The sequence below is a fragment of the Melanotaenia boesemani genome, chromosome 9, assembly GCF_017639745.1.
Source record: "Melanotaenia boesemani isolate fMelBoe1 chromosome 9, fMelBoe1.pri, whole genome shotgun sequence".
Lineage (NCBI taxonomy): Eukaryota > Metazoa > Chordata > Actinopteri > Atheriniformes > Melanotaeniidae > Melanotaenia > Melanotaenia boesemani.
Window position 1 is genome coordinate 16,870,207 of NC_055690.1, and position 104,772 is coordinate 16,974,978.

Sequence of the window (104,772 nt, forward strand, 5' to 3'; positions counted from 1 at the left end):
CTTTGAAGGGTTTCCAGATAAAAAAAAAAAAAAAAAAGCTGGGAATAGCTTCTCTGCAACAAAGCCAGCCACATGCAATAATGAGCAGATATGGAATAGGTACCATCTGCTTCTCCCTAACAGCAAGTCTCCACATGCTGTATAGATGTTTGAGGAGCAGGTACAGGTGTGAGATCCAGTGTTAAATGCTTGAGAAAACCAATAACATTGCACCTGCTATGAGCCGGATTATTACAGCCAGAGGGAAAGACTCAATAGCACAAACAATACAAGCTATAAGTCATAAAATTTTAATCCTAATTATCAATAGCTGTGTGGCAGGAAATCCCTGTTCAGTCATACCTCTGTATTTTAAATTCTTCTTTGGAGAGAGGACTGCATGGAGGAGATGTCACCAACCAACTGCTGCACAGCAAAACAAGGTCATATTACCAACACACCCCCTACAACCCTCACCTTAAGTTACAGGAGTGCTGACACAACAACATGACGCAGTGTGGGCTTTTAGTAGCTGCTGTTTCCACTTGATATTTTGCTTCAGGACCACAACAGAGATTTTTATTTTCAGAAATTTCTACAAGCCAGGGCAGGGGAAAGATAAGAACAGTTAAGTTAATCTCTTATATAACCACGAGTATTAGATATATAGCTCCGTTGGCGAAAGCTGATGATGGCTGCTGCTACCAAAAGGCAGGACAGGAACTCGAAATGTCTTTAAATTTCAAATGCACAATGACCCAGCTGAGATGCAATGATTATTTTCTGTAGAAAGCACTTATATCCCTTCAGTTAAATGTGGGATTACTCAAAGTTCTGTTTTAGGGAAGGATATTTCACTAATACACAGTCTTGGGGAAAAGTACGTTTCTGAGCTCTAGTAAGGTGATATATCCTTTCATCTCCTTTGTAGACTCTAACAGTCCAAACTTGGTGAAACAGTCCGATTCTCACTAAATTGAGCTAATATATGAGAAAAGGTACAATCAGTGGAAGCAGTATTTAGTTTTTTTCCCCTCTGTTCAGCCTCATCTCATGACCACTCAGATTTGCCTTGTGATTTTTATGAGGGGGCTGATCCCCTAGTTTGGCGACCACTAGACAAAACTGATTCCACCCTGCAGCTGCTGCAGCTAAATACTGATGAATATAAAACAATTGATAGATTTAAAGTGTAGTTTTACTTGAAATAGTCTAATTTAGAAATAAAATAGTACTTCCATTAACAAGGAGCTCAGGGTCATTTTTAGCAGAACTTAATGAAATGATTAATTTCTGATAATTACTACGGTAAGGTGAAATCTGAATCCCTGCATTTTTCAATGCCCTGGAAAAATATAATATAAATAAAAATATTAAATAGTCTTTGAGTGCATCATATTGTTTCATTTTTGGGCTTTTAATCCAAAGTATCGGTATCTGTCACCAGTATGAGTAGGCAACTGTTTGATGTCTACAGTGAAAATGCTTTTAAATTCTCTTCTCCAGAGCACAAAAATAAGAAAACAACATATTAATAGCAGTTGGAGCATCTGTGATCCATAATGTAATTCTGGCATTGTCTCTTTATTGTACTTTACTGTTTGTGTGACCATGTAAAAGGCTGAAATGCGTCCACAGACCAAGATGCTTTAGTGACAGAGACATATGGATGTGTACGCTGAGGGCCCCATCCAACATCAGGCAGTCATCCTGCAGCTTGCTAATCTGCCTACAGCATACAGCAGGTTGCGCACGCCAGCAGGTAAACATATGTTCAACTGGATGTCTGTTTATGGTGTTTTATAATCTCTGTATGTTCCCAAAGCCTCACACTCCTTCTAAGCATAATTCATGCTTGTGGCCAGTAGTGGTCAGGAGTGTTTTATACATGACAGTCCGCTTTGTTTTTCACTTTTTTTTTTATATATTGGCTTATAGCTCTACTTTCTTTCAATAAAAAAAACATTATTAAGTACTAACTAAAACCATGTAAGATACACAAAATGTGGGTAATCTGGATCCAGTGCGATGATTTTCTTTCAGTAATTTAACTTTTATGTCTTTTTATGTATATTTGCTTTTCTGTACGCCATATAGCAAAGACAAAAATATCAACCTTGGTGATGGCATTGTGATAGAAATCACAAAAGTTATACATGTAGAGAAGAATTTGATTAGAACAAAGGTAACTAGCAGTTACCAGAAAAAGGGTGAAAAAGTTTTTTGTTTTTTTTAACTAAAAATGTTGAAAGAAGCTGCTTTCATCATCTCAGATGTTATAAATAAATAAAAAAAATTAGGATTAAACAGAAAATTAAAAGATCTAATCTGCTTTGGGAAATTATTATGCACATGTTGCTGTATTTTAAATGGTATTGACAAAGTGATTAATTTAGATTACTAATCTGCAAATAAAATGATTGATAGACAGTTTGTTGCCTGAATATTACATCTGTAAATTTTTTGAAAATCAAAAATCTACACATCAAAATTAGTGGGTTTGAAGGAAATTTTTGGAAGTGTCCTGCTGCCCTGCAGTTTGTGTGAGGTATATTGATGTCTATTATAAAATGAACAAATCTCTTGTATTGTTTTTAGTCTGCAAAAGTCTACCAAGTGCAAAAAACCTGGCAGAATAACTGCATTTTTTGGTAGCAGTAGATTGCCAACATGTATTCTGCAGTGTACTGAATCACAACACCCTCCTATAAATGTATATGTGTGATGCATCATTGAGCATTTATCCAGTGTCCATTTGTTAAGTCTCCTCATTAAGTAAATGTTTGTATCTGCAAATCAATTAAGAAAGAGTTTGTTTTTTAATATCAGTTTTAAATGAGAACCCATGCAACTAAATCCATCTCTAGGTAATATAGTTGCCATGGCTTCTCTTATCTCTTATGTTGCAGCCAGAAATGGCACCTTTTAATTGTTTGACTAATTAAAACATACCCAGCTATTAATATCAAAAGCAAAAAAAAAACAGTTGTTTTTTTTTCACGGGGAAAATTGAAAATCTAAAGTTAAAGCTTTTCTGCTCAGAGGAAATCAAGGAGTCATCTTTCTCCTGTGCATATCGCCATCTTTCAGCTCATTTGTAAAATCTATAAATATCACAGAGCTAAAAGAACTGTAGAGACTCTTGATCTGTGTAATATCCCAGAGACACGTATCCTCTGTGAATGTGACAAGGTTGACTGTGAGCAGAACTTTTTGAAAATATCTTTTATCTTCGCAATAGGATGGTGTTCAAGCTGCTGTTGCCATATGGAGAATCTCTGTGTGGGTGTGAGCAGAGACAGAAGACAAAAGAAAACATTTATTCAGTTACTGTTTCAGAAAGTTAATCGACTTTGCAGAATGTAGAGAAACTTTCTGTTGTGCTTCTGATTCCGACATCTGATCAGAAGAAAAGTGTGTTCCTCAATGACAGTTGCTCTTAATATTACAGGAAATTTTTCACTTTCATGATTACGCATTGTCATTTATTCACATTTATACAAGCTGCTACATTTAAACATTTGCTTAAACTTAGAAAAAGCGTCTGATTATTGTGCTAGAACAATAATTGGCTTCAGTTTCCCTCAAATCAACGCTTCAGATACAGTTCCTACACTGTAAAATGTATCATTGGTTTTAATAGAATATATCTGAATATAACTTAATTTTAATCTAGCTGTTAGTAATAGTAATCTTAAATAGGTTATGTGAACTTTGGAGAGCAAAATATTGAAAAATATTAAGGTACTTAAGTTGAATCAGTGTAATTAATATAAGTACATGAGGAACTGTGACAGTGGGGGAGCAGCATTCCCCACAACGCTGTTTTCTTCTATCATCAACAAATTAGACATAATTCAATGAAACTTAGCACTTTTACTTCTACTTCGACAAATTAGTAATAGTTGAAATTACACAATACGTTTTAAAAGTACTTTTTTTTGTTTTTATGGTTTACTTCTTTGGTTTATCAGTAATTTAACTGACACAAAAAGGTTTAGATTGATTTCAGAAAGATGAAAAAAGAAAAATCTTTAAAATGTGAGTTAAAATGTTACAAATTTTCTCGTTTAGTTCTCATTTATATTTTTGCTTTATATTAATTAGGAATGTTTCAGGCAACAACCATAACTGTAGATTCAGTAAATACTTATTTAGTCACAAATGGAACTTATATATTTGTTAGCAAGGATCCAGTAAAAGTAGCTCAGTAAAACAATTGGTTCATAAAAAGATTTTTATACATAAGAAAAAACTGAAGGATTTTAAGGGATTAAATGATTTTTAAAAAAATTGCAAGGCTACATTTTTTGAATCAATTCTTCAGAACACAGCATACATAAGCTTTATTATCAGGACTCACAAATGAGCTTTTGTCCATGTTGTTAAAATTATTTCTGAACTGTGTTAATATACAGCTCCTTTTTTGCCCCTTTAACCTGCATTTGGGGACAATGTGTCTGCAAACTGTGTTCATACACAATGATTTGTAGAGTCCATGCAATGATTTCCATGCTAGTTTTTAATGTATCCCTTGAGGGCCTGCATCTAGCATTGATTTTAAGTCATGTCTCCAGGTTCTTGTGTTCTTATGACAAAATTATGTACTAAGAATTCTGAATTTTACAGTTTTTAAAACTGTAAAATGGGCAGTTCTTGCCCATTGATAAGTCTTTGCCAGTCTTTAATTCTGAGAGACTGAGGTGCTCTACTCATACCCAGTCATGTTACTAACCTATTGCTAATTAGGCAGGTGGGCGGTCCATCTCCTATAAGGCCCCTAATGACTGGAACGATTTACCTGCATCTTTGAGGTCAATAACATCCTATTGTCATTTCAGAATTCTACTCAATACTCACCTCAAAACAGTTAGTCAGTGTTTGTAATGCTTTTTCCACACTGCTCCTTTTGTGTTTATCCATTAATCTGAAATTGTGTAAACTGCAACTGACCCAAACTCTGTGTTAATGTTGTTTCTATATAGTTTTGGTGGAAGTGGGTTGTGAATTGTCCTTCAATTTTATATATTGTTACACAGTATGCTTGATATATTGTAATATTGTTTTGTTTATTGTTATGTCTATGTCTTTATGTTTCTTTTGGGCCCCCCTTGCAAACAAGATGTTACATTTCAAGGGATTTTCCATAATAAATAAATTGAAATAATCAAATCTGTTCCTCCAGCTTTACTTTTCCAGCTTGTTGTTCTCCCTTTCAAATTATTTTCAGACAACAAATTCAAAATAAGATCTTTATTTTCCATGAAGTGGTTAAATGTCACGTTAAACATTTGAACATTTTCTGTGATCACTTGGAAATAAAATATTGATGTGTGAGATTTGCAGATCATTTTATTTGCATGTTATAGTGCATCTCACAATTTTTTTAATTTTTGTTGAAGCTTTTTGCACTGTATTCTGATAAGAATGTATAAGTGCACATATTTTAGACAGTTTCTAGGGAAATAATGTGAAAATAACTGTTTAATTAATGTATCTGCCATGGTATAACAGATGAATTAAATGACATAATGGGATGTTCTGATGAAAAACCTTTAGTCCCAGAATTTATGTGGATGTCTTGATACATACAATCCACTGATGTTGTAGACCAAATACGCCAAAACATACCAAGTGATAATTTAAAAAACAGAATATTATGCCCCATCCCACTCATATAGTTTTCTACATTTTTTATATGAATAAAACAATAGAAGAAGTCATGTGAGCTAACCAGGATGTGAAACTTTTACCTCCCCTCCTGTGGTGGTTTTTTAGCCTTTTCCACCTGATCATCAGGTCTGGGAATTTGAGCTGCCTCCTTATCTGTACCTCAAGCTGCTACTTTAAGTCCTACTCCTATTCTGAGGAGCCCTGCAGTTTTTTAAAGCTGAAGCCAAATGTGTGTCAGCTGCAGTCGGAAATAAGCAGTATGAAAACCAAACACCACACAGCCCAGAGAATCTCCTCAGTTTTAAATGCAAGCTGCAGCCTAGACAACTTTAATAAGGAGCAAGGAGAAGAACAAGAGACAGAAATATTTGGTGGAAAAGAAGTTGTGTCCTTTCATGAATGCATCAATAATAGCTGAAAGGAAGAGGTCTTGTGGGAGGGGTCATGAGAATCATGGGCGAGCAGCCTTTTTGACTGTCTGACAAGATTATGTAGAGATGATAAAATTACTACAACAAAAAAAAAAAACAAACAAACAAAAGAAAACTGTTAAGACCAGTCCACTTCCCGATTGTACGTAAGCATTTCTTTTTATCTCTTTAGACATGAGATGCCATTATCTATCCTGCTTTATAATAGCTGAGTTAATTTAGGAGAATTCATAAAAGATTATTGCCTCGCTAAGGAAACCAACAGATTACATCAAATTTTCTATTTGATTGAACACCTGATCCTGAGCATGCAAGGGACAACAGGTGAGAGTGGAAAGGAAATATCCTGTTTTATGGGAGGAAAAAACCTTCAGCTGAACCAGATTCAAGAAATGCAGCCATCTGTCTCAACCAATTGGGGGTGGAGAGGAAAGGACATAGTGGTCAACAAGCAGCATAACTCTAAGCCAGATAGACCTGCTGAGAAAGAAACAGAGAAATACAAATTAATGGCCATATTCATGTCATACAGTATTTCTACATGGAGAAAAAGAGTCAGGAGAGATAAATGGAGGAAAGTGCTCAGTGCATCATGGGACGCCTCACAGCAGTTTTAGCTTTAGTTGCATTACCAAAGGGATGGCTAAGGGTCAGTGAAGCAAAGCGAGGCCTAACTATGAGCTTTATTTAAAAAAAAAAAAAAAAAAAGAACGTTTTAAGCCTAATCTTGGAGTAAGAATGAGTGTCTGCTTCCCAAAACCAAACTTAGGTCTGGTTCCACAGGGGCCTGATAACTGAAAGTTCTGCCTTCTGTTCTACTTTAGAAATTCTAGGAACCACAAGTAAGACAATCTTGAAGTAACAAATGCATGGACTAGTTTTTGCTTTTCTGAGACAGGATGTTCCTAATTTTTGGCATATAATATAGATGAAACCTCTGAAGTTCTTTTAAATGTCCCCTGATTCAAGAAATCTATATGTATTTTGGTACATACTGTATGTCAGAGTAACTACAGCAAAGCATGCTCACTCAAGACGAAGCTTTGAATCTTAGCAAATTGTCTTTCTTCACAAATTAATTTCCATCCGTTTACATTTTACTTATATATCCATGATATGAAATAGTATTTTGAATTGTTATGAGCCATTGATTTGATGAGTAATTTCAGCACAAATTTAATGCATTTGGTCCTAAAATGCCCAATATCTCCATGGCTTCATAGATATTCTAACCAGTGATTGAATACAAGAAATTAAAGAAGGGTCAATTGGTGTGCATTTGTCAAATTGTGTTTGCAACTTGACCAATATTTTTAGGGATTGTGTCATTTGCTAAACATGCAGGAATGTTGTTACTTCCAACTTAGTTCTTAAACCCAGATCTGGTAGAAAGGTTCTTCTAGCTGTGGATATGGTAAGTATATGACTATTGGCCACAAGATCAGATGTCTCTGCAAGATACCATGAATGCTGCTGTGAGGATTTCACAGCAGATTATTCCATTGGAATGGTTACAGAGAGATTATTTTCCTGGTATATTAGAGAAGTGGATAAAAAGCATATATGATCTTGACAAAAATGACTGCACTGACTTTTTATGGTAAATTATATGCCTCCTTGTTGGGTGTAGTTAAATTGTACTATTATAGTAATAGGTAAATAGTACTATTTACTGCATTATGTTTCTTTTATACAGCATTATTACATAGGGTAACATAGTGTATTGCAATTAACTAGGAAAAACAATACAAAGCATCAACATTCATTTAGACAAATGACATAGCCTTGTATATTAATATAAGCAGTCTGTAAAAGAAAAGAAGAAAGGAAGAGAACAGGGAATGTGAAGAGAAAACAAAGATTTTTCATGTCAGCAGCATTTCTTGATTGCCATGATGTTTTATATATCTAAATATATTTTATATCGCAGGTCACACAATGATGAAACCTTCTATTTAGCTGGCTTTGATAGAGTTACTTTGGTATTGGAGAAGTTGCTTTTGAACATGGAGGTTTAGTCTTTGAGTGCTTTTAGGGCATTTATATTAAAAGGAATCATAAATCTGGTCTGAAAATATAATTCAGAAAAGTCATTACAATGCAAAATCCAGCATGAAGAAAAGCAGGTGCATAAAGACATAAACAAAAATACAGAGCAGAAATTCAGTACAAAACACTTTCAGTAAGTGTCTTGTTTTTTTTTTTTGTTTTTTTTTTGTTTGTTTGTTTTGTTTTTTTTAATGGAGCTACATTTTTTACTGAAATAGTTAAATTGTGCTATTGACTGTACTATGTTTCTATTATATTGCATTATAACATAGAGTAATATAGTGTACTGCAATTAAATAGGAAAAGATGTACAAAGCATAAACTATTTCCAGGTATTAAATCTGCAGCATTTGGTTATTTTTATATTCTTTTACACCATGTAAAAAGAGATTGTATAATGTTAGTGTCTGATCTGCTTTAATATCCTGTGCTTATTCAACACCTTAAGTTGTCCTCAGTTGGCATTAGACCTGTCTGTCAAGCTTGCAGAAAGAGGGCCCATGGGTGTGTAACTGGATGGGGATATTAAATCCAAAAGTGATGGTACTGAATTATTTATATTTTCAAATATCTAAGGTTTTTAAATGATGCAAGCAGGCAGGCTCAAACAACTCTTACAACTCTTTGCTAAGCTGGATTAACTGCTACACTGAAATAGTGTCAGTAATTTGGCCCAGAGTGTCACTTCAATGAACAGAAGAACAAGCTAAATGTTTTGGCTTTCTTTACACATATGATCAATTTGCGCTTCCTGTCACTGAATGCAATATTAAAAGAAAACTCCCTGAGTCATTCCTCCAGGTTTTATATTATATTGTTATTTTACCTTATTGCATGCTGTATTCTTTGGGCTGCAACAAAGAGCTGTAGTGCAGGAATGATTGCCTAGCAACTTTTACTACAGCTGGGCAGGACTCTGTGATGTTGCAGGAATGTTCACTGTGACCAGTTTAATTTCTGCCTGAGAGAATAGAAATAAAGAACTTTATTGTCATTGTAGCAGAGCAACAACAAGACTGGAGGTGCAGCTCCCAATAATAATAATAATAATATGAACATAGAGGTTTAGTCTTTTCTATTCAATCTTGAATATACAAAATTGTTTCATTTAGAGTTCAGTTTGGATTTTCGCTTCACTGTAACAATGTTTTAAATTCAGATGAGGGCTTTCCAGCATTTGATCATAAGGTGCACTCTGCAAGCAGTTTTGAGTATCTTTGAAAAATACAACATAGACCATGGATATCACCACATAGTCTATGCATTTGTACTGGATGCTCTTATTTAATTGAATGGATAGATGTAATCATTTCTGGTTTTACACTGCCTCCTACTGTTTATTTTCCAGGTGTTCAAGTCTGCTATTATTTTATTTTATTTTATAATAAATGCAGCTTTGAAATAAATAATTTCATGCTTCATTATCGTCAGTATGAATCTGCTAATAGAGGATTTTACTATGTATAAACAAAAAAAAAAAAAAAATTGCAAACATATCCTGGTTATATTTTCATGTACTTTTGCATCATGGGTGCTTTGAATCTGGTGCAGTTTTATTTGATATTGATATGTGATACATACATTAATGCATCTCCGGTCTGTGAAGGGTGCAACTACCACTCTGATGCCCTTGTAGTGATTTTTAAAGCATACAATCACTTAACTAGTGGCCCTCAGTGTGATCTTACAGGCAGCAGCATTCACTTCATTGAATAAAATACCAAGTACTTTTGCTATGGTGCATTAATAAGTTGCAGAATAGCCTTTCAGTCTTTCCCTGGGGCAAAAAATTTGACTTATAAATGACAAAATTGACTTTTGTTATTTTAAACACATTTAATTTACAAATAATGAACACGGGCTTAAACATGGGCTGTAATGTTCATTATTTGTATCCAAATTAAACTAAGTGTTTCAGATTTACAATTCTTTATTATGCTGAGCCTCAGGTGTAATTAGACAATTGACTTGAAAGCTGTTTTGTGAATGGGTTTGGTTAAAGGACTGGAAGGAAAGACACAGGCTTCCTTAAAAACTCTTTCATCATTTAAGCAGGTTAAAAAAAAAACTTTTTTTCAGGACAACTGAAAAAAAAAAGAAGTCAGAGCAATTCTGGAAAAGTATTTTTGGACAAATGACAGTCATTAATCTTCCAGAATGGCATGATGATAAATGTATAGAAACGGCTTAGAGAAGCTCATGATCAGAGGCTAAACATCATCTGTAAGACATGCACAGACAGCGTGATGGCATGGCTGTATGGCTTCCTGTGTCACAGGACCAGTGGTGTTTACTGATTATATGACAGATGGCAGAAGCAACTGGATGGATTCTGAGACAAAAAAGAAAATACCATTTACTTATCTACTCAGCTACCATAAATACAAGAAGGTTTATTGGTGTTTAACAGCACAGATGGCCAAAGACCCAAAACACACTGTGTAGGTAAGAAATAAAACTGTGCAATGGCAGAGTCACGTGATGTCAACCTGAACAAAGTGTGATCAAGGTACCGAGAGTTAAACTAGCATTCCCAATTACCTTCGAACCCCTTTACTGGAGGGTTTAGCAGATTAAAGAACTGCAACTCCTCTCTTTACATGTGACTACTTCCAAACTACAGTTGAGTGACTGCAGTTTAACCCTTTAATTATTTTATGTACCCCAAATTAAACCTGTTTAGGTAAACAGATAAAACATGTCCAAACATATGTCCAAAGACAACAGGTACAACAGGTACCCCCAAAAAGGAAAATCATATACATATATATATATATATATATATATATATATATTACTAAAAAGAAAAGAAAAAACAAAATTATTGATATGGTCCTTTCGTTTTTTATATACAATCATGACCACTAGAGGGTGTAGGTCATCAGTTTCCCACGATAGCATACGGTCAGAGTGCGCTGTGCGTGTGATTGTGTGAGTGTGTGTGTTTGTGTACGGTGGATTTAGAAGAGGACGAGGAGGAGGAGGACCTCTTTGGCACCGCCTCTCGCCTCTCAGACAGCGTTCAGGGCACCTTCACACAATCACGCTTGTAGCTATGGAAACTCGTCGATGGCAACATCCACCAGTCTTTTCTGCCCCCATCCTCATACCTCTCAGAGGTGCTGAGTGTGTGCAGCTGTAGCTGATAAATTATACGCTGCAAGATGGCGATTGCGAGACTCGTTGCTTGTTTGGTTCTGTACATCAGTCTAGGTAAGTTATTCTCCTTTTTCTGAAAGCTATCATCAAGACGTGCTTAACGAGGTGAGGCTTCCGTCGGAAAAAGAAATCAGAGTCGTTACGGGACTTAAGTGCTAACGGTACACCAGAGGTTAGCTTGACATGAACAGGCTGAGGAATATCAAGCTTAATTGCTGTGAAGTGTAGTTTTCTAATGAGTAGTTTTCGCTGTCATTGTGACATTTTTATACTAAAACATACGTATATTTAAGCTAAAGTGATGCAATAGCATTTTAAATGTAACCATTTGCTAGCATTACAGCAGAAAAAAACATCGCTTTGCTTTTTTCTTATAGAAACATTTAGGCAAGATCTATATGCTCGTGTCTGGCGATTGTCTCAGGAAATTTCCAGAATGAAAAAGGTTTGGTCTTAAGCAAAAGAGGCAGCCACATGGTGGTGACCTCTGGATATGAGAAATCCCAGGCCCATGAGAGCATTTATAAATCTGCTGCATGTTTACATTGAGCCTATTTAACTGATCTTATCTTACAGAGCAAAAGAACATTATTCAAATCCAAATTACTAGCTCGAAACTTTTTTTTTTCTTCTTCTTCTTCTTTAAATGACCTCTCATGGTGCCGTGTTCTATATGATGCTGAGTTGGCTCTTATTACTGAGGCAGGTCCAGGGTCAGCATGATGATGACATGCAACAGCAGCTGAAGGTTTAGGCTGATCAGCTGAAACAATTTGATTTGTTTCATCTGCCTTCCTGTTAACAAACTTCAGTCAGTGGATGCCTCAGAGTTAAAATTTTGACCAAATGACTGCATGACTGACGTCCAGAGCTTCATTTTTTAATCTCTTGAGAAGAGCTCCACAATGATATTCAGTATCCTATTGGTATTAAAACAATGCATCACATTTATCTAAAATGAGTAATGATATTCAGATTGTCAGATTTGCTCATGTTACAATAAGAATGATATGACAATTTCGTTTGAACACATTACACAACATAGACATGGTGTAATTTAACTGTAAGTTGAAGTTTTATTGTTTTACCCAACGAGTGTGTAGTTTTTTACTTTATGTCCGCATTTGCTAGCTGTAAGTAGACATAATAAGTGGGTAATTTTTGTTAGAGACTTGTTGTTTTCTGCAAGTAGAAAGAAAAAGAAAATAGTCCATTTAATGGTATCAGCACTGACCAAAATGATCTGGAAAGTATCTCTGCAAAAATACCATATTGTGTATCGGTACTAATGAACTACTCTGGTTCTGATAGCCAGGAATGACCTTTTTGGCAGTGCAGTGGGTTAATGCTGCTCACAGCTTCAGTAACAGGAGAAATGATTAACATTTATGCTTTTAGACATGTTTTGACAATCTTAGACTGACCAAGTTTTAGACTGCTGTTATGTTTGAATAATGAATAAGGAGGAGCATGAGCACTCTTTAATTCATGCCTGAGAAACATTAGTGGTGCAGTAGGTAGAATAATTTAGCTTAAATTAGGTTCAACGTAATACTGTAATCTTTTGATTTTGGTTCAGATTTTGGAGTTTATGGTGTCAGTCTTTACATTTGTGGTTTTATGCAGCTTTATTGATGACTATCACAAACTTAGAGCGTTACATCAAATAGTGTATAGACTTCTTTGTTAGCCAACTCTGTCCCTTATTTGAAATAATGTGATGTTTGTATTAGATTTGCATCTAATATTGTTTTGCTTGTTGATTTATCAATTATTTTTGCAATTCATAGATTATATTCATTATTGGTAATTTTAAAAAAAGATATCCAGAGATCATAGAGAGGGGAGATGCATACAAGTTCCTTTGAAAGACACTGTACATTACTTTTTTTTAAGAACTTAATGAAATACTCAGAGCCAATTTTCCTTCAAAAGACAACATTCTTTTCTGTTTTCTCACATTCTCCAAATTAGAATACATAAACCCTGACATAATTAGTATCTAGAAAATCTTTGGTATCTCCACTTGAGATCATCTTGAGTTCTTTCTGGTGCCTCACAGTGATGCTGCAGAGGCAAGACATACTGGAGATACATTTTATATTTTATGTCTGTTAGCTCTTGCTGTGATTCACCTGTTGTGGCCTTCATTGACTAGGGAAGTAAACAAGAAAAAAAAAATAGAAAACCACAGTTGATGTATTTCTTTTTTACCCTTAAAAACTAGTGACAGCATGACTGTCTCAGTCTAATCTACTGGAAGGATTTTTACACAGTCACTCCAGTACGCTGTGAATCCCAGCGCTCCATCGTCAGCCTTTAGCATATTTGCAGCGACTGCACTGGAATGTCTGGGAATAGGCTTTTTTTAGACACACTGGTTCAACAACTTTTGTTGCAGGGATGGGGATGGCTGGTTGTTTTCCTACTCGGCACATAAGAGGATTGCAGAATTTAGCTATTTAAAAGCAGGTTTCTGTTAGAACAGGCTATAGACCCATTTTGTGTGTGCTTTACAATAAGAGAGGGATTAAAATGAGGCTTTGTTTGCTTTCCAGCTAGTGCTGAGATTATTTTCATAAATCAGAACTGCAGTTTTTTCTTCGGCCTACATTGTGCCATGTGGGGACAAAGCATTGTTGTCTTCATGTTTTTATTCTAAGCTTGCATTAATAATTAGTTACACATTGTCTTGGTAATTGGCTGTTGTAAGTCTTTCCCACGGCCTATATTTTGGAGTGTTTTTTGTTGGTAATCGATGTGAAGAAAGTTTAACTTATTAACATTTTGCAACAGGTACACTTAATGTAAATACTGTTTAGTTTGTGGGCCTATGTACCCTGCAACCACAAATCCAGCTCTTTGTAATACAAATAAGAAGACTAAAAACTTTGTTTTTTGGCTAAATGGACGTGAGGGTAGTGACCTTTTGTCAGTGCACTTATCAAAACAGATGTTCTCTTGCTAATCTTGTTTTCTCTGAATTTAGAATAACACATGACACCCATTTGTGTTGCAACCAGTACATTTATGAAAGCCGCTGTTGTTACTGTGGATTTGCTTAAGTGTCATGTTTTGGGAGAGAGCTACAAATTTTTTTGTTTGTACCTAAAAAAGAGTCCTGATTTAGCCCCAGTGTCTGAGCTGTAGAAGAAAAGGTTTAGAGAGCAGTTTCAAGGCCCAGTACATATGCTGAGGGAGCTTTTGTTGGATGAGGTTTCCTCTTGTCTCACAGGATGTCCAGTCACAGCTGTGGTAAAAATAGATCTTGATGTACAGGGTGGGAATGTCAGCAAGAGAGATGGAAGCTGAGACCTGGGAGTCAAATCTCATCAGTGTCCTCAGCTGTGCTTATATGACCGGATGCTTTGGCAGAATCCATGTTTTCTTCATTTTCCGCCTGAGCATCAGCTATAGGCTAGCTCCCTTTGTCATTGTGTGCAACCCATCTCAGGGTCACTCGTCTGCTAACAAGGCTGCTTTGAATAAATACCTCTGAGTGCACAGTGCCTAGGGCAAACAGGCATGTCTCGTTGTATTCAGGAGATGCTTGGCTGATTATTATTGTCTTGTTTCTGCCCTCATTTCAAACCCTTTGTACTGCCCCCACTGGGTGCAGGAATGCCTTCATTACTCAGCGTGGGTGCTGTTATTTGCATGTTTGCCCAGCAATTACAGCATTTGGATGTGACTCAGACAAAAAAGGTTGAGTGTAGGGTAGGTGCAGTGGAAGGCAGAATAATACATATTAATCCTCAGCAGGTTTAAACCAACACACTGACTTGTAATTGATTTATTTAAGTTAATTAATTTTAATTTGTTGCACTGTATACTCCACCCCCCTAACTGTACTAATTTTCCATTTAAATTAGCATTCTGCTTGCTAAGTTTTGACAAAACCTGTAAATTATACCACTTGTCATTAAAGTCTGCCATTTATAAAATAACACTGATTGCTTGAAGCAGTTTACTCAAGAACTGAACTTAAAATAAATTACATAAAGTATCGTGTGTGTGTGTTTGGGCCAGAGGGAAACCTAGATGGTAGATTAAGCATGGCTCAAATGCAAGCACATTCCCACCGTTAAGTTATTTTCATGCTTGTGCTTTGATTTGTTTTGGGACCTTGGTAAATTATTTAGGGTTAGGGCTAGGGTTAGTTTGCTAAACCTCTGTAGAAATTAGTGTAATAATTAAGCAATGAAGCTTTTCTACTAACCTTAGACTTAAAAAAAAAAAACAACAAAAAAAACAAACAAACAGCATTATGCTTTGCTGCACTTTTATTCAAACATTAAAGCGATATGTCATGGAAACTAAATGTGAGCTTTCTGCTCTAATGGTTGACACATCATTGATCAATTCCAGCTGTTCCTCAGAGGCGTATCATCATCTTGATGCAAGTGAGGCAAAGCGAACCAGTGATGTAGATGATCATTCTAACAACTGATTTGGCAGAAATTAACCATCTTCACCCATCTTGTTTGTTTTTTTTCTTCTTCTTCTTTTTTTTTTTTTTTTAATCAGTTGATGAAACAAATTATTTTTCTCATGTATTTGTGTCATATGATGTTATGTAAAAGCATCAGAAATTAAAATCATCATCAATAATAAATAAATACCGTAAGGTCAGTGTGTGGCATTTAGTTTTGTATTACTAAGGCTGCAAAAAGACTAAATCCTGTCTTGAAATGCGACCTGTTTGTGGACCTTATTCTCATCGAACTGCTGCATTCACTTAAATCGGTATGTAAATATCCTCTAAATAAAAGGCTGAAAATCAACACTTTCAGTTGGTGTTTGATTTCAGAAATAGTGGGTTTGGATTAAAGCCAAAACATTAAAGAAAATGGGCCACTATTCCAATATTTACAGACACTTCTGGCTCAATCTTTCCATTGCCCTGTTTTAGTATTTAGTTCTGTCTTTCAGCAAATTATTATGATCCAGATAATTATCTTATTAACCACCAGAGAAAAATGTAATTAAATATGAATACAGAATCTTCCTGCTATGAGTTTGATCTTCTTTAATATTCTGTGTGGTCCACATGTTCATTAAACTGTAGATCATTGGCGTTTTAGCCCCAGGCGCTGGTCTCCTTAAATAGAAATGGGAAGTAATTAATGAGATATTTTCACACTAAACCAGATCCCAAGGCTCTCATACTCTTCTTATTTATCAGTCTAATCCACTGGTTATTAGGCAACATGCCCAGTTGATAATGTCTGCTAAAGAAAATGCTTGTGTTTGCAATCAGGGTTACTCAACCTTTAGTGTGTTGCTTTTCTTTTCTCCCCACAGGCCACATTCCATCATCGCTTGGGGTAATCCTCAGAACCACAGACAAGATTGTTTGGGCAAATGAATTTGAGCGTAAGTTGCAGGATCACTCTAAACTATTTAGCCAAAGTACCTTTTTTATTTTGCTGATTCTGACTGCCTCTCTGTCTCTCACGCATTCTGTTTACTCCGCAGCCATCGAACTGACCTGCTTAATAGAGTCTATTTCAACAAACAACCCAAGGATTGAATGGAAAAAGATTAAAAATGGTGTCCCCAGTTATGTCTACTTTCAAAACAAGATAGCAGGTAATCCTCTTGGCAAATATGGTTTTGTAAAACCCCTTAGCCAGCAGACCACAGCTTTCCAAAGCAATGTCTCAGAATTCAAAGCTGAGCTGAGTGAATGGTACCTTTTAAAGAACTTGGCACCAACTCTGCCTGTGCTGTGAAGTTAAACTGTGTTTTTGAATGACCTATTGTAAAGTGTTTTTTTTTTTCCCTTCTTATTCCTCTTTGAAAAAAGGGGACTTGGAGAACAGAGCTCAACTCAGAGAACCAGCCAACATTCTGATCTTCAACACCACTCGATCTGACACAGCAGAGTACCGCTGCGAAGTGGCCGCCATCGATGATCAAAGAGACTTTGATGAAATACTTATAAGTCTTGCAGTTAGAGGTATGGAGAGTGTGTGCATCACTCCACTGACCTGCTCATGACTTACCAAGCTTTGGTCAGTCACAAACTTCTGAAAGATTTACTTATAATTATACTCCACTTTAGAAAATCTAAGCTGTATTTTTATACACTGTTATTTCAGTTCACTTTCACATCCAGGGTTGGGTGAGAAGATCAATACCACTCTGTTCCTAAAACATGAAGCTGCATTCAGCCATTGTGACTGGGGTTGCTTGGTAACCAGTTGTTGCTTTGGGAGTTGCTTGTAGGTTAAGCTAATGGGCTTCAGGGACAGAAATCTGCAATACTATGCAGTGGGCCTGCAGACTTCTCTGTTCATTATCCAGTAAGGGGTAAAATATGGTATAACAGAGTTTAAATATACAAATCAAAGGGGAATATGTGGGGCTTCTGAATATAGTGTATATATTTAACTAATTTAAAAGGAGAGCAGTCAGTGTTTCAGCTTGGATGAAGGAGAGGCGTTGGTTCGTGGTGATAAGGTCCAGTGCACTGCTCATTTACTTCATCACAGTCAGCGGAAAAACTGTTTGATCATCTGGTGGCATCCACCACCACAGGCCAGCTGGCTACTCACTTCAGCCTCGTCCTTAGACACAGCTCCTGGAACCCCAGCCTGCACGCAGAAAAACCCAAAAGAATGAGTGCCAACAGTGTTTGCTGCATGTGGCATAAACACACCACAGCACTCTCAGACACACTTGCCCAGTATCAACTCACTGACTCAGAGCCTTTTACTGTGGCAGGAAACATGAAATCCTTCCAATCCACACACAACCACCCACAGTGTCAGTGGGGATGATATTCTGTCACATCTGTATTAATCTTCTCATTTAATGCTTGGCTAGAAAGTGAAAACACATTATTCTGTGATGTCAAGCCTTACTTTTCAGTCATTAAAATCACATTTTATCCACTCCATGTTCGAATGAATGCTTAAAAAATTTAGGACTTTGTTTATGTGCCGCTTATTCCTTACAAAGAAGTTTTAAGTAATAGGCATTGTGAATATTATACAAGCTGTTGAAGGTTTATGTGAGCTCCTGTGTGCACACAGTGAAACCTGTTGTACCACGGTGCAGTGTGCCAGAGGCTGTCACAGTTGGAACCTCAACAGAGCTGCGATGTCTGGAGAACGAGGGCTTCCCCGCTCCTCAGTATCGCTGGTTCCACAACAATGAGGAACTTCCACAGGATCCCAAAAATAGCCCAAGATTTGTCAACTTCTCCTACAGCATCAACCCCGACACTGGAGGCCTGGTGAGAGAGGCTGAACTGCAAGCTTGCCTACTACAGCAACATTTAATACTTGTTTTATTGTTGTTTGTTTGTTTAATCTGTTTAAACTGTCACAAAACATTATTTATTACTACATTTTTAGAAACTGACTACTTTTTGAGGATGTTTCTACTTTTGGATGGTGCTCTTTAGGCTTTCAGGATCGTCAATTACAGCTTATGTAACATAAACAGCTTAATCAGAATAAAACCTTAACGATGGACTAAGTGCAGGATTAATCCATGTGTGTAAAGATAGCCAGTGAGGAGGCTTACCAAAACTCTAGCATATGCAAGCAGGATAATGTTGCATTCAGAGTCAAGCTGGCATGTTTATGGTTTACTTTAAAGATTTCATAACCACATAAAAGTTTGCCATATGGTAGATTCGTACATCTACCAACCATAATACCAAACATTGTCTTGTCCATATGGTGATTTATTGCAGCACAGTCAGTTTTCAGAACGTCATGAAGTCATCCCATAGCTTCGTGTTTATATTCCAACTGTGTGTCAGTGCACTCATCTTTTTTTTTTTTTGTCTCCTCAGAAATTTCGACGGGTGAGGAAAGAAGATGCAGGCGAGTACTACTGTCAGGCAAAGAACGATGCAGGACATGCACAGTGCTCTCCGCAAATAATGGAAGTCTGTGAGTGACATGCACACATATGCACAGTTGAACTTCATACACACAACTCTTTTTGTTGTCAATGGTCCTGGAGAGATGGAGCTTTGCTAAAATGCAAACAGTATACAAACCCTAGATAAGCTGTCTGACTATAAAAGAGAAACCAGTAAGGATTTGTAGTAATATAAATGCTGTGTAGAGGACCTAAATGCTGAACACCTAATCTAACTGGCAGGTTTACTAATTAAGTAGGGGTCATGACAAGGTAGACTGCCAGTAAGATCAGCTGCACAGAAAGGGGCTTGGTAAATGCAAAATATGGTCACAAATCAAGAGTCAAAAATCCAGGAGCAAAAGGAAAAAAAAAAAAAAACTAAAATCTAGTTGAGGTCATACACTTACTCGTGGAAAACTGGAAACTCACCATAAAACCTCTTTCTTTTTTCTAGCTTGCTGATGTGCAGGTGACACAGTGTAAAGGCATATTTGATTTCATGGGAACTTCATGCTACCCTTATGTGTCCTGTTGCAGATGATGTTGACATCCTTGGAATTTTCCTCAAGTCAGCTGCTGGATTGGCTTTATTCATTCTTTTGGCTTTTTGCATTTATTCCTTTAGACGCATGTGCCTTCACAGTAAAGATCACAGTGAAAATAAGTGAGTACAGTGTGCAGCTCTGAAGAAAGACCGATGAAATGTTGTAAAATATCTGCTCCAAAGATTTAGTATTTCATGGTTTTTAGCGAGTTATTTTTTTCTTTTTCTATCCTTTACAGCTACAACTGGCCAGCACAAAACGATGGTGTTGATTATGGTGATGCTGATGAGGTAAACAAAACACGCACAGCATTTGCTGCATAAAAATACACTTTACGGTAGGGTTACTAGCTTAATAAGTGTATGATCCTTAAGTAAGATTCATTCTTTTACATACAACCTGAATTTCCTATTAATTCAATATCATTGGTGTATTTTGTACGTAAGCTGCATCAAATTACGTTCCTTTATGCATTAGTGTTCCCAGAACCTATAGAGAAATTCAAGAATAGCAAAGTAAGAGCAAAATTACTGTGACGGTGTGTGTCATCTGGTATAATTAAGCAGCTACTGGAAGCCTGGCTGTCAGCACCATGCTACATGATAGACCCCATGAACATATCAAACTCTTGGGTGTATTATACTAATTCTGTGCTCTTTCTTTCTTTTTTTTACAGGGACATTTTCGCCACAAGTCTTCATTCATCATTTGACATCGCTGCCGCTGAATAAAATGAGACAAAAATTAAAGCTTGTGTGATGATTCTCCAGGTGATGATGTTAAGGTGTAACATGGCACATTACTCTCTGATGCACATCAAAATCAAATCAACTGACTTGCCAAAGCATTACTGATTAAATTTGTGGCACCCTTTTCTTTTATACATATATTTATACTGCCACAGATTTTTCTTTCATTTTCCTCCTTTTGTATAATTTCATTAAAAGTATTTGAGTTTACACCTTATTAAATTTTTTTACTCATTTTCCAACATAATTGTAACTTACAATCTAAGCATTTCAAGACTGTGAAATTTGATATTTGGCTGTCAGTGTTACCACCACTTACTATAAACTACATTCCCTCACCATTTTTCTGAAAGGACCTTTTTGATAACTTAAATTTTTTACTGTGAAATTATTTTAGACAACTCTTCACCATATAAACATGTCTTTCATTATTTCACATGCAGATGAGTCAAAACACGTCTTTGTATATACTGTAGATATACAGGCAATTAGTAGCAGACTAAAAGGTTGATGAGTTCAAATTCATAAGGCACAATTTATCAGACTTTTGTTGTATTTGCAAATGGTAACATATATGTATAACTATAGATTAAACTATAAATTTGAATACCCTGTATCCCACTATGCTGCAAAGTTAATGTCATATGGAAGGTGGTGAAGTATGAGTTTTTGGAGTGCTGTTTCTTTGTTTAAGTGACCTTTTGTGCTTTACCAGTTATTTTGTGAATACTGGACATATTGTCCAGTTTTAATTCAGTATTATATGTACATAAATACATATGTTCTTCTTTTAATTTTAATGTATTGCACTCCATACCTTGTAAATACTGCAATAACCTGTTAGTTAATTCACAGTATTTACAGTTGAGTGTGTTTTTGCAGTGTTGAGCCTGTCGATAACAGTATGTCATTTCAGACATTTGTGTTGATGTTTTGTGTAACAACTCAGGAACTGCTGTAAAATGTCTGCTGTTCATTTGATATTAATGCTGTATGTTACTGTTATTTTGTTACTATTAAATACATTTGAACTGAAAGTAAGTATTTTATTGTTGTGCGGACAGATTTTATCTACTGAAAATGTCAGTAAGGATTAAGTGTACAGAGAGAAACCATTATGAAAATAATTCATGAAAACATGCTTAGGTTTATGTGCAGTGAATGAAAATGATACCAAGGTTTTCATATTAAGAATGATGGAAAGATTTTAGTTCTAAGAATTTTATTGCTGGCCTCATTTAAGCACAATTGACCAATAGTGGTGCATAAGGTATTTTGTTGTGTCTCACTCACAACGATGATATGAAACTTTTTGCTTATTATAAAGTAGATATGTTAAAATGACTGTTTTTAAAACATAAATATATACATATAAAAGTTGTCAAGTCACAAAATTATGTTAACAGTAAAATGTACGTCTGTTTTAATGTTGCTTGAATGGTAGAACTGTAGAATAGCAGTATAAGATTTATTGCCAGAATTATTACAAGAAATAACCAACCAAACTTACCTATCCTACCTTTTTTAGCTAAGTTTATTAATTCTTCTCAATTTCCTTGTGAATTTAGACTCTTTATCTTCATAATCTGCTGCAACAGACTTTAGTTTTCTACTTATAATTGGATTGGATGATTGAAGTCTGAAGTACGGAAGCGTGGAGGTGTCATCTAAATAAAAAAAAAATTGGGACCTTATCACGTTATAATGCAATGCTTTTAAAAACGTGAAACGTATCATGTTATAGTGCCATAGTTTATTGTAAAAACATAAAACATTCTTCCGCCACTCTGTCTCATGGTACACTGCCAAGCTCAGACCAAAAACTTAAAGCTAGAAGATTGAACGCAGGTTTAGAAAGACTGGTCTGATATTTGGGCCCCAGTTGGGGGTCCAACTAATTTTGTACTCAGTTTCCATGGTGGCCCCAAGTGTGTTTGCCCACATGGGATGACAACTCTACACTTCTGTACTGAAGAAACAAGACATATTGTCAAATTTAACAACTCATTAAACAGGGGCCTTAGTTGTATGTGGAAGAACCACAGCCCCAACAACCTGGCACCTTCTTCTCATCCTGGGCAGTGGTCACCAGCTTGGTCTCTATGGCATCCAATTCTTCAACAAGCATTTGTTCAAATCAGCCAGTGTGGATCTGTTGGTCACTCTGACACAAACATCAGGTCGCTGCCTCCACCAAAAACTTACTTTATCCGTGCAGCAGTCGGCACAGAATTCTCTATTTCTTCTTAATTCGTTGACTGATGTCAACTGACTGTTGAAGGGACCATTCTCAGGCACCTGGTTGTTAGCATCTGGTGTATCAGAAGCTCAAAACAAAAGTCCATAAGAGAATAAGCTGTTTGGCATTGGCAGGTGATAGTTTAAGAACAAATCACACATATTCAACACAAATACATGTTCTTTACAAATATAGCAACATATTCTAATTGCAAAATATTTATTGCCAATAAGCATTGCTACAACAGAAATAATCGAAGACTTCCTTAATTTTTCTGCTCATTCACTTCCGGTTTTACTTTGGAAAACGCTACCCGGAAGCACTTAACCAGTGCAGACAGCGTAAGCTAACATTACATCTTGTTCGTTTGACAACATTCACTGTCTTCTGTCAGAGCTCAAACATGTAATGTACATTTAAACTGCATGAAAAGTGCCGACCGCAGACTGATGTTATTATTATTTTTATTATTATCACAGACAGTGAAAAGGGGAAGCGGCTAATTTTTAATGGAGAAACTAATGAGCGTTTTCGTTTTGCCATTGCATTGCTAGTTTTTGTCGTGAATGTGGACATGTAGCTGAAGTTAAATACATTTTTTGTGCAATATCTTTGGAGTTTTCAATGCCAAATTGTGAAATTTGTGCTCGGAAAGGGAAGTGAGGCTCTAACACCCTGCAGGCCTTAATGTGTGATTGTTTTTACATTTGAAACATCGACAGGGTATTTGCATTAGTTTGCTAACGAGCCAGAGTACGGTTACGATAAAGATAACTTACATGAGAAGAGTTAGCGCAGACGGAGCGTTATAATGAGTTTCTTTAGTTTTGGACAAAGTGCAGAAATCGATGTAGTCCTCAGTGACGCTGAAACGAGGAAGAAGGCTGAACACAAGACTGAAGATGGAAAGAAAGACAAGTACTTTCTTTTCTATGATGGTGAGACTGTCAGTGGAAAGGTAAATGTGACGTTGAAGAACCCTGGGAAGCGGCTGGAGCACTATGGCATCAAAATTGAATTTGTCGGTCAAATAGGTGAGTAACTAATATATATACTGACATGTAGACTAGTAGATTTTTGATTCAGCAAGGATTTATAAGTTTGTGGAAAACATTCACTTAAATATGAGCAATTTCTAATGTTGGGAGGGTAATTTATTTTCATAAAACATTTAAAAGACAAATGCATCATGCTTTGAAGACGGCATACAAGGTAGTAAAACAAAAGGCAACGGTAGGAGGAAACAATTTAACACAAGATACATATACATTTCTCCAAATTTAATTAAAGGCAACAGCTTAAAGCAAAAATAATAAAGGAAATACATTTAGCCATCCATCCATCCATCCATCCACGTCCTACATATGAGGACGAACAGTTGAAAAGGTATCTATTATTTGTCCAGGGTATGGGATCAAGAATATTTTAACTTTAAGCTATTTAAAGCTTTAAAAGTCTGAATGGTTTAGTAAATAACCTGGACTAATCTTTCAGTATCCACTGTCCTGAAATAGCTGGTGTCTGGATCTTTAATTGTGAGTATCTAAATGTTTCATAGCAGTTTATTATTGAATGTGTTTTATACAGGAATGTGTTTTATTCTCCAAAACAGTTTGGGGACTGTCCTTTTTTGAGTTACTGGCACTGTCAGGATGACACTTGCTGTCCTGAACATTTATGATGTCTGATGACTTTAAGCTGAACTGTGTAAACAGTTTGTACATAAAACATTCCCGTTCAGACCTTAATGCCAGTTTTAAAAAGTTAAGGATATATGAACTGAAACCTTTGGTGGTTAAGGTGCTTTAAGAATGAATTAGTCACACTTCTGGGATATCAATCTGTCCAGTTAGGAAGTAACACTTATTGTGAATCAATTTCACATGCTGTTTAAAAAATAGACAACAGGTGGAAATTAGAGGCAATTAACAAGGCTTGGCCTATGAAGAAATAGCCCCGCAGGTGGTGGCCACTGATTTGCCTTCATCCTTTATGGCTGATTTTTGGTCACATGGTGCCCTCACCACTAGAGGAAGTGAGTCCACATAACTTGTTCAGATAGTGACAGACGTGAGAGAGTCTGGAGATGCTGTGGAGAACGTTCTGCTGGCTGCAACATCCTCCAGCATAACTGGTTTGGCAGTGGTGCAGTGATGGTCTGAGGAGGCATGTTCTTGGAAAGCTGCACAGACCTCCATGTGGTAGCCAGAAGTACTATGGTTGCAATTAGGTTCTGGGATGAGATCCCCAGACCCTTTGTCAGATCATATGCTACTGCAATGGGACCTGGGTTCCTTCTGATGCATGACAATGCTCGGCCTCATGTGGCTGGAGTGTGTCAGCAGTTCCTGCATGATGAAGGCATTGATGCTATGGACTGGCCCGCCTGTTCACCAGACCTGAATCCTTTTTTTTTTTTTTTTTTTTTTTTTTTTTAAAAACCTGAATCCAGTTGAGCATTTCTGGGGCATCATGTTTGGTTCCATCCACCACTGCCCCCATTGCACTACAGACTGTCCAGGGTTTGACTGATGCTCTGATCCAGGTTTAGGAGAAGATCCTTCATGAGAACAGCCGTCATCTCATCAGGAGCATACCCAGTAGGGAGTGCATACAGAGACGTGGAGGCTGCACACACTACTAAACCTTATTTTGAATTGTCTTGAGGAATTTCTGCATAAGTTGGGTCAGCCTTCGATCTGATCTTTCCGCTATTATTTTGACTATGATTCTGAATTTAAATCTCCATGGGTTAACAATTTTAATTTTTCATTGGTCATTTTTATGTTTTATTCTGAACACATTCCACAATGGAATAAATACAATTTTTTACTAGAATATTTCATTGATCGAGATCTAAGATGTGGTGTTAAGTGTCCCCTTTATTTTTTTCGAGCAGTGTATACTCTGCCTAGCATCAGTGGTACGCAGAATAGGCCAAAAGATTATTCCATAGTAGCCAGAGCTAATAGGACTGTCCAAACTAGATGTGTTTTCATTTTTTTGTTTACTTTATAACTAAGACAGATTTTCTCTAAAGAGAATATTGTCTGATCACTTGGGTAAGAGATCTGCACTATTTTTAATTTTTTATTTTGGTGTGTATATTTTTGTTTACAGTTTCATGTTGTATAACTTTTTGTCTCTGGTACAGGATTTAGATTTTTGCACTCTACTTTGGTACATTATTGCAATTCTTTTAACTTTCTTTTATCTCTCTTTGTTAGAGCTGTATTACGACAGGGGAAACCATCATGAATTTGTTTCCCTGGTGAAAGATCTTGCAAGACCTGGTGAAATAACTCAGTCACAGACCTTCGACTTTGAGTTCACTCATGTTGAGAAACCCTACGAGTCCTACACAGGCCAGAATGTCAAGCTAAGGCAAGTTAGATCATTCATTCTACTTTACAAGGAGATGAGAGCTTGTAAGTCACACTTTAACCAGCCTGTCATGTGGTTAAATTTAAACTGAATATTTGCACACCTGATGTTGGCTACAGTTCATTTGCAGTGCACACATACATTGGACTAAATGTCAGTATGTGTTTGTTTACATTTCCAGATATTTTCTTCGTGCCACAGTGATAAGAAGACTAAACGACATCAGTAAAGAGATGGACATTGTGGTCCACACGCTGAGCACATACCCTGAGCTCAACTCCTCCATAAAGATGGAAGTTGGGATTGAGGACTGTCTCCACATTGAGTTTGAGTATAACAAATCCAAGTAAGACTTAAGTGTAACATATGCTTACCAGAATTAATTTAGATGACAGTAAAAATGTCCATTTTAACAGGCATAAATCCCAATGAGCTGGTATTTCTACATGTTTAAATACAAAACCCAAAAATAGATAGCCAAAAGATATTTATTGTGTAACATACCATTTTAATGGCCAGTCTTAAAGCAAAATGGTAATTTTTCTCTTGACTGATTTAATTATCAAAAAAGCCACTTTATCTTATAAATCATGACAGCTTATCTTACTTATACATTTTAAAGTGTGACACTCATTTAATAAATCTTAATCCAATGCAATGCAATCCAATCCTTTGACTTAAATGAAGAGATTTGACTAAATTAATTTGTAGTTCTGTACACATTCACCTTTAAAATTCTCCAAGACCTGGATTCTGCCAGTTGTTGCTGCTCTTGACACAGTGTATTCATGATGCTTAGTGCTAAATCCCTACATAAGAAATAATAAAAAAATGGATGCTGTTTTTGAAAAGATAAGGAAGTTCCTAAATCCTCAGATATGTTCACATTAAATGATGTAGCCTATGCATGTAGCTCAGGCAGGAGAAAGAGACATCCTTGGTGAATTTATGGGGTTAAAGTACTTTGTGGTAGTAGTAGTGAAATGGTTTGCTATAACAGAGTGGGGATAGCTGATATTTTTATAAAGACATATAACGATATTGTTACGGCCACTGCCTTGCTGCCTATTTATATTTCTTATGATCAGTTTTTGTAATTTATGAGTAGATTAATAAAATGTTAGAAAAATAGGAAGTTTATCTAAAGTCTTATTTTTTTCTGACCACTGGTCAAAAACCAAAAGATTTAAATATGGCTGCAATCAAAGAAGGAGAAAAGAACAATAACGTTTTTCATCAAAGACATTGAAATCTATTTTATTGCAAGAATCAATACTTGTGAGGTTTTTATCATGAAAATAAATGTAAATTTTTTTTGCCAAATGGTTTATTCATTTATTGACTAATGAAATTGTTCGGTGCTGTTTTGTATTAGGATGCTTCATATCCAGATACTGGAGAACACTGGGCTTGGGTACCCAATAACAGGCCTCATACTCACAAGTGTTTTCTGACAGGTACCATCTGAAAGATGTAATTGTTGGAAAAATCTATTTCCTGCTGGTGAGGATTAAGATAAAGCACATGGAGATTGACATCATCAAACGTGAGACGACAGGCACTGGCCCGAGTGTTTACCATGAAAACGACACTATTGCAAAGTACGAGATCATGGACGGAGCACCGGTCAGGGGTAAGCAACACTTAATCATAATCACATTAATGGATTAAAAATATAAAACAAATCCATTTAAAGTCAACAACATCATTGTCCAGCCCTGATTGTTTTTTTTTATTGCAGGGGAGTCCATTCCTATCCGATTATTTCTGGCGGGATACGATCTGACACCCACCATGCGAGATATCAACAAGAAGTTCTCTGTGCGCTACTACCTGAACCTGGTGCTGATTGATGAGGAGGAGAGGCGCTACTTCAAACAGCAGGTAAAAGATGGCAACCCAAGCTCAAATCTCAACTCAAATCGGTCTGCATTCATGTGTCCCAGTGTGGGACCAGTCAGATAGAGAAATGGTGAATGATTAAAAGCAAGTGGTTTTTACTGGTGTTGTTGAATGGCCTTATTTAATTGCTGCAGGTGCACACACTGCATCTATTTCCTGTTGGCCTAACATGTTAAAACATTAGCTGCAAAAATGCATTTGTTCCAAAACATGGAGCTGAATTGATTTTATAAAATTGATCTACAAGAGTCCATTAATATTTGAACTCATGTCAACTAAAAGAGTATGTCATTCCCTCTGATCAATATGACCGGTTGGTGTGTCGGTCCAATTTTAAGCATGCCATCAGTGAAAGGATCTACTCTGCAGATATTTTATGCTATAAAATGAGGAGATTATGTTAAACTTTATAAGTGTTCCATTAAGTGCTCATTAATTCATTTTAAAAGGCTTATCTGTGACAGCATCCAGCTGCTGGCAGTGAGCACAGCTGCAGCTGCTATGATTGCTCCATTATATGTTCTTTTCTTGCAGTGCCTATGAGCTGTTACCAAACTACTACAGTAGCTCAGGTACTGCAGCTTTAATGCAACACCATTGCTGCATGTTGTCAGTTTTAGGACAGTCATGGTGACATCTGTGTCATTGCATCTACAGTCTGTCATCAGCATTTAGTGCCGCTGAACCAGCTCCTCTGGTTTTCTCTTTATATGCAATGATGCACACTTGTGTCCCTGCAGCCACAGCTGAGCATGCTGTAGTCACAGCCAGCAGCAGTCTGCTGCATAATGCATGAAACTGCATCATAATAGAAGTTAACCTCCCTCTGTGGGTCAGAGCAATGTTGTTATGAAGCAATGCCAAAATAGCCCAGGAAAAAAAAAACAACAAAAAAACAAACAAAAACCTTCAAACATGACCCTTTAGGGTATCTAAACTGCTTCAGAAAATGCGACAGTTTTCTAGCTTAACTCTTTCCACCATAGACTAGAGGAGGCAAAAACAGAGCAGTGGAAGATACAGACTTCAAAGTCATTTTAAACGGATGTCAAGCGTGACTAGTGACAATTTAATCATCATTTAACCGTTGGAATATTTCTGTCAGATGAGAATTAAACCTGTTTGTGACATGTACGCAACTATTTTTAATTCAGTTTACACCCCCTCTTCAGATGTTAACAAGTGCAGGAAAAAGCTGATGCAGCCTCTGTTATAGCTCCTCTGACAAACTGCTCTCCTCCCTTCTCTCGTCTTGCAACATCCTTCAAAATATTTTGCTGCCAACAGTTTCAGGGTTAGAAGTAAAGAAACAGGATAGATGGAGAAAATACAAGTAGCCTGCATTTAGGCAACTGAGATGAGCCCTTTAGGTAGAGGAAACGGCAGTTTGGCACCAGGTCAAAACCCAAACATAAGTTCCACCATTGCTGGAGCTTTTACAGATATGCAGTGTAAAACAAATGTCATTGCATCTTGTTTATATATAATTTTTTTTTCCTTTTAATGGTCATCTGTGCTCTGTTCTTTCTATGGATGCAGTGACAAATGAATTAAAGATATTTTTTAGAAGTATTGATCCACAAAAGACCCATGTCTATTTTAATTTAGTGCCACATGAGAGCTTAAAGATCACAGGGATTCACTGTATGTTTTTTTTTTTTACTTTTTTTGGGTTGTATATAGAGATTTTTCTAGTTCCTACGAGTTTTACAATTATAAGATGATGAGAGATATTTTTTATGTAAAAAAAAAATAAAGAGAAAAAAACTCATCTGTATTTTTACTCCTGAAAGACCCAGTTTCTGAGATGTTTTTTTCATAATCGATCACGTCTCTGACCTTTACAATGATCAATGCATTTCTTTCTTTTTTTTTTTTTTTTTTTTTTATCACTACACAACATGTCCAGTCTTTCGTTGCTGCTGTACCAATCTAAATAAATGTTGGATGCATCTAATTCAAAATTAGCATAAAATTCTTAGTCTTTGATATGTTTTCACATTTAGGATTGGAATGATTCTTTTCCTTTTTCTTTGCATTTGTAAGTAAGCTCTATGCAGCTGGTAAGGGACATATGTAGGACAAAACCATTGTTTGCTCTTGAGCCAATTAATTCTCTTTTTTTCTAAGCTTTCATGGATTAACAGAGGCATTAACATCAATATATACAGACATAAATATCCAATCCTGTTACATTCTCCACCCTTGCAGGAAATCACACTGTGGAGGAAAGGAGATGTGGTGAGGAAGAGCATGTCTCACCAGGCAGCCATCGCCTCTCAGAGGTTCGAGGGTTCGGCTGCTTCAGAGAGCGCGCTGGAACAAGCTGCAAAGGAGGAGAGCGGATAGAGCCGCCGTCCTCCTCTCACAAGACTCGTCAGCATCCATGTCGGAGTGATGGAGATACCCAACAACTGTGCAACATCTGGCGAGGCAGCTGTTTTATCTGTAGCCGCTGCTGGTGAAAGGAGGAAGAAGGGAGACCAACACACACACACACACACACACACAAACACACTAAATCTGTGTGTCAACTATGAAACAAATTGCATGAAGCATTCAGAGTGGCTTCAGGCTGCTGGTCCTGTCCTCCTCCATTCATGCAATTTTGTTTTTCTAATTCACCTGTCGCCATGTCTGCTGAGTAACATCATAAAGAATTCTTGTATTTTTAAGCCTTGTTTTGTTACATTCTAACACTTTTTAGATTTGATTTCTAGTCTCTTTATTATTATAAGTGATCCGTCATGAGTTTTCAACCACGCAAATCTGACATTCCACGTTTAATCACAGCATTCCTTACTTTGTTGTAGGCGCAAGAAATGACAGTTAACTTTACACTGGTTTATCTCGCTGAACACGCTTTCTCGTGTGTCTGGACAATAATGTTGGACGTAGAAACTGGAATCTCCTGGTCCTATTTAAGTAGGACAGCTAAAGTATTATCACACTTTTTTTTTTAATTAATATGTAAATAAGACCAGTTAAACCTGTTATCCTGTTTCACCTTGTATACATTGATTATCCAGTATGCAGTGCTGCAAAAATTACCTTTCATGTCCATATGCTTTACCTCAGCATTCCAGTGATGTTAAGAAAGGTTGTCAAAGTGTTTTTATTAAGGTCTGGTTGTACGGAGTCTTCTGTATCCTCTGTATTAGAGACTTGAAAGTTGTGCCTATGTTGTGTATTAAGCAAATGAAATCTTCCTGCCTCTAACATGATTTTAGTCTTTTAACCAGAGAAAGAATTACAGTGGAATTATCTTTTGCTAAATGCTAATCAATAACTCCTTGTTCCCTAAAGTCCAATAAATTGATGCCAAATGGAAAAACCTGAAATGTTGTGTTGCTGAAATGAATTAATGTGTCATATCGAACTGCAGATTTTTTTCTTCAGTATTCTTAAATTACTCATTTTTGATTATTATTTTTTTTATTAAACAACATGCTCAGTATTCAAGTTGAAGACATGTTGATTAATTTTGTTTTACATCAACATTGGAGAAGAATACTTTTTCTAAAGTTGTGCTCTACTTAGAGTTGACAAACCCTTGACCTTCGCTTAAACCTTTTGAGGTCTGCAGCTGAAAAAAAAATGAAGTAGCAATCTGAATTCTTCCTTACATGTTTGCACATCAGATCCATTGATCTGCTTGAGGCTGGTCTTTAGGGGAAGAAATTATTCCTTGAACATGCATCTGTAGCAGTGGTGTGACGTCACTGTTGCAGACCGACCCTGCTGTGGTCTGAATAAAAAAAAAAGGCCTTGTGTGTGAATTACATTTTTAGTACCATCATAAGCTGAGAGACAACATACCCCTGACTGGAAGAATATTGAAGAATTGTTCTTATTGTTCTGGGATCTGAGAGTACATATCCTGTGTACTCTGTTGCAGACGGAAAGACATGTAAGTGCAACACAGAGGTTGCTTGACTCCACAGCTGTTGTATCATAGTTTTGATGCTTCCCTGAAAGCTGAGTTTATTTAATGTAACCCCACAAAAATGTTAGTTCTTGACAAGGATGAGACTCTCCAACTCAGCAATGCTCAAAAAGAACTACTCCCAGATCCAGAGGGAGCATTTGTCAGTGAACAGTTTGACAGCATCTAAATGTCTGAAATTGCTGCGTCAGCTCCTGGCAGAAGAGTGGGCAGCCATTACTGCAGGTCAGAGGAGGGGTTGTGTTGTGGCTCACACTCCCAGTGGATTGCTCACTTCTGGCCTTTATTATACACACTCTCAGCTTTGTCTTGAAAGTAAAATGATGTTTAACAGTGAATGTCTTCTCTTAAAAACCTAAAATACTGTATTTTTAAATTTCACAAACATAGGGGTCCCCAAACTATTGGCCATCATCACATAAATCTCCCTGTAACTCAGAATGAATTTTTATTAAGCAACATTTTTATATACAAAATGCGTCATTAACCACAGTATCAAGCCAGATATTTATTTCCATTATAGTACAATGTGCATGTATGAGTGTGTGATAGAGTATGAACAGGTGTTTTTAAATTGACAGGTCATATACGTGTGTGTGTGTGTGAATACGTGTTTTTAATGAGCAAAAACTGTTTTTAAAGTTTAAAGCACTTAGTGCTGCTGCTTTGTATAAAATGCTTTATAAATAAAATATGGTTGATCAAATTTGAACAGAACAGCCACATTAAAAATAAAAAGCATTAGTTCAGCATTTGAGTTTAAAAGAATGTAAAAACACATTTATCTTCTCGTCGGTATCATCATCACTGCACATAAACTCATTATTGAACTTGATGGCAGAAAACGGTAAGATACTTTTTGATGGTTTAATAAATCTATGATGCTAAAGTTCTTTCACATTGTTGTGTATAAATGATGAGTTGACTGACATCAGTGGAAAAAGGTCACCCCAAACAACACAACACTCCAGACTAAATTTAACATCACACCTCTGAGATGCATCCATTTCCCACCAAAAAGATCACAACTAAAATCTGGGTCATAATAAACACATTTAATATTACTAGAATGAAATATTACAGCAGCAAAATTTGACACTTTAATCGTTTCACTGCGTCATGAAGTAAATCTTCACAGCGACTCTTTGTCCTCCAGACTCAGAATAAAGTCAAACTCCTCTGCAGAGAGAAACAACGATTAATACCAGCCCGTGACTATGTGCTAAATACAGCTAATGGTTCTTACATACCAAAGGTGAGGGGTTGGACAGAGAGCCTGGCCCTTGTGAAAAGTGCCATATCCTTTAGTGGACCCCCACTGGTGCGATGCTGCATGTGGTACTTCTTCAGCTCCGAGAGAGGAAGAAAGCGCTTCGTCATTCTTTGATACTGAACATCTACCTGAGAGAAGGAAGCAAGTTCAGCCTTCAAACTGTATCATGATGATCAGAAACTCTGCTGAAAGAACATGTTTTTTATTTACCATGCTCCACTTGGGACTGTCTGGTTTGCTGCTTGCATCATAATGGACATCTTTCTTGTCAAACTGAGTGTGATCCACATAAGCTTCCTTCACAATCTAGACGAGGAAACGCATTTAAATGTCAAATCTTTTAAGTTTAATTTTCACTAGAGGAGTGACTCACCTTCATGATTCCAGCAATCCCTGGTTCCTTGCAGTTGCTGTGGTAAAAGAAAGCCAGCTGCCCTTCTTTCATCCTCCTCATGAAATTGCGAGCCTGCAGACGGCGGACCAAGTAAATTCATTATTTTCTTGACAGAATTGCATAACGGTGGTGAGAATAAGATGGCAAAAAAGATTATGGAAGGTGGTAATAAACATTTTTTTAATAACAGAAGTTGGCTTCAGACGCTACCTGATAATTGCGTACACCGTCCCAGCAGCTAGTCTGATCAGGCAGAGCCTTTAGATCCTCGATGCCAAACTGCACAACAAATCATGATTGTCAGACAAGAGCTGATAGTTTCCCAATGTCTGAAATGGCTGCACTGCTTTGTACCTTAACATCGATACCATTTTCAAAGCGGCTCTCAGGTTCAGACTTCATCAGCCAGTGGTTGTACTCTGCAGAGCCAGCAGACTTGGAGCGCTCCTCATTTGCAGCTTTTCCCTCCTTACCAGCTGCAGAAGCTGTTTTCCCACGGTCATTTTTGCCTGCATTATTACAAACACTTGTAAGACAATCCAATCAGACAAGTTTGAATCTATTTCGGTTACTTACCTGAACTCACAGTTGTATTACTCACTCGGGCCTTTTTCTTTGGAGGCATCTCTTAATCTGTAAAGATCCAAAGGAACTGTGGGTGATGAGTTAATGTATATACTGAGATTTTGTCAAATAATTTCTAATAACCCTCCTTCTAGTTTATAGACTTTTGTGGTCACTATATGTTATTAGTATTAATGTGTGAGTTTGTCCCAGTGCACAGTCTAGTGCAACAACTTTAGGAACTAAATGTGAAGTGAAACAGCTTCCTTAAAGTAAATCATACAAAGTTCAGTTCCAAGTCGCTTGTTTTTTGCAATTTCTGGATTTAGTCTGTTTCAGTATCTCCTATTTCTTTGTGTTATCCCAGACTGACTTCATAATGCTGAACTCAGTGCTATGTGGAGGCCATGCCATCTGTTTGTTGCATGACTTCTTGTTCTCTTTATGGTTTTATATTCTCTTTTAATTATTTGTCTTAGATGCCAGTAAAAAAGTTTGAGAGTCAAAGTTCATGTTCATGACCCTGTTTGCTTTTCCAGTTAAGGAAATGAGAAACTAACCATTCAAAGGTCGCCTCAGTTACATCTACAACCCCACGGCCAGAAAAAATTATGCAATTAAAAGACACCTGCAGAGCTGATAATAATGTGGTAGTTGGTTGACTTGCAGGAAACAGGGTCCCAACAAGAAAGCTGTCAGTGAAAACAAGGTTACAAAAAGGAAACATATAAGTTTTATACCAAGGAAGACGTTGAAGTGTCAGGACTCACAGTAATATGCTTTTAAAATTTTAAATGCACAACAAAAGAAATGGAAGAGTTAAAGTAGGCTGAAGAGAAGCAGACACGGACTGTGGATGATTAGATGGGATATTCGGTGATGCATCATGAATCTGAACCAGAATGATGGCAGAACTTTCGTGTGATAATGCCCAGTGTAAAATAAAAAGGCTGAATGAACATCCTACAAGTAGGCTGACGCCATATGTTGAAGTTGAAACCAAAGCAGCCCAGTTAAGCAGTCCTGCTTTAGATCTTTTTCATATGAAGGATAATATAATAAGCTATCTGGAAATTAGTCTATTAGTCAATTACTCCGAAAATTAGTTTACTTCATTATGATTTTCATGCATACTTTAATTTCCTGTCTAGTGTTTTTGTCAAAAGAAATTTATTCAGTAATGACCTTTTAATGATGGAAAATCGCATGTAGTCCTAAACGTTAAACCATCTTTACTTTACCAAATGAACTCATATAATGTAGTAGTACGAAGAAGACATGGTTTCCACGTCTTGTGGCGTGTCTTAATAATTGCAGACTGCTCATTGAGCATAGCCGTACATCTGTGAAGCAACATGTATCAAAATAATGTGGGACATCACCACTAGGTATACCTTATCAACAACTGTCCATGAAAACTAAACACACTTAACAGTTCACATCTGAACCCAAATCTAGTCTGTACATAAACACCACAAAGCTCCGAGTTTTACCTTAAACGAGGTAAAAATTCACTTTATTACATCCCGCGAAAAGCCGACAACACGTGATGGCAACAAACTTCCAGGTGCACTCGAATCATGCACCGGCTTCTTCCGTTGGCCCATTGAGTAACCCCATTGCGTCATTACGTTGGCCACAAGAGGACGCGGTTTCTGGCGTATTATTATTATTATTATTATTATTATTATTATTATTATTATTATTATTATTAATTTATTTATTTCAAAGCTGTGTTTGTACAATTTGCAATAAATGTAATTTATTTATTCGTCATCTGTACCGCTAGCCTAACCCAACATTTTAGCAGGTGGGAGGCAGAGTACATCCTGGACAAATCACCAGTCCATCGCAGATGTGTCAGCACGTTTAAATCCGCAAGGAAGAGATAACTATATTTAGAATTACGCCTCATTAGAAGTAAAATATTATTGCTTAAAGGCTCACTTGGACGCAGCGACCCCACCCGGCTCTGACAGAGTGTTTGGTAAAATCAAGCAATCCCAACCAATTGCTTCCGTATTTCATAAAACTACGTTACCCAAATGTCCCAGCGGCGAGTGTCATAACACACCACTGTGGAAGTAAAGATGGCTGTGGTCGGACGTCTATCAAGAATAGCCAGACTGGGCTCAAACATCCATCGTTGGATATTTAACAAAAATTTGAAGAGCCGAGGGATAGCGTCATGTATAGACCGTAAGTTCTAGGAAATTAAGACTGTGAGGGTTTATCTTAATGACAGCACTATTGGGTAAGAAAATTCGAATAAAACTTGCAACTTTGTTAGCTAACAGGCTAATGTCATGCACACCAACTGCAACCAAAACCTGCATAGCGAGTTTTAGATTTATTTTAAATAAATAAAAACATTGCACACACGACCGGCCCTCTTGCTGTCATTGGTTAGTCGTGGCTCTTTTTGTCCTCCAGTCGTAAAGCAGACAAGGCTACACGCCCCTCCTCAGACAGGATGATGTACCAAAATATTCAATCTCAGTTTAAACATTTAATTTTTTTCTGCACCAGACTCGGGGAATCTTCTCTAATTTTAAGGCATTGTTTGTAGTCATGCAATTAAACACACAAAATGTGTGTGCAGTTGTGATTGGTTTTCTTGCTCCAGAGCACTATGGCAGCATTGATTCAAGGAAAGTGTGTGATTTCACGAATCTAGGAAAAAAATAATTAATTAATAAATAATTACAAAACGACACACAACGTGACAGCTGACTCCTGCTATATTTACTGAATATCCTCTGCTCTCTGTTGGCAGCTTCTTATGGACTCACAGATGAACAGAAAGAGTTTCAGAAAGTGGCTTTTGACTTTGCAGCGAATGAAATGGCTCCTCACATGGCCGAGTGGGACCAAAAGGTAGGTTGCAAAGATTCTTAGACTCTTATTTATGACGAACACTGTGTGACATCTTTATTAAGAATAAAATTTTGTTCACACAATTATTTTACCAAAAAATATGTTGCTTGTCTTTTTAAGAACAACCTGTTCTCCTGTTTTGGAGAAATTAAGCCCTTCTTGTAACACTCCTGAGAAACCCTTGTTAGCAGTCAACTCCTGTTCTTTAGCAACATTATATGTGAGTAAAGCAAGCTTATTCCCCCCCCTCAGAGTTTCTCTACTGTTGATTTGGAGCTAAACCCTAACTTAGAATTAGTTTTGTTCTGTTTTGGCTACAAAACTACTGATTTTAACACCATAATAACTGGTGTTACTCTAGTACCAACTCTCTGCTGTGGCAGAGTAGCATCTAGGAGATCATCCCTGACTTTGCTACATCCTTAATTTCTGCCTGTAGTGATAGCAGGGTTAGGTTGGCCATCAGTTATTGATAAATCAGTTGACATCATCCTTATATGTTAGTTTTCCAATAGACTGATGAATCACCCTGGTTCCCTGCAATTTTGTTATTGTAGGTGTGGTAGTATCAGTATGTAAGCCTATAAATGAGAAGAATATACATTGTGAAATAGTAAATGGTCTCTTTTTATATAGCGCTTTGCTGTACCTGGAATGATACTCAAAGCGCTTTACATTATACATCACATTTACCCATTCACACATTCATGATGGTGGAAGCTGCCATGCAAGGAGTTAACCACGACCCATCAGGAGCAATTTGGGGTTCAATGTCTTGCTCTCGGACACCTTGACATGAGCTTGACAGGCCAAGGATCGAACCGGCAACCCTCAGGCTAGAAGACAACCACTCTACCCACTGAGCCACTAAGCCAAATGCCACTTTTTCTTATGAAAATCTTCATGTCGTGTCAAACTATGAATCCAAAAACACTGAGTAGTTGTTTTAAAGGTTGAATGTGTAATAAAATCAAGACAATGACAGAAAAAAAATCTGCATTGTTAAAAATAGGGTTTATATTGATATCTAATTATTTTACTAAAATTATTATTATGTCTTTATTCTCTTATAATGAGCCATCTATATTTACTTACCATTGGTCCATATACTTAGCACCTGCCATATTTGTACCACCATTTTCACTACGGTGTCTCTGAATGGACAAACAACAACACACACAAATACACTATTTGGAAGTAGTTACCTGTCATTCATTTATCACTGCACTTGAGGCCACTGGATCTACTTGCAGATTAAAATGTATGTCTGTCATTACTATGCTCATCCTTAATACTAGATTTCAGTCATTCTTACACACTGTACCTTTAGTCTTTTATAATTTTATTGCAAGTGGTTATTTGTATTGTCATGTTAAAAGAAATGCAGCATTGTTTGCCAACTTTAACACTGGGTGAGCTGTGGTAACAGGAACTTTCTCAATTTTTCCTGCAGGAAATTTTCCCAGTAGAGGCAATGCGAAAAGCAGCTCACTTGGGGTTTGGTGGGATCTACGTCCAGCCAGATGTTGGAGGATCAGGCCTGTCTCGGCTGGACACATCGATCATCTTTGAGGCTTTGTCCACAGGATGTGTGAGCACCACAGCTTACATGAGTATCCACAAGTATGGACCTCTCGTATAGCAAAGATGACATGTCTTTGCTATTTAAATCAAATTATGCTTATAAGAAGTCAAGAAATCAAATTCTTGGATGTGTAATACAGATCAAATTCACGAAATGTCCCAAATAACTTAAGATTCCAGATTATTTGTCACATAAAGTAGTCAATATGGTTTCATCACAGGTGAAAGAAACAAGGTGTAAAAGTAATTCTCCTCAAACCTTGCACTTTTTCCACCTGCAAAAGTTTGCCAACAAATTTAAATATGCTCAGTAATCAATGTGAGTATAACCTGCAGTATACTTGTTTCTTTGCAGCATGTGTGCCTGGATGATTGACACATTTGGCAACAATGAGCAGAGAGAGAAGTTTTGTCCTGATCTCTGTACGATGGAAAAGTTTGCTTCCTATTGTCTCACTGAACCAGGTCAGTCTACAAGTGCAAAGAAACGTTTTGCTTTTTATGAGAATGAACAGAATAGTAAGGATATTTGGTTGAAAAATGACTTTTTTCCCCTCTTATCTTTTGCAAATTTGTTAAAGTTTGTTTACTCATTAAACCTGGGATGTTTGTTTCAGGCAGTGGAAGTGATGCTGCTTCACTTCTGACCTCTGCACAGCGGAAAGGTGACCATTACATCTTAAATGGCTCCAAGGTAATTTCAACTAGTCTATGCTCCGTTCTTCTAAATGTCTTCAACTCCAGTAAGCTTAATTATGTGCCTTCTTGACCTTTTAGGCCTTTATCAGTGGAGGAGGAGACACAGATGTCTATGTAGTAATGTGCCGAACAGGAGGTAAAGGACCTAAAGGTATCTCGTGTTTGGTGGTAGAGAAGGGAACATCAGGCCTGAGTTTTGGAAAAAAGGAAAGAAAGGTAGAGTTCACTGTTGCTCCTCTGAACCTTTGTGTTGGTGTGTTTGCAGCTAACCACTAGATGGCAGAGTTGAGCCACAATCATTCAGCTCTTTTCCAACATTCTTTCTCCAGGTGGGCTGGAACTCTCAGCCTACCAGGGCGGTGATATTTGAGGATTGTACAGTGCCAGTAACCAACCGGCTGGGCGAGGAAGGACAGGGCTTCAACATTGCCATGAGAGGCTTGAATGGAGGCAGGATTAATATTGGTGAGGACTCACAACAGATTATGATATCCAAGCAAAAGAATTTCTGAGGATGCTTGATTTACGGATTTAGTAGTAAGCAATTAAATGAATGAATAAATGAATAAATAAATAAAACAATAAAACTGCGATTTAATATAAAATTAAGTATATAATTAAATGAAAATGCAAAATTATAAGTTAAAAAGATCTAAATTAGCGTCAGTGCTTCTGAGATTGTAATTTCAAACATATATTCTACATCCTTTGTTTTTAATATGACATTTTATCAGTATTTTTCCAAAGCCGGCTCTACCTTGACTGGTCAACATATATCGAACAACAAGCAGACTAATAAGGGAAAGTGTGCTGAAAATCTTGTCCCTTGCTTACAGATTGTGTAGATTCATGTGCAGATATCTGTTTAGACAGATTAAGCCATGCTAAGCCACATCCTGCATGTATTACAGCAGCATGGTTCTATAAAGAGTCAAACTGGCCATTTCTGCACTGTAAGTTTAAGCCGAAAAAACAAAGGTTGTACCAAACTGCTGAGCAGCTGAAACCCTGTTTCAAGTAAGGAAAATAAAACATTTCACTTTTAAAAGTACAACAGTTTTTCATCTCAGTTCCCAAAAACATACAGAAGGCGCGATGCAATATCGTCGTAAACATGCCTCTGTCCAGTTATTTCTGAAATATGTTGCACTTAAAAAATACTAAAAGCTTTTCTCAGTATTAGTTTTCTCATTTCACATGTTGACCTTCTGATATTTTCCTCTTGAAATATGTTTCATATCATTGCTTACTGTTTTCGTTGGTCTTTTACACAGCTTTTTGTAAATTGGGTTTCATGTCAGTTTATCACAGTCCAATATAAATCCAGATTTTATAGATAATCAGTCTTTAAATCAGCTTTGAATGAGCTTCATGGCAGCTTATTTTTGCATAAATTACATGCATATTGCAGTCGAGTCTTGCAGTGCTTATGGCATGTCAAAAGGTTTTACCACAGTTGTATGAACTCATGCTTGTTATTATGAATAAAACTGTAAACTCAGAAGCCGAAACATACACTCTTGATCTGTTACTGTGCTCTTATTTCTCAGGCATGAGCAGGATTGTCGGTTTTTCTAGACGCAAAAACTCTTCTTCTGTTTTCTGATTGTGCTTCTGGCCAAATAGTCAGTTAGTTGGCGTTAGGAAAAAGTTGCCTACATAAAAACTTATCCTGCTAAAACATGGCTTTTACTTTTATTAGCTTGTAATGAGGTCACTCATCAGTTTTGTCTTCAACACTGTCATCAGCCTCTTGCTCTCTGGGGGCAGCACATGCCTCCGTGCTGTTGGCAAGGGATCATATGCTGGTGAGGAAGCAGTTTGGAGAAACACTCGCCAACAACCAGGTGATGTGATCCTCTCACAGCAATTCAGAAGTATTTAACAGCTTTTCTTCCCACTTTCCTTCTTCTTTTGAACATGTTTGCTGTCTCTGTCTGTGTTTATTTGTGCAGTTTCTTCAATTCAAACTGGCAGAAATGGCCACCAAGTTAGTTGCATCTCGCCTTCTGGTGCGTGAAGCTGCAACGGCATTGCAGGAGAACCGGCCTGATGCGGTTTCCCTCTGCTCCATGGCCAAGCTCTTTGTCACAGATGAATGCTTTAATGTGAGTGATGCCACAAAGCATTATGTTTTTTTTTTTTTGTTTGTTTGTTTGTTTTTTTTAACAAAAAATATCAATTAATTCTGCTTTATACTCTTGGTATCTGCAATTTCTTTTTTTTTTTTTCTTCTGCCCAATTCATATAAAATATCTACATCTGAGTTAATATAACACACAAGAGTCACAGACAAAAGGAAATTCCTTGTTTTTGTTTGTGGGATGACTGAGAGTACAAAACACAAATCTGACATGTGCATTTAGAATCTAGAGCAAAGATTTCTCTCCTGGTTTGTTTGTCTTTTAAACCTCTTAGTCATCGCTTGTGCTACAGGGATGTAATATAACTGATTGGTCATCTCTTATATGCAAGATTATCTGATTGGTCCATTTCTGAAATAATGCTGGAACATCAAAATAGAGGAAAAATTGTTTTCCAACATCCTGAACTGTTCTCATTCAGTAGTGACACTGCCTTTACAAACATTTAAAACTATGAAGTAAAAGCTAAAAAGTTTATGTTATCACCTGATCTTACTCAACAGATCTGCAACCAGGCTCTGCAGATGCATGGTGGGTATGGTTATCTAAAAGACTATGCAGTACAGCAGTTTGTGCGGGACATTAGAGTCCATCAAATCCTAGAAGGTGAGCGTATTTGCTGTAGTTCTTTCTATTTGTATTGCAGAACATTTACAGACTGTGTGACTCTTCCTGTTTCTTTTAAAGGAACCAACGAGGTGATGAGGATGATTATATCCAGAAATCTGCTGTCAGAGTCCTGATAAATCTTTTCTCCTGGACCATATTGCTGTGGTCTTTATTTCTGGTTTGTTACTGTGTGACTGGACCTGAATTGCCCTCTGCAACTTTACAAAAGTGACTGGAAAGTTTAGCGTAAAGCATTCAGAAAATTCTAGGATTTTGTAGCATAATATCAGATCACCTGTTACATGTTTAGCTCCGGTGTAGACAAGGGGCTTTTGGGATGTCAATAGTGAGTAATGAAGCAGCTGTTTAACCAATGATACAAAGATAAATATCTGAGTAACAGCTGGCTAGATCATCATGAATAATATACAAATTTATTTGTCACATAGGAGTGATCTGGAAGCTCATCTGCTATGTCATGACTGAGCTTCTGGTAGAAAAGGTCAGTGTTTTGCAGGTTTCTGGAACAGCCTGCAGATATCACGATGCTGCTCAAACACGACAGATGAGTAGAATACAAACAGGTTTCTTAATCCCAAACTCTTGTCCCCTGGTTACCGACACAGATGCAACACTGGGCATTCCCTAACCTTTCAGGCAGCACCACCTTTGAGCTAAAATTTCCATTTGTACAACACTCGTGGCACTTAAAAGCTCTAATGAAGCTCCGACATTACACACAACCTGATCATTTTTACTGTTCAACTTGAAAGGAAACTTTATAATACGGAGCTGCGATGTTGAGCCTCGTCTCTTGTTTTTCGTTGCTACGTAACATTTTTTCTGGCTACACCATCATTGGTTATATGAATTTATGTTAACATTATATTTCTTTTTTTTTTTTCACAGTTTAAATCAGTTTGTATGAGCAGATTGAAAGTATGTAAAGTAAAAGGTCCTCAACCATTCAACACCAACTTTATTTCAAATGAAAGCATCACATGCAGTGTCATCATTTCTGTTCCTAAGTGGCCTTCCTGATCGTATTTATACCATAGTTACTGCGTTGTATCTGTATTCTGTCCTGTTTTATCTGCAGTCAGCAGTGAATTGTGTGGATTTTATGTTTTGTGGATTTGCAATCACACTCCAAAATACACTTTCCTCAAAAGGAACCTGTCTGCTGCTTGGTACCTTGAGTTACTTTCATCTCTGTTGCTGTTTACATCCAGATTAAGTGTTTGTAAGTGAACTGGCTGTAATCCAGTCAAACACTCCAGAACATTTTATTAGGAAAAAAACATATATATGTCAACAATCAACTGCATTAAAAGTGACACATACAGCCTTTCAATAGCATTAAAACACAGCCACATTATTTCCAGAGTTCAGCATTACAAGAAAATCATAAGCAGATTTACTGGTAAGTCATCAGGAAATAATCTGCTGCTGTGTTTTGTTGTTCATTTTCATCAAATGGCATCTTATATTTCCAGCGATGAATTTTGAACCAAGCACTTCAGAAAATACATAAACCATCAACTTTAACAATGTTATACTCACTATTTTGGTTACATTCCAACTACCGTAACAGGCGAAAATACTCATTAAGTATGTACCCTTAGTACAAATGAAATCGTATTGACATTGTTACAAGTTAAACCACCCCTATGGTGTTAATGTGGGGCAAAGAAAGCAAAACATTTGAAGAGTACCTGAATTGTGGGCTTTTGCTCAGAACTAGTGCAGTTAGCCTGAGGAAAGTGGAGATGATCCTTACACAGGGAGGTGTAGTTAAATAAAAATGAAATTGTATATAAAAAAAAGAAATTGTTAATATTCAGATTAACACAAAAACCATAGAAATGTAGCCGAAAATATTTTTGCAAGAACTGCAACACTGAGAAAACAGGATCATTCATTGTGGTTGATTGTATCAAGACAACTTGCTGCCTGAAATCTCAACTCACCTTGGATTTTATTTTGAACTGGAATTTCCTTTTTTTTTAGCATAACAACAAAAATATATTTCTCTTTAGTTAGCCTGAACGAAATACAAAAAGAAAGCTGAAAAGAAACTGAAACACTGCACTAAGTCAGTTTTATTAAACTAAAGGTACAATCTGTGCAAAAGTAGAAGTACAAACCAACCCGAAATGTTTTCTTCTCAGACAGCCTCTCAGGTTTTCCTGGAGAAAGTGCTTTCCACCTAAAGGCATCCTCTCTGTCTGTCCTTTAACGTCCCATCAGAGCTGCTTCTGCTGGCTACACCAGTGAGCCGGCTTGGCTCTGAGCAGGCACCATTACAGCAACAGTTCCTGTGCGTGTCAGAGTGGAGGAGCTGATTTGTGGGGACACGGTGAGTGGAGGCGGCACCTGAGGCTGAGCTCCCTCAGTCCTTTTGGGGATGCTGACTAAAGGGCTTCTGAGAACCTGAGGAGGACCCCCATTTGCACTTAAAGGTCGCTTGTATTTACGTATTGGTGTGCCTCCCAAGTTGTATCCAGGAAGCCCCTGTAGCGAGGTGGCCTCTCCAGGTCGCAGCTGGTAGGCGTTGATGACGGAGCCTGTGTCTGATGCAGACATGGGGGAGTATGGGTATGGAAAGTTGGGTTGATGTGGGTCTCGTGATCGAGGACTGGTGGCTATGGAAGACAGTGTGCCATTTTTGGACACAATGTCGGAGCCAGTGTTGCTCTTTGCCCAAGACACTCGTTTTGGTGCTTGAGCGTCCTCCCTATAGTAGAAATAGAAAGAAATGCACTCTAAGCACTTGTGCAACAAACCAAATATCTTAAAAAAAGACAATACATCAAATGTTGGAACTGAAAACAGTTTTAAAAAAAAAAACAACTAATTTCATCATCTGTAGAACGTAATATCTACAGAAGATTCAGAGTATTCAGGCAAATCTCTGCACACAAGGGACAAAACTAAAAAAAACAATATTGACTGGTCGTGGCCCATAAAGAGCACTATATTAAAAATAAATATGTTCTGTTGTGGAAATAACTGGAACAGTTAAGACACCTTTCAGCCAACAGCAACTAGATCTTCGATGACCTGGAGCTTTTATTCAAGAAATTAAACAATCTCAATTTGTATTTTAACTGAGGTCCACTGCTTTTTCCTTTGCAAGGAGCAGACTAAAGCAGTTACATGGCTTCATCACAGACAGCACCCTCTAGCTGTGGGTGGGAAGATGGATGTGTGAAGCAGCAGCGACAAAACAAGATCTGATCAGCATGTCGCAGTGGTTCCACATCACCGTATAGACTCAGTTGTTTGGAGCCTCTGCTGAAGCATTACCAAAAACATATCAGATGGTATAACTTATGTGGTACAACTACAATGGAAAGCCAACTATATCAAGCTGTACTATGTAATGGGAAAGCAACATGAGGTACAGAGGCAGACATTGAAGTGTTTTTCTCCTCCTTAAACTCTACGGAGGAGTGTATTATTGTCTGAGTCTGAATGTTGTGTTTTCAAACGGTATTGCTGCAGCTTAAACAGATTTCACAAGCCTTTGTGTCTGTTTAAACTGAGAAGACTTGACCAATCAGAAATGTTCAGCTCTGCAAGCTCCACTCTGAAGGTTCAGAGTTTAAGGACTTTATCGGGGAGAAATGTTGTCCCCAGAGTTGTGATTTACTCCAGATTCCTGCATTCAATAGGGGGCAGAAGGAAGGACCCTAGTTCTTGGAAAAAAATGTTACTATACATAGCCAGATTACATCTTTCTCAAGAGGACCTTAATTATTTAAACAAGAAAAAATTAATTCTGAATTTCATCATGGTTCCATTGTAGATTACCATGGATGCTTAAGTGGTCCAACTGCAGTCCAGACCTGATACTGAAGGTATTTGTCACATTAGGAATTAAAAAGAAATAGCTGCTGTAAGGAAAGCCCTAAACAACAATAGCGACTGGTCTCCTCTATTTTTAAACACTTTAATGGTGTTGTTACAAGAAGACGTGAAGCAACAAAGAGGTAAAAGTTTTCTTTCTTACTTACTAACTTTCTCTACATGCCTCTGCTTTACAGTACAAAAGGAGCAAATATTTTGATGTCTTCATATTGTTTCCTTTAAATATTGGATTTGAATGATTTACAAAACTTTGCATTGTTTTTTGGCATTTTTCTAATTTATTTAATTTATTTTCTTAATGCAACGTTTATTGGATGAGGTAAATAAAGAAAATTGATAAATAAAATAAAAACATTTGAACAAATAAATAAAATTAACTAGTTCAACAGAGGTGATCCACTCTGGGTCCCTGAGTAAGGCCTTTAACGCCTCAACTGCTCCCGGGGAGGCAAAAATATTGGAAGCATATTGCTCTCGAGTAAATCTAGTGATGGGTACAATGCAGAGACTAATCTCGCAACTAGAATTAATAAAGTAAAAATCATTATTATTAAATACAAACTCCTCAGATTGTAAGATCTCTTTTTCAGGAATGTTCCCTTGCAAAGACTGCAATTCAGGTCAGCAGAAGTAACAAAATGCCAGCACTCATCGCATGCAAATTAATAATATAAACATCAAAAACTAAAATACCTTGTAATACTTAGTCACCATGACAGGATAAACTGGGGCAGAATGGTCAGTCAACAGATACACAACCAGAAATATGTGCCTTTTTGCTTGAATTCATTTAGTGTTCTAGTTCTGTCCTTCAAAAATATACAGATAATCAACTTAGAAGACTAAAAACAACTTAAGTAATTTTCTTCCTTGTGACTAGTGACCACATTAAAGTGTGCTTATAATAAAATTCTCACTTTATATCGTTAGACATCTCCTCCTCTGAGTCCCGTCTCCTCTTCAGTAAGAACAAGAGGAAGAGAACCATGGCCACCAGTCCCACAACTGACCCCAGAGTAGCTGCTGCAATCATGCCTGCATTGGAAGCTGCAAAACAACACAAACAGCAGTTACAGTGAATTAACATCACAGCTGTAGTGTGTGTTAATTGAGCACCAACAGAGTTTAGAAGAGGTACGTACAGGTGATGACCTCCAGATTAATGGAGCAGCTGTCTGAGCCGGCTGTGTTGCTGGCTCTGCAGATGTACTTCCCTGACATACTTTTGGTAAGGTTGCTCAGCCTGAGGGTGCCATGTTTCTCATCTGCAAAAAAGACTATACAGTTAGACTTCACACCTTTTTATTTAAGTGTTAAAAATCAGGGGATCTACACAGGAAGAAGAATTAATAGCAAAGAATTAGATGTTGGGGAACTACTGAGCCAAAGTAACAATTTGGGTTCATTATAAAAAAAATATAGACACTGATTGGTTTTTGGTTCATCATTGCATTTTAAGCTGCAGATACAATGCTTTTGTTTAAATATTTTCTCACCCGAGGTCATGACCCGGCAGTGATTTTATTTGCACCTTGCATAAAATCTTTTCTTCTTATCACATCTGTCTTTAAACTGCTGTGTTACAAACACAGGCGGTAGAAAAATAAACAAGCTTCATGAGAGACTTATCGCAACAAATCCTCTGAAATCCAATCGTCAACATCATATTGCAGCATGTCTTTATCTGATGTGTTTTTGGTTTTGTGACAACATAAGTAAATGATGGTTGTGTGTTTGTTTTGCGAAATCACTGTCTATATGTGTGGGTCAGATGAGTGAGTGTTGTGCATGTGCTTGCGTATGTCTCTTGCCCTCTGCACTGAGTCAATCCCTTCAGGGAGAAAAATAATGCAACCCAGGACTAATCTAAATCATCCAAGATGAAAAGTCATGGTTAACAATATGCCAGCATGCAACATATTAATGCAAGAGGCCAGAAAATTCCTAAAAATCACTGTGTCCAAACAGCTGCTGTCATTCCAAAGTTATGGGGAATGAAGTTATGGTTATGGTGAAGTTATGGGGAATGAAGGGCAGGGATAAGCTTTGATTTTTTCTACAGCATCTGCTACTGCAAAACTAGGACTGAAGCTAATGTGGGAAAGTGCAGGTAATTAGTGCATTGACCCTTTCCTCTAAGCGATTAAGTGCACCCATACTCTCCCAGTAAACTAGCTCTGCAGTAAACAGATGTCAGATCTCTTACTGTGGGGGTCAAGGGTGCAGGATTTTCCCTGAACGTATTCTGTCTGTATATTCATACATATAAACATATGTTAAACTTCCAATATATGTCATATATGCACACATATCTTCTCCTCATACAACTACAATGGTAGTAGTAGTTGAAAGCATTCTTTAAATTTAAATTAAATTGTAAATGAATTATATTTAAACAAAATTGATTAAATTATTATATTTTCTGTTTGATTATATGTGATATCTAAAATTCCTAGTGAACCCAGAGGTAATGTTAACCTGCTAAAATTATGTAAAATAAATAAATACAAATAAAAAAAGAACTAGTAATATATGAAACACAATTTGTATGAAGAGGTCAAATTGATACAAGCATATCAACAAATATAGCAACTTAATTTCAACCATGTAAATAAAAGAAAAAATATGTTGAATCTATAGTTAAACTCTCACTTGAATTCAAAATACAATTAGATCATATCTGTAATTATGTTTAAGGTTAAATCATGTGAAAGAGATCAACAATGCAAAGGAATGCCAAATAGAACAGCTGTGCATGAGCATGCTGTGCATCTGTCCTACTCTGATTTTTTAATCCCTCCGCATGAAAACCAGCTGTGAAGAACCAACTGTTACCATCATGTTTGCTGTGGCGCTCGCTCTTTGGTTTTTTGCGCCTTAGGTGAGGCAGAGCAGGCTCCAGGAAGCCCAGGGCGAAGTCTGGTCAGTTCCCGCTTACATACATATTCTCCATCGGCCCTAATCAAGCTTTCCTGTTTAAGGATCCGGAGACCAGACCAGACCTTGCCAGATTGTCCCACTTCATGTTCCTGTGTTTTGTTTATAAAAAAAACATTCCTTTAAAGTGGCTGAACCTGCCTCCATGTGTTTCCAGCTATCTCCTCCGTTGTTCTCCCTGTCCTGCCTTCTAATTTATTCACCAGCCACATCTTGCACTCTGCTCAGACTCCCACCTGGACTCAATAAGATAGCCCAGTCACTATTTAGATTTGTCTCTCACTGGAACTCCCATCTCCCTCTCCTCCCAGAGTTTCTTGTATTCCTGCACCATTTATTCAATGAACCTTGTCTTTATTCGCCCTCTGTTTTTGCAGCATCTGCTCTTGGATCCTTTTTGTGAGACAGCTAGGCCCCTAGCTGTTTCACCAAACCCACTTCTGACAGATTAGCAGTACGTCAGCTAACTCTGAGCTTAGAGCAATTTCAAGCCCAATCAGATCCCGGTGGTGTCAGAAGAACTGAGAGGAGCTGATGTTATGAGTTGTCTTACATCAAGACACAAGAATCACGTTACACTGCCATCACTTCAAGGTAAATGAGAGGAATGATGAGAGTAAATGTGATGATTTGTGCAATCAACACACTTTTTATGCATCTTATGGTATACATAAAAAAGTAAATTATCATCGAGGTAGGATTTATTTCCATGTTTAACGCAAATATCTACATGGCTACTCTAAGTCACGGTTAAATAAAAAGACATCATGAAATGAAATGTAATCTTAAAATTAATACTGAAAAATAATAAAAAAAAATCTGCTACTTGATAAAACTGCTACATTCACAAGGAATTATTTACTGGTTATTTACTGATGTTGTAATTCTTCCCTCAAATTTGCTTGATATTCTTATATGTCGGAGTAAATACCTTGTAAGAAGTTATATACTGTAACATGCTACTAGTTTTATTTTCTCGAAAACATGATTTGATCAAGATGAGCTTAAAAATTGAGTGGTTAGCGCTTGATTTAACTGGTAACAGTTGCAACTGGTCAGAATCTATAACAGTAAATTGAAGTAAGCATTTCTTTTTGCTTCCTGGCACTATCTTTCCGACAGTTTAACAAAGACAACCTTTGTTTTATTGGAGCTTTTGAAAATAATCAAAAAGCTTTAACAGGAGTATTTATCTTGAGATAGATAATTCCATCATCTTGAGAAAGTGATGCTCAAAAAATGTTCAGTCACAACCACTCTTGGCTTCCATAGAATAAAATCGCATAAGAGGTCATCATTCCTCAAATGAAAGTGGATTTATTAGAAATGAATGAGATGGCTAAAAACTATTCACATGCACGAAAGACTCAGGACCTAATTAGCTTAGCATTGCTTAAAACAAGGCCTGATTTATTAGCCTAGTGTAGTTGTCTAAATGTCACACAGGTAACCAGCTAATTAAGAAGGTAGGGTGTTGACAGGTGTGCACGTCATACTAGGTGGAGCACAGGGGGCCATTTAAGTGGCCTCGTTGGTTGCACCCTGTGACGACATGACTCTCAATTTTGATTACACTTGTGCATGGCGAGCGGGGCTGCTGGTGTGGCCTCGCTCCCAGCATTGTGTGGTTACTGCCACTCAAATTTAATTGCAAACAATACACACTTTGCAAACAGTCACAAGCGGGGGAGGTGAGGGCAATGAGGTCCCCTCATACCCCATTTTCCTGGGCGCCACCGGGGGCGGGCAGAAGGAGACAGTTGCCCCATTGAGCGGTGTCAAGGCTAGCTGTGTTGATGGGGATGCTGCTGGCCCTGGGGGAATGCCCAATCTGCTGCATTTGGTTGGGTTGTGGCGGTGTTGGTGAGTAAGAGGAGGAAGGGGGGAGTGGTCAATGGTGCCCTGGTTCCTGGGGAGTGCTGCTGGAACATTGGGGTGGGTTCTGGCCCACGTAGTGTGTTCATCTGGGGGAGCCTGGTCGCCTTGGGCTTGGTGCGGGCCCTCTGCTTTGTCTGCTCCTTCTTTTTATACTTTCCTTTTTTTTTGTTTCCTTTCACTACTTCCTTTTTATTTCTATGCCCTCTGGTCAGGTCTAGGAAGATTACACAAATTCCATAATTCAAAATAAATAAGATTTTAAAAAGAACTAAATAAATAAATCAGATTATCAAGAGGAGCCTTATACCCATTAAGCTCCCCTTGGCAACGGTACAAAAACAAGACCTAATTTATTAGCCTAGTAAAGCTGTCTAAACATTACAGAGGTAACCAGCTAATTAAGAAGATTATTAAATCTTACTTATTCTCGATGTGTTGTTTTTGGATTAAAAATAAACGTAATATATAAATATGTACAGCTAAGCTAGCTACTGAGGTGTATTTTGTAAACTTTTTTTAAATTAATATTTGACAAATTCATTATTGATGTTGCAATAAATAATTATTTTGAATTGTTGACAACTTAAACATTCAAGAACATGTGAGATTATAGCTGATAATAATGATTAAAAACAACCAATTGTCTAATGAACTAATCAATAGATTTACAGCTAAATCTAACACGACATACACATGGCAAGATTTAAAGGACAAATTCAACCCCTTATTAACAAAAATAATAAAAAAAAGCTTAGTGTATTACAGAATAAAAATCCAGCTTATTCAGAGTCAAACGTGATCTCATGGTTAAAGGTATGAAAATTAAAAAACAGAGTGAAATTTTAAGGCTAGACAGCTTAGTTTTTTTAATGGAGATCATTTTGAAAACATCCTATAAGCATCATTAGAAGTTGGGTTGATTTTCTTTCCTTTAAAGCTTCTCTACAGGCCAGCATATGTGGATTCCAGAAAATGTGGCTCATTGGGATGTCAGTGGTTCAGGGTGAGGGTTTGAAGGAGCTGGGTGAATATGGAAAGTGATGAAAACCCTTACCCATGAACCCAAGGACAAGTATGGGCTGGGGGCAGACTCTCCATTCTGGGTTTTTGTGCAGAAGGAAAAATGGCAGAGAGAGAGCAAGCATCAATGAAAGGTAGGGAAGGAGTGGTGTAAACTGATGGGAAGAAGGCAGAAGAGCAAGATGTGTGGTACTCTTATTCCCAAATCCAACTTATGCCTCTTAGAGGGGGTGATCAAGTAATGAAACGGGGCTTGTTAGATGAGATCAGCAGGAAATGAGGAGTGCAAGAGGATCAGCAGAGACAACAGAGAGAGAGATGGAGATTGCTGAAAAAGATAAGCAGTGATGGCAGAGTAGAGTTCAAGAGTCACGAGAGTTAGTATAAGCGCAGATAAAAGCGCAGCATTTGAATGTATGTCGATGTGACACAGTGTGGCATGTGAGACAATGCACACACACATGTCATGTGGGCTTGAGTGTATATACAACACTGCGAAAGCCTGGGTTAATGCACAATCAGATGGAGTAGTTTTCATCTTTTGATTCTGGGGACTTTTCTGTTATAAAGAGATCAGGGCCAGGGATCAAAGCAGTTAAGTCAATACGCAATCAATCAGCCTAAGTCATATTATTCAGAAACAGATTGTGTTTTCTCTGCAGCTTCATTTCAAAATAAGCATCTATACAATAATGTAAGACATGTCTTTTACTCTCTCACAGAGGCAGCACTTAAAGAGGAGGGTGCTACCAGTCTACATCAGCGAAAAGGAGTTCAGGCTGCATGTTATGGAAAATCAAAGATCTTCCTCTGATATACATTTGAAGCATCTTGAGCAGCAGACGAAATGATTGAATCCTCTCTCAAATTCTGTCCTAATTTTCTGGCTAAAATGTAATTTAAAAAAACACACTGTATCAGCTAAAGCATTAGTTCACAACAAGTCAAAGAGAATTTGATGGGTTTTTGTTGTTGTTTGTATTATGGTCAAAAACGCCTTAATGCCTTAAGATTGATAATAAATTGTGAGAAAATGTTCCAAGTCCCAAAGTAAGAGTCAACAATAATTTGATCTTCTTGTAGTCCCTCTTTTAGCCAACATCAGTCTTTAGTTTCAGTCTCACCTTAGCTTTTTGATACCAAAATAATGATGGAAAAACAAAAAAACATCCAACTGAATATTAACTCTGTTTCTTTTGCTTATTTTTTACTTTTAGTTATGATGCAGACACTGTGAAGACAACAATGGCAACTTGTTACACTGTGACTTGATTGACTGTATATTTGAACCCAGACATGAGGAAGACAGTTTTTTTAAAAGCATTAATTAGTTTTAACACCTCTTTCTCCATCTGCATATTTTCTAAAAAGCCTCTAACAATGTAGCCTGACAGGCTAAATTCAGAGCAGTAAAAGCCTTCAGTCTTCTCTTATTTTTTACACGAATTTTGATCTGTGTCTGTAAACAAATAACTTAATAAATATAAATCAAGTTTTACATTCCCTGCCTCTGTCCCAATGCATCCGTTTTACTGTAAAAAGGATGCATATAAAATGTATTTACTTGGTTTCAGATCAATACTAAAATTTGCAGTATCGCCCTACCCATAATTTTATGGAAATCTATGTCGTTGTGAAGGCACACTACAGAACTTTTGCAGATTTTCTTAATTGGCAGTTGATTCAGCATCCATCTTGTATTCTATCTGTATTGTGAAATCTCTTCAGACAGTAAAAGAAAAGACAGTCTTAGTTTGACTGTGGTGTTAACTCTTGCTCTGTCTCTCTCTCTTCCTCCAATAATGTCTTCTTGTATTTCTTTATGGAATCAGCCAGAGTGCTCGTTCAAAATGATCAGTGTGTTTGTGTCCACTTGCTAGCATTTGACATGATGGGTAAAGTGAAGCTTAGCTGCAACGTCACGGTGGAGTCCCAGAATAAAAAGTCATATAGTGTGGTTTCTCAACTTTGGAATGCTGCTTAGCAGTGATGGCTCAAGAAATGCAAATAATAAATGTCACAGGAATGCAGAGTTTTAAGGTTGGAAGGTTACATAGTACGTCTTTAAGAGAAGGCAAGCTCCCTTTATTGCACTCTGTGGTGCAAAGAGCTGGTCTATGTGATGGCATTTGGACAAAACTTCAAATATGTGAAAGCAAATTAATTAAATTGCATTAGCAATTTGTAACTGGAACTAGCTCTTCCAAATGGACTGTGGTATTTTTGTATTGCAGTAATATATCAAAATGTCTACTGTGAATAAATGTAAATAGAAATGTAAAAGATCTAATTTGATTAATTGTACTTAAGGTATTCAAACAATTACATTTAAAGAATTCTAGGCAAATAAAAATGATCTGTAAGGATATATATGACAACAAGAAGGTGGCTTTGTGTATCTTTGAGTAAACATCCTCACTGAAGACATACTCACTCTGCATTGGGGAGAAAAAGACTTCAGACACAGGTGCTGCCTTGGTCCATTTGTAGTGAGGGGCGGGTTTTCCATGACTGGACTTGCAGCTCAGGGTCACGTTGCCTTTCACCACGGGGTTTCCTGTCATGCTGCACACTGGAGGAGAGGGAGGGACTGAACAGACAGACAGACATACAGGGTTATTACTGAATGTTCACACATGTAAGACAAGGATATACACCAGTAACCTCTTCCTGAACATGTACATTAGATTTAATCCACTGCTTACAATGTGGAGATTTCTCAGAGCAGTAGCCGGATTGCATAAAAATAAGTAGATGTTTTGACCCCCTCCCTCTGCTATTTCCATCTGCTTCTGGAAGATGACATAATGACTTCAGAGCCCATTGGATCCCTTAACAGCAGATGCGTTTTATTTGGACAGAGCTTTCTCACATAAATAAATTATTTTCAACAAACTCTGCACATCCAAAATCCCTCAAAATGTGCCCACCGTTTACTTGGGATGATCTTTCAAATCCAAAGACATGACTGAGCTGCATCACAGGCTTTGCTGATTGCATCTAACCTTTGAAAATTCTGTGACGCTATGGACCATTACCTTTGACATTAAGCCGCATCTCTCCAGAAATGCCATGACCTCCAGGGACAATTACATGGCAGAAGTAGAGGCCAGAGTCAGTTTCCTGGGTGTTGTTGATGTAGACGGAGAGGTTGGTAGAGGGCATGGCCACGCTGAACCCCACTCTTTTGGTGAATTCGTTTTGTCCATGCCCGACTTTACCTGAACTAAAGTTAATCACCTGCACAGAGACAGTTTAATGAAAGCAACTTACAGCTCTTTCCATTTACTGCAGTGGTAATTAAAGGAAAACCTGGACATTTAGTACTGGCATTTTCACAAATGGCACAATTTTGAAATGAATGCACATTTCCATTCATCTGAAACAACTTTAATTCTATTTGCTGCCGTCATGTCAAGATGTGCAGATTAACAACAGAAATCAACGTCCTTCGTGAAGATAATCCTGACATGTACAGATGGTGGATGTTGAAATTTAGGCTGATTTTCTGTTTGAGATAAGCTCACAGGCATTGCATACTGAAATTGTTTAGATTATATTAATCATGCTGACACACACACATGTTGCATAAATTGTCATCAGTGGCATCCTTTCCTTAATGGCACCCATCCTTTCTTCTTTACTTCCTTTCACTATGAATTAGACATTTGCAGTGATGATTGCAATAATCCTGAACTCCGCAGATTATCCTTTTACACCTAGAAATAATGAGATGGGTTTGTAAGAATATAGCGATGTTATGCAATATATATATATATATATATATATATATATATATATATATATATATATATATATATATATATATATGCAATATATATATATATATATATATATATATATATATATGCAATATATATATATATTATTAGATATTATTTAGATAGTTTAAAGTCTCAAATTTACTTGCAGTAAAAAGAAGGGATAATACATTTTTTTCCTTTTTTTCTTATCTTTTATACCTATGAATGACTTTAAAGTATCAGACAATGTTTTAAGATATTTTTCATGGATGTGTGCATATTTCTGGAAATGTTATATTTCAACCTCAGACTACTTGGGTTCTTCTTCATATAAATGACCCAAACCTGCATTTATAGACACAGACAGACATTTAACAGATGATTGTTGTGTTTTGACTTTAAGCTTCTCACCTGCTTCGACTCATTTCCTGTGAAGTGCCAAATGACAGTGTTTTGGGAAATGTCTGAGCTGGGGCTGTACCAGGCTTGTAGCACCACCATCTGACCCTTCACCACCTCCATCTCTTTACTGGGCATCTCCACCTTTTGGGTGTCACCTGTAACATACAGGCCCATGTGGGTTAAATAAAGTGTTAGCCTGACTTACAACAAGTACAACAAGTTTGTTATGGAGTAGAGGCATAGCAGCATTGAGGGATGTTCTGGGGTGGCAGGCCCATTACGCACATAAGTTATAAATTGTTGGACTTATGAATTACAGTGTTGAATTCTAGTTATAGTTCTTTTTATTCATTGTATTTTAAGTAGTGAAATAAATATGTTTCATATTAGTTGCAGGGCTGCAGCTAATGACCATAAAAGTATTGATGAAACAGCTGATTCTTTGCTGTGTTTAGGGTAAGGAAATGATTGTAAAAGCATAATTTCAAAAGTATATTACAAAGAAGAAAATCCTCCATCTGAGAGCCTGAAAGAGGAAAATCTTTGGTATTTTTTCCTTATGATTATAAAATCAGGAAAAACTGTCAGTAGATCCATGTATATGTTCAGTAAAGTTCATTTGCTATCTGTTGTATTTATTTATTTTTATCATTATTATTTTTTATTTTGTACATGATTTGGCATTAGTCTGACATCCAATAAGAAAAGTGTTTTTTAGTGCAGAGTAGTATGAATATAATACAAGACAAAGAGAGAAAAAAAGGTTTTTATGATACCATGTTAGCACCTCTGATCTGATATATAAAAATCCCCAAAAACCATTAAACATCTTTCTCTGTGTGTGTGTGTGTGTGTATTGTTTGTTTGATTGAACACCCAGCAGTATAATATGTAATATAATCATACATGTAAATGTATCATAGAAGAAAAACAAATGTAAATATTGTTTAAATAAGAAACATAGGTTTTAAAGCTGCTTAATCTAAATTAGGTAACCATTACAAAGTGCAAGACACTTTTGCTGAGCTAAGATCTTGTTATTTACACATTACCAATCTTCCAAAGTTCAAATTATGACCTCATATGCATGTTTATATTATAGCTTATCCATTTCATTATGACATTTTGTACTAAGCTTGTGAAATTAACTCAAAATAAAAGCTATTCTCAACCAATATAAGGAAACAAGAGCAACATAAAAAAAACTTTATATCTCTGAATAATAGAGGAAAGTATGGTTCAAGCCTAATGAAAAGAAATGAAGTTACAAAAACACTTCCAAATAAAACACTTTTTTCCCATGAGAACAAACCATGAGAACTAAGTTGACAAAGCATCTAAAACTTACAAAGACCTAACAATACTAAAGAAAATGTCAATTAACTGGTATCCATTTCATTTGGTATAAAATCCCCCCCACCACCCCACAGCCATGAATTGAGTTTATGCTGAGTTAATAAGTGTTAATACTACAAATCAGCTGAGGTCCCCATTTGTTTGTAGCCTTCATCTATCTACAGTTTACATAAACAAGAATAATATGCTCAAGCAAATACAACCTGTCAAAGAACAAAATATATTTTCATATAGAAATCAAGCACAAAGCTGTTACAGAGAAGGAAAAACGGCAGCAACAATCAGGATGTGGTCATGCTCACAACAGCTGATGACAAAAAGAGAAACAAGATGATGTGGATTAAAAGAAAAAGAAAAAAAAAAAAAAAAAAAACTGAGGCGGATGTCCAACTCACAGGGCGCCCAGTCACCCGAACCAGACAGCTGAAGCTGGATCAGCTGATCCCAGCAGCCTGGGTCCATCTGTGTCTTCAGTTTGAGGCTCTTTTTGGGTTACAAACCACAGGAAGAACTGGAAAAAAGAGCAGCTGCTGCCACTTCTGCTGCAGAGAAGAAAACTGGGAAAAGCGTTCCTCATGTGCTTAGATAGCTTGTCAGGGATCACGGGGTAGGTAGGAATGAAAGAGAGAGAGGACTATAAAGCATAGATAGCCAGCTAATATCTCCGCATCTGCTCAGCTGGGCACGCCTTCCTCCTTTTCCCGACTGAAAGCCGGTAGAAGCAGAATTAGGCAGTGGGAGGTGCTGGAATGATGAGGTGGGGAGGAGGGGTGTATTATAGATGAAAAATAGAAAAAACGTAACAGAGTACAGTTCGAGTTGGACTCTCACATGTATTGGTTTAGGTCGCCTGGTAGAACCCAGAGTATTGGGTAAATATGGAGAAGCAGCAGTTATGCTGCAAAATAACTGGAGCAAACCATAATAGAGGTTAGGCTAGCCCTGAGTGTAGAAATTTTTACATCCAGGTTAAAAACACATTTCTTCCACTGTGCCTTTAACAAAATTATCAACTTTTGCATCAGTTTTTAATCTGATTTAAATTTTTCTTTAAATGTTAGTCTTATTAATGTTAAGCACTATGAAAAAAAGCACATTGAATTGCTGTTGTGTATGAAATGTGCTATATAAATAAACTTGTTTTGCTTTGCTTTGCTTTGTGTCAGCAGTTACCTCATTCCTCCTGGGAGTATGTGAACCCACCAACTGGATCCCTTAATTTCTGAATCTCAGAGTCTGGTAAGTCCTGCTAAGTAATCCCCAAACAATCCCAGGCTCAGTCCTCTCACTTCACATGAGCAAACGCTGAGCATGGATATTACATAACATATGGTCATCTCCCACACTGCTTCTGTTGCTACCATCATAATCAGGACAACATGTATGCTCCCTGCGTTCCAATTAGCAGATCGCTCTGCCTTATCTTTAATATTTCATACCACGTGATCTCTGCTGAGCTTGGTTGTGATCTTCAAATATATTAAGATTTCAAATGAGGGACAAAAGCAAAATATGTACACAAATATGCAAAATGCAAAATGCAAAACAAAAAAAAAAAAAAAAAAAAAAAACACTTGAAGACAGAATTCAGCTTGGTTTAATAAGATTTTGTCATTTTAAAGACGATGAATGGATTTTTTTTCCCTTTTCAGATATTCTACAATAAAAAAATAAAAAAATAAAATCTGCAAAAAAAAAAAACAAACAAAAATAAGGCACTGCAAATTGTTTTACAATAATGTTTATGTTATAGAAACATTTTGTACACCTTTTCTTTATAACTGCACATTTGGCCCTTTTAAAATGCCAAAACTCACTCTGTCAAGCTTACATTTAGTTCAGAAAACAAAACAAACAACAAACAAAAAAAAAACAAAAAGAAAAAAAAAAACAATATGCTGGAACAACAGCTCTCAGGACATAATACCCCAGGAATTATTCACGTAGTTAAGATCCTCTCAAATTATTATTCACAGAAGTCTAGCTGGGAAAATATGTGGATTTTTAATTTAGCTTTAACAAGAATAATGATTCCTTCCTTCACAAACACTGAAGAATTGTTCTTCAGTGTTGCTAACATTTAGCTTTTTTACTTGAGCATATCTACTGTGTTTATTAGCGTAATTTAACTCCACTCTAAAAATAATCCACTTTCAGGCTACATTTAGTTTGTCTCCATAATTTTATTCTTTAATTTAATTTAATTAATTAAATCCTCCAGAAGCGGACCACGACACAGGTGATCCATTTTGTGTCCTGCAGCGCCGCGGACAGGACAAAACTTCCAAAGATGACATAAAAGGTAAGTTATCAATCACACCCCCATAGAGTTACACACTACTGCTCCTGAGAAATTGTTGACAATATAAGGGATGGCACACGGGGGCGCCGGCGATCTAAAGTTTTAACTGACTCATTTACTCTCAAATTGGAGTTGATGGGAATATAATTAGCTATCCTACTGTGAGTTATTTTAATTTAAAGAGATTTCTTTATCTACCACTTCCTGATGTTTATCCAGGACTGGGTTGTAGGGGCAACAGTCTGAGCAACAGTATGTGCCAAACCACTTTTCTCCACCTCTTCCAGGAAACCAAGGTGTTCTTAAGGCAGCTGAGAGGTATTATTTTTTCAGTAGGTAGAGGTTCTGGCACGTGACTTCCTTTCAGTGAAATACCTCCCTCAGGAAGCATTAGGAAGAGATCTCATGCAGATCCTCAGATCACTTTAACTTGGTAATAAGCAGCACATGTAAGCAAATAATTATAAGGCTAAAAAAGACTTTAGATTAAAATTCCATTAAAATTATTTCCATTAAAATAACTGAATTTTCTCATTCATTTATTGGATCAGGCTTTAAAGGTTTAAACTCCTTCTCTTGAGGTAAAAACTCATTCTTACCCAACTATTTTATCAAACAAGGACCATGACCCTATTGTGACGGTTTACATGCAAACTACCCAGTGCCTGCAAGGGGCCGTCTTAATGAAGCCAACAGGACCACTTCATTTGCAAAAAGCAAAGATACAAACTTTTGTTTGACAAACTGGAAACCCTCTAGCCCTTGGCTATACCAATGATTTCTGATCATAACATTATTAACAGAAAGGGCTGCTGTGGAGTCCAGCAAGCACCGGAAACTAATCCGACTTACTGTCGTTGTAAACCAATTTTAATGAGGCTGTTCACCATACTGCCCATACTTCTTAAGCACCTTCCACAGAACACCATAAAGGAACTGGTCCTGTTCATGGAGAGATTAAAATCAAAATGAGATGATGGTGCTGGATTATAAGTGACCCAAGTCATCTCAATATATCCTTATATAGACACATTTTACCCAGGAGATCTGTAGCTTCTTGTAACAGTAATCTGTAATAGTGCATTTATAATTACTGACGAGATGTTGAGCCATCTACCGAACATGCATGCATGAGATTAATATCGTTATCATCATCATGCTCAAGTCAGCCTGTTTTGACTAATAATGTACAGCTGCAGATGAAATGTGTATTTTCAGATTTAAAAACACAATTTTTCCTTCACAAATCCTGTTAGAGCTCCAGTTTAATTTTCTTCCACTTTTGTCTTCATTGTCGTACCATACAATGAAGTAGTATATTTTCTGGAACAACTGCTGACTGAGGAAATGGTCATGTTTTGAATTTGATTACGTCTATGTAAAAAATAAATTCTTTAAAGCGCCCTGCAGGTGTTGCATGTTGATTTATATGCATTTGCTTAGGTTAGAAGAGAGACAACCAGTACGGATTACGTTTTTCTATACACTGATGACAGCTTGCAGGGAGTGTGCAGGATGCACGTAAAAAGCAATTCCATATAGCACACTGAAACTGCAATGAAGTAGGATAATGCCATGTAGTGTCCACACTCCAGAGTCTAGACTGTTCTTGTGTTTCTTTGAGCAGGTTTATCCTAGAACTGTGTCATTCAGTTGTTTATTAAATGAAGCTAAATCTTCACTAATCCGTAGGTCTCTCCATCTGGGATGTGTTTGTGTGTGTATGGGTGAAGAAACAGCAAGATGTGGATCTAATTTAAGTCAGTTTAAATCCTTCAGAGGTCTAAAAAAATAAAATAAAATTGGAGATGCTAATATAGAAGATCCTAATACCGTTTTTATGTATCCTTATTCAACTTTGCCCTAATTACATATCACCACAGGCTATAACTCAGTCTATCCACATCTGCTAATTGGATTATTTTTTTATTTGAATATAAACCATTTTTTGTTGTTGTTTTCCTGCGGGGCATATTGGCCATGAGAGTTTCAGCTGCAAAAAAAAAAAAAAAAAAAAAAAAAATAGGCAGGGACAAACTTACACAGAAAAGCTTTACGCCAACCTTATCACGCATGTCAATTTAAAGACAAATTGTGTGTTTGTTGTAGTATTGTGTGTCGTCTATAGGGGGAAGCACATTACTCTGAAAAACACACCATCTGATTATGAGATAAAAACACACTGGAACTCATCACATCACCAAGACAATTAAATCTCTGAATGCAAGACTCCAGAAATGAATAGATGAAGTTATAAAAAGAAGTAAGAAAACAAGTCATGTATGAGTGAAAAAAAAATCAACAAATGTGTGTCATTGCTTCTAATAAAACATAAGATTTGCATGCCTAACAAGGCATTCAGACCTAATGCTGCATTATGATCAAGTGAAGGATAAAAAGTCAGTCCCTCTCTCAAAGCCCTCAGGGAGCCATGTAGGACTGTGTGAAGATAAACTGATCCTCTTTAACCAGCCGCACTCTATCTCCCAGAGTAATCTCTGCTTCTACCCATGTCTCTCTCTCTCCTGTGAGTCCCTCTCTGGAGCTAAAGCTTTAGCTCAGACTCAGATTTAGTTTCCATTTACACCTCTTCCCCTTCCCTGTCAATTCAATACAATAGCCTGTCTCCATGGAAATGAATTGGGGGTAGGGGGGGGCCTTGATATTTTCTAGAGGTCACCAGATGCCAATTGGGAAAAGATAAAGTAACTTAAAAAATAACATTTAAGACTAGGGAATGGGTTATACATTACATAACCTGATATAATTAGTGATTTATTTAGTGGTTTTTGGAGCTTCATCATGTGCATGTTTGAGTCTGATAGTTAAGGATCAAGAGCAGAAATTATTTTGAGGGGTTTTTCCTTAAAGAACACTGAAACAACCAGTACCCAGTGGTACCAGTCAGAACTTTAGTGGAGGGCTTTCCTTGTACACCCAGCCTAGATTAGATGACAAAAAAGAAAGCTACTAAAGAGACATATTTAATTTATTATTAAAAATAAATAAAAAATTCTGATCAAAAATAACTCCTCACCATTCAACTTGGGGACGAGGTCATGACATCTTAACTGAAAAGTAACATGATTTGAAAGTGGGACCTACTGTAATTACTTAAGTTTTCTCTGGGTGCAAACACAGAAAATAATCTTGTCATGTTGTCTTGCACATGTAGACACATCTTTTGATCTGTTTATACCAGGGGTTTGGCTCTTAATACATGGCTAAAAATGCTAAAGAACTAACTAATGCTTTTAAATATAGATATAATAAATGCAGGTTTGTAGCAATTTTTGTTTTTCTTTTCTTTTCTTTTTTTGGTGGAATAAATGCATTGAATTTCCACAACATATTGACACTAAAAGTACCAGTAATATTTTCTTTTATCTATTTTTTTAATCTTCTCATTAGGTTAAAAACTATGGGCATTTTGTTTTAACATAATTCTCAACAAATATCTACATCCCATAGAAGAAAGTCTAGTAATAAAAATGTGTTTCTTCATAAATGACAACAAATTACCTATAGGAGGCATTCATCAAAAATTATAAGTTGTCTTTTTTTCAAAAGGTCTCATAACATTTGCAGCTCTAAATGAGTTTTATTTAGCTGGGCTGAGGGAAAAATAGCTCTTTGGATTGTAAAGGTTGCAGACCCCCAGTTTATCCTATATCCTTACTATCTTTACAATTTTTAATATTTATCTATTTATTCTATAAGCTTCAAAAGCAAGAACATGTATCAGAGCACAGGGAAACAGGAAAAATTGAGATTAAAACAGAAGACCTTTGACTTCGTGGCTCACTGACATACTTCAGTATTGGGATTTTGATCAGGAAATCACCCCATACGTTGTCTTGCTCTTGGCTCTATCAGTTTTTTTTTAGATAAAATAGATGTAAGTAACTTCCTACAATGAAAACATTTGTAGCAGCTGACAGATTTTTGTTATGTGTTTTCCTCTCATCCATTGCAAGATGAATAATTAAAAAGGAAGATCACAGCTGCTATGAATGAATCGTGGATTATTTTAGTTTCACAGAATGTTTTGGAGGTATTGAGTTGCGACCTGTGTCATAGTGGAGTTAGCAAAGTCTTAAAATGACCCCATAAATGCTGACACATGCAAAAATGAACAACATGAACATGAATTATTTAAGCATCAGATTCCTTCAGCTCATTATATCCTCTCATCATTGTAGCTCATTATGAAATCTGGTCAACCTTCAGAATAATGTTATAACAAAATTATGCCAAAAATTTATTTTAAAGGGTTTTAATTCTAGATTTGTTCATGGAAAACATGGGTAAAAGTTATATATATATATATATATATATATATATATATATATATATGTGTGTGTGTGTGTGCGTGCATAAATGAGCCAGAAAACTGGGTTACTCCCTGACTTTGTGACTGACAGGATCGACAGGAATGTAGGACAACAAAACAGCTTTGTTGGTGTAAAACTGCTATTGGAGTGGCCCTACAGGCTTCAAGCAGATGGTGCTTCAATAATAAATATTTGGGGAAGGCTCCTTTAAATTGGATTACATTAGTGTAATCACTACAGCTATTTTAAACCATTTTGAGTGTGCTATCTCATCAAAGTGACTTTAATCCCTCCAAACTTTTGATTGTGTTCAAATTGATTCTCCTCACACACATGGCTCCAAAATACCATCACCTCCCTCTGGTTTTAACTGCCAAGCTACTTTTCCAGGAACATTTTTTTTAACATTCATGTCAAATAAGAAATATCAGATGTGGAATGAAAGGAGACTTTGCTCAGAAAACTTATGGGAATGATGTAGTTTAAATTTAACTAGAAAATCAGAAAGTAATAACTTTAGTATTTGTAACAAAAAAAAGAAAACAAAAGAAACCTTGATCGTCATTATCAATAAACCAGAATGTGAAAATTAAACAGCATGTAAGCCATCTGAATCAATCAACAAACCTCTTGAAACCAAGTTAAGGGATGATGTTTTTTTTTTTTTTTTCAATTCAGACCTGCTCTGTAGGTTTACAGGTTTGCATGTTTACGGCCCAAAAATCTCATTAAGCTTCTCATAATTTTTATATTATACATTAAAACTGTGTACTGATGAAGATAATTTATAAACAACAAAAATGTTGCCTATTCAACATCTAATGGGGTAAAACAGAGACAAATGTGCCTGCAACTATAGCATGTGACAGACAATGTGAGACCATGTTTTTGAACATAAATAAATAAAATCATACTTTATATTCAGTTTACAACTTAAGTGTAAAATAAAGTTGGGTGACATAAAACTGTCAGAGACAAGGTAAAGAAGCTTTATTTCTTTGAGATAGTTATAATCTGGGCTGCAGAGCAGACAAAGACCAGAACAGGGCTGCTGCAACTTATAAATTACTAAAGCACAGAACCACACAAAGTAAAAAAAACAAAACAAATAAACAACAACAACAACAAAACACATTTAATATTTTATTCCACTTGTCTTTTCAGGCTGTTTTGGAGGCTTTCTTTTCATCAATTCATCCATGTCGTGAGAACTCCCTGTATTTTTACTGTATGACCCTGCCAATGTCGTAACTAAAATATTCATACAGTCCAAATTATTTTCACGTTATATAATCAGCATGATTGCCTTTGTTCTCTTGCATAAAAGCAGAAACGAATAAACTTCCAATTAGTGATACACTGTTCAAAATAGGTGCAACTATTTAACAAGGTTTTCTTGTTGCTCTTCTGTCTTCTGCTCTAGTTAAGTAGCACACGGATTGAGATTAATTGATACCAAAAGCTTATCTTGAGGCATTTTTTTTCTATTACAATGACTGCATTTTCTGTTGACATGTTTAAAATCATGTTTTCGTATTCTGAGCTAATTCAGACAAAAACCAAGCAACCTGTGGTGTTATTAAGGGTATTTTTTGGAAGGATACTTTTTCCACCTACCTGTTTCCAGACATCCCTGATTTTAGAACTGGTTGCTCGGCAACGTTTACTGCACCAAGCTGTTGTTTGCCAAGAAAATGTTAAAACATGCCCTCGGACCAAGAACTGACATTTTCAGATTTCTGTTTTTGAGTGGACCAAACAAAGCTTCAGAGTTATGTGAACTTCAAACAACGCTAGTCCAAGGCTGCGTCCGACTGTGCACCCTACTCCCTACATAGTGCCCTATATAGGGGTCACGCCATTTTTTTAGGAGTGTCTGAATGGCCAGAGAGAAAAAAGTAGTACACTCAAACCTACCCACAATGCATCTTGTAAAGTAGTGAGCATCTGTGGTCACTAGATGGGTCAATATAGACCATAATGCATTGCGGGCACAGGCTCAACATGGCGCAGGGGGGCGAAAAAATCGAGCAGTGCAAAATGACCTATAAGCAAACAAACAAAGAATAAAATTGAACATAAGGAATAAAAATAAAAATAATTACACGCAACTTTGGATTGGATTTGGAATGACATCTTGACGAGCGTTGTGGTTGCCGTGGTGATGGCTGGTAGTCACGTGGTCTGCGGCAAGGAATAAATAGGAGCTTTGTGTCCGAATCGCCAATAGAATGAGTGCACTATGTAGCGTGCTATATAGTGCAGCACTATGTAGTGAACGAGGGGTTAGGGAGTAAGGTGGACATTTGGACACAGCCTACAAATATCGTAAAAGCTTTAACTTTAATTCCTGTCCATTTTAACATCCTGGATCATCACACTTCTGAAAAAAGAAAAAAAAAAAAAAGAAAAACTACTTTGGACTACCAAAGTGGAAGGATGTGGCTCAGCTGATATTATAGACCAAGGCAAATTTTGCGTGAAATATTCAATCAAATTCTAAGATATGAAGCCTTGAAATTACCCAGTTACATCATCATTAATAATTTCAGAAACATTAAACCATCAAATATGTTTCTGCCATCATAACCTTTGATAATCATCCAGAATGTTCATATTTCTCACCACATATTTATTTATTGCATAACTATGTGCATGTGTACTTCTGGCCTTTCCCTTCTTCTCTACAGGGGCTTACTAGAGATCAGGAACCTTATAAACCTTTTTACACGCTAGGCATTTGTACCCTGAACTCTCCTTACAGCATTTCTGTGCATGCACTTTCTCTGCACTTGCAGCAACAGAAACACGTGTTGTTTACATGCTGAATTGCTTAAATATCCTCTTATAACTCAGACATCAGACATGTTTAACCACAATGCCCTCTGAGCTGAACACAGTGCAACACAAACAAATTGTAAGCAAAATAACAGAGAAACAGGATTGAGGCTTTTTTTCACATGCAAACTTAAAAAACAGACAGAATATATCATGAAAAGAAGGTCTCCTGTTGTGTATCGACTTAAAGGGTTTCAATCTATACAATATGGATTTAATTTATGAGCTGTTTAAATGTTTTAAAATGGACAAAAGTGGAACATGAGGACAGAAGCTGATTCTTTCCAGCCGTTCTGATGGCTTGGTGAGTCTGACTTCCCTGCTGTCCATCACAAGTCCCACAGTGTCCTTTTCAAACACTCTTTTTGCCAGTTCTTGGGTCTCAGTGGCTTGGAATTAAAGACAAGATGAGAGCTTAAATGGGTCTGCAATGTTACACCACAACAGAGCCCACAACCACCACGCCACCCCTCACACCATCCCAGGTCTTTGAAGGAGATATTTATAAACTATTAGTGTGGCAGTGGGCAAGGGTTGGTCGTTTTATCTCCCAGATCTGTCATGTGTTACTGAGCACAAGGCAAGCTGTGCTGACAAGAGTGACAGAGTGAAGGCGGATGGAGCTGCTGCTGCTCAAGTCCAGGCTTGAACGCGATGGCTAATGCCCCTGACTGCCCCACCACTTTACTGCCTCTGGGAAAAGGGAACGGCTTAATGCAGTGAGACTGTAATTAGGAAGCTGAGTGATCTTATTTCAAATGTTTACTGAGCTCTCACTTGAGAGGAATTACAGAATGAGGTTCATAATCTGTACACATCAAACGCCTCCCAACTTCATCATAAGAGAAGTGAAAGATGAGAATGTCATTTTCCTGCATGTTTTAGCTTCTGAAAAGTTAAACAGATCATTGTTTTATGTCTTTTTTTAAAAAAAATTGTTTTTCTATCGCTAGTACCGCCTCCTTGTTGTGTTTGTTTCATTGTTCAGCTGAGAATGAGAAAAAAATAGCGGTCCATGGTTCACACTGGCACATATTTAGGGGACAAAATTGACCCACATCCATCCATCAACATGTTCCCGGGATGGACAGGACTTTTTCACTAGAAAAGGAGAAATACTCTGTTCCTTACTGGAGCATGACTGTTTCCATTTTTACCTCCCTGGTTGATGTGTTTTCCAACGGACTCAGGGTGTAGTAGCTGCTCATGGACACAGAGAGCAGCTACTACATGCCATCTTGCAAATCAGATAAATAACATCAGACTTGTTTTTTCTTGTTTGCTTCTGTTTTTTTTAATCAAAAGGCAAAGTATAAACCTGTTATAAAAGGGAAACTTAAATGACTTCTGTTGTGACTGTGCACTGTATATGTATATGTAAGTGGACACAGTTTAGATGCACTTGCATGGAAAATGAACGGATTAACTTTATTATTTTATGAATCGTTACAATGTCTCTTACCCTGATACATTTTGGTTTAACTGTATGTAGATTTAAAGAGTTTATAGAGGTATAAGTGAAGCACCTAATACACTTATTCACTGAGTTTCAATCCCGTCTTTCTCCTGTGGAGTGTTGCAAAGGGATGGAGCTTACCTCAGTTTCCACTGGGTGGGAAAGAGTTTTCAGAGATCTATAGATGCACATGTTTCTCCTGCCACCTTCAAGATGCCATTCCAAGATTTATTTTTGTTGGGATAGACTTGTTTTACTTCCTAACTGTATATTTTAGGTTTTATTTTTTTTTTCTTCCTTTTTTTCCAGGCTTTCTGTGATTTTCATTTTCAACCTTATCAAGTTGTTCCACCAGGCATTGATTATGTTGATGCAGTGACTTAGTTTCTTTACGCATTGCACCATATTTCCATTCCAGGCCTTCTAGTTCCTCTGAAATATTTTGGAGCTCATTAGTTTTTCTCGTTCTATTTGTTCTTTAAGGGCCTAAGTTTGTTGGTGTGGTGATTCAGTTTCTAAATACATCACTCTGTATATGACTTCAAAACTTTTCATTTGTTGTGAAATTATTTTAAAAAAATTTAGGGAGTGTTTTTAAGGTTAAAGGCTTTTTCAGAAGTCCTTCATTGCTAGAGGATAGCTGCGTCAGCTGCCTGTTAAAATGCTCACGTTTGGATCAGGGCTGATTTTTTTTTATCATCATGCAATATATGAATTCCATGATACAAGACTATTAGTAAAACACTTCCAAACCTGCTCTTCAGTGTCCTTTTCTGTTGTCTTATTTTTCTTTCATTAGCATGCTACCTTGTCTTTAGCTCTTTCCCTATAACTTAAAAACCCTAAAACTTATTTTAAGGTCAATAATTTTGTCTAGCTGGTCATTATTGTGCTTTCTAATTCTGATTCTTTTCGTAGGATTGACCTGAACATCTTTCAGATCTTGTAGAGGCTTGTTCAGCGGTAGAACCCTATACTAAAGGGCAAAATTTCTCTGCAGCATTGCAACTTTATTCCTGGTCAGCTCCACAAGGTTTTCTTTCAAAGCCTCGTGGTCCTTTTTTCAAGTGTTTTTGTTCTCCTTCTGCTTTTGTTTGAAAAGTAACTGTTGTAATTTGTCATGCCCTTGTTTTCACTTAGCATCCTATCTTTGGTGAATGAAAAATGCTATGTCTTTATGTTCGTGGGTGGGTAGGTGGAAAAATGGCTGCCTATCAAAGCCCTTATAACATGATGTATGCATGACGAAGAGACCGAGCAGGGGAATGCTCCGGGATGCTATGAAATAACTGATCAGTTCACAATGAGTGCCTCTTAAGCCAGCATTACAAATATGCTCCATATGTTTCTGAACTTTTGCAGTTGACTTTACAAATTTAAAATGACAAAAGCTCATTATTTTTTTAAGCATATGATTTGTTCTTTAACTAGGCAGACACAGCATACAGCAACGAGAACTGGTGCAAAAAACTGGTTCATTTACAATAAAATAACCCAAAACATGATAACTAAATCCCTGCAGTATGAATTATATCCATATTTATCCATTGCTGAAGTGAAACCCACCTATCTTGAAAATTGATTTATGTTTCTATATCATTAGCAGACTAAGTCTGGAATATAAAGCAAGCACACAGAATGGAAATGGAGGTGTTCAGGATCAGAGGAGTTGCAAGAGTTTAGACTATTTGCATTCAATTAGTGTAATGTGTTACACTTCCAAGCAAAATAAAACAACATTACTGCTTATTTTAAATATTCTGTCGGGCCACCCAACTGTCTGGTAACTTCTGAAGCAACTAATTGACTATTTAGCTTCTTAGTGTTGCATTTCATCCGCTTCTCCTGTTATTTGATCACAATTGCAGCCCTGGCGTGCAGGTGTTGGGCTCCAGCTGCATTCCATCTACAAACACCATGGCTATTTATAAACCAGCACCAGCTTCGCCAAGCCACCAGATCAGAGACTGTATGGGAGCTGCAGGCACCTTTTCCAAGAACAAGGGTCTTATTATTTTATTTTATTTTTTTTTTTTTTTGTGGGGTTGTCTTCTCCTTGAACCTCTCAATTTCCACCTCAGAAAGCAGGGGCTAAGCAGAGTTCTGGAATATAGGATATATAATCTAAAAATGTCGCAAGTAGGAAGGAGTTACTTTTGAGATTATCACTTTAAAGTTCACATAACGGAAAAAAAGAAAGAAAAAATGTTTCTTTGCATTTTTTTTCATTTTCTTTAGACAATAATATTTATAAAAATCTTTATTTTTTTGTCACGACTAGTTGAGATTAGTTTATAATATGGTAACAATAGTGAAATTGTCAAAAATTTAAAAGAGAAATTTGAAAAAAAAAAGAAAAAAAAAAGAAAAACACTAACTTTTTGCATTACATACCCAAACCAAGTGGCAGAAACAGCTCAGGTAGGTTTATCTCCACAAAATGGCAATAAAATCCATTGTAGTCACTGAAAGTTTTGCTCTTCCAAGTGGTAAAGCATGGTTAACTAGAACCTTCAGGGTGGTGTTTCCAGTGCTGGACATTTCTGATTAATAGAACACTGACATTATTTTATTTCTGTCTTTATATCTGAATGATCTCATGCTTTATATCCACATAACATCTTAAAATTTGTTAACTTCACATTTTACTGCATGTAAACAGAAAACAGTCAGAGCTGGCCACTCGTGCAGCTAAAATTAGGTGGAGATATGCAGCACCAAATAAATAACCCACAATCACTTTCATTTCCTAAAAATAATTATTGGAGTATTTAGTTCTAGGTACTTTTGGTTGAAAAGAACCAATAGATTCTACTTTACAGCTAATTATGCTGCAATCAGCCTTTTGATTCATGTACCTTGTTTCTATTGCTATATTTAGATTCTCCAGACTTCACAATTGCAACCACGTGATCTTAGATCCTGGAAATTGTGCTTTAACAGACTTAACTTTTACATCCAGTCAAAGTTTGTGCATCTGGGTTCAGAAAATAACACACCTCGACTTGTTTATTTGGATTGTGATCCAGATCAGATAATGTAAAGGTTCTAAAGTTTTATGTTGAGTATGCCGACTTTTGAGTGTGGTGAGGATCAAAGATGTTCAACCAAAACAATGACCTGATAGATTAAGGTAATTTTCTATACTAAACACAATTGTTTTGACTATTGCAACAAACCTGGAAGGCTAGTAGCACATTTAGTTAAGGGCCAAAAGACAAACAATATGATATCCTCACTCAAAGATAAAATTGCCATACGACATTTTGAAACAAAACATTTGCTTTAAATTATGAAGGAATTTTATAAGGACCTTTACTCATCTGAATGCAAATTTAATCCCATATATAATAATAGGTTTTGTTTTCTTTTACTCCCAAAATTGTATTACTAACTTGGGTAAGGTGAATTTATGTGCACCAGTTGCTGAACCTGAAGTATGTGAGGCTATTGGGAACCTACAAGGATCCACCAGGGCCTGGTGGTGTTAGCTCACAGTCATTTATAAATGGTTGTCTCCTCCCTCTCTTAATATGGCTCATATATCAATAATACTAAAAAAGATGAACCAGTTGCATGTTATTGTTCATATACACCAATTATAGGAGTTGATTGTAAAATATAGTCTAAGATTCTTGCAGAAGGAAATGCATTCCAAACCTGATCAATCCTAACCAAACAAGGTTTATTATCAACAGACATTCCCACACAAATGTGATTTAATTTAGGGGATAAATTTATCAACTGGGTAAATCACCAATGGGCAAGATTCTTCTAAGACCCACTTCTTCAAAGAGGCATACAAGGTTGCCCTCTATCGCCTCTACTTTATGCTCTGGCTCTTGAACAACTGGCAGAAAAGATCAGGAGTAATTAAAACATTACTCATGTTGATTTAGCAGGTAGAGATCACAGAATTGCACTGTATGCAGATAATATTTTTTTCTTTTTATATATATATAAAAAATGAAGGATTTCTACCAGACGGTTTTAATATCAACTGCTCACACCACACTTTGTTAATGAAACTGTTGTTAGTAGCTGCACGCTGTATTTTGTAGGGCTGGGTATCGTCGCCAATTTCCTGATTAAATTTGATTTGATGCATAGCAGTCTATTTTGATTAGATTTTGATTAAATCTGATTTAATTCGATATTGATTCATTTACAGCTAATACCACCTTTATATATATATATATATATATATATATATATATAAATATAATAAAGACATTCTCAGATAACTATTTTTATAATACACTGAGTACATTTCCGTAATAATCAGTATCAGTTATCTGGGAGTAATCAGATAATTTTAATAATCTGCGTATACACATCTACATGCATTTCTGAAATACCATAACAATACAGTGTTTCCCCAGATTCAGAGGCAGAAATGTTGTGATGGAAAAACAAAAAACCAAGCAAAAAAATATTTTGGTCAGAAAAAAAGTTACTTCTTGTAAATATCCTGATGAAGCCATTGTCGTGATGAAAAATCCGACTGTTTACTTTTTGATAAAAGAACATAGTGTAAGCCTGTTCTAGAAGAAAATTACTTAAAACGACTATAGTGGACTTATTTCGAAGTATGTACACGCGTGGTGACATCACTTCCTGTTGTTGAACGTGGTGGTGCCTGTGGTCTTAGCGTTAGCTGCTAATGTGAGAGCCTGCACAGTAATGCACTGCAAAATATGTTACAGGTGAATATAATCTACACTACTGAATGAAAACATCTGAATTTGACATCATCTTAGCAAGAAAAACTAATTTTGGAAGGAGGCAACACAGGAAACCAGTTGTGTGTATATATATATATATATATATATATGCTAAGATCCTGTCAAGTCTTGGTAAGTCATATCAGAGTAAGGTGATATCATTGGAAGTTTTATAAATTCATATTAGATTAATTCAATTTGAATCAATTCAAATCCATTTTTTTAAAACCAGCTCTAGTATTTTGTTCCAGTGGATTAGAGAGAAACTTCCAACAATTACAAAGTAGCAGAAATAGCTTTACAAGGTCATGCCAGTGGAAAAGCTTTTCTGCTACACTGAAGGGAGACAATAAGCCTTTTTTTTAAATATGACAACCAGTTTTAACTCACTTACCATTTCAAATTGCAATTTTCAAATGATAAGAATGCTCGTGTGTGTGAGTGTGTGTGTGTTTTTTTAGTATATATCTAAGTGCAAGTACATAATGTACATATGTGTTGGTCTATTGCTATAAGTCATGATCTCAGTGCTGTTTTGTTACATTTTTTTAATTTAATTTCATTTTGTTTTATTTTGTGTAAATATGTTTGGTGCTGTTTACTTGTCCACTAAAACATTATCTTCAAAACAACAACACCAGCAACAACAACAAACGTAATTTAAAAAAAATCTATAAACTACCACAACTCTATGGGCGACACACAGCATTGTAAATGGATTTTATAATCTGTCTATAATCTAAAACTCTGTGATACACCTGGGTGCATAAACAATGTGTACACACAAAAACCTTATGTATGCCTTTTCCAGTACACACACTGTATCTATAAAGACAGTGTGTATTAAGAATGTCCACATCATACACTGGATTATTATTATGATAGTGATTGTTCAGATTTTGATTGCTATCTTTAGTTTTTTAATTACCTCTTTTTATGTGCTATTACAATCTTTTCTGATTTACTAATTTATATTTTGATACAATATATTTTTAATTATGGGCTCTATAAATAACTGTAGCTGTGCAGCTAAGTTGTGCATAATAGATGTGAAAGGTCTTACAACTGGAGCTTATAAAAAAAAGAACAAGCATTTCAAGATCATTCATATTTTTCTAGAACAAGATTCTTCTTGTTCTGCTTTAGCCTAATGTCGTAAAAGAAAACAGCCAACATATCACTATTTATACATTCAGGCCTCTTTTATAATTTCTCCATACAAGGCTAATTACTGTAACTGTGATGCTGCTTTTGTGTAAACTGATGCATTGTTTTCTTGTTTGTAATCTAGTTTTTCCCCCTTCTCTGCAAGGTCTTTTGCTCTGAACTAGCTGACAAGATGGCTTTTGTTAATTTTTTTCATTCTTTAGGTTTTAATCTGTTGGTCATTTCATTAACTGAAACCATTAAATATAATAAGGTAAACAGCATGTTACTGCTTCTGTACATATGTGCAATCTAAGTCATAAATCTACACACACAGTTTTGTTCATCTGGCCCCTGGGCTTGGTCTTATTTTAACTACAGAAAGGTCTTTGCTCATTACACATACTTCTCCATGTCTATCTTTACCTTAACCAAAGAAATGAGGTGATTAATAATTAACATCACCTGATCCACTAGCTATTACATAGGCTAAATCAATATTTTACAAAAAAATCTAATAATAGCATCCAATTTTAACATGAATTCAGCACATGGATGACAGTGAACACTTTAAGTATCCTTATGTGCTAAGTAAAAGTTAATTATTTACTAATAATGTTTAATCATTTGAAAAGAATATATATGTTTGTAGCAGAACGCATGGCCATTGCAAACTTAGTAATGAATGACTGTGAGCTTTCAGATCTCTCTCCCTACATATGTGCCTGATGTGGTGGACTCAGGCTTAGATGCAGGCTCAGATGGTTGGTAGTGATGGCTCTGCTGGCCCTGATCCCTCCTGTTCATCATATCCAGCTGTCTGATAGATGCAGATGAACCCCACTGACCCTCAGGCCCACCCACCCACATGTCCACCTACAGTCCAGCTGTGGGGCTACATCAGAGGTGAGAGCTGCAGCTGAAAACATTTAACTGTGCCCAATTTAATAGCAGTTGTAAAGAAATTAAATACAATCTTGCACATAGACCTAAATCAGTATAAATCAGTACTATTCTCTGTAGTGTATAGAGTTAAAACGGGTCTGTTGAATTCAAATGCTGTGCTTATTCAGCATAAAATGTCAGATTGTAAACTTTTTCAAGCTCATGGGAGTTTGTAAACATTTTCACAAAATGCAGTCATGCTGCACTTGTTAATAAAAAGAAAAAGGAAAAAAAAAAACATTTTCACAGTATACTGCAGCAGTGCCTCAGTTGGAGCTGTTGCAGCCAGCCGTGCACGCATGATGTTCTTCTGCTGAGTGAAGTGGCTCGTAGTCTCCTGGTTGACATGCTCACAAATCACAGCATGAGTGATGTGGTGCAGTGATTTGTGTGGGTAATTTCAGTCTTGCCTTACTGCCTTACTGTGCATTACTGTGCTAATGTGACACTTTATTGATCCCAGTAGGGAAATTTTCTCTTCACAGCCAGGTCTAAGTGCAGGTTCACTAATAGGAGAGCTGCCCTGGGGCTGGTAAACATTCATGTCGTGTTGAAGTCTTTTTGCAGTGAGGAACAGCGCAGCATGGATAAATTACACCACATTTCTTGCAGTTATTTATAATAAAATCTGGTTAACAATGCACATTTTTTTTTATTTAAAGTAAAGCTGAACAATATCTCGATTCAGCACTGACAATGTGATGTTTGCTTTTCTTTTTTTTACTTTTTTTACTTTTTTTCATATAGCCACAATGTACGACAGATTAACTAAAACACCTCATACTAAATCTTCGGCAACATGAAACAAGTGGAAAACTAAAAATTGTTTCAAAACAACTTGTTCAAATCATCTGGTGAATAATCCATTTTTTTAATATCACAATATACATTACAATAAATAAAATATAAAAAATTATGTCTGCTTTTTCCAGTACTATGCAGGCTTAATCTAGTGTTGGAAGAATCAGTTTGAGTTGTTAGTCAACACTTCGTACATTTATCTGTTTCTCTCAAATAAATGACAAATATAAAAAGCTAAGTCTAAATTGGCTCCTGCTTGTTACCTATTATTACAGTCGTCTTAATTTTCTTCTGGTTTCACATCATTTTGGACCAAAATAGCCATTTGATAATCTCAAGAAAATGGTAAAGGATATTTTTCTCAGCAAACAACAATAAAAATCAGCTTAATCAACAACAAAAATAGTCATTAGTTAAAGGTCTGAACTTGTGAGGGGGCAAACATTCTATTGATTGGTGGTGGTCTGTTTATCAAGGCTGTAAAATTGTACATTTTCTTTAAATTGCCAGCAGGTCTGAGTACACGCTGCTCACACAGAATGATCATTAGTGACTGAGGGCAGGATGGACCGAGTGGTTAAATTCAAAGAGATGAAAGAGGGCTTTCCATCCCCAGACCACTATCAGGCTCCATGCTAAGAAAAAATAGATCCATAAATACACAACAAAGCACAACGGCTACAACAAGACGAAAAAATGCAGCTCTAAAGTAACTTTTCCTATTTCCAGAAGAATCACATGAAATTGTTTCAATAGGCAAGGCAAGGCAAGGCAGTTTATTTATATAGCACATTTCATGTACAGGACAATTCAAAGTGCTTTACATAAAACAAAGATATTACAGATATTTAGAATAGTGAAAGGCATCAACACATAATCACAATAAAATAATAAATTACATTAAAATGAATAAAAGCAAGATAAGTTAAAAAAAAGTTACCGTGCAGATTTCATGCATAGGCACATGAAAAAAGAAATGTTTTTAACCTGGATTTAAAAATGTCTACATTTGGGGAAAGTTTAATCTCCACTGGCAGTTTGTTCCATTTGTTTGCAGCATAAAAGCTAAATGCTGCTTCTCCATGTTTAGTCTGGACTCTGGTCTGGACTAGTTGACCAGAGTCTTTGGACCTAAGAGCTCTGCTAGGTTTATATTCTCTGAACATATCACAGATGTATTCTGGGCCTAAACCATTCTGGGATTTGTAAACAAGCAGAAGGGTTTTAAAATCTATTCTGTGACTGACTGGAAGCCAGTGTAAAGATTTCAAAACTGGTGTGATGTGTTCAGATCTCTTAGTCCTGGTTAAAACTCTAGCAGCAGCGTTCTGGATGAGCTGCAGATGTTTAATGCTCTTTTTAGGAAGTCCTGTTAAAAGATACTCAGTAAGAAGAAAATATACTACACAAGATAGAAGCAAAGTTGATGACAATTTAGGCATGCAATAATCTAGCAGAGGTGAAAGGACTGTAATCAACATGGATTATATCAAAGTGTAAAAGGATTCAATGGCCCCCACACCCTGGCAGGCCAGATTAAGCAGGAGAGGCTTTTATGATCTCTCAAGGGTCCACGGCTAGTGAATGCATTACAGCCTAGTTTTGTAACAGCGCTTCATTCAGTGCTGGGATTAAATGAAGAACAGTTGCTCCCTTGAGATGGTTTGAGATGGACTGTGCGGTTTATCTGTGTAACAGTCAAAGACATATGAAAGAGATTTATGTGTAATCCTCTTGAGCTACTTTACTGTTATCTACAAAGTTGATAGATAAAAAAGCTGCTTCCTTAATAGGTAGCAGGTTTGCCAAGTGGCATTTACATCACTAAGTGAGCCTAGAGGAAATGGATGAAGTGTGCGAAATTAGAGCGCGCTTCCATCTCAAGTGATTCTAATTCATAATGTACTGATGAAAATGCAGCTGTGTCACAACTGAACATACTTGAAGTTTTTCAAATTTGTCACTAAAGGCGAGAAAGGAAAGCTGAAGGAAAACCAAAAGATGGAACTTTGTTGAGAAGATCCTTTACAGGTGATCTAGGTGTGGCTGTTGGCGGTAATAAACATAAATATAATAAACATAATGCTATGGTACATCATCCTTTTCTAATCTGTCAAAATGATGACAGACAGATTTCAGATTTCTTTTTTCCTCTCTTAAAAATATGCACTGAATTTAGGAGAATAAGAGGAAGCAGTTTTATTTCATGTGAAGATTTATTGTGTTCCTGTGTTGGAGGGTATACAAAATGAATGAATGGATGTGTTTGTATATTAGTAGAAATGCAACATGATCAACACATCTGGGTCAAACAATGTTGGATTATCATCTACCACAATGTCATCATGTATTTATTTTTCGCCAGTGATTCTGATTATTATTTGATAAGTTAGAAGCTGTAATAAATCTTCTGATAGTAAAGATTCCTTTAAAAAATTCCTGGATCCAGACGGTTATCCAGGTCACCCTTAAAATGTAATCACTCGTTCCTTTATTCCATTTCTGACATTTCCTGAAAATGTCATCAAAATCCATCCATAACTTTTTGAATTATGTTGCTGACAGACAGACAAACAGACAGATGTACACCACCCAAAACAACCTCCACCTTGGCAGAGGTAATAAAAATATTTTTTTTAAACTAAATTTACAATTGTTTACAACAATTGTTATAAACAGTTGAGTTTTCAGTACTGATCAAAATAGCAGTGAATACCATTTCGGCCATAATTTTGCAGCCTTATTTCTGACTTCAAAAAGTTATCCCAAGACAAAAATGGTAGACATGGAGATAAAAACATCAACAGGATGTCCATTTGCACACTCTTTCTGTCAGTGTGAGAAGTAGCTTCTGAAGTTCGTTTCTCTGCTTACCTGAGGCATTTCAACTTTACAGTTAAATTAATACATCAAAGCTCTTCTGTAGTGTTCCCTTTGATCTGAAGTGATTATTCAAACTAATAAAGTGCATCAACATCTGGAGGCTATTTTCAGAGTGTTATCTGGTAATAAATCTAAAATATAATACCTGACTGTTGGTAATATTTGTTTTGATGCGATTAACTGAAAAAAGTCTTTCCTCGCATTTTATCTACACCCACATAAAATCAGGTACAAAACCTCTGAAACCAACAAGCTTTTATAAAATCAAAACAAACCAGTGCAGAACTGATCTAAAGCCTAAACCTTGGACTCTTAATGATGCTGAAGGTGGCTTATGCTCGCTTTAGCAGATCTTCGTAGACAGTTGATAGCAAATGGATTAAGCTGTTAATTCTGCAACACTTTAACAGAGCATTGATTAGTTTGAATGAATGAGGCCATTGATGAAAGTACATACTAAGTTTCTGGTGTTACGAAATAAACAAATCATTTAAAATTGGCAAAATGAAATTTATGCTCCTGTATGCTATATTTATGCATCGTCAGTGCTGCATGTATGCATGTGCTGCTGTGAGGTTTTCTTGGGGCCAACTACTGCTCACATGTGCATTTGCATCTATTAGAATTGGAAGCAAACCAAATTAATAAACACATTTGTGCTGCGACTGTGTGTCCGTTGCCCTTTAACCCCAGCAGCCTCACACCCACTCCCTGCTCTCAGACTTCCAACCTCACTCATGTCTATCTGCAACAGCTTTACAGATAAACAATCACTGTTTCTTAGGCCAGGTCACTAAGCCGCCTCTCCACACTCTAATCTTATTATCAGCCCAAGCTAGCTTTAGCAGGGAGGGAGAAGGGATGGACAAAAGTTGCACACATGACAACATCATAATATGACCACTGTCATTTGACTCAAGAGATTCGCATTACAACAGAAAGACAAAGCTGATGATGAGAATGGTGAGAGGATGTATCAACAAGTCAGTAGGACAATGCATTGATTAGATGGTCTGTGTATTCAAAAGTAGAGACTTAACACTGTTTGGCATCATGCTGTTTTTCAGTTTTTAATTGATTTTGCAACAAGTGTTGCTATTTTCTTTTATAACAAATGATGACATTGTTCAAATTAAAAATGCTCACTGTGAGCCCCCGTTTTACAGAAAGGTGCATATCAAAAAGCAAAAATCAAATTGACCATAAAATGAAAATTTGCTGCAAGATTATGGCACTTGAAAAATAAAAAATCCTGATGCTGATTGGTACTTTCAAAGTTTAATTTAAGTGTCTGCACCTCAATAGTAGGAAAAGAGCATTTATAAGAAATATAAATACTGAAGACAATACTGCATGCAGTATCAAATAATTTTATTTCCAATCTCAGGTATTCAAAGTTGAAATTAATTTATAAACTCATTGTAAAGTTATATTTCCACCCTGCACATTTGCACAAAATGCAAAAACAACATTACCACTTCTTAAAGCAACATTTAGATGCAAGGCCATTTTTTTAAACTGGGCACTTGTTTATCATGTGCCAGATTTAAAAACAAAGATAACTGGCTTTATAAGATTTGTTTTAAAGCCATTCAGCAGTCTACCTGAGAAAGACTTGTGAGCTCTCAAGGGCACAAACTATTGTCCTCGCCTTCAACTAAGCCAATTACATGTTGAACAATCGTTGCTCAACTCTTACTCCTTACAGAAGAAGTATAAATAAACTTGGACCTGAAAATAGCTCCTTATCTTTGTGGCCAAAAAGAAAGTCTACACTAATCAGCGACGACAATGAAACCACCAAAGTCATTAACACTGATTATCTTGTTACAGATCAAGCCTACACGAAACAGCAGAAGCCCTTCCCGACAAAGCTGGCCTCCTCCAGCAAGACAATGTGATGCACAGAACTGGAAACCATTCAGGAGAAGCTGAGAGACTGTCCTGACTTCACCCTCCAGAAGCCAATCTGATCTCACTCTGATCAAAAAGTCTGATCCCACAACTCACAGAACCTAAAGAGTCCATTTCCAACATCACAGAGCCATGAAAGGACATGACACAGGCCCTCTGTCCATGACTCAACAGGCCAGAGAAGATCTGCAGGGGGGCCAACTTACAAGGTGCAGAGCAAAGATTTCTACAGTACACTAGATACACTTGTTTACATGTTAGTTCTGACTTGTTTGTACCAATTTTACAAATATTTTTGCATACTGTAATTTATTATTGAAGCCAACATGGCTAAAATCACATTTTACTCCTTATTTTAGAATATAAAAAATTAAAACAAGCATAAAAAGGGGGGATTAAGCTAACATCAATCATCTAAAAACTGCTTTAAACAGTGATTACAGAAACTTTCACTCAGCTCTCTTCAAATGAATGAGTTTCAGCTGACTGCTGTTTGTGGCTAATGATAATCTAATTATTCAGCGCTAAAGCATTACCTTGACTTAAAGTTAAGGAGCCTCCAAGTAAAGCATACATGTGCACTTGCACATGACTGGTGAAGACATCACAATGTCCACAGACAAAGCAAAGCACACTGGACCGACTGAGGTGTAGTGATGCTGAGACAACTAATGTACAAGTTGTTGCACCTTTACAAAATGGTGCAATCTTTCTATCTCTATTAGAATTGCATTTTACTTACTTTTTATCTATATTGATTTTATGTCTTTGTTTAGTGACCTGCAACATTTTAATTAAGTAGCACAAAAGAGGAGCTGCAAGTCATTTGTGAGTCAGCTGTAAAAACATTGAAAACCTGCAGGACCGGAGCCCCCGGGGACAGACTTTGGTTTACATCTTGGTGGGGTGGGGGTGGGGGGTAACTCGTCACTTTAATCAGAAGGGCAAACAAAAGTTTGGAAAAAGAAATCTGCCATAACTACTGTACAATGTGGATATGCCACAAAAATTCCACACTACATAATCATTTTACAGACAGAACAAACAAGCCTCTCTGCAGGGTATCCTTTACAATAAACTGTCTGTGTGCAAATACTTTCCATCCATCCATCCATGGTGGGTTAAAGCCTGTCCAAGCTGCTATAAGATCCAGTCAGATTCCAGCCCAGCAAGGGGTTTAGAACTGTAACTGTAACTGAAAGTTTAATTTTATGTCCAAAATAGGTCTCTCTCTTGCAAATGACACCCAGTGTCTCAATTGAACTACCTGTAATAAACAAAGGTTAAATAAAGCAAAATGAAAACCATGCAAACTCCACAGAAAAATGCCCCGGCCATGAGTCAAAGCGGGAAGTGTCATGATCACGACTCATGTTCTTGGTTTACCATCAGGTTGTGGGTTTTTGTATTCAGGGTTATGTTTAGTTCAGTGTTGCTTTTTGGTTCTTGCTCATTAGTTCACCTGGTCCTATTTGCTCATTCACTTCACCTGTTCCTAAATAGTTCCTCAGTGTATTTATACACATTGGTTTTCAGTTTGTCAGATCCTTGTGGGGTTTTTTTTCCCGTGTTGTGTGGCCTTTCCCCCTGTTACGTGGTTTTTGTCATTCCTGAGTTTCAGATTAAATCATTCATTCCTGCATTCCATCTGCCTCCTGCTTCTTAATCCTGCATTTGGGTCCTCGCCTCTGCAGCACCCTGACAGGAAATGCGAATATCAAAAAATAGCTAATGGTACAGACTCAGACAAGTGGATGCTAAGTTAACCTCTAACTATGACAGTAAATGACAGCTCATTTCAATTCATATACTGCCAGAAAATATGCCATTTCAAATGTTTGAAGAGCAAAATTCTCTAGACAAAAGCTTGAACTGTGGGTGTGTTGGTGTGTGTGAGCTAATAAGAAGGGTGTTGTCATCAAAACAGACAACAAAATGGTTAGAAACAATTCTCCAATCCGTGTGTCTGTCCCTTCTGTGCAATTTTTCCAAAGCAAAGATCCTTTGGCCACAAACACAATTTCTGATCAGAACAGGAAACGAGGAATCAGCAGGTGATGTGATGAAAACGGCAAACAGCTCCTACTTTTTCTGACTTCAAGAGTGTGTAAGTGGTGGCAATGATTTGTAAAATAATTCACTCAAAGTTAGTCTGTAGGTTTGTAGTTTTTGATTTAGGAAATGTATTGATCACAAGATACAACTAGATAAAGAATAATCTTCACTAAATCGTTCTTCTAAGGCAATATATTCAAGGAAACTGGATGCATGGTGGATGTTATGGTTCTTCATTTGCATCTTGTTACTGCACTAATTTATTCCTTATGACATGTAGAAAACTGTGGAGCTGATGAAGATGCTGTGTCACATACACTGACCAACTACCCTAACTTCAGTGTTTGAATGAAACTATGGATTAAATATTAATTATTTTAATTTCTAAGACATCAACATAAAAACACTCTGAAATTAAGCATCCTTAAATGCATCACCTCTGTTTCTGTGACAGCAACGCTTACTGAATGGAAGATCAAAATGAACCATAATAGTTTTCTTTTATTTTTCCCATCAGACTCTGTTCTTCTTTTGGCTAATTTGTCTTGCTTTGGAGAACATCAAATTAATAAGGAAATAATACTTTTGGGGGAATAACTAATTATCATTAAAACGCAAAAAAACGCAAAAAAAAAAAAGCAACTTTGGACTTAAAGTTTAAAAAATAAAAAACTTCTATTTCCGAGCTCATAAAAAGCTTTTCTTGTTGCTAAACAAGAATACAAACATAGTCTTTAAGATCTTTTAATCTTAATTAAAAAGCACTGAGAAGCTGATGTTTCTCTTTGATGTCAGTTAATGTTGACAGTGAATAAAAGAGACAGAAAAAAGGTGTACATTTGAAGCTTTGTGATTGCTAGTACTGAAAAGACCTGAAAACAGGAGCTGATGAAAATGAAACGCTTCCACTTTCTTTATTCTAATGGCTTACTTTTAATAAACTACATGCACAACAAAAATCCCGCCAAGTACATTTTATAGAAAAGCCTGACTCATAAATAAACTGTGACTATATCGCTCTTCACCCAGAGGGGTTTAAATGTATTCTGTTACAGTCTAGAACCAGGATATTGTTTTAGTACACAACATATGAAGATAACTTCTACTAACTTCAACTCTTTAACCACATATGGAGGAACATTTTGGTTCATCTCTGATGATACAGTTCAATCAACTTAGATGAGTCTGTGTGCAATTTGCTGCAAGTAGGCTGCTGAAACAGCATGTCAAACTGTCAAATTGTACAGGGAATATTGCCCCAAATAAAGCTAGTTCACAAGAACCAAATGCATCAAACCAAAACATCTTCCATTAAATTTTGACAGGGTAATAATTGTGGTTAAAAGTAAAGTTATTATGAACCATTAGCCAAGCTCTGATTTTTTTGTTTTTAAGAAATGCTAGCTAATATTTGCTAATATTCTATGAAAGAACAGATGTTCCTGTTTACATCGCATATGCCTCATTAACTTAATTCTTTTTGCAGGTACTCCTCAATTTTAGACTGTTATTACTATAATAATGTAGTCAGCAGATGAAGACTATCTGGATCTGGCAATAATCTGCCATGCAACACTTGCCGTCCAGTCTGCCTAAAGACTGCATTATAACATCAAAGGAGTTCAGAATCTGTCCTCACCCTTTATCTACCAACATTTAACAGCCCTGATGGAGTTAACATTATTTTTGTACAACGGTAGTAACAGGATAACATTTACACCACTGTGAATCTAAGCTCTTTGCTAACACAGACGCTAACAGTTTAGTGACTAACCTCTCCAGGTGTGTTTTAAGCTGGTCGTTGTAAATCCATCATCTTGGATTTTTTTTTCTTTTTTTACCACAGATGTAGCAGTTTGTTGCTGTTATTTTGGTCCCTTTTTATTAAGTTTTTAATACCCAGAAGTTGCAAGGGGGCTGCAGCAACAGATGTGTTCACTGGTGCTGCCATTGCGAGTGGGGACATTGTCTGTGTTTGTTCAATGTTATGATACTGTCATGTCTAGGAAAACTGATGGTTAAGTGAATATTTTGAAAATGTAGGGATAAATATATGTTGACAAACTAAACTGACTGGTCCCATTCCACCCAGTGTGGCTAATGACCATAGAGAGAGATGTGTTTAGTTATTCCAGAAGCATCTATAAGCTCAATTTCTCATAATAAACAGCCGAATTACAGTCTCACTATAGTAGATGTGTGCATTTCTGAATAAATCATATTTTTTATTTTTGTGTACTTAATGAAAAACATTTCAGTGGGTCAAATCTAGAATAAACTCAGACATAAAGAGAAACTAAGGAAGGTGTAGAAAACTATACTACAATTATCTTTGATGCCCTGTGGATGAAGAGACAGGTGAGGAGACAGGATCCACAGATAGAGGACGACAGCAAAAAGAACAGGACATAGATGGAGGACAGAGACAAGAGGACAGGAGAGAGGAAGTGGTTTGTGTGAAACATAAATTTCTCCCATTTTAAGATATATTTTGGTCTTTTAGTATCTTGATGTGGCAGTGATAACACGGCCTCTCACTATCACTATCTGCACCTGCTCCAAGTCACGGCTCTTTCATAAACAAAGGCATGAAAACATGGAAACCAATTTCTCTAGTCAATGTTTTCGTCCTGCATTAATACAAAAAAATTGGGCTTTTTGTCTTTATTTTTACAATTAAAAACTACAGGATTGTAAGTAGTAAACAGACGTTTTATTTATTCAATTTACTCCACACTAAAAAAAAAAAAGAGGTGGGCTGGTCTTCAATACCGGCCTGAAAATTGATTCTACTCCAGCCCTGCCATCGCTGCATCTGACATTAATCAGTCCACCTGCTGGCTCAATTTACCATTTACCAAGAAGCCTGTCTGAGTGGAAACATCACAAGTTACAGTCAGAAACCGCAAGAGATTTAACTAAATAACATCTGCTTGGTAATGCACATGAAAAAAAGCATCAAACTAGGATTAGGTTTTATTTACACTTTAGGTCTATGAATCTAGTGAAATTTGGAGCTCAGGTTTAAAGTATTGACAGCAAATTAACGAAACAATTATGATCATTTTCCAGTTCATATTCTAACAAAATGTTAGAAGGAATGACACACATATAAATGTGTGCGTAACTGACCAACACATTAGTGATGGAGCAGTGACAGGCTGAACACGGCTGGAGCTACTGTCCATGTGCGGTACTCAACTTTGAATCTTTTCTCCAGTGTGTCAGACTCATTTTTACATTTTTGGGGGACAGATTTGTTACCTGAGAAAGTTCATGACATCCCCTTCCCATCAGAAATGAAGCATATTTGATGTCTGAGCTTGCCATGGTTACCGAGCTTATCAGGCCTGAGCAGGTTTCTTAGAAGCAGCTGTGTTCAGTAGATCAATTTAGAGGACCAACCCCTGGGCTTGAAATAGAAATGAGCAAATTCTCCTCTGAGGAAAAAAAAAGATATATATATATATATATATATATATACATATATATATAGATAATATATATTCACTTTAAAAGATAGATTTCACTTTAAAAAGACAGGATAAGGACTTTTCTTTTTAAACCAATAAATGATTTTTCTACCCAGTTCTTGTGTAAGCACATCTGTGTAAGCACTATGGATGTATTTGTGTAAACCCCTTTCAATCAAACTCAGAATACAAACTGCTTGAATAGACAGATGTATTAAAAATAGTCTGTGAGATAAAATGTTAAATACAATATACTTAATAAAAAGAACATTACAGAGGAAGATCAAAGAGTTGAACCATTTACTGTTTGTCATTTTTATGACTTATGTCCAATTTACACATATCCAGGATGCAGGATTATTATGATGGTGTTTAAAGTAAAACACTAAAAGAATTTAGCTTCAATCAGCATATAATATATACCACTGATCATCCTAGCCATAAGTTCTAAATCCTAGTTACAGATAAAAAATTGATCAGTCTAGAAACAAATTATTTTGTTAATTTATTTAGAGATGGACTGATAAGTCAATTTCCAGCTTCACTGGTTTCTGATGATTCTGTGCCCGTCATAAAACATGATGGCTCACATTAGTGCAGCGACAAAGACAGAAACTACACAACACACACACTAACACACGTCATTGCAATAGAATAGGATAGCATGAAAAAGGGTAATTGGTAAAACTTCACCAATCTGAAAGGCAAGGATGGACAAAAATTTTGTCAAAATGCCATCAGTCTGCAACACGGCAAAGATGGTGTGACTACAACAACCGTTCTAGATATAGCTGATAAAACTACAAGGTCAAGGGATTAACGGTACAATTCAGAGTTGCATAGATGCAACTTGAAACTTAAATATGGCCAAAGACAGTGTAGATATGTCTGGACTCAGAGGCATCAGGGATGAACAGTCACACAGTGAAAACTTGTATTGTGGACAGACCAATAAGTATTCATGATCTTTCTGATGGAAGAAATGGATGCCATCCAGACTGTGATGGTTTGAGTTTGTATTCATATCATTGGCAAAGCTCATTAACACTTTTGTCATGGCAGAATTAACAAAGACAAGTTGATTTGTGAGATATATGAGCTGCTTATGCTGCCTTCAAGAAAATAAAAATTCCAAGGACATCCCTATATGTTTCGCAAGGCAAGGAAAACCACAATCTGCAAACAATACCAAAGCATGGCTGCAGGGGAGGATGGTACAAGTGCTGCACTGACACTGTCCCCAACAGAGAATGATAAGAGTGTTTTATATAGGAAAAATTTAATTGTGCTTGCTGGAACAAAAGGACAAAAAAACAAACTCTTTATGGCTTGACATCCTCAGTACCAGACTAGCTTTTAACTTGTGGTAATTAACACCATAAAAAAAATGTTTTACTTACCTAATATTTTTTTAATGTGTTATAGGTCTGAATGCTAAAGATTTATGTGTATTAGTAAATTAAATTACTCTGACAAGAAAATACAGTGTCCTTTAGGTTGAAACTGAGAGGATTAAGAGAAAGCAAGAAAGCATCTATGACAATAGTTTCAGGGCTGCACTCTCAACCACATATGAGCTGATAACAGAAACCTGCCCTCACTGACAATTCCCATCATTTTTCCTTCTCAGTCAATACTTTTGATTTGTAAGTGATGAGATTAGTGACATTAACAGCTGCATGTGCTAAAAACTTAAATAATTTGAACTGGGAGTGTGAAGAAATGCTGTATGCTGGGGGCGTTTTTTGTGATGGGGAAAGAAGACCTAATAGGATTTGTGTAGAAAATAGACACCATAACAAGGATAAAACTACTGCCTGCGGATCCAAATAACAGTCTTTTTTAATTCAAAACAGTTTGATATATCATTTATATATATATATATATATATATATATATATATAGAGAGAGAGAGAGAGAGAGAGAGAGAGAGAGAGAGAGAGAGAGGCCCAGATCTACCATACAAGACAAGACCCCAGGTGCATACTGTGCAAAGAGGCCCCTGAGACAATCCAGCACATAACTGCAGGGTGTACGATGCTGGCAGGGAAAGCTTACAAGGAGCGTCATAACCAAGTGGCTGGTATAGTGTACAGGAACATCTGTGTGGAGTACAGACTGGAAGCCCTGAGGTCAAGGTGAGAAACACCTCCGAAGGTGGTAGAGAATAACCAAGTTAAGATCCTGTGGGACTTCCAGATCCAGACCGACAAAATGTTAATGGCAAACCAGCCGGACATTGTGGTGATGGACAAACAGCAGAGGAAAGCCGTTGTGGTTGACATCGCAATACCAAGCGATTGCAACATCAGGAAAAAGGAACACGAGAAACTGGAGAAATACCAAAGCCTGAAAAAAAAACTTTAGAAGGCCTGGAAAGTGAAAGCAACAGTGGTGTCCGTGGTCATCGGAGCACTCAGGGCAGTAACCCCCAAACTGGAAGAGTGGCTACAGCAGATCCCAGGACAAACCTCAGACATCTTGGTCCAGAAGAGTGCAGTCCTAGGAACAGCAAAGAAACTGCGCAGAACCCTCAGATCCCTCAAGCTCTGGTAGAGGAGCTGAGCTTGGATGGATGAGAGAGCGCCCAAGGAGGGCAAGGAGACAATTATTTTATTATTTTATCTTTATATTAGTGAAATGAGTCTGTTATAGTTGCTACAATGCCACAAAATGCTCAATTTAACAGGTCAAGTATATATGTCAGATAAACATGTAAAACTTCATTATATAAATATATATATATATATATATATATATATATATATTAAATACATGATTAGTAATTTATTTATTGACGTACAAATAACTTATAATTATTTATTTTGGCTCTCTATTTTATCAGAATGTTTAGGTTTTCTTAGTGTTTTGTCATTCTGTAAGCAGTGGAACCGCTGTGCATATCATTCATAAATTAGCTGAAATGCTCAGTGTCCTTCGAAGAGACCTATAGAGTAATTAAATTATTATTATTAAAAGTAATTAAATTAATAAACAACATATAATAGAATCAGAAATTAATACTCAGGTCAAGAGGGAAAAATCACTAATGTGGTTTCTGTGAGAGGGCTGACATTTAAAAATTGGTTCAGTTAAAAATACTCTAATGTTTATTCTGAATGGAAGTCCAGGCACAGAAACATTTCAGGATCAGGGACAACATCCACAATGATCGCTAACATCATATGTAAATTGAAGCAAAACCATTTGAAGGTAATCTTTTTTTCCATTTGGTTTAATTGCTTCTCGTTTAAACTCCACAGCTGCCCTAGTAGCCATTGCATGTTTTTGGTTTTCGTATTATTTGTGTGGATTTTGTCCAGAACTTGTTGGCTTGTAGAGAAGCAGATTTCTTCTGGGTTCCAGTAATGTCAAAGTCCTCTAGGCTGGTATATAGCTATTCCTCGTGGTGCTAAAAAGGAAGTCCTTTCATCAAACCATCCTTGTTGAAACTAACAGCACCTGAAGAGGCTTACAGACAGGAGTGTCACCTCAGGTGATGTTACAGTCATTAACCCTAGCTGAGTTCAATCCTCCAACATCCCAAAGACCCAGATATACCTGGGTTTCACATACTCCTGAGATTACGATCTACGGTTCAGCCTTGTATGCTGCTTGGTAGATTCTTTCTATTTTTAGCATCTCCAGCCCGAAGTGTTCATTTTAATGGCAACAGCATCACCATCACCTGAAGGACCATAAAGAGTGAAAGTTTGATCCACAAACTAAATTGATGTCACAGTTGCAATAAGCACCAGAGGGCTAGAAAGCTACCAAAGACGGGGGATTTATAGAAACAACAAAGCCTGTTTCAGGGGGATTTGCAGTAACATACACAGTGAGCAGATGAGGTAAAGCACAGGACACCGTGTCTTCAAAATCAAAAGGTTTTAGCTGAATTTATGTCAATATGAGTCACTCACAAAGCAGTTTCTTTTCTGAAAATATGTTGTTTTTATGCATTTAAAGTACTTCACAGAGTCAACTTCAACTATGTCACTTCATCACACTAACTGGAGTTAAAAAACATAAAAAATCATGAAACGGTGCTAAACATTCTGAAATGACTTCCACGTGGTGCTCTACTTTCTGAGGTTGGGTGAGAAGTTCAGAAGCCTTTAAGAGGCTGAAAGAAGTCCCACTTTTCCTACCCCACATTAGGAGATATCAGCTGAGGTGGTTAAGGCACCTGATACGGATGCCCTCACTTTAGAGGTTTATCTAGCATGACCAGCTGAGGCTCCGGGGTCGACCCAGGGCTCGTAAAGAGATTACATTCTCCAGCTGGTCTGAAAGGAGTTCCCGATCTTCTGGAAAGAACTGATGAAAGTTGGTGGAGAAATGTTCACATGGGCAGTTTATTTACATGTCAGGATAAAATTTTATTGATACCAGTGCAATTACGAATGTAGCTATTTGTCCAGTTCTTTATCAATGTGCATGTTGATTCGTAAACATTACAAAGACCTTTATCATCAACACAACTGATAACAATCCAAAATCCCAAACTAACTAAACTGTCTGTCAATAACAACATCTAGTAATTAGTTATCTCCTCAGTAGCATGACAGACTGCATCACTTCTCATTAAACTGCACTTTCTAAACTTTTTTTACACCAGATTTTAAAAGGCTGCCAGCTAAACTTCCTGAAATGTGTGTTTTCTATTGTTCAGAAAGGATGTAAGCCTTTCACTACTCATTTTGAGAAAAGGTGTTCATTCACCTTTAACGTTTGCAGCAAATGTGAAGGGTTTTGGCTGAGCTACAAGCAGCCTGTGAGTTAATGTTGGCTGCAGCAACACATTCTCAGTCAACTAAAATGGAAGAAAAAGAAACTATTGTTTCAACTGAGGTTTCTTAGTTAAAGAATAATATGTTAATATAGTGCAAGAAATTTACAATAGGTTACAGATGTAAATAGTAGCACTTGCAGAAAATCAAATCCATGGAACACCTGTAGTATTTTTTCATTGTGTTGCTAGCATTTTCACACTTATTTGAAATACTTGTTTTTTTGTTCTCACCCTGTTTTCATTGTTATCACCTTTTTTTTGTGAAACTAACTCGTGCTTTGGACTACTTCTTCCTCTGCTATGACTCCCTTGTTATAGCAGCTCAGATAGACAGAGAGTTACTTGTTGATTTGCAATCAGTGGACATTTCTAGCACCTGCCAGCATTGATAAATGAACTGAAAAGCTCAGAGGCATACAAATGCAATGCTATAAAAAAATTTCTGAACCAGTTCTGAAGTGGAACAGGTTGTGAATTCCCATCTCTATCCACAGAAATGGCAATGACTGAGGTTTCAAAGCAGAAATGTAGAAATAAGAAGATCGGTTCTATTTATTTCACCTATAGTTTAACTGCTCTGTCTGATCACTGCAATTAGATGCATCTCTAACAAAAGCAGCTCAATTGCCCTGAGGAGGGAAGCTGTGAATTGTGAATGACACACTCATACTCTACATTTCAGTATGAAGCAACAAAGCCGTGCTTAGCAGGCACAATGTTTACCATGTGCAGAATCTGGCATCTCTGACTGGACAGAAGCTGAGTTTCCATCCAGGAGCAAAGCCAGTTGAAGATAGGCTTTTGAAAGTCACTGAATAAAAAATATGATTTTGTTATCTGGTTTGGGATGAGTAAAAATCAGTATGTATTGTTTTCAACAGGTGGCCTAGTCAATGTACATGTCTGTATTAAAATCAGTTGTAGTCTCAAATTGGGATAGAAAAAGACACACAAAAAAACTGTCCATATAAGTTTGGCCAAATCAAGAGATCTTTAGGAATTTATTTCAGTTGGGTATGTTGCGTTTTTTTCTGTCATGTTCAAGGTGATGTCTAGGTTTATTCTATTAAGAAACAGCTGCCTGTTCACATGATCAGTCATGTGGGTAAAGCGTTTGATGAGCTTGATACTCTAAAGCATCACAACTCCTGAAAAAGGTACAAACCTCTTCAGGCTTTTCCTTCAGGATTTTGCCTTTTCAATCAACTTCTTCAAATATACAACTTTGCTGCATATCAAAAAATGCTGACAGGAATGTATCTAATGACTCTAGATAAATAGTATGGGGAAATCAACTTTCAGCTCAGTTCATGCGAGATATTAAACTTATGATAAGACAAAAGTACGTCAGTAGCATTTAACCTGCCAAGCAGCAAATTTAGATTCATCCATTTAATGTCCTGTTAAGTCATACTAAACCGCAAAACTCATGGTGACCAAGTAATGTGATTTAATTTATTTTCCATAGTGAAATATTAAAGACGTTTAAAGTAAAAAAAAAAAAACAAAAAAAAAACTAGGCACACTTTTCCTTCAGGAGGCATTACATGAGATGGAGAAACACTGCAGGGGTGCAGGTAAATAATCTACTTTTAATCTAAGACAGAGTAACAACAATCTATGGGTCCAAGTTTCCTATCTACTTCAGGACTGACCTGAAGGCCCTTTTTTAGCCTCACATAACCAGGACTGAAGCCTGTAAAGGTTACACCTCAGCTAAATGACAGCATTAATCTTGCCCTGACAGCCTTCCCCTCCATCTGGCGAGATAGTTGAGCATCAGGAGAAAGGGACAAGGATGCATCTGACTCCTCAATGAATACTAATCTCCCATCTCTGGTCTGGAAAAAAGAAAAAAAAAAACCCTTCCTGCCTCCAAACAAACCAGTTCCTTCTTTATGCGCATGAAATATCACCAGTTTTGCAGGGCTACTATTCAGTATTTTAAAACTAACCTATCACCTACTCGGCTGGACAGAAAACCCATCCAACACCACAAACAAAAAAGTCCATCTCCTTCACTATAACAGCTCAACATAAGTATAATCTTCTGTGAAACACATCTGCTACCACTAGACAACCAATTTTCAACCTGCACAGCAAAGTAAAAAATAAATAAACGTGTTTTTTCTTTTCTTTATGGGCCAGCAGTTTTATTCCATTTACCCTTGATATCAATCTTTCTCCTTGTATAAAAACAATCATTTCAAAAAAGTGCTGAAACAAGGATTTCATAGATTAAAAAGTCTATATCAATTACACTTCTGACATTACGCTTCAGTTTGAAAGATTTGTGATGAATTGCAGAAACTGTCTGAAAATGTATTTCAGTTGTTTAACCCTTTTCTCGAGCCATGAACACCAGCACTGATGACCCTTGATTAAAACTTCAACATAAAGCAAATATTTTTTGGAAAATCCATTGTTGCTGCAATGACAGTTGGCAGTCTTGTGTTGTACATGTTTGTGTATGTGTGTGTGTGTGTGTGTGTGTGTGTGTGTGTGTGTACATATACGCCTTGTCTCTCTACTTCACAGTGTTTTCCAGCCAGGCCAAAGATCTCATTTATAGAGGGAATGGACCTCATTAGTGTGTGCCATTTTCCCAGAGTGCACCTGTTCTGTATCATCACGACCCTCACCCACGCCTGAGGTGTAAATGACACACTCTGCTAAGATTTAGCTTTTATAGCCGCGATCAGCAGGGAAACCAGCAGCGGTACAAATGCAGCTTGCCTCATTTTGATGCTGTTTCCTTTACAGAGCTGCAATTTAAAAGGTGTGACGATATATCTGCGTGACATTGTAATTGGTGAAATATGTCCAGACTGTGTCCTCTCACCAGTAGATGAAACATACATGGTCACTGGTGGTCACATCATTAGTAAACACGACAGTAAAACAAAACTGTTATGCTGTCTGTTCCCACACACTCAGTCCATCCATGCTTCTTTATGACTCACTGCACTGAATGTATACTTTTATCTAAAATATATATATATATATATGTATATATATATGTATGTATATACAACATGCTGGCAAGGGAATTCCTGATGTCAAAACATGTCAGTGAGCAGCCGCCACTAATGAGGTGAAGTTGTCACTGAAGTGAAATGCTGAAGTTGCTATATAGAGCAAAACATTTAATGATCCATGCAGGAAGAACCCATCTTCTTTGATGTGTAATTACATACTGTGCATCAGTCTAAATCCTGAATACACATTATATAAGATTTACGTATTTTAAAACACAATAGTTTGATGTACGCTTAATAATAAAACACTTATTGATTAACTTAATCATTTCTATTGTTGGTCTTAAAACAGACATCAGAGCCTCTACATAAACAAATAAATGCACTGCACAGATATTTTATAATAACTTATGCCATTTTAATTGTGGGCTTTAAGGGATGTTTTAGGAGCTTTAAGCATGTTGCAGCACGGGACCGTGCTGAAGCACTTAACCTGTGCGAGCCGGTTTGCCGCATTTGTTTACAGGGCTGCCCACTCTCACGCATTGCCCGTGAGACTTGCACATTTGAGTGGCTTCTTACGCTCTCGCATAAACCTCCGATTTCGCACACTGAAATACACATCATTCAGCTAATCGAGAGGTTTGGAAGGATTCCGAGTGGTCCACATTACTTTTGGGCTGGTGTCCCGGCGTATGTGAAAAAGGTACAGCGTCGCAGCACCGTGGTTCTTTCACTGCTCATAGATCAGTCGGACACGCAGTGATGAGGGGAGAAATTTTAGCTTCACAAACAGCAACGATGCGAATGATACTACTAATGATACTTTACTGGGTTTCCCTGTGTGAGCCCCATGTTTTTTTTGTTTTTTTTTTTGAAGGGCAGTTTTGTTTATAGAACAGACTTTATTTTCTATCATACTTATTGTTTTTGGTTGTGTATGGTTTTCATTCTTTGTTAATGAGACTGAGAGTCCGTTCTATTTATTGTTTTGTTTTATTTAAAATTTCTTCCAGTTTCAGTGTAAAATGTTCTTTAGAAATGGAAGTTTATTGATCTTTGAAAGGGGGTACTTGCTTTATTGTGGCATTGTCACATTAGTTGAAAATGGTCTCAAAATGACAACAATAAAGCTTTGCCCAATATTATCGCTTATCGTGATAATTTCTGAGAATTCGTGACAGGCCTATTCCTGACGAACAGAAAAGCAGGCAACAGAAACCTAAAAAGCAGTTAATATTTTACCATGAACAAAACAAGAAAGCAGAGATAACAATGAATAAAATAAAAATCAGTGGATGATTACAAAATATATATTATAAAAAAGTATTAATGATCAAATGAGATTAAAAATAGTTCAAACAAAAATTCAAAGAACTCTTTGCTATCTTAATTTATTCATTTTTCCTACTACAACAGTTCATTTCTTTCCTGGTATGTGTGAGGTGCAAAGTTTGTATCTGCAGGAACAAGAAGGTCAATGTGTTCCTGTCTCAGCGGCATACAAGGCAGAACCGTAGATCGTAATCTCAGGAGTATGTCAAACCCAGGTATATCTGGGTCTTTGGGATGTTGGAGGATTGAACTCAGCTAGGGTTAATGACTGTAACATCACCTGAGATGACACTCCTGTCTGTAAGCCTCTTCAGGGACTGTTAGTTTCAACAAGAGTGGTTTGATGAAAGAACTAAAATTTTCAGCTGACTGTCACGATCATGGGCTGTGTAGGGGTGATCTTCTTTTTCTGGTTGTAGTTTTTTGTTTGTGGTTCTGGTTATTTGTCATTTGTTTCTGTTGTGACAACCCCAGAGCAGGCTGTATTTTGTCCGTGAGATCATGTAAGATCATGTTTGGGTTTTTGTTAGTTTTTTCCTTGTGTGCTCTGTGGTTTCTGTTTCTGCCTCATTAGAACACCTGGTCTGATTGCTCATCCACTTCACCTGTTCCCCATTACTCCTTCCATGTATATATGTCCCTGGTTTTCAATCACTCCTTGTCAGATCCTCTTATGTTATCATATGTGGTTTATGTTGTTTGGATTTTCCCTGTCTTGTGTGGTTCCCTGTCTCGAGTCTTGGAAAATAAACCTTCATCTGCACTGATTCTGCCTCCTGCTCTGACTGCCTGCACTTGGGTCCTCACCTTCACCGCAAACCGTGACACTGACTTTGCAAATAAACAGGGTGGGTCACATGTCATTTTCATTAAATAGTATTATACTGTTGTGGTTCTAGATAAATCTGCCAAGCCAAAATACCCAAAATAAAATGTCAACAATAAACATGTAGCATCATGAAGAGTCATCAGATAATAGATGCCAACTCTTTTATCTGTACTACTATTATGCAGTTAGTACTGCAGAAGCTTTTTGATGATAGGAACCAAGAAAAGACGTATCAAGTATAGAGAGAAAATTGACTAAATATTGTGTGTGTGTGTGTGTGTGTGTGTGTGTGTGTGTGTGTGTGTGTGTGTGTGTGTGTGTGTGTAATACCTGGTTTGTATACTGTGTGAATCGTTTTGTGTGTATCTTGGAGTATGTGCAATTGTATATACAAATGCACACACAAATATCTAGAAATTACACACAAAAAATGTTGACATGCACAAATTACAAAAATGCATTGAATTTTTAAACAAATATTTTACCTTCAACTGCACAAATCTAATACGGTAAACTTGTTTCACTCGTGTTTGTGAACTCATCAATCTTCATAAAACTTGATAAAACAAAAACATAAATAAAGGAAAGGAGAACTTATTAAAAACACTTGAGAAAAAATGTCAACAATTCCTCTGCAGCCAGAGGTTTATTTACTACTTTGAATGATTTCCTTTTGAAGAGAATACTCTAACACTATGCGGAGTGTATCTGGACTGTGTGCAGTGATGCAGTTAGTGTAGCAAACATCAAAGTGAGCCATTCAGCAAGCAAAATGCAGATTGATTTGTGAGCATAATAGTGAACATTGTGTCTCATGATTTTCCCTCTGATGAAGGGGAATAAATGTGCATGTAAAAATTGTGATATAATCTAACTAAACCAGCAAATTGCTACAGTGTTGCTTTACTAGCATGCAATATATGCAAAATGTGAAATATTCTTGTAACAGGATGAGACTTCACAGTGTGTACCTGAGTGTAAAAACCATCACAATTAACATAGTTGTACATCCATCACAGATCGCTTGCCTCAAAGTCATATCAGCTTAGTCAGCCAGCATTCAAGGCTTCAATCAATGTCTGTCAGTCTCCACTTCAGCTGTCCACATGGATGACTTTATGTTCCCATGTCAACACAGAGTTAAAAACAGCTGCTGTGTGTGGGAACATATCTTTATTCACCACTGTCCTCTTTATTGTGTGTTGAGCCTAAGCCAATTAATTTGACCCAGTTTTACATGAGAGAATCCTTTACATAGCTGTGGCTCTTTCTGCCTCCAGTCTTTCTGTACCCTCTACAGGGGTCTTCTGTGAGTTCATGACATGCAGAGAGGACTGTGGTCAATTAGGCTCCCTCATCAAACATCCACACCGAGGTATGTGTCAGCCTCACAGATGTAAGCCAGAAAAGATAAATTCAGCCCTATAAAGAGGCTCTAAAGATGTACAATGTTGGGGCTGTTTTCTCAGCAACTGACAAGGAAGAGTGATAACTAACACACTCGCATGGAATCTTTCTGCTTGTTAGCTTGCAGGAGAGGAGAAAGCTGAGGCACTTCGTCTGGTAAACACCACTGAATCGATGAGTCGATCAGCAGAAAGACAATCAGCAACTAATTTGGCGTAGTATTTGGTCATTTCTAAGACAAAAATATAAAGGAAATGCCAAATATTCTCTTCTTGTAGGATTTGAATTTCAAGATTTACAACTTTTCTTTATCCTACATCAGTGTAGATTGAATATTTTAGCATTTTACAAAGATAAAAAGTCCTGGATTCAGCAAAAACAGAAACATTGAAGGAAAACAATTAATAAACAGAGGATCTTGTTGTCTTTTGCCAGCAACTTCTAAGCCAACCAATCTGATTAAAATAAGTTAAAAATCTCTTTATCTTTCAGATTGACTTTTACATAACCTGCCTCCTTCCAATCTCCATATTCTCCTGATACTAAGGAGTCTTATATGAAATATTCTGCCACCTCCTGTCTCTGCTCGTCCATGAGTATCATCTGGACTCCGGATTGGAATTAACTCACATGTAAGCAGGAGTCCCGTTCAATCTAATAAAGGCAGCAAAATGAACTACTCACACTCTTATTCAATGCCAAAGACATGTGTTATAGACAGTAAAAAATATTTGATGTTCATCAGGTCAACATTTTCATCATTACTGCAACCAGCTGGCATGAGAAGTTCTTGGGTATAGACCAGAAAAGGCTTGGTCTAAATCAGCTCTTCGGTTTGCACAGCTGAATAATAGGCACCAGCTTCTTCAGGTGGCGACGCAACATGATCATCTTTTATCAGTTTCTTTTTCTTTTTGTAATTGTGAAAGACCAGGTTTGAAAATGTATCTTCGTGAAGTAGTTTGACTTCCACTTGCAGAGATCAGATCACTGGAGTGTAAGGTTGTATATTAAACTAGAGTGATGGGCAAAACTGCAACTCCTCAGCAGGTTATTTAAGTCCAACACAGTCATAAAATTGCACAAAACTTTAAAAAGACAGACTTGAATACAAAGACCCTCCTCTGAACTCTCTCCGAGCTTTTACCCTGCAATCTTTACCAGCAAGTGAGGATGTGCAGCATAACAATTTCCTCTTAAATCTGTTGCACTTAAATGCTGGTTATGTGTCTACAATGCTTTGTAGTTATGGAATTTATCTGGAAATTACGTTTTGCTGAATACAGGGTACAGATCCTGGCATGAATAACAGCTCAGATGTGAACATCACCCAGCTCTACTGGATTGAGACTCCTTATTTTCATCCTCTGGAAGCTGCTGAGGCCTGCCAAAGCTTTGCACTGATAGTTAATTCTCATGCAGCAGCTTGCAGGAAATGATGTTTGTTCCAACTCTGGACCATGACTGACTAATTTCTTGTTTAGTTAATCATAATCAGAATTACCCTAAGCTCTGGAAGTTCTTCTCTGAAAAGGGATATAGCTGGCTCACAAACATCAGCTTACACTACAGCCAAGTGGCTCCATTCTCATTATAAACCAGCCGTCAGTAAACACAATCAGCTGAAGACATGATGATATTTTAATAGCCTGGCCAAAGAGGAAGGCATTTCTGCCAGAGGGTTGGGGGTGAGTTCGGCACACCACGTCACCTGGTTACAATCCTCAAGCCAATCTGAGCTATCTGATGTGCAGCAATATGTATGATTAAAGATGCAGGATACTGAATGGTACAGCTCGGATGAGATTTATTGCAGTTAATGGGTACAAAACAGGATCCAGAAGGCAGCCAAGTATTAACAGATTTATTTTAGTGGCCAATTAGCCACGGCTCTTCTCATGGAAAGCAAATTAGATGTTCTGTTTCATCAATACAAGCTGGGCTCCCTTTGCTCATTTAAACTCAGTTTTGGACAGACAAATTTCTGACAAGAAGGACAAGAAGGCTTGACAGGCTGCTAAGCTGGAAAAAGATATCCAAGATCCAAATTAAGAAAACCATTAAATCAATAGAACAGGAAGCAGCTGGAGTTGTTCTTCAGTGAGCTGCAAACTGAGTTCATCTGTTTAAGTCCACTTAGAACAAAACGCTGCACAGCAGAAGTAATACAGCGATATGAATGCAGAAAAACCTAATTAAATTGGATTTTAGGTAAGGTGAGTAAAGTAAGGTAAGTAAGTTAGCCTCTAAAAAAGAAAACAACACGAAAGTTATCCAAAGTAAGTTGAAGATAGGTTAAATGTTTTCTTTTATTGTTTTTTAATCCTACTTTGTGTCAAATTCCCAGTTTCAACCAAGCAAATCTGTACATAAAACCTCCACGTCTGACCTCCACACTGAGATGAAGCCAGCATCTGGAAAGAACTGCTCTGCATCACAGCTGACAGGAGTGAGATTGGTCTAGTCCGAGAAGCTTTAGTTATTTTATTTTTATTTAGGAGCAGCTTGCATGATGCAAATATCGGTTCACAAGAGATTAGCAAATCAACGGTGACCAAAACTCTGAGCATTTAAACCGTAATGCTTCTCTTTGTCAAACAATATTAACAGCTTATTCTCCTGAAATGAGTTTAATTTCTGATGCAATGCTGCTACATGCAAACAAGTCACAGGAGTGAAAAGCCAAAGCTTTGTGCAGGATTTTGAACCTGAATGGCCAATACCATTAAGTAAGCCTTCTTAATAAGACAGCTGGGATTTCTTATCTAGACTTGTTTAATGACATCTTGCTCCTTGAGGCACACTTCAGCTTTTATGCTATTTCTAACCTCAGTGTGGACAAAAACCATCAAAAGAAAGCAGAAAAGTAACAATGTTTGACTTCCTTGAAATTCATTTGAGCATTCAAACATGCAGCAGCATTATGACCTCTTAAGATGAGGAGTACTCTGCTGTAAGCTTAAAAAGGGACTTCTGTTAAAACACACACACAAGTGTGCAGCCACAGTGGGATTCACAGCAATAAAAATTACACAGGGATTATTTAATGAAATGTCTGCAAGCTTCCTGCATTTTTATTAAAAAAAATTGTTCCTGGAGGAATAATAACAATAAAGGGCTTGGGCTTGTAAGACACTTGTTTGTGATCTGAGCAGGCAACTAATGTGTGGAAGTCTTGTTGGAATTAATATGAGTGATGCATTTGAATGCATTTACACTCCCTCGGGGAATGAAAGCTTAAGTGTGCAGGTCATAGGGTAACAATGCAAAGCCGACTGTTATTGACTTTATTAATCACAATAAAACCACTAAAACTCACTGTAGGAAATACGTGAGATAAAAGAAAAGCTCTCTCTCTCTCTCTCTGTGTGTGTGTGTGTGTGTGTGTGTGTGTGTGCGCGTGCGTGTGTGTGTTAATGTTTTAACTTTCTGACTGGACCAGAGAGGCAAAGCTTGACTTAGAAGAAACAAGCAGTTTTCTTTAAGAAATATTACTGAAGTTCCATCACTTATCGAGATTTTAACAAAGAGCTGCTGGTTATGTGCATTTCTGAATATTTAATTAATTAATTAATTAGCCTACCTGGAAAAATCCATATCAACATCAGCAGGGCTCGAAGTCTCCTCTTTATCTCCATGACGCAACATTCACCGGATGCTCCAGCAGCTTCTTTGAAAGCTGACACCAAACTCTCGCCGCACTCTCCAAAACTGCTGTTTTTTTAGGCACCTGTCTTCAGGTAACAATTAACTGTCCGCTAAAGAAAGCAGCGCGTAGACGTCTGCAAGTAAAAATGCCGCTCCTGTTCCCATCCCGCCTGCAGACAGCGGCTGACATGGCAGTGCGCACCGGCGGCTCCGCTCCTTCACTGCGCGTACTGCAACAAGAATCACACTATTCAAGTTTTCTTCTCTTTCATTCTTTCTTTCTTACCTACTTACGGCCCTGAAGCCAGGTCAACACACCTTTACTTGTGCTGCCAGTCTGTGCGGGAGTGTGTCTTGCTTCTTCTTGCCCTGCTCTTACAGTAAACTGTAGGAGCTTATTCACCCACCTGAGCTGCTCAGTGTCGCCCCCTTGGAAACAATCACAAGTATTGACATAAAACGTCAGCTGATGAACATTCAGTTCATAAATTCTCCTCTGTTTTTATTATTTGCATTAAGGCATTGACATTTTTTCTGTTTTTGGATTTTTGTAATCCCACAGACTCAGTTTCTGTAAGAAAATGCTGTTTGAGACAGATTTTGCAGTGCACAACAGAAAAAATAGTTAACTGGCTGGTTTGTGTTAATCTGTTTGTGTATTTCACTGTTATTTTGTGAGAAATATTCATCAACCCAAGGACAGCAAGGACCTTTCAACTGACCTCATTGTTCTTAACAGACCAGACTAATCAGGTGAAAGCCACAAGTGAACCCTTAAGTCTCTCGTAAACATTACATCTGATTTCAACAGATGTCAGAGCAGCAGAGGGAGTGCTTGAAAGAAACCAAAAAGTTGTTTTAAAAATTAGATCAACTAAATTATAATGTTTTGGGTCATTTATTTACTCCACTCTCCAAACGCTAGGAACTGTATCTTTGTGTTTAATAGGATAAAGATGCAGAAAACAGAGATATACTGTAAAGACAAACTGGAACAGAAGGGAAAGTTTCTCATCTGATTCATTGTGTTTTTAATAAGAGGAGAAGGTATGTTGTCTTTTCAGTTTTTTCTGTCTTTAAATGTAATTAATTAATTAATTTAACCATTATTTAGCCAGGCAAGAAAGATTAAGAGCAAATTCACATTTACAACAACCTGACAAAAAGACCTTTTGAAAGTGAGGGTAAAAGAGGTTATAAGATAAACAATATAAATTAAATATCAAGTAAAGGATCTATTACCTGAAAAGAATTTGAAATATAATACAAAACTTTCCCTGTAGAATTTTATTAAATTTAAGGGTTGGATTTTTAGGTTTGAACAAAAGAAAAAAGTTGTTAAATTTTGGTCCAGATTTGGATAATTTTTTGTAGAATTGCAAAATAGTGCATTGGCCTTGGAGGAAGATCTCTCCAATTAATATTGCATATCTTCTCTATCTACAGTATGCATTTTCTCTTTTCCTCTTCCATTAATATTGCATATTTATATGTTAGTTTTCCATGATCACTTAACAACTTAAATGTAATTCCACAGTTTTGCCTCATTCGGCATCCTGTAAAGACACTTTAGTCCCATTTCAGCCTTCTGCTGCTTGCTCGACGCTGGGTCCCGCAGAGTAGATAAATTACAAGCTGTGCAGTTTTTGAGTCCAGAGAGACACAAATACACAAGAAAAAGATAAATGAGTAAAACAACCATACATTCTCACACTGAGCAGAAGGAAATTAACTTAAATGGGTCTTCTGCTTCACTGTTTGCACACTGCTAATGCTGTCTTGCTAAAAACTAATTTTAGATGAACCATGTTCCACATCATTAGCCCTGAAAAGCTAATCCTGTGCCTGAGCTGGCGGGATTTTCCTTTTTAGTGTGATTTGGAGACTACTGTGGGCTGCATGTTGTGGTTAGCACTGTTGTCTCACAGCAAACAAAGTTCCTGGTTTGAACGTCTTTTCTTTGTGGATGTGATGTCTTCATGCATTTGTTGTCATGGTTTATGCTTTATATATGTTCTCTGCCAGGTCATCGTCATTGTTTTGTCTTTCTTTCATGGACAAACTTTTGATGCCTTCATGTGCCTTCTTCCTGTCTGGTTCTGCATGTGGGTCCTGTCCCCAAACCCACACCACACCATGACAATGTGGGTTTTCCTGGCACTCAGGTATCCTCCTGTAGTACAAAATTCATGCATGCTGGGTTACTTGGTGTTTCTAAATTGTCCATAGGAGAGTGAGTGAGTGGATGTCTGTCTCACTGTGGTGTACTGTACTGTTACTTGTCCAGGGTGTGCGTGGAAGCAACTGGTATAGACTCCCTCTGTATTGGAATAAGCTGGTATACCTGATGGATGGAGATTGTTAATTTAATTTAATACCAGATAAAATTATAATAATTTGACTTTTTGAAAGACAAAAAATATTGATTATATCAGAAATATTTAAATAATAAACTTCCCTTCCAACAAACCTCAAATTCATTTAATACCATTTAAATGTAATGTCAGTTCAATTGCCATGCATTACCAGATGCCTTAAAAGGTGTAATTTAATCTAAAAAGTCTAAGCGAGCAGAGTCAAATGTCACAGGTTTCATACAAACACAGTTCTTACATCTAAGTCTGAGGTTGCTGCACAGCTCATAATGAATATGTAGTAAGGTAAAATATTAATGCAGGTGGGTTGTTGTGTTGTATTTTTAATGAAATATAATGGATTTACTAATGATATTAAGCTTTGCATGTTTTACTCAGAGCATTCCCTGCTTGTTAGCTTGCACTGAATAAGCAGTTAAAAGCACACAATGCCACCAAACTACTTAGACACTTCATTAGAAAAGATGTGTGAGGCTCTGTTTGTCTAGTTTTTAATTTTTTCTTTAGCTGCCAGACAGAAAGTTAAGTTCCTGACTTATTCATGCTGTTTTTGTGTTGTGGAGCATGTTTTCTTCTGTTGCTGTCAGGTTTCAAAGTCAGATATGGTGACAGTTCTTGCAAAAATATTGTGAAAAGGCCATCTTCTCCTTACAGAAATCAAATAAGATCCAGTATTATTCAATGTGAATAAGTTATGACACTTTTATAAATTATGCTGCAGATGGAAAGTACCAGAATATCCAAATTTGTAAAAGCAGGATGTGGGGTAACGATTCATACTACAACTAATTTGCATTTACCTGATTTCAATCAAAATGACAAGAGATGTACTGAAACTCATTGTTAAAGGTCAGTGATTTATATATCTGAGCATGTTGCTGTTTTTCGGGAATAAGGAGATTATTGAAAAATAAATGAGGCAATAAAAAAAAGAAGACAAGACTTTTGGGTAAAGGGAAAAACAGCATTCTCTGAGAAACTAACTTTACTGGGTCACAAGGCAAGAAAAATTGAGAAAACAAGTTAAATATTGGATAACTCTACTCTTCTTTAAAAATCAAAACCTTGCCAAAATTTGGGCAACATTTACAACAAATAATATTAAAGCTAAGTTTTTGTTGCTGGTCCATTTGGACATTCATTTTTAAACTGCTGCATTTTTAAAGTGGCTCTATCATGCTCGTTTCAGGCTAATTCATTTTAATAAGTGAGTCCACATA

General features: G+C 36.9%; 5 protein-coding genes and 1 long non-coding RNA gene across 9 annotated transcripts; 4 read left to right on the forward strand and 2 right to left on the reverse strand.

Moving 5' to 3' along the window:
• Positions 1-11,114: 11,114 nt before the first annotated feature.
• Positions 11,115-20,469, forward strand: jam3a (junctional adhesion molecule 3a). 2 transcript variants are annotated; one of them, XM_041994125.1, is made up of 9 exons: positions 11,115-11,345; positions 16,596-16,667; positions 16,770-16,883; positions 17,101-17,253; positions 18,332-18,534; positions 19,102-19,201; positions 19,801-19,839; positions 19,959-20,010; positions 20,397-20,469. In XM_041994125.1, exons 1-9 carry the CDS (start codon positions 11,297-11,299, stop codon positions 20,449-20,451), a joined length of 837 nt encoding a protein of 278 aa, XP_041850059.1. In that variant the 5' UTR covers positions 11,115-11,296; the 3' UTR covers positions 20,452-20,469. The 2 variants fall into 2 exon arrangements, with proteins under 2 accessions (XP_041850059.1, XP_041850058.1); XM_041994124.1 differs by having other exon boundaries at positions 11,118-11,345; positions 19,713-19,839.
• A 2,552-nt stretch (positions 20,470-23,021) lies between these two features.
• On the forward strand, positions 23,022-31,335 carry LOC121645601 (vacuolar protein sorting-associated protein 26B-like). Its single transcript, XM_041994123.1, has 6 exons — positions 23,022-23,742; positions 25,936-26,092; positions 26,274-26,438; positions 27,550-27,725; positions 27,834-27,976; positions 30,206-31,335. The coding sequence occupies exons 1-6, from the start codon at positions 23,520-23,522 to the stop codon at positions 30,341-30,343; spliced, it is 1,002 nt and encodes a 333-aa protein (XP_041850057.1). The 5' UTR covers positions 23,022-23,519; the 3' UTR covers positions 30,344-31,335.
• Positions 31,336-32,980: 1,645 nt separating this feature from the next.
• Positions 32,981-35,752, reverse strand: thyn1 (thymocyte nuclear protein 1). Its single transcript, XM_041994128.1, has 8 exons — positions 35,665-35,752; positions 34,184-34,240; positions 33,962-34,116; positions 33,818-33,886; positions 33,587-33,679; positions 33,424-33,519; positions 33,191-33,341; positions 32,981-33,119 (listed from the first exon to the last, which is right to left on the reverse strand). Exons 2-8 carry the CDS (start codon positions 34,230-34,232, stop codon positions 33,073-33,075), a joined length of 660 nt encoding a protein of 219 aa, XP_041850062.1. The 5' UTR covers positions 34,233-34,240; positions 35,665-35,752; the 3' UTR covers positions 32,981-33,072.
• Positions 35,753-36,243: 491 nt separating this feature from the next.
• acad8 (acyl-CoA dehydrogenase family, member 8) lies at positions 36,244-43,259 on the forward strand. Its single transcript, XM_041994117.1, has 11 exons — positions 36,244-36,370; positions 36,948-37,048; positions 38,502-38,671; positions 38,988-39,097; positions 39,250-39,326; positions 39,410-39,547; positions 39,661-39,796; positions 41,081-41,178; positions 41,287-41,439; positions 41,979-42,081; positions 42,163-43,259. The coding sequence occupies exons 1-11, from the start codon at positions 36,262-36,264 to the stop codon at positions 42,216-42,218; spliced, it is 1,251 nt and encodes a 416-aa protein (XP_041850051.1). The 5' UTR covers positions 36,244-36,261; the 3' UTR covers positions 42,219-43,259.
• Positions 43,260-44,349: 1,090 nt separating this feature from the next.
• Positions 44,350-101,568, reverse strand: esamb (endothelial cell adhesion molecule b). Of its 3 annotated transcripts, XM_041994116.1 has the most exons (8): positions 101,496-101,568; positions 101,113-101,407; positions 55,968-56,113; positions 54,831-55,032; positions 54,227-54,382; positions 47,100-47,222; positions 46,875-47,004; positions 44,350-44,821 (listed from the first exon to the last, which is right to left on the reverse strand). In XM_041994116.1, the coding sequence occupies exons 2-8, from the start codon at positions 101,165-101,167 to the stop codon at positions 44,350-44,352; spliced, it is 1,284 nt and encodes a 427-aa protein (XP_041850050.1). In that variant the 5' UTR covers positions 101,168-101,407; positions 101,496-101,568. The 3 variants fall into 3 exon arrangements, with proteins under 3 accessions (XP_041850050.1, XP_041850049.1, XP_041850048.1); XM_041994115.1 differs by having other exon boundaries at positions 101,113-101,535; XM_041994114.1 differs by lacking the exons at positions 101,113-101,407; positions 101,496-101,568 and adding an exon at positions 57,710-57,974.
• LOC121645607 lies at positions 72,886-80,805 on the forward strand. Its single transcript, XR_006011456.1, has 3 exons — positions 72,886-72,950; positions 74,818-75,020; positions 80,577-80,805. It is a non-coding gene; the product is annotated as an uncharacterized LOC121645607 (long non-coding RNA).
• Positions 101,569-104,772: the final 3,204 nt, after the last annotated feature.

What these genes read in the sequence shown, in the direction of transcription:
- LOC121645601 (XM_041994123.1), top strand. Translation starts at nt 23,520, where the DNA reads ATGAGTTTCTTTAGTTTTGGACAAAGTGCAGAAATCGATGTAGTCCTC. An exon ending in GGACGGAGCACCGGTCAGGG is followed by an intron (nt 27,726 to 27,833) that starts GTAAGCAACACT and finishes TTTTTATTGCAG; the next exon opens with GGGAGTCCATTCCTATCCGA. An exon ending in GGCGCTACTTCAAACAGCAG is followed by an intron (nt 27,977 to 30,205) that starts GTAAAAGATGGC and finishes CCACCCTTGCAG; the next exon opens with GAAATCACACTGTGGAGGAA.
- esamb (XM_041994114.1), bottom strand. Translation starts at nt 57,776, where the DNA reads ATGGACCCAGGCTGCTGGGATCAGCTGATCCAGCTTCAGCTGTCTGGT. An exon ending in TTCGGGTGACTGGGCGCCCT is followed by an intron (nt 56,114 to 57,709) that starts GTGAGTTGGACA and finishes TGTATGTTACAG; the next exon opens with GTGACACCCAAAAGGTGGAG. An exon ending in TAATCTGGAGGTCATCACCT is followed by an intron (nt 47,005 to 47,099) that starts GTACGTACCTCT and finishes GTTGTTTTGCAG; the next exon opens with CTTCCAATGCAGGCATGATT.
- jam3a (XM_041994124.1), top strand. Translation starts at nt 11,297, where the DNA reads ATGGCGATTGCGAGACTCGTTGCTTGTTTGGTTCTGTACATCAGTCTA. An exon ending in TTGGGCAAATGAATTTGAGC is followed by an intron (nt 16,668 to 16,769) that starts GTAAGTTGCAGG and finishes TTTACTCCGCAG; the next exon opens with CCATCGAACTGACCTGCTTA. An exon ending in ATTATGGTGATGCTGATGAG is followed by an intron (nt 20,011 to 20,396) that starts GTAAACAAAACA and finishes TTTTTTTTACAG; the next exon opens with GGACATTTTCGCCACAAGTC.
- thyn1 (XM_041994128.1), bottom strand. Translation starts at nt 34,232, where the DNA reads ATGCCTCCAAAGAAAAAGGCCCGAGTGAGTAATACAACTGTGAGTTCA. An exon ending in AAAATGGTATCGATGTTAAG is followed by an intron (nt 33,887 to 33,961) that starts GTACAAAGCAGT and finishes TTTGTTGTGCAG; the next exon opens with TTTGGCATCGAGGATCTAAA. An exon ending in GGATTGCTGGAATCATGAAG is followed by an intron (nt 33,520 to 33,586) that starts GTGAGTCACTCC and finishes TTCCTCGTCTAG; the next exon opens with ATTGTGAAGGAAGCTTATGT.
- acad8 (XM_041994117.1), top strand. Translation starts at nt 36,262, where the DNA reads ATGGCTGTGGTCGGACGTCTATCAAGAATAGCCAGACTGGGCTCAAAC. An exon ending in GCTTACATGAGTATCCACAA is followed by an intron (nt 38,672 to 38,987) that starts GTATGGACCTCT and finishes GTTTCTTTGCAG; the next exon opens with CATGTGTGCCTGGATGATTG. An exon ending in CTATTGTCTCACTGAACCAG is followed by an intron (nt 39,098 to 39,249) that starts GTCAGTCTACAA and finishes TGTTTGTTTCAG; the next exon opens with GCAGTGGAAGTGATGCTGCT.